General features: G+C 41.4%; 10 protein-coding genes across 24 annotated transcripts in view; 8 read left to right on the forward strand and 2 right to left on the reverse strand.

The window, feature by feature from the left end:
* ercc6 (excision repair cross-complementation group 6) overlaps positions 1-13,380 on the forward strand; it is a 15,970-nt gene extending 2,590 nt beyond the window's left edge. For all 3 annotated transcript variants that reach the window (XM_067610010.1, XM_067610012.1, XM_067610011.1), the window contains exons 6-22: positions 801-1,515; positions 2,829-2,960; positions 3,715-3,873; positions 4,742-4,877; positions 5,123-5,293; positions 5,468-5,644; positions 6,941-7,057; positions 7,514-7,609; positions 8,295-8,513; positions 8,992-9,102; positions 9,715-9,834; positions 10,043-10,137; positions 10,666-10,811; positions 10,963-11,568; positions 11,695-11,863; positions 11,954-12,032; positions 12,128-13,380. In XM_067610010.1, coding sequence (XP_067466111.1) covers positions 801-1,515; positions 2,829-2,960; positions 3,715-3,873; positions 4,742-4,877; positions 5,123-5,293; positions 5,468-5,644; positions 6,941-7,057; positions 7,514-7,609; positions 8,295-8,513; positions 8,992-9,102; positions 9,715-9,834; positions 10,043-10,137; positions 10,666-10,811; positions 10,963-11,568; positions 11,695-11,863; positions 11,954-12,032; positions 12,128-12,553 — 3,674 coding nt within the window. In that variant the 3' untranslated portion in view covers positions 12,554-13,380. The remainder of the gene's footprint in view (positions 1-800; positions 1,516-2,828; positions 2,961-3,714; positions 3,874-4,741; positions 4,878-5,122; positions 5,294-5,467; positions 5,645-6,940; positions 7,058-7,513; positions 7,610-8,294; positions 8,514-8,991; positions 9,103-9,714; positions 9,835-10,042; positions 10,138-10,665; positions 10,812-10,962; positions 11,569-11,694; positions 11,864-11,953; positions 12,033-12,127) is intronic.
* A 1,905-nt stretch (positions 13,381-15,285) lies between these two features.
* Positions 15,286-20,674, forward strand: drgx (dorsal root ganglia homeobox). The gene is made up of 6 exons (XM_067611108.1): positions 15,286-15,362; positions 16,193-16,293; positions 16,864-16,965; positions 18,602-18,774; positions 19,157-19,269; positions 19,360-20,674. Exons 1-6 carry the CDS (start codon positions 15,305-15,307, stop codon positions 19,722-19,724), a joined length of 912 nt encoding a protein of 303 aa, XP_067467209.1. The 5' UTR covers positions 15,286-15,304; the 3' UTR covers positions 19,725-20,674.
* A 3,085-nt stretch (positions 20,675-23,759) lies between these two features.
* Positions 23,760-39,379, forward strand: c14h10orf71 (chromosome 14 C10orf71 homolog). 3 transcript variants are annotated; one of them, XM_067610015.1, is made up of 5 exons: positions 23,760-24,218; positions 25,027-25,135; positions 25,352-25,412; positions 26,582-37,005; positions 37,553-37,695. In XM_067610015.1, the coding sequence occupies exons 4-5, from the start codon at positions 26,779-26,781 to the stop codon at positions 37,559-37,561; spliced, it is 10,236 nt and encodes a 3,411-aa protein (XP_067466116.1). In that variant the 5' UTR covers positions 23,760-24,218; positions 25,027-25,135; positions 25,352-25,412; positions 26,582-26,778; the 3' UTR covers positions 37,562-37,695. The 3 variants fall into 3 exon arrangements, with proteins under 3 accessions (XP_067466116.1, XP_067466114.1, XP_067466115.1); XM_067610013.1 differs by having other exon boundaries at positions 23,762-24,218; positions 26,582-39,379; XM_067610014.1 differs by lacking the exon at positions 25,352-25,412 and having other exon boundaries at positions 23,762-24,218; positions 26,582-39,379.
* A 1,033-nt stretch (positions 39,380-40,412) lies between these two features.
* On the forward strand, positions 40,413-49,632 carry vstm4a (V-set and transmembrane domain containing 4a). The gene is made up of 8 exons (XM_067610018.1): positions 40,413-40,713; positions 41,913-42,374; positions 45,981-46,034; positions 46,143-46,250; positions 46,347-46,380; positions 46,464-46,612; positions 47,292-47,359; positions 48,111-49,632. The coding sequence occupies exons 1-8, from the start codon at positions 40,665-40,667 to the stop codon at positions 48,270-48,272; spliced, it is 1,086 nt and encodes a 361-aa protein (XP_067466119.1). The 5' UTR covers positions 40,413-40,664; the 3' UTR covers positions 48,273-49,632.
* Positions 49,633-51,206: 1,574 nt separating this feature from the next.
* Positions 51,207-90,211, reverse strand: wdfy4 (WDFY family member 4). Its single transcript, XM_067610016.1, has 64 exons — positions 89,911-90,211; positions 88,325-88,582; positions 87,204-87,315; positions 86,223-86,347; positions 85,809-85,937; positions 85,467-85,656; positions 84,653-84,842; positions 84,144-84,304; positions 82,739-82,971; positions 82,514-82,653; positions 82,209-82,339; positions 81,818-81,919; positions 81,504-81,694; positions 79,788-80,518; positions 79,571-79,664; positions 79,227-79,441; positions 79,015-79,109; positions 78,672-78,891; positions 78,220-78,296; positions 77,914-78,132; positions 77,530-77,708; positions 77,195-77,426; positions 76,693-76,844; positions 76,500-76,611; positions 76,218-76,408; positions 75,961-76,113; positions 75,804-75,877; positions 75,286-75,447; positions 75,088-75,182; positions 74,881-74,977; positions 74,541-74,743; positions 73,955-74,121; positions 73,748-73,867; positions 73,492-73,653; positions 73,249-73,407; positions 72,650-72,776; positions 72,384-72,535; positions 71,816-72,054; positions 71,592-71,716; positions 71,283-71,474; positions 71,087-71,196; positions 68,594-68,671; positions 68,266-68,457; positions 68,081-68,156; positions 67,774-67,988; positions 65,976-66,124; positions 65,749-65,863; positions 65,314-65,399; positions 65,168-65,230; positions 61,802-61,844; positions 61,492-61,611; positions 61,153-61,270; positions 60,935-61,044; positions 59,485-59,635; positions 58,334-58,425; positions 56,942-57,151; positions 56,700-56,820; positions 55,077-55,234; positions 53,955-54,113; positions 53,677-53,856; positions 53,221-53,403; positions 52,618-52,714; positions 51,810-51,939; positions 51,207-51,594 (listed from the first exon to the last, which is right to left on the reverse strand). Exons 1-64 carry the CDS (start codon positions 89,929-89,931, stop codon positions 51,531-51,533), a joined length of 9,747 nt encoding a protein of 3,248 aa, XP_067466117.1. The 5' UTR covers positions 89,932-90,211; the 3' UTR covers positions 51,207-51,530.
* Positions 61,864-65,115, forward strand: lrrc18a (leucine rich repeat containing 18a). Of its 6 annotated transcripts, none has more exons than XM_067610023.1 (4): positions 61,864-62,004; positions 62,423-62,442; positions 62,939-63,064; positions 64,163-65,115. In XM_067610023.1, the coding sequence occupies exon 4, from the start codon at positions 64,167-64,169 to the stop codon at positions 64,983-64,985; it is 819 nt and encodes a 272-aa protein (XP_067466124.1). In that variant the 5' UTR covers positions 61,864-62,004; positions 62,423-62,442; positions 62,939-63,064; positions 64,163-64,166; the 3' UTR covers positions 64,986-65,115. The 6 variants fall into 6 exon arrangements, with proteins under 6 accessions (XP_067466124.1, XP_067466121.1, XP_067466122.1 ...); XM_067610022.1 differs by lacking the exon at positions 61,864-62,004 and adding an exon at positions 62,020-62,070; XM_067610020.1 differs by lacking the exon at positions 62,423-62,442.
* A 1,632-nt stretch (positions 90,212-91,843) lies between the features above and the next one.
* si:ch211-223a10.1 (uncharacterized) lies at positions 91,844-100,134 on the forward strand. Of its 2 annotated transcripts, none has more exons than XM_067610025.1 (10): positions 91,844-92,149; positions 93,439-93,574; positions 93,676-93,786; positions 93,864-93,996; positions 94,962-95,140; positions 95,320-95,393; positions 95,536-95,698; positions 95,802-95,884; positions 96,080-96,270; positions 98,574-100,134. In XM_067610025.1, exons 1-10 carry the CDS (start codon positions 92,029-92,031, stop codon positions 99,060-99,062), a joined length of 1,680 nt encoding a protein of 559 aa, XP_067466126.1. In that variant the 5' UTR covers positions 91,844-92,028; the 3' UTR covers positions 99,063-100,134. The 2 variants fall into 2 exon arrangements, with proteins under 2 accessions (XP_067466126.1, XP_067466127.1); XM_067610026.1 differs by having other exon boundaries at positions 96,086-96,270.
* Positions 100,135-100,435: 301 nt separating this feature from the next.
* On the forward strand, positions 100,436-113,508 carry arhgap22a (Rho GTPase activating protein 22a). Of its 2 annotated transcripts, XM_067610028.1 has the most exons (11): positions 100,436-100,564; positions 100,805-100,903; positions 107,438-107,634; positions 108,465-108,552; positions 110,233-110,361; positions 110,582-110,792; positions 110,886-111,018; positions 111,102-111,175; positions 111,583-111,704; positions 111,801-112,806; positions 112,893-113,508. In XM_067610028.1, the coding sequence occupies exons 2-11, from the start codon at positions 100,807-100,809 to the stop codon at positions 113,110-113,112; spliced, it is 2,277 nt and encodes a 758-aa protein (XP_067466129.1). In that variant the 5' UTR covers positions 100,436-100,564; positions 100,805-100,806; the 3' UTR covers positions 113,113-113,508. The 2 variants fall into 2 exon arrangements, with proteins under 2 accessions (XP_067466129.1, XP_067466130.1); XM_067610029.1 differs by lacking the exons at positions 100,436-100,564; positions 100,805-100,903 and adding an exon at positions 101,413-102,315.
* A 34-nt stretch (positions 113,509-113,542) lies between these two features.
* On the reverse strand, positions 113,543-126,240 carry mapk8a (mitogen-activated protein kinase 8a). 4 transcript variants are annotated; one of them, XM_067610031.1, is made up of 12 exons: positions 126,109-126,240; positions 121,552-121,718; positions 121,123-121,252; positions 120,932-120,990; positions 120,643-120,781; positions 119,441-119,606; positions 119,036-119,107; positions 117,940-118,122; positions 117,689-117,813; positions 117,508-117,571; positions 116,312-116,389; positions 113,543-115,544 (listed from the first exon to the last, which is right to left on the reverse strand). In XM_067610031.1, exons 1-12 carry the CDS (start codon positions 126,142-126,144, stop codon positions 115,366-115,368), a joined length of 1,398 nt encoding a protein of 465 aa, XP_067466132.1. In that variant the 5' UTR covers positions 126,145-126,240; the 3' UTR covers positions 113,543-115,365. The 4 variants fall into 4 exon arrangements, with proteins under 4 accessions (XP_067466132.1, XP_067466131.1, XP_067466133.1 ...); XM_067610030.1 differs by lacking the exon at positions 119,036-119,107 and adding an exon at positions 118,568-118,639 and having other exon boundaries at positions 126,109-126,235; XM_067610032.1 differs by lacking the exons at positions 119,036-119,107; positions 126,109-126,240 and adding exons at positions 118,568-118,639; positions 124,068-124,270.
* A 92-nt stretch (positions 126,241-126,332) lies between these two features.
* ptpn20 (protein tyrosine phosphatase non-receptor type 20) overlaps positions 126,333-140,653 on the forward strand; it is a 27,624-nt gene continuing 13,303 nt past the window's right edge. The window contains exons 1-29 of the mRNA XM_067610034.1: positions 126,333-126,630; positions 129,183-129,330; positions 129,521-129,684; positions 130,550-130,615; positions 130,737-130,916; positions 131,066-131,141; positions 131,838-131,918; positions 132,205-132,280; positions 132,542-132,695; positions 132,956-133,027; positions 133,159-133,333; positions 133,585-133,720; positions 133,806-133,944; positions 134,051-134,203; positions 134,550-134,735; positions 134,831-134,993; positions 135,117-135,372; positions 135,471-135,550; positions 136,183-136,260; positions 136,381-136,488; positions 136,606-136,722; positions 136,853-137,061; positions 137,266-137,367; positions 137,775-137,868; positions 138,292-138,377; positions 138,581-138,752; positions 139,272-139,483; positions 140,005-140,103; positions 140,204-140,653. The exon at positions 140,204-140,653 is cut by the window's right edge and continues 35 nt beyond it. Coding sequence (XP_067466135.1) covers positions 129,207-129,330; positions 129,521-129,684; positions 130,550-130,615; positions 130,737-130,916; positions 131,066-131,141; positions 131,838-131,918; positions 132,205-132,280; positions 132,542-132,695; positions 132,956-133,027; positions 133,159-133,333; positions 133,585-133,720; positions 133,806-133,944; positions 134,051-134,203; positions 134,550-134,735; positions 134,831-134,993; positions 135,117-135,372; positions 135,471-135,550; positions 136,183-136,260; positions 136,381-136,488; positions 136,606-136,722; positions 136,853-137,061; positions 137,266-137,367; positions 137,775-137,868; positions 138,292-138,377; positions 138,581-138,752; positions 139,272-139,483; positions 140,005-140,103; positions 140,204-140,653 — 4,008 coding nt within the window. The 5' untranslated portion in view covers positions 126,333-126,630; positions 129,183-129,206. The remainder of the gene's footprint in view (positions 126,631-129,182; positions 129,331-129,520; positions 129,685-130,549; positions 130,616-130,736; positions 130,917-131,065; positions 131,142-131,837; positions 131,919-132,204; positions 132,281-132,541; positions 132,696-132,955; positions 133,028-133,158; positions 133,334-133,584; positions 133,721-133,805; positions 133,945-134,050; positions 134,204-134,549; positions 134,736-134,830; positions 134,994-135,116; positions 135,373-135,470; positions 135,551-136,182; positions 136,261-136,380; positions 136,489-136,605; positions 136,723-136,852; positions 137,062-137,265; positions 137,368-137,774; positions 137,869-138,291; positions 138,378-138,580; positions 138,753-139,271; positions 139,484-140,004; positions 140,104-140,203) is intronic.

The following is a 140,653-nucleotide window of genomic DNA, read 5'->3' on the forward strand; positions in this document are numbered from 1 at the left end:
GCTGCCCAACACCGTTTAGTGTTTTCAGCAGTCTTTGAGATCTGCTTGCTCCTTTTTGGTGGGTGTGTCGGAGGTGAATACGTCCACTGTGGAAATTAGTGATGTACACGAATACTGAAGCCTTCCGCGCAGCCGTCAATACACCATGCAGTGCCTTTTTCTATGTTCTCCAAGATCTATTTTATAACCAAACTGCATAAATTTGCTGCAGTAACAGCAACTGATACCAGCACTTTGCAACAGGATGTCCAGTACTTCACATACTCAGTTTGAAATACATAATGTTATGTTTTGGTAGGGCCAGACATAAACATAAACCAGACCGAAAACACTGTCCTTGACATCACTCATTAGAGCAACATATTTACAAGTTGCAGCCTACAGAGTGCAGTGTAGCAGCAGCCTTCTGCTAAATGTGATTCAGTGCTGATTTAACTATCACTCAAAAATTGTTGTACACCAGCTCTTTATTAAAAGCTTGAAAAAACAAATTTAAATATAGCTGCACACTATGTACGCTGTGGAGTTTTGTTGTAACCGAAAAGTGTTGGTTTCTCACCAAATTATATTGTGTGTACCTAACAGATGTATTCAATGCATTTCCTTATTTATAAAACACAAACCTGCTTGCACACTTGCATTTTCATGCTCATGCACGTGCACAAGATGCAAACAAAATGGGGACTTGCTAATCAAAACATTGCTCTATGGTGTTAGTCGTGGTAAAAAAAAAAACCTTGATACTTGATTATGATACTATCAGTCCTTTATCTAACCCTGCGTGTTGTGTGTGGTACCAGAGGCCGGGCCGTCGACGCTGGGCAGCATGCTCATGCCAGCTCAGGAGACAGAATGGGAGGAGCTTATCCGGACAGGACAAATGACTCCTTTTGGAACGCGAATCCCGCAGAAGGAGGTTAAGAAGGAACCTCGAAAACTGATGCTTGCTGAGGACTCAGCCTTTGATCAGTACTTGGCTGACCAAGCCAAGTTGGCCACTGAGAGGAAGAGAGCACCTCTTCTGAAGAAGAGGAGCTCTGGACTGAGTCCTGATGGGAAGGCCAAAGGAAAAACAAACAGAATTGGTTCCTCTTCCAAGGATAAAAAAATGCAAAAGCGCATGCGAAAGCTCCAAATAACTGCTCTGAAGGCCCATCCTAAGGCTCGACCCAAGACTGAGCCACAGCTCCCTAAGCCAAAGAGGAAGCGTCACGCTGAGGGAGAGGAGACAGACAGCGAGGGCTCCGAGTACCTGCCCAGTGATGAAGGCATAAATCCTGAACAAGAGGAAAGAGAAGCCATGGAGGAGGGCTTTGGGGAGGAGGATGATGAGGAGTATGAGTTGAAACCATACAAGAGAAAGACTGAAAGAAAGGAGAGGAAGAAAGTAAAGAAAAAGGAGGAGAGTGAGGAAGAATACTGCCCTGAGAGTTCAGACGAAGAGGAGGATGTGAAGAGCAAAAAGAATAACTTCAAAGATGATGGAGATGTGGAGTACTACAGACAACGAATAAGGTATTATCATTGTACTATCTGCTATAAACGTGTTATCATTTTTTGTTATTTTTGTTATTCCCCCAATTTAACATAAATCAGGCAACTGTAAATATTTATAGTGTGTTCACAGTTTGTGAACTGTAGGTTTGTTGTGAGTTACGGTTTGATGCAAAGGTGCAAAAAGTTTCGTCTTTCTCTTCAGAGAATGCAGACAACCGTGCCCGTAAATGACATGCTCAATAAACACCAGATTGAGCCTTTAAGTTTGCACAACATTTGTAATGGCAGTGGTGCAAATGTGCCATTGTTATTCCCTTTAGTTAAAGAGAAAAGCAGTTGGTTTCTGCTGGCTCCATAGTGCAGAAGGAGAGCTAATCCCAGATGAGATTGGCAGCTGTTTCTTGACTAAGCAAATTCACTCCCTGCTCTTCTTCTCTCTCTGCTCTCACACTGGCCTAATTATCCTCCTGCACATGGTTTTATACACTCACTCACTCTAATGCTCAAATTAATGGAAGAGCAGCCCTAATGAGATTTCATATTTATAGCTGCCAAATAAATTGTGTTGGCATGTGTCCTTTTTCTACACTACAATGATTGAATGTCAATTCAACAGCATAGACACGGCATGGATGGTGAGGCTAGCTTATGTGAGGAATGATATTATTAGAGCGGGCAGTATTTGTAGTTGGGTGGGGGGTGGAGTGGGGGCAGAAAAGTGTAATTAACTGAACCAATGCTTAGTCTTGACTTAATTAGAGAGTGTGGTCTCCCAGGCCCAGCTAAAGGACCAGTTTCATGGCAGGGTGACAGGACCAGGCCCAAATGAAGATGGATTCTTATCCTCTCCACCTCACACCTTTCTGGGGAACTCGCACTACTAATTGTCTGTATCAATCTTAATTTGCTGCGCGACGACTGTGCCTCTAACTGCCCTTTCTCCTGCACTATTAAAACTGTTCTCCTTTACATTTCCCTTTTTGCTAGAGATGTTCCACCGCTCAAGGGAAATACCAACAACTCAAAACATTTGCCATCCTTTCACCTGTGTAGGCAAGTCTTAAAATAAATCACTGAGGGTAAATGGAAAATCCATCTATCCATTCTCTATACCCGCCCTGTTATGGGTTGCATGGAGCTGGAGCTATCCCAGCATGCATCGGGTGTAAGGTTGGGTAGGCAGTCAAGTCATGAAACATGAAACAGAGTTCACTTAACATTTCTCACTCTTTTGGAGCATAATGTTAGATAACAGGAAAAGGCTGAAGTAAGGCCTGTGCCGGAGCTGTCTGTGCTATAACTTCATCGGTATACACTCATTTTCTTACTAGGAGATGGAAGCGACAGCGGCTTCGAGAAAGGGAAGAGAGGAGGGAAAGAGGCGAAGAGCTCACAGATGACAGTGATGCGGAGTTTGACGAAGGCTTCAAAGTGCCTGGTTTCCTGTGGAAAAAACTGTACAAGTAAGTTTATAATGAAGCGTTTAGATTTGTCTCAACTATCCATACAGTCAGTTGCAAATGTTTTCTACTGTCAACTAAGGAAGTGATAGTAATTGACTAATAGCTGTCAAACATTTAGTGTATAAAAATCTGTGCACTTTGTGTCCTTTGTTATCTTAGTCTACAACACCCACTGCGCTTAACAACCCGTTGTTAAATTATACTGACTAGCCAAGATTATTTGATCAGGACGCCATAAACTTCATTCATTTACTGCTACTGTACTACTGCTTCTACTGCTACTATAGGTCACAAGTTGTCATTTGTAAAAAAAAAAAAAAAAAAATCTGTTTGTCATACTGTTGTTTTAAAACAATTTTAAGAATAACTGTGGCATCACTTTGAGCTTAGTTTAGTCGATAAACGTAGGTTTGGAAAGCCAACCTCTAATTTCTAATATCAATTATGCCTCTTGACTGGCCTTGTCTTTCTCAAACTACCACATTTGTCATCATGTATCAGAAATGATGTGCTTTTTTTGCCTGGATTTGATAATATAATAATAACATATGAATCACTGCCACACGTTATTCTTGTAGCCGGTAGGGATTAGGAACTGTGTGGATGCTTACTGACAAGGATAATTGAACCATATTTTAGTTCATATACGGTCTGATGACTGGGATTCACCCTCCTGTGTGTGCTTTTGGATGTCCATAGTTGCTTGTGTGCATGAGTTTTCAAGTTTTTGCACGCGTGTGTTTCACATGATCAGGTACCAGCAGACAGGTGTACGGTGGATGTGGGAACTCCACTGTCAGCAAGCAGGCGGCATCCTGGGAGACGAGATGGGATTGGGTAAAACCATCCAGATCATCAGCTTTCTGGCTGGACTGAGCTACAGCAAACTGAGGACCAGAGGATCCAACTACAGGTGCACATACGCAAACACACACATGCACACAATCTGTGGCCAGAGACTGTGTGTCTGTATGGTATGAATATTTGATTAGGTGGATTTCTGCTTGAGAGTGTTCATCTGAATTATTAAACATGTTTCAATTATCAGACTCTTCACTTTCTTACTGCAGACATCAGAGAAAACACTGACACTGTTTGTGTGTGTGCCTTTGAGAGAACGTGTCTTAGAGTAGAGCGAGTCTTTTCATGAACACTTGAAAGGGATTTTGGACTCATGAAATGGTGGAGCAAGCGTGGGACAACTGATGAACTGTGGAAAACATGACGCAGTGATGATAGTCTGGTTTTACTGCACAAACACTCATGCATTTAGTAGGTGGAGCTTCCCTGATGGTCAATACTCTGTCTACTATAGTCGCCCACAAATTGATTGCTTGCAAACTCAATTATGGCCCGGTATCAATAGCTTCCACAAGGCAGAAGTTCATACCAGCCCATTAGTATATCTTAATGTGTGTGTGTGTGTGTGTGTGTGTGTGTGTGTGTTTTGGGTTGCCATGCACCTTCTTTTGAGTCATTTATAAAGCAAAAAGAGTGATCACTGGAGTTAGCCTTTAAAGTAAGATCATCCTTGTGCACAGTCATCAGCTTCCTCATCATGTCTGAATGCATCACACATTATATATGCACATTTTCATATTTTTACTTCCTGGAAAATGTCTGTATCTTACATAATTAGGTACAGAAATGATGTAATGTAATTTGCTAATGAAATTTGTTGAGGTTATCTCTTCTTTAATGAACCCTGAACTCCCTTGTTTAAAGATTTGAATCGCAGGTTTGGGATTAAACAACTCTCTACTGTGTGTGTTTGGTTGTAGGTATGCTGGTCTGGGTCCCACAGTCATTGTGTGTCCGGCTACAGTCATGCACCAGTGGGTGAAGGAGTTCCATACCTGGTGGCCTCCTTTCAGAGTGGCTGTTCTGCATGAAACTGGCTCCTTCACCAGCAACAAGGTAAATGTGTGTTCTCTCTGTGTTGGATTTTCATATTCGTTATTGAACTAGAAAGTTTTCTACAGGGTATTTTTTTCCTCTGGGGGGCACCAGAGGTCTGTTAACGCACTATGAGCTCCTCAGACCTCACAGGAGGAGATGCTCTAATTCAATACTTTTTAAAAGTACAAGATACCACAGATGGTTAGGAATTCCTCAAAGAACGTACCTGATAAATGTTTGTGTCTCTGTTTTTTCTGTTGCAGGAAAAACTGATTCCAGAGATAGCGGCATGTCATGGTATCCTGATAACCTCATATTCAGCGGTGAGGAACATGTTGGATAGCCTGCAACGCTATGATTGGCACTATATTATACTGGATGAGGGACACAAGATCAGGAATCCGAATGCTGGAGTTACCACAGCCTGCAAACAGGTATTGTTTCACACACAGACACATGTCTGCACACACAATTTCAACCACAACACTAGCCAGATCCAGTCAGTAGTAATGACTATTGCTTGTTTTCCTACCTTCAGAACATTAAACTTAATGAAACATCATATCATAATTTAGGAATATATCTTACATTCTTCTTTCTCTGTCTAGTTTCGCACTCCCCACAGGTTCATCCTGTCAGGCTCTCCTATGCAGAACAATTTGAAGGAGCTGTGGTCTCTGTTTGACTTTGTCTTCCCCGGCAAACTGGGTACCTTGCCTGTCTTCATGGAGCAGTTCTCGGTGCCGATCACCATGGGAGGATACAGCAATGCCTCACCTGTGCAGGTACTGGAACACACACAGAAATGCACAACCAGGATTTAGTTCAAATTCTGCTCCTGAATTTGTCCTCTCATTCTGAAGCTACATATGATAATAGTACAACTCCACAAAGAATGTCACACCTCTCTAAACTTGTAAACATTTTCAGGCAGGAACCAGGTGTATTGCATGATTTGGGCATTAGGGCAAACACCTTACAAGTAATCCCATAACCATAGCACAGAGAGGGAGCAATGAAGGACTGAAGTGTCACTTGACAACAACAGTCACACACATGCACAGTTTTGGAGAGGGAGATGAAAGTAAGACAGAAAGAGATAGTGGAGCAACAGAGCCATTAAGTGCAGTGCAGGATAATGTAGGTCCATGCAAAGGAACTTCAGTACATCCCTAGTGAGTGTGAGAGAGGGAGAGGCTAAAGTGGAGAGCCAGTGAGCTAAATTGTAGCCCTTTGTCATTAGTGTCCAATCGTTAATAACCCACTGACTGTATGGATTTAATTATTTAAGCTGGCTATTGATGCTTCTTCCGCTGTCGATAATAAAAACCTTTACTAATTATTAATGTTATTAAATGGTCAGAGAAGGCTAAGCTCTGCTGCCTTATCCTCTTCTTGAAATTCTCAGTGCAGCAAAGCAGGCCCTCAGATGATGTGTGTACAACTAGATGTACATAAAAACATCTATGGGAGAGGTGGGGCTGAGTGAGTGTGTGGATGTGGGATCCATTACCCAAGCCCGCGTTTACACCCCCATGTGAATCCACTCAGTATCATCTGCTGCCCTCCTCACCTTCACTTCCACTCTGACCTCCATTGAGCCCTAAATCCCACCCTGTTATTGTCCCCTCCAGCTTTGCCGAGGGTTTCTTTGATCTCTCTGTGGACCCCCAGTGGGTTAATGTTTTAAGAGCTAACTGGCCTTTAGCGCTGACTCTGGATAAGGTGTAGCAGGCCATTTGCAATGGGGCTCCTAGTGTGGGGAAGGACCACGTGTTTCTCACGATCCCCCTCTGTTTCCAAAGGAGCAGGCCAGTAGTACTGATGAAAGAGGAAGGCTCCGTCCCTCGAGACCAAGAGCACTCTGATCAATGTTTAATGGCTCGCACTGCTGAAAGGGACAGCAACATGAGGGAGGTGATGAGAGAGCGGAAGAGGGGCTAAACGGCAATCATGCCTCAGGAAACATCCACACTGACAGGTGTGAGTGTTGATGTGATTGTTTGACAGGTTGAGCTGAATGTTGCTTTTGTTTTTTCAGCAGTTTGTTTGTGCTAAATGGTTTACTTGTTAATTTTCAGGTCCAGACGGCATTTAAGTGCGCATGTGTGCTGAGGGACACCATAAATCCTTACCTCCTCCGAAGAATGAAGGCAGACGTCAAGGCCAACCTCTCCTTACCTGACAAAAATGAACAGGTATTCATCATACTGTAAGACATTTGACCCTGTTCCGTCGAAGTATTGAACAGTCTCTCCTGCCTGGATCTCTTAGCTGGGGAGGTGTTTTATCTGATTGGATGTGACTGCATGTGCCACGTCTAAGGACTATTTGATGAATGTGCATGGCCTTTGTCAGGTGAAGCCAGCTAATAAAGTCCTAGTAAAGTAAAAGGAGCAGGTATTTATTAAGGTGGCCGGTCTCCAGTCTGTCCTCGCGGCTGACGCTGGTTGACTCCTCAGTCCACCTCAGCTCATTAAGTCAGTCCCTCAGGACAGTGAGGCTCCAAAAAACACATTGCTTCCCTCTTAATTTCTCTTCTCACACACAGCACTTCATCAAGGGGCTTTAAAGGGGGGTGTTCACTGCTCATTACACACTCTTACACTGCCCTGTGTATCTGTGTGTGTGTGTGTGTGTGTGTGTGTGTATAGGTTTTGTTTTGTAGATTAACAGAGGAACAGCGGGAGGTGTATCAGAGCTTCTTAGATTCCAAAGAGGTCTACCAGATACTTAACGGGGACATGCAGGTAAGGTTTATTTTATGCTTTGTCCATTTAGGCTATGTTGTGTTGACTCAAGTTGCATTATAAGGACAAGGAGGGCACGACTCTCTGCCAAGGAGAAGACTTCCAGGAACAAGACGAGCCTTATTCATTATTTAACCCCCCAACTGATGAATTTCAGTTCATCGTTCACAAGCATATGCGCATGTTTTCATGCACTCTACTATACTTAAGACTTCAAGGTGTTGATCTTTCATTTTTCCGCACTGTAAATTTTATTAAACCCCTAATAGCTTGACTTTAGTAGTCTTTTAAGATGCTCCCTTTGAGGAGGTTGTACAGTTGTTGTTCTCACATTAGCCAGACCCCGGAGAGAGAGACTCGACCATTTATCACCACTGACCAAATGGACGTGGTTGGAGAGCCAGGAGTGACCACAGCAGATTGGACATATTCAGTGGTCACTCTCAGTCCATTAACCACCATTACTAATGCAGTGACCATAGGGCCTTCATCAAGAAACACGGCCTTTATTGTCCGTAAATAAATTATGTAACTCATGCCTGTAGGCTAAATTAAATATGTTTATTTGTTTAAAAGTGCAAAAAAATGCAGAAAAATCCTAAATTCTAAGATTTTATAACATTCACCTGTCACCAGTACCGGTCCATTTGAGAACCTGTGCACTCCTTCTTTCTGCGTTGTTTAGGTATTCTCAGGTTTGATAGCGCTGCGTAAGATCTGTAACCACCCGGACCTTTTCTCGGGTGGCCCCCGGATGTTGAGGGGAATCCCAGAGAACCAACTGACTGAAGAGGAACACTTCGGCTATTGGAAACGATCCGGCAAGCTGATGGTTGTGGAGTCACTGCTGCGTCTCTGGTTCAAACAAGGCCACAGAGTCCTCCTCTTCACGCAGTCTAGACAGGTTAGGAACACGTTGCTCTGACTTTCTGAGTTACCTATCGATCACTGCTCTAAAATAGCAGTTAATTTACAAATAAGAACATATTTTCACTCTTAATTGTATTGGATCTTTGTATAGGCAAGACATGTCATTTCTTCACTGGTTTATTGTCATTATCACTTTGTAATTGTCTCTGTATTTACTGTTGCTTTCCTATGACCCATGTGCCTGTAAAATTGGTGTGTGTGTGTGTGACAGAGAGGGAGAGAGAGAGTATGTGAGAGAGGCCCCAGCTGTTGCAGTCAATAGCAATGAGATTATACCTCAGAGGGAACCTGAGACCCTCCCTGTCAGTATCTCTGTCCATGTAATATTAATCTGCTTTAATCCTTTTAGAGATAATCCAAACTCCAGCCCCTCTTTTTTTTTTTTCCTCACTCTGTTTTTCTCCCTGCCTTCCTTTTCTCCTCACCTCTCTGTCATCTTCCTTCCTTCCCAGATGTTGGACATCTTGGAGGTGTTTGTGAGAGAGAATAACTACACATACCTAAAAATGGATGGCACTACCACAATAGCCTCCCGACAGCCCCTCATCGCTCGCTACAACGAGGTGAGGATTAGTCATCCCTAATGGCCCTGAGTGTTTCCCTCGAAAATCCTGTCCTGAGGGACCAAATGTTTCAGTGGAACCCTGTTCAGCCTGAGGTGGAAACACTAATTGATGCCAATCTGTTGTTTAAACTGGATGTACCTTATTGTCTTTGTATCGAAATAAAGATACATGAGTGTATCACAAAGTATAATGATTACCATTATTACTATTTATCATGAACTGTCTCCAGTGTCTACAATCTAGATTTTAAATTGGAACTAATTAGCTGTTATTACACTTTCTGATTGCTGGTGAAATTGCATGATAAAAGTAGAATTTAATGTCTTATAATCTAATGCAAAATCACAGCAAAATGTAAAATTTTATTGTCAATATAAAATGACTTCATACTACCCCGTAGGGATAATAAAGTAGCTAAAAACTGAGTCTAGACTGAGCTATATTTCTATATAGGGTTTAACGGAATATTTAAAAATACTGCCACTATTTAATCTTTTAAATTTTATCTATAGATTATTCCTCAAAGTGATTATCAAAAGGAGTATAAAATTGTGGACATTTATTTTGACAGTTGTTTTTTCCCTTTGTCTTTTTTTTTTTTTTTTGCAGGAAAAATCTATTTTTATCTTCTTGTTGACCACTAAAGTTGGAGGCCTGGGAGTCAATCTGACTGGAGCCAATAGAGTCATCATCTACGACCCAGACTGGAACCCCAGTACCGACACACAGGTAAATAACATTTACTAAGTCCATTATTTATAATAGATTTTTATTGTTGTCACTTGTGGAGCTGCATTATTTGTACACTAAAATTACATTTATTTCCAGTTGGAAACCAGCTTTTCCTGCTGCTTGTTCATCATGAAATTAAAAACACCTTGAGTGTGTGCTTCATATTATCTTTATCATTTATTTTAATGTGTGTTGTTGTTCATAGGCACGGGAGCGGGCATGGAGGATTGGTCAGAAGCAGCAAGTGACGATCTACAGACTGCTGACTGCAGGAACCATCGAAGAGAAAATCTACCACAGGTCAGACAACATCTCTAACTGTTTTTTTTTCCCTAATGTTTGGCTGTGAACGCTTTTTCATACATGATAGTCAATCCCAGAACTCCATAAAAAGAGGTAAAGAAATCCATTAGTGGGAATTGTGTTGTTGCTTTCTCTCACGCCTTCCACTTTAGTTGCCTTTTCCATCGACTTCACACATTCAGGAATATTGGTAATGACATGACTAATTGCTCACATCACTGCTGTTTTACTACTTGCTCTATCCCATTTCTCAGTAATTGAAAAGCTTTCTTGCATTATTAAATGGCCAATGTAGGACTTCTAAACTGTTGCTCTGTTTGGTTTGGGTCTGTAAAGTGCTTTCAAAAAGCAAGTTAGAAGAACTGCAGGGATTCTATTTTGATACCTACAAAAGTGAGGTTAACTAATTTTCTCATCCATCAGCCAAACTACTCTTTGTTGACAGAGGATCATTGTTGCCTGCTGAGGTAAAATAGCAAATTACACACAAGAATATAATGCTGTGTTTTATCTTTTGTAATTCAGGCAAATTTTCAAACAGTTCCTGACCAACCGTGTATTAAAGGACCCCAAACAAAGACGGTTTTTTAAGTCTAACGACATCTATGAGCTCTTCACTCTGTCTGACCCAAATGGAGCTGAAGGAACAGAGACCAGCGCCATATTTGCAGGTCTGCAGGTTTTTCTTTTTGTTTGTCCATTTTGCACTCACCAGAAAACACTTTTTACTGTCCAATTATTAGATTATTTGAATCTTTTGCAAAAAAAAAAAAAAGTTTAAAAAAATTCACCTCAGAAGTTTTGTTCTGATTTTCATTACAGGTACAGGCTCTGATGTCAAGGCACCCAAGAAACCTGCTAGACCAAGGCCATCAAACACTGTAAACCACAGCGACCAAACACTCAAACACTCCACAGCCAACCAGAACGAAACATCTGCAGACAACAAACATTCCTCAACAAACATTCCCGCATTAAGAGATGGAAACGCCTCGCCTTGCAGTAAAAACTCTCAGGGTAAACCAGCTGTTCCAACGGTTATTCAAAGCACCAACCGACATGGCGTGGATGTAGAGCCAAATATATCAGCAAATACACAACATGCAGGACAAAATAACAGAGACTGGGGTGGAGTGAAACCAGCAGTCAAAACCTCAAACACACCCAGTTCTCACCAAAACAGAGACAAAGACTCTGCCCTGACCAGCCCACAGAAACACAGGGAAAAGAGGAAGCACTGCGACTCAGCTGACTCAGATAGACACAAACATAAGAAACGTAAACACTCCAGGGATGCTCGTTTCGAGGGCCAGCGCATCTCTCACTTGGTGAAGAAAAGGGACTACAAGAAAGCGGAGAGTGAAGACGAGGCCGGGGACCAGAAGAAATCAGACGATTATGTTTTGGCAAAGCTCTTCAAGAAATCTGGTAGGCTTTTGTGCACAATGATTTATTTAATAATTCAGACAAAATTATTCATTTTCTTGTTGACTTTTTTTTTTTTTTTTTTTGGCCATTGACTTTCCTTCCTTGTTTTTTTTTTTTTTTTTTCAGGTATCCACAGCGTGATGCAGCATGACACCATCATGGAGTCCTCTAATCCTGACTATGTTCTGGTGGAGGCAGAAGCAAACAGAGTGGCCAAAGATGCCCTGAAAGCCCTTAAAGTTTCTCGTCAGCAGTGCAGGCTTGCCTTCAATAGAGCTCCTCCACCACCTGCAAGGTACGCAGTCTCTCAATCACAGTCTGAGGCTGCTGACAGCTTCACTAATCTCATTTATCACAAACAATTTTTCCCTCTTGTGCTCTCCAGGAAACGGTTTGGACAGAAGAAGAATTCTCTCCTGGTTACACCTTCTGTTCAGTCAGTCCCTACTCCGAACAAATGCAAGGTAACTGCGGTGTTGTTATTAAGATTTTAGCGTTACGACAGGTGTTATATATTTATGAAGCCATGTTGTTTAAATTGATCTGTTTCTCTGTTTAGGATGCTGCTATTGTAAATAAGCCTATATCAAAGAAGCCTGGTTCAGGGGCTCATTTCAGCGGGGAGGGAGCAGAAACTGACTCCAGCTCCGCCCCCCTCTCCTCCTCCTCCCTGCTGGCTACGATGAGAGCCCGTAATCACCTCAGCTTGCCCTCCAGCCAAAGAGAAGAAGAGGAGGAAGAGGCTGGCTCCCCCCCAGCTCCACCCACCGAGCACGATGAGCTGTTGGTGGATCTGCGTAACTTTGTAGCGTTCCAGGCGCATGTGGACGGACAGGCCAGCACACATGAAGTGCTGGAGTACTTCAAACCGAGGCTGACCCAGGAACAGGCGCCGGTCTTCAGAGAGCTGCTCAGGAGTGTCTGTGACTTTCATAGAACCTCCGGTCAGGAGGGGATCTGGAGACTGAAGGAGCGCTTTCGCTGAATGAAAGCAGAGGGTTAACTGATCTTTGATGTGTCTTTGAGTCCTTGTTAGCTATGAGTCTGTAGATTCAAACCCACAATATATTTTTGTTGTTTTGTTTGTTTGTTTTTTTTGTTACCTTTTGCCAAATGAGATGTGTTTTCTCACAATAATTTGTCAGCCACACTGGAGCAAAATGGGTAATTTTCACATCATTACAGTGTTTTATTGAAGGACCATATTGTTGGAGTCATTTTACAGAACAGCGGGTTGGCTGATAAACTCAGATTATTAGTTAATCAGCAGTTAACTAAGTCTTGAAGAGAAAAATTGTTACAATGTCATATTTATTTCACCTGCATGTGAGTTGGGTTTATTTTTGTGCTTGTCCAAGCACTTTTTGCAATTACTTGTGTTTCTGTTTCTGTTTGTACCTGGTTATACTTGAATTTACTTGTTTCATATTTACCTGAAAGTTAAAACTGTATTAGCCTGAGTAATAATTTACACAGAGATACGTGTCTACCTTAACTGCCTCACTGGTAACAGATTTTGTAATGTGATTCTGTAAAATAAAATTTGGGGAGTAGTATGTCATTTTGTAAAAAATAAAATCAACATAGACTTTGGTAGATTTTGTAATGACTGACATTTCTTTTATGGACAAATATGCAGATGGTGGGGAGAAGGACTTCAAAATGTTATTGAACTGACCTAATGTACCTCCAATTACTTATGAAATATTGGCAAAAGCTGAGTCATTTAGCTGTCATGTTTCATATTTTTTTCATATTTAAAGTACACTGTGCTGTTTTGCATACATTGTATGCAATAAACCTCTGTAACTACTTGTTTTTCCGTTTGGTTTTTTGAAACCTACACAGGAGCAGAGGAAGGACTATTGAATTTGTACGAAACACTGTTATAAATAATAACATTTTAAAGTAGCTGATTAGCCAATAAATGCAGATTACTGAGTAACAAAGCAACATCTTTCCACCTATTTTACCAATTTCTATAAAGAGTTGTTTTATATAATTTCAAAGTGTCTGTCCTAGAATGAGTTTTACCTGAGTGGAAGTGTGATGCTGACCAAGGTCCTGAAATGTCCTGCAGATAACAATAGAAATCGAGCGAGCATGAATCTGAAATAGGCAAAAACCTGCTTAGTCTTTCCTTGTAAAATTAATCCGAACCAACGAACATGAGACTATAATTTCATTTCGCCATTTAACCAATCATCCGAGGATGGGAGAGGAAAGGCGCTGACAGGAAGCAGATGCACACACTTCAGGCCTGCACTCCTGTCAGGGTTGTCTAGACCAAGTATTGGGATAAAGTTATCAACCGTTATTTGATTTCAATTTTCTCCACGCACCTCGCCGAGGTCATAATAACAACTTTATTTTCAGTGGTGCATAAATTAATTACGCGCATTTAATAACTAAAATATCATTATATTCCCCCTTTAATAACATAAACGCTGCACGCCAGGGAAACCCTTAATAGCGCGGGGCCCTGTAACTGGCCATTATCCGCCTGTAATGATATTACAGAACCAATTACGCGCCATTAGAAGGGATTTTCTGCACTTTATGTGGTTTAGTCCAATCCCGCACTCCTCTTCTAAATTTCAGCTGCTTCTCGAAGCCTCATTTTGCCTCCACCTCAGAGACGCATGGCGTCTGCGCTCTGCCGTCCCAGATGCGCTTTAAAACTAATTGAAAGGGTCCCGCAGCAGATCATTTATCTGAGGAAGCGAAATAAATCGCAGGACCCCTTGCTGTGAACAAAATCAAAAATTTGGCCTTGTGAGTGTTCTACATGCCCAACCCCTTGTAAAGTGGACCCCCTAACACACCCTGACGAGCAATTAACCCACCCGACAGTCAATCTAAAACCCAAAAGCAGTCATCCTCCTTTTTTTAATATGAAAGAACCAAATAAAAAGTGCAGCGGGTATGTGTGCGTGTTTATGCTCAGGGAATATGCTTGACTCTGGAATAACAATCACTTGTGATGATTTTTTTTGGCACCAGAGCAGAGCTGCCGTTTGCCACCCTGGGTATATTTGCCCTCTCTTTCTCTCTTTTTCTCTCTGTCTCTGACACACACAAACATACATACACACACACACACACACACACACACACACACACACACACTCACTCACTCACTCACTCACACAAACACACACACACATCAGGGGTTCGGGGTGAGAGAGACAAAGCCGTGATAATCCGATTAGGACCAATTAGGCGTGAGATTCTGCGACACTAGCTGAAAGCCTTAACACTCTGTAGACAGTTATACAGTTATAGAGACATCTGGACACTCCCAGAGAGAGGCAGAGGGGGAGAAAGAGATGTGAGTGTGTAAGAGAGAGAGAGAGAGAGAGAGAGAGAGAGAGAGAGAGAGAGAGAGAGAGAGATGGGGGAGTGAGGGGGTGGGGGGTGGGGGGGATCTGGACACTCCCAGACACAGAGTCAGAGAGTCAGTGGAAGTGCAGCAGCCGCTTCTCTCCAGAGCGGGATCTCACTCGCATCAGCATCCTCACTGCAGGTAGGGATGCTCTCTTTACAAGAGTGATTTCAACTTTGTGAATCCTCCGAAATCCCGCACGGTGCCACCACCTCACAGGACGATTAGATGTCTTTTTAACATTCTTCACCACATCACTGAATCGCTCTGTGGGTGCTGTAGCCGATCTGAGGGGGTTTGGGCTGAAACTTTTGTCTCTGTTCCAGGTTCGCAGCTCAGAAACGCGCCAGGATGTTCTACTTTCACTGTCCGCCTCAGCTGGATGGAGAGTGCTGTCGCTCCAACACTTGTAAGTGTCCAGTCCCTCATGCTGTCATTTTTTACTACCTCGTTTTCAGTTATTTACACAGCATGTCCCTTTATAAATAGTGCGTAAAGTTTCGTGGTGTTTGGGCTGCGTAAATGCGCGCACAGCGTGTTGTTGACATTTTTGTTGGAGGACTGTGAACAGGCCTGCACAAATGTTTTCTTTCTCCCTTTTTTTTTATAAAGGAATAGGAATTGGCACATGTATATTTGATCATTAAGTTGACATAGTCTGATTAAATAATGCAGTTATCAATGAAAAGATGGTTACACTCTAACCTGCAGTCAGTGATTATCATGCGGCAGACAGATCCAATAAAATCTGCTACATTCTTTAAAATAAGTAACATAGTTTGGTCACTTATTGTGTCTTTATAATCATTTAAACAAGTATAAACTCTTGCCGACAGATTCTGAGGTAGATATAAAGGGATAAGTCTGGTTTTTCCTTTGCTCTGCTGTGTCAGCCTGCTGGCTGTTTTGGTGAAAAGCGCTGGTGGTTTGGCCCCGGGGCAGAGGGGGCGTTTTGTCCCGGGCACAGATGTTGGGTGTCATGGCTCTTAGTCCGTCATGGTTCCCCTCAGACTCCTAACATCAATGTTTCATGCAACTAATGGAAATACAAAATGTGCCAAAGAATACATCCCCCAATTTTATCTGCTTTGGCTCAGAAAATTTTTTTCCCTGAGTTTCATTTTTGAAACAGAATCCACATTTTTTTTTTACATTTTCTGAATTTATTTAAATACAAACATGAAATTATGAATTCTCGTTTTACAAAGTGACTGAATTATTCTGTAATAAACTTTTCAGTGAATTCAAGCGGTTTTGGCAACCACGCCCCGGCTGATTTTGATGACGGATTTCTACGTAGAAAACAGCGCAGAAACAGAACAACTTTCACTTTGCAACAGGTAAATATTTCCAAGGACAAAAATATCTGGAACAACTTAGAAAAACCTGAAACTCCACTCAAAGCGAAACAGGCACAGCACAGTATTAAAAACCAGGATATGAATAAAACAAAGTATTCAAAATGGAAGAGTTGTGCTTCCAGACAACTAAAGAAAATGAAGGCCTGTATAATAACATTAATAGTATAACAGTTTAAAGAAAATACAACAACACACATGTGAAAATAAAAATGCAGGATTTAGACTAGAAATTCTTATCTTTCCTTCTGATGATCATGCGTGGATATAACTATAAATTGGCCTTTGTAGGCATGTAGGCAATTTGATCTTAGGCCAATATTTCAACATATTTTAGGCTACTTTGTTTTTTTTCCTTCTAATAAACTATTATACCTGTGAAATGTATTGGCGAGTTTAAGTTTGAGCTTCACAATTATAGATTGCATAGGCTTGATTGGATAATATTAAAAAAGAAAAAGAAAGAATGTAAAGAAGAGAACAAATAATTCAATATATTAAAAAAAAACTCAACTTATTTAAAGGTATAATAAGTGTTTTGTGTCCGTGCAGCTGGAGGCTTTGGAGGCTGTCTTCGCTCAGACTCACTATCCGGACGTGTTCACCCGGGAGGAGCTGGCCATGAAGATCAACCTGACCGAGGCCAGGGTGCAGGTAGGCTGCAGTAGCGCGCTGCGTCCTGGGCACGTTTGACCATGTGTGGGAGAGGGTAAATTAAGCCACTCTGTCATTCCGGCGATGCACTTTAATAACATCAACATAATGGTGAATATTAGATTAGCTTGATTAATCGGTCATTCATAATTAACCAGCGATAATGTTCCTCGCTAATTTGTCCGCGTCTCAAAGGTAGGAAGGAATACATCATCCGTGCAGATCCCTTTACCGCACAGACAGAAAATGATATGTGTTTTAAGCAAAGAGGGCAAAGCCTGCAGCCTCCAAACTCTCTCTGTCTTTTTCTCTCTCTCACACACACACACCTAAAAACACACACAAAAAAGACAGGAAAACACACACACACATACACACACACACACACACACCTTAAATTTGACAATTTATATTCTGCTCCTGCCCTGCACATATGCGCGGTTATAAACTTGGCCAGATGTAATTAAGTTATGTGTCCTGTATGTAATTTCCTGCATTCCAGATTTGCTTTTGGGTTTTGTTGTGCGCGCAGATCTAATTGTGGGAAATATAATAGTTTGCCTTTTGTTCCCCAGGGTCATCTTACTATCGCTTAAACCCAATGGCGGGGTTGATAATGGAATCCAGCGCTGTAAATTAGGGATTGTAAACAAATTATTCCCCTCCTAATCCGATTACCACATTCCTATTATTAAATCTGAACATGAATCCACCGCAGTATGCAGGGATATTAAACTTACATTATTATTAGAAAATAAATTTCCTTTCTGTTGTAGTGTTGTTGCCCCCCTTTTTGTAAAGTGTCAATGGGCCTCCCCCGCATTAAGAGCACGCAGCAAATTGAGATTAATGGAGCAATTATAGCCCATTCAGAGACGGGTGTGTGTGGGGGGGCGCGACTTCTAGCTGGAAGGTGCAGGGGTGAGATAAGTCCATTGGTTGTATTGTTGTCCTGCCACCAAAATGTTGTCCTTTCTTTATGCCGAATGAATGCATGTGTTTTGTTTGGCTGTTGACATCATTTATACCTCTGGTACAATAGGAGGGATGCAGAGCACATGCACACCGACTCTAACCTCCATTCACACATCATGATTAATGCCTGCTAGAACCAAGTCCTAATCGAATCTGATGTTGTCAAACAATCACTAAATAGGGAAATAAACGACTTCATCATAGCTGCCTCTCTCTCGGGCAGCACAACTGTCAGTGGGAAGTCATTAAAATATGATAATGAAAAATTGCTCAATTAAATGTTGTTATAGGCAGTGACCTTCATTCGATTAAGATAACAGAACTTGGCTATATGTTCTCAGCTGTGTGTATGGTAAAGTTTTGGGGGTAAGTTGTGGACTGTGGGAAATTAGAGCGCTGGTGTGACACATTCAAACGCCTCTACAAGAGCAAACAAAATGTTTAAAGTTTGGCTTGGCCTGTTAACAGGATACGAAAAATTACACGGATATAAGTGAATGTGTGTGCCTGAGTTAATTAGTGACGTGCCAAAAGAAATAAAACATTGGCATGGATATAAAGTTGCATTTAATGAGTAAAATAAATAAATGCAAACTGCCAAGTTGTGAGGAAATTACAGTCTTAATTAGTCATTTTATTCCCTTTCTGTTTTCTGATGCAGGTTTGGTTTCAGAACCGCAGAGCAAAGTGGAGGAAGACGGAGCGAGGCAGCTCAGACCCTGAAGGAGGCAAAGAGCAGATGAGTGAGGGCACTCCTCCATCTCGCAGCCTCAACTCTCAGTCCCCAGTGGACCACAGCAGAAAACAGAAAGAACCACTGGAGATGCAGCAGAGGTGAGATCAGACAGACAGATGATTGTTATAGCTTGTAGCTTCCTAATGGTGGGAAGAGCTTGTGACAGAGAAGTTTTTGCTTCAGCTTTGCAGACTGGTCGATCTGGGTGATGAAAGTAAATGAGCGGCAACAGCCACCACAGAATATTAGCTGTCTTAAGTGTTTCTGTAGATGACAGAGTGTTCTTAATATACTTTTCTATTTAAATTAATTATAAAATAAACAAAACCACAGAGAAAACCAGCCCTACAGTGTACCGCTAAAGACAAAGTTAGAAAATAGTTGTGTACATTTTACAAATGCAGGTGTTTCAAGATGATAATTTGTCTGTTTAAAGTTTGAAGTTTTGCTCGGTGATTAAAGTATGTTTCCTTTCTTCAGTATTAACAGGACGGTGGGTCCCGGTGGTCCGTTCTTCCCATCTTGCATACCAGGTACACTCCTCAACTCCGCCACCTACGCTCAGGCCCTCTCACAGGTCGCCACTCTGAAAGGTAAATATGGTTCTCATTAAGTGGTAAATAGAAATGTTCACAACAGTTTTCATTATTCTCACCATAAATCCTACTTGTGCTGTTTTTCAGGTAATGGTTTGTGCTCCTGCTGCGTTTCTGACCCCATGGGCTTGTCCTTCCTGCCGCCCTACGGTTGTCAGGGCAACCGCACAGCCAGCGTGGCAGCCCTGCGCATGAAGGCCCGCGAGCACTCGGAGGCTGTGTTGCAGTCTGCCAACCTGCTCGGCACAGCAGCCGGGCCCGGCACCGGCGTGGGAGTCCTGTCTGGAGTCGGCGTGGCGAGGCCCACGATGGGTCCTACCATCGACATGCCCGGCGCTGTGGGAAGAGGGGGAGACAGCTCGAGTCCCAGCCCGGCAACCAAGGTCTCGGTGCTGGGCAGCAACCCTGATAAACACCCTCCCTGCTCCAAGGAGCCGCTGGAGAAAAAGTGAGACGCTGGACACAAAGCCAACGTGGATGTACTGATACTCAAAATCTGTGTGATCGTGCCTGTTATTACTACTCTACTCTACTCTGGTCCTATGAGCAACTAAGCACAACTATTGACTGACTACAGAAGCAGCCTGGGAAAGACTTTGCTGATATCACAATGTATGGATGCAAAGATTAAAATATTTATTTGACAGTAAATTATCATTGTTTGTAAGAAATGCTGAATATGTGGGGCCTTGTTATCCCTATAAAAGCACAAGTGTGATTTTGGATCTTTATCTGTCTTCATGCACTCTTGGACTCTATTTGATGGACTAACGCAGATACAACCTGCGTGTGTGAAACAGAGACTTAATACCTATTTGATAATGTGAATTTAAGTAATCTTTAGTTTTCATAAAGAGGACAGATGCTTACATTGTGAATGTTAATGCATGTAAACTGTAAGTGTAGAACTGATGGCAGGACAGCGAGGATTTTGGCAATATAGTGTTGATGCCATCAGCTCAGTCATGGGCTCAAACAATCATCTCTCATTGTTTTGTTTTGTTTTGTTTTAAAGTGAAAGTGCACTTTAATATTAATCAGCCATTTTCAGTGTAAATGTGTACATGTGCCAGAGTACAGTATGTTGCTGTGTGAACCCCAGGCAGGTTGAAGCAGAGTGGGTGACAGAGCGGCGGTGTCCCTTCCACTCTGTTAGCACATCTGTAGCGCCAGCAGACAGGGAACACACCAGTCCTGTTGTGACATGTTCTTTAAAACAATTAAAGATGTAGTCGCTCATGTTCCTCTCCTGTTGCCTCTCGCTCCAGCCATCTGTTCTGATACATTATTTATCAGCTTCCCTTAAAGCCGAGAGAGGAGAGCAATTGTGACTCTTATTATTTATTTACTTTTAGGAACGCTCACTCTCTTCTTCTCTTCTTCTCTCTGAGCATTTTTTTTAATAAACCCCATTAAACATGATATATGCTATTTATTAATGTTGAATTTACATTTAAAAAATATCATCTCTCATCACCTCAGGGCTCTTCGCACAGTACTTTATCACAGGCAATACATTTGTTGATTCATTATTTTCTAAATATCTCTCCTCACCAGAATGACTCTTGAATAAAGGATCAGCTGATCAGGTTGAGAATACTTAACCGCAGAGTACACAACCAGTAGTTGGGCTGATTCAATTTGCGTCCTTGAGGATTTTCAGGAAATTACTTTTGATAGTCAATAACACAATTAAGTAAACTACACACACATTATCATGAATAATTGATAAGAAATTATGTATTACCATGAAGTACTGGTTCAATAATTGATGAGGCGACACCCTGGTGACATAGAAGGGGGGAGATAATGTCAGAAGTCGTGCCAGGTTGAACACAGAGTACTCACATCCTCTTTTTCACACCGTTATGTGTGCATGTTGTAAATACCTTACAAATATACACCAATAAAGTGAGCTTTCACTGACTAATGAGTCACCCTCTTGTGACATTAACAGTTTTTAAGATTTGATATGTTTTCTTATTTTATTATTCCTCAACAAAAAACACACACACCATCCCCTCAAATAAATATTTGAGACAGAAATTTTGAAATTCAGTAAGTAGAAACTTTTAAAATCAGAACCTATTCTGGTCTCTTTTCATACATTTGGTTTTATAATATTGTATAGCAGGTATACTGCTGCATCTATTCATGCCCCAAATAATATTACCAAAAAACATCATATCCTAATATAATGATTTTGCTTTAAGTGCATGAGAGAGCTCCAGAGCAAAGATGTTAAGCCCCGTGACATGGCAGCTAATGATAACACAATATCCTTATACAAATCAGCTCCTTTTCCAAAAATGTACCAATATGGACAACAGAATCCAGCCAACTCATACAAAAGATGCGGAAAACACATTCAATCTCTCCAAAATTGAATACAGTAGTTGTGGAATTTAATCATTAGCCAAAACAAAGGATGCTGAAGTTATAATGACTCCGATCATCATTAAGTTCTGCATGGTGCCCATAATTCACTGCTTTAATATTTCATAAACAAGTCAAGTTGGTGTTGACATTCAGCTGTGCATGTGGCATCATTGATAATTTTCTTTCACCTAAAAAAAGTCCTGAGGCGGTTTTGTGGAGCATTGTTATATCAAATTAGCTGGAGAGCGGCCAGAAAAGCAGACAAACATGGTGAATATGGGGGACAGCAGTTGAACTCTGTTCTTACAGTGCAGTTAATGGGCTTCTTTTGTTGCAGTAATGAAATATTTTTTGCAGGGATGTGGGGGGAATATGTCCTGAAACTGGGAGACGTAGTGCACATGCACCAATCCACACACACACACACACACACACACACACACACACACACACAAACAATATAAAGCACACATAAACAGACAGTATGCTCAAGAAGAGACTGTCACATACAAACAAATCTTTTGCTTGACATCAGGTACAACACCTAAAATGTACTTTTCAAGAATTCAGCTTCTTCTGTCAGACATAAAGTGCATTCAGGGTCAGTCCACTGAGGGGCCGAAAACACCCCACTATAGTATAATCTCTGCTTTTAATTCCTGCAACAGAGCTGATCAATAACCCAATCAATTAGAATCAATTAAGCTCATCTCTGAATGGAGATAATACAAACAAAGCATATCTTAATGCAGCAAGTAATGTGCCTGTCTGCTCTTTGCCACATAACCACAGCTTGGCTCCTCCTTACTCAGCACCGGGAAGAGCATCCTCAGCGTTTGTGATCAATGTTTACAGTCCTCAGTAGCTTCACAAGACAACTAAGTTGAGGCAAAGTTTTGGAATTGCACTGCATAGAAACTCAAGAAATATGTGTCAAAAAAGACCAAATTTCAGTTCAGACCAGGTGATACTGAGCGTCTATACTTAGTTTGTCCACTAGAGGGACTTAGTGAGCAGGAAACTTGCCCAGAGTCCACACAGCAGGCTCCATTTCAAACCTCAATGGTAAAATTGAGCATTTTGGATAAACACACAATGAATAATTTTTGCTGAGGGAAGTTTTTACAAATTACATTTTATTAATCAAAACCATTTTTTAACAAGTGCTGAGTATTGAAGGCCCACAAGTAAGTAGCAAAACAAGATAATACACCAGCAAGTTGTAAATTCTGGCTGAGAGGGTTTGAGATCAGTGAAGCAGCTGATTATCTCTTTTAAGAAATTTAGAGATGTTGCAGATTGACGAGAGGGAAAAAAGCAGTGGATGAGAAGGGCGTGTGGGTGGAAGTGGACTTGTTTAGAGATTAGTTAAAAAAGGGATTACCTCAGCCTTTCCCAAAGTTTAGTGAGCCACATGTAAAACCATCTGTGTGTGTGTGTGTGTGTGTGTGTGTGTGTGTGTGTGTGTGTGTGTGTGTGTGCACGTGTGTGTGTGTGTGTATGTGTGGGCATATGTGGAGGAGTGCGTCTCCATTAGAGGCCATGTGTGTGTGTCCATCATCCCCCAGGCCGGCCCTGCGCCCGCCAAGAAACCCAGGAAACTTTCTGCTACAGCAATCTCCTATTATAGCAGCAGGCTGTAGGAGGGGTGGCAGAGAGGGGTGAAAAGGGGGAGGTACAGTTCCTCCCCTTCCTCTGCCTTATGGCCTTTTCTGCTGGGGGGTGAGTGAGGCTGTAGCCGGGGAGATTAGACCTCCATAGTTTAACTAGTGTAATAAGAGAGCGTTGAAATGAACATCTCAGATATGTGGCAATAAATTAAAAATCTTTCTGCAGGGGAATTAAGGAGAAAATTGCAAAAAGATTTCAGTCGTATGTTCTTGTGGTCAATAGTCAAGTCAGTGGTGATGATAGTATGTGGGTGGTGACCAAAAGCCACTTGTTGACACTCCATATAGTGCTTCTCATTTTTGTTCAACGAAGAGGGAGGCACTCCAGTGTGAGGCAATTGAGTTATTTATGTCTCCCTGAGGAGGACCCAAACTGAGCCCCCTCTACCCAACACCCACAATAATGACACATGTACAACAAATTAGGTTTTTCTCTAAGTTTAGACCCCACAACCTCCTCATCGAGTTGTAACGTTCCCCCAGTTTGCTGACATGTTAGCTTTAGCCGCTAATGGCCGACAGTTAGCTGTCCAGATTTATAAATAGTTGAGAGGCTGTTTGTTTCATCCGTCTGACACTCGACACCAAAGGATCTCGCAGAACCGCATGCTAGCTCAAGCCCTCAATCTGTCCCCCATGGTGGACACTCTCTCTGGGACAACTCCTCTATTTCTGTCTGGTGTCCGGCCCCAAGTCCCGGTGCCTGTCTCTGGTCAGATGCTCAAAGACCAGACTGTGGACTACATAGAGGATTTGCTTTGGATTGTTGTCAATAGAAAAAGCCAGAGCTGCCAGAAAGGTGTCAGGGCAGGATCACATCAATAGCACCTTTTTGGGGGAGACGGAACCTTTCAGGAGTTACAATAAGGCCCAAATTATGGATTATAAGACTGGAAGGTAAGGCAAAACCTCACTGTACATTCTTGTTTATGTTGAGAGATGGATACTTGAAAAAAAAAAAGTCTTAATCGACATACTCAACCATACATACATGCATGTTCTCTTTTTCAGTGGTTTCATTTTATAAAGTACATTATCATGAAGATAAATAAATGTCAAGATATGACAAATCCACTACTTTAATCCCCAAAAGAAAATACACATTCACTCACTAAAGGTAATGTGCAACTTCAGCGACTGAATTAGATTTAATTTCACTGACAGTTGCTGACATTTATAAATATTAAGTCATATCCTTTCTGCTCTTAGAAATGACAGATTTGCTGCTGTTTGGTCTACGTTTGGATCCAGGGATCTTGTGAAAGGAGGCCTCTTTGGTGTCAGGTTTTAGAGTTGGAGGCCTGTCGCTGGACAAAAATAAACCTGTCACATGCAAGAATGAACAGAAATCATCCTGACAGTTTGACATGAGATTATTGTTGCAAAATGGCGTTCGAATTAGGAATATCCACCATAACTGTGCTTGATTTTTTTATGTTTTGTTTTCTCATGATGTATGACTGAACAGAATGTGGAGTTTAGGTCGTACAAAGAGTAGAGAAGGAGTGACATGTAAATTAAAAGTCTTTGAGCTTTTGTGTCTTGAATGCAATGTTTCCCTGTAATTACCATGCACTGGAATAAGTGTAACTGTAAAAAGACATGTAATTGCCTGTTTAAAAGCTGCTGTTGTTTTCTGCTTAAGAGGAAAGGTGTTGCAGGAAATGTTTAAACAATTGCTACATGACTTTTATTTGATATACAGATGCAGCTTGGCAGCACAGCGGTGTGGTGTAGCTGTTCTGTAGATGCATATGAGATGGATGGCCTCCAGGTCAGAAGACGTTAATGAACCACTGGATATTCTGAGCAAGGTGACGGCTGCCTGGCAGCTACAATTTAAGCAGAACATAACCATGACACTGCCTTGTTGCCTCTAAATGTGCAAACATTTCATTTTAAAGTTGGGAATAAGATGTCTCTCTTAGTTTGCAAGCAAGAAATTATGTTAATACTGTGTGTGCATTATATTTTTAACATTATGTTTATTTTTTCACTATATATTGTTAATTTTATATTCTGTCTATTAGAAGTACAATTTTGAAGGCCCTTCACAACCTACCTAAGCCAGCTTACGGGTGATGAGTCAGAGTAAGTTGGAAAAGTCATTGCGTCACCTACTACAAATATCTCACAGCCCTCAACCAAGGCCATCTTAGACAGTTTGCACAAAGCAGCACTAACTAACTTTTTATTTCACGAATTGGACATTCTGTTAATGTTAATGGTTTAAATTTTTTTAAATACAGCTTGTTTTTAATAAGTTCGTTGTCACATTAAAACATTTTAGATGACAAATTATGTACTCACACCAGCGATACACTTTCTAATTTTACCTCTTAAATCTATGTTTAGCAGCACTTCTACTTCAGGATATTTTGGTTCTCTTTCCACCTGCCCTCTCTGTAGTGTAGTAAAACCAAACAGGTTTTTCTACAAGATAAGTTTCAAATGAAATGTCACTTCTAGCTGGTCCTAACCAGAATTTTTAACTTTCACTCAAAGAGAAACAGCTTGATAGAAGTCTAACCTGCTAGTCTAGGGTGTATGAAGGGTGTTAAAATGATCTCATTAACATGAACACAGTTGGGACAGTGTTGCAGTATGTGCTTTTTAGTGAACCAATATCAATATCTAGTGGTTTAAATCAAAATCACAGACAACACAAACGTGGTCTGTCTCCAATTGGGAAAAAGCTGATTTTTGGGTCAGTGGTTAAGGTTAGGATTAGGTTATGGTTAGGGCTAGGGTAAGTCTCCAGGAAATGAATGTACGTCTATGTAATGACCCCAAAAGTGAACATGATCTGATATGTGTATGTGTGTATGTGCTGTCATCTATGTTTGTACGGATGCGTCTTGCTTTCCTAAAATAACTCACGTGAGGCTGTCTTTACTGTGCCCAGCAACAGTGTAGTTTTATTCACAACATGTTCATGAAGGTCACACTGATTGAGTGGAAGGATTTACAAGGCAGTTTTAAGAACCACATACAGTACATTGCTGCTTATGCAAAAGAAAAAAAGCTTCTTATCAAGGACAGCTATCATGAATTATCAAGCCCACAACAGTCAGTCAACGACAGTTTTTAAAACAATCTGACATGAGAAAAAACTGTAGATCTTTGTGTATATCTTAATATTTGGATTAACTATGAAAGTTTAAATGCAGCAAACACATCATGCAGACACTGTGTGTTTAACGAGTGTGTGAGTCCATGGTCATGTCCAGGCTAATTCTCCTTTCTCTTCTCTCTGGTAGGAAACTCCAAGTTTTTTTTGGACAGAGGACAACTAAAATGCACAATGCCGTAGGAGCTACTGGCTGCCCAAAATCCTGACTGGGGGCACTAAACTCTGGGTCCTGCTAGCTTCACCAGCAGAGAGTGTGTATAATTTGGGGTTTGCATGAATGACTGAACACCTGAGGACAGAGCTCTTTGTTAGCGAGCCTGCATCATGACCTCAGCTGAGAAACGCCGCTCTAGCCGAAAGAGTGGTGGACATCGAAAGCACAGTGATGGGGGCTACAGCGACACCTCCAGTGGTGGGTCCTTTCTGGATGAGACTGACCGTGAAGTCAGCAATCTGACAGATCGAGCATTCAGGAGTCTCTGCATTGGAGATGAGGCTGTTTATAATGACTCGGACCTCTGCTCATCTTCACCCTGCACCCAGAGAGACAGACAGCTGGCCTTTAGCCAGAGTGGCCAGGACAGAGACAGAGAGGACCGAGAGAGGGAGGAACTTAAAAGAGCTGCACATGAGAGCTTCAGTCTCAGGATGCAGCAGTATGGACAGGACTGGATCCATGAAGGAATGTATGGGGCCGAGATCCACAGAGATCCACAGTGGGGGGTTTATGGGGAGAGGACACAGGGGAGGGTTTCTGCCACATTCCAGCACTCCTTTATGGAAATGTCACAGCAAGAGAAATCTCTCAATGAAGAACAGCTGTCCTTCTTCAGCAATGGAGCCACAGAGTTGAGTTCGCAGCAACGCAGGAGCCGCTCCAGAGTTTCTTCTCTTATCAGAGCTTTTAACTCTGAGGGACACAGGGATGGAGCAGGGATGGATGGTAAACTAAGAGATTGGAATGATGAGACAACTTGGGACAAATCAGCTCTGATGAGCATCCAAAGGGAACTTTCTGAATTCTCTACATCATACCAGCAAAACTTTGACAGTGGTCATTTCCCCCCAGCTGGTCCGTTCTCATCCCAAGGCACCAACTTCTACTCCTCTGAAGTAGCTGCAGTGGCTCATATGAATTCTGCATCGTCTTTTATGAGATCTTCCCACAGTAAACACAGCATGTTGACACAGGTTAACTGTAACTCTAACTTCTTTATACATAGTGAGTTTAGTCCCTTCAGAGTATGGAGGGACCATAACAGGTTCCCTTTCCAACAAGGAGAAGTCTCAGGATTTATGCACTGTTCAGAGTTCCCTAAATGGTGTGAGACACCAATGTACAAGGAGCTTTCACTGGAAGCCCAACCACAGGGTCCCTCTATGTTTGAGGAGAGGGGTATTGGACACCAGAGGAATACATTGGCGCCTATGGTACCGGCGACCCCTTCACGTTCCACATCAACATCCACAATGTTGCAGAAAGCGTCCGCCGTGGAGAAACGCTGTGAGTCTGAGTTGGCAGGACATTATCCCAACAGGAAGAGGACACAGAACAGGCTCCCATCTCAACGCCCATCAACTGCATCACCCACCATTGAGATGTCTCGACGTGTGCGTGACACCATTAGCTCCGTCAAAGCCCTCCAGCACAAAATCAAAATGATGACAGAGAAAAATATTACAACAGAGTTGACAACAAATAAACAAGAAGTATTTTATGGCAATGAGAATTTAATTCCATTTGGTAACAATGCAGTAACAGTGGCACCAGATGTTGTTAGAAGTAACAGCAGCACAGCTCCCTTCAACATTAGTCAGCTGCTCACACCTCAAGTCCATGTACATCAAGAGACATCAGAGGTGCAGCAGTATGCAGTTTCTCCTCAACCTGTGGAACATGCTCCAGTGCGAGCTGAAAGCAGGGGAGCCACTCCTGATGTTAGGATGTCTAGCTATAAATCCAGAGCCACTAGCCTCCTCTTCAATCTCAAAGACAACAGGAAGAGAGTGAAAAGCACCTACAGTCCTACCAAATTTAAAGGCTTGGAGACACTGGAGAAAAACAAACAGCCCTCTTTCCAGGAACCCAGAGACATTGTGATAGATATTCCTGAGTTTCCAGATCCAGACATTCAAATTCCTCGAGTTGAGGAATCCAGCTGGACAAATGAGGCCTCACATCAATATGTAAAACAGTATCATAGCACTGGACTGTCACTTACAGCAACGCATTCTCAATCTGCTACAGCATATACAGGCCAAATTTCAGAACACATTTCAAGTGAATACCAGACAACTCAGGTGCAAGATGAGATGGTTCATCATTCTGGGTTCACTGGCTACATACCTGAAAATTACTCTAGCAATCAGCTGGCTAATGGACAGAATCTCCATGAGGACTTATCATCATGTACTCCCTATAAGCAAGGCATGATTGAGAACGTAGAAACTCTGGGAGGGGATATATATAGGGATAAACCAACTTATAAAGCTACAGACATGCCAAGGCTAAATGCTGAAAACAGTCAAATCAGAGAATATTTAAAAGGCAAGGCAAATACTCAGCAACGTTTTAATGAAGCAGTGGGAAGCGAATACACAAAGGTGGATAGATATCAGCAACTGAAAGAGAACAAATATGATTACAGTAATGTGTCCTCACAGGATAGGTGGAGACAGACAAACAACCAAGACACAGAAAAGCTCAGTCTGAATGCAGATATTGCTCCATGGAAACAAGAGATATCTGCTTTAATGGAAAAAGACCAACATGAACAGGATTACCAAAAAGCAGCTGTGATAAAGGAGGAACTCAGTTCACCAAGAGACAAATACAGAAGAGAAAATCCACAGAGTATAAATAAAGAACACAAGCAAATGCCACAATATGCTCCACCTTCTAATGACGCTGTACAAAATCCAGCATATCATGGACAACAGCAACCTGGAGCATTTAGGGACAAATATACACTTCAAAAGTACTATGGACAGAATGAGGAAAATGAAATGAAAGAGAATTATTTGACACCCGATTATAACAGATATACTGATCAAGAATACAGAAACAAACACACCTTTTATTCAGATGAAGACAAAACTACTCTAATGCAAGAAACAGGTCAGAAAAAACAATATTCGCCAATGCTAAGGGAGAAAACGTTCCAGCCAAAAGAAGCTAAAAAACAGTTTGAACACAATATGCAAAAGAATTCATTATCTGTCCCTGACAAAGCATTCACACACACAACGGCCAACCGGGAGAAGGATAGACAGTTTGTTGAGGTCAAGGCTGCACAGGACACAGCAGAACAGTTAAAAGCACAGCGCACCCAAGCAGAACTTGCAAAAGCTCAGCACTGGGATCAAGTGGAGCAGCCCAAAGCAGAACCAGCTAAGGTCATTTTAGCAGGTCAGACCGGGTCAGAGAAAGCCAAAGCAGAACTAACAGAGCAGGACAGCACAAAACAGGCAAATGCAGAGTTTAAAATGGTCGACAAGGCCCAAGCAGAACATAATGTAACAGAACAGCAAAGAGAGGAGCAGAGGAGAGAGAAACAGACAGAGCAGTCCAGAGGAAAAAAGCCAGAACGAGCTAGAGAGGAACTGATACGAGCAGAGCAAACCAGCATTCAAAATGTAACAGTGCCGAGAAACGCTACAGAAGAAGCAGGAGCCGAGCACGCAAGAGAAGAGCAGAGTGAGCGTGTCAAAACAGAGCAAGCTGATGCAGAGAGGCTAAAAGAAGAACACATAAAAACTGAACTGGCAAAGACCGAGCAGGCTGGGCATACAATAACAGAGCAAGCTAAAATTCAATCAGATCGAAAAGACAGAATAAAACCAGAACAAGTTGAAGCACAACTGGTTAGAGCAGAACAAGTTGAAATAGACAAGATTGAGGCAGAACAAATCAGAACTGTAAAAGTTAAAGCTGAACTTGCTGAAGCAGAGTGCAGAAAAGTAGAACAAGCTAAACTGCAGCAGATAAGAGTGCAACAAGCCAAAGCAGGACAAGAGAAGACAAAGGTAGTTGGAGTGGGAAATGTCAAGGCTGAGCATAATGTTGAGGTTTTTAGAGAGAAGAAAGCTGAGGAAGATTCAATTCAAGCAGATCAGATAAATGCAGAGCAGCTTAAAACAGAGACAAATAAAGCCAACGAAGCAAACACTGAGGTAAGAAAAGCAGAACAGACACAATTGGAACAAACCAAAGTGGAGCTAGCTAAATCAGAGATAACAAAAACACAGAAGATACAGGAATGGTCCGCTAAATCCACAGCAAAACTGACCATGCCAGAAGAACAGGTCAGAAACGAGCCAAGTAAAGTTGAGCAGGTTAAGACCGAGTTAGCTAAAGCTAAAGCAGAGTTGGCCAAAATAAAGGAGAAAATGAGGGGAGAGCAAAAAGAGAAAGCCAGGAGTACTGTAATCACAAAGGAGGATGACATTGCAAAGAGAGATTTTCCTTTCAGGGCAAATATCAATAAAAATGAAGAGCAGGATCAGGCACCACAAATGAATCAACAGAAAAATGACTCAGTTGTCAGCAGTAATAGTACGGATCGAGGGGCTGAAGATTATGAGAGTCTAAGAGAGAAATATGGTTTAACTAATGCAATCTCAACAAACAGAAATAAAGGGACCCCTGCAGGAAATGTTTTTTCAAATGATGTCAGTGTAACATCATCATTAGCACTTGATAAAGTTGAGACAATGAATAATAAGACACCAAAAGAAAAATATAGTCCAACAAGCAAACTTACAACACCTAAAACAGAAAATAAGGAGGAAGTAGGCAGCGTTACATCTAATGAGGTGACAGAAAGTCATTATATTTACAGTGAGTCATCCAAAGAGTTCAAATTATCTAGTGGTAATTATTTGCCTCCCAGTGTAGATAAAAGAACAAATAGTGAAAAAGGTGACCCTCTGAAACAAGCTGATGTTTCACAGCAAAGAGATTCTGATTTAGCTAAACCCCCTGAAAGAAAACCCAAGTCCTCTGAACATAGTGTAGTATCAGGTTTTACCCCTCCCAGAACATTGTTCCATAAAGAAAGAATTCAGACAAAGCAGGAGATTCTGACTTCCAGGATAAAAGCTCATGCTGAGAAAGAGATTTCGGCCATTAAAGAAAAGGGTTTTGCTTTACCAGATGGGTTTATATCCAAAAACTCCACCAAGCAATTATCAGGTAGTCAGAGTATTAATATAAGGCAGAGGCCACCATCACATGAGGTGTCTAGAAGGTATGAAAGCACAATGCCAAGTAATACTACACCAAAACAGCAGATGGGACCTTCAGCAATACAAATGGAACCAGTCAAGGCCGTTTCACTTTCCAGCTCTGCAGTAAGCACCAGTCAAATACCCGATCCCTCACGGAAACAAGTCCCCAAAGAACCAATGAAGAGCATTGACACTGTACCAGAAGCACCCACAGAAGCAAAACAGGCTGGAAGTTATGCCACGAGTACAGATGGAGGCTTGACAGAGAGTCAGAAGAAAGAGGATCAACCTGGAATTAGGTCACCAACACAAGCACTTAACAACAACAAAGGAAAACAGGAAGTAAAACATGGAGAAAACTCTGAAAAACCGAAAGAGGGTCTTATGAACAAAACTGCAATAAACACTGAGCAACTCAACAAGAAGAAAGAGGATCCATCACAAGCTACAAGTAAACATGTAGTAAATCCTGAGGACTCATCACCTTCACTAAAACTTGCCTTTGGTCAGAATGAGACCTCTGTGGCTGATGACAGCTTGGAAATCATGGGAATAACGGTAACTGTGCAAGAAAGAATGAGCGACAGTCAGGGGGATTTAAGCACCCGAGAACAAACTCAAGAAGACCACAGCAATGCTGAACAAGATAAATGTCATCCCAGCTCAGGTATAGATATAAGTAAAGAAATTGAATCTTCAACAGAAGTTAGCACAGGAGAAGCAAATGACAGAGTTGCACAGGAAACTCATCCTACAGTAAAAGAAGATCAAATTACAGTTGGTATGAATAATCATCCTGAAAACATGCAAGAAACCTCAACCAGGAAGAACAATGTGACTGAGAAAAGGACTACTCCCCAGCATGAGAGCTCTTATATAAATGAGAGACCCCAAAGAGAAATACAACTCCATGAACCCCTGACTGAAAAAGATGTGCCCCCCATGGTCACTGTACCCGCTAAAAATAAAGTGTTGGCTGAAACTCAACCCCATCTCTACAAACAGGACATAATAGCAGGAGAAAAGAAAGACCACACAGATAAAACACCAAAAGAGAACTCGGCAAAGATCATCACAAAAGATCAAGAAGGGATTAATACAGAAGAGAAAAATCCACAAACAATACAAACAGAAGATGTCAACGAGAAGTTCAAGGCCAAAGTGGTGAACACAGTGATCAACTACAAGTATGATTTCTACAGTGCTGATACAGAAACTCTGATAAAAGATGATGTCCATCCATCAGTGAAAGAAGATATAGTAACTGTCATAAATCCTTCCAAAAGCATGAACATAGATGACAAGAGTGCACCCCAACTGGAAGAAAAGAGACATGACTCAACACAACCAAAGCCATTTAGCAAAACCAGTCCATCTAACCATTTAGCTGAGAATGAAAACAGACATGTACCTCCGAAACATCAGCATATAAAGATGCACACTGGAGAAAATAATCAAGGGGACGATAATGTTCATATAGACGGTATTGCTATCAGAGTTGTACCAGCAGTAACTGAGAACGACAACCTGAAAATGATGGGAAATCATCATATTACAGCTGTCCCTTCTGATGTGGTTGTAGCTAATGAACATAAACAAGTTGAATCATCTACTCTTGATGAAAAAGTGAGCACCTTAAATAAAGAAGACTGGCCAAAAGACCCAACTCCAACAAGCATTGAGGGGCTGATGAAGGACAATTTTGAAGGCAAAGTACATCAACAGAGCAGCCAAAATGTAACAAGTGAGAATACTCATGCTGAAAATAGAAAGCCGGAAAAAATAAAGAAAAATGGGACAACATCAAAGACACAACCAATGGAGGGAGACTATTTTCAAGTTCAAGGGGTAATAGAAACAAACGATGAACCATACAACAATAGCACAAATGTTGGAGATAGGTCAGATGCAGTTTCAAAGAGAAGGGAACTTCCAGGATTACTTCCAAACATTGCTGCAATCAGCAATGAATCATACAAGGAAGGAAAACATGAAGTCTTTGCGTTGGATCAAAGCAAAAAGAAAACAGTGGAATCTTGCCCAGTAAACGTTCAAGAACATGAGAACATGAAAAAGCATAACAGGGAAACAGAAGATAAGACTGCTTCGAAATCGACTGATTGTCCCACAGAGAGACAGAGTGATAAATCTGAAATTATGGACGCTAGTCAAGCTGTTCATATAAGAAAACACCACACAGAAAGAAAATCCAATTTATCAACAAGGGAAAGACACTCAAGAAATTCACAGCCAACAAGGGAAAATGCAGTAAAGGAGAAACCTGAAGTTAAACCAAAACCAAGAGAGAGAACGTCTACAATCCCTGAGATATCAGCAATTGCAGACTATGCCAGATTAAAAGTAATTGTTTCAGAAGAAACAGCAAACACAATTCAGGAATTCCCTCCTAACAAAAAGGAAGGATTCTTTCCACTAATACAGTCTCGTCATAACAGACGTCCAGTGTTCACTGCTGACCCACAAGACCTCTCTGTAAAAGAGAAAAGTTTGCCAAATAAGACAGAGGTCAGCTCCAAAGTGAACAAAGAGCCCAAACCCGTAGTGTTTCCCATTACAGAGAAAGAACATCAAAGGACGGGAATGTTTAAACTGGGAGAGAAAGAAAGACAAGAGAAAATGCTTTTAGATGTCAAAGACAATGAAGGTGTATTAGAAACTGGGACAAAACATGCTCAAGATCTTGCAGAGAGAAAAAAGTTACAACAAGCACATATTAAGAACCAGGGAGAGGAAGTGGTTGGAGCTGGTACTCAAAGATTTAGTCAAGTAGATCAAAGTATTCATCAGCCAAACAACCATCCCATGCAAACAACAACATCATCTTCTTCAGCCAACAAGCCAAGAAATGCCTCTGTCTCACAACATCTAAAACCACTTGATACCTCCAATCCACATGAAAAAACAGAATATTCCTCAGCCGAAAGAATGCCAAACTTGGATAGAGACTCTCATCCACAGCCTATTGTGGGGCAAATGTACAACATGAAAGAAAGTAAAAGAAATCTGAGAAAAGGTGAAAAGATTGAAGATAGAAACACAGTGGTTAAGATCGGGGAAGACAGGACAGAAAAACAAAGACAAGAAAGTCTTTCAACTCCTCATGAAGAAACCACAGTAAAACCGCAGAGCAGGGCAAAACAATGGGAGGAATCTTCGAGGACAGAAGTAGAGAAAAGAGCAGAAGACATAAGAGTAAAAAACATGATAGAAGAGAGAAGAACTTCTCTGGCCGAAGAAGAGAGAAGAGCTGCTCTGAGAGAAGAGGAGAGAAGAGCAAGAGAGAGGGAGGCCATATCTATTAAGATCAAGGAGAGGCGGGAAAAACTAAAGGAAGCAGAGCAAAGAGCAGTGGAAGAAAGAAAAGCAAAACAGGTAGAGGAGGAGAGAGCTGCGCAAAAAGAAGAGGAGGGGAGGAGAGCAAAGCAAAGAGAAGAGGAAAGGAGAATGAGAGAAATTGAGGAGGAAAGGAGAGCAAAACTGAGAGCGGAGGAAGAGAGGATGAAAGAGATTGAGGAGAGGAGGGTAAAACAGAGAGAGGAGGAGAGAGCTGCGCAAGATGAGCAGCAGAGGAGAGATGCTCTAATTGAGGAGCAAAGGCGAGCCAGACAGGTTGAGGAGGAGAAGAGACTCGCTCATATTGAGGAGGAGAGGAACAGAAAACAAAGAGAGCTGGAGAGAGCTGCTCAAGAGGAGCAGCAGAAAAGAGCTGCTCTAATTGAGGAGCAAAGGCAAAAGGCCAAAAAGATTGAGAAGAGACTCGCTTATATTGAGGAGGAGAGGAAAAGAAAACAGATTGAGGAGGAGAGAGCTGCTCAAGAGGAGCAGCAGAAAAGAGATGCTCTAATTGAGGAGCAAAGGCTAGCCAAACAGGTTGAGGAGGAGAAGAGACTCGCTTATATTGAGGAGGAGAGGAAAATAAAACAGATTGAGGAGGAGAGAGCTGCTCAAGAGGAGCAGCAGAGGAGAAATGCTCTAATTGAGGAGCAAAGGCGAGCCAAACAGGTTGAGGAGGAGAAGAGACTCGCTTATATTGAGGAGGAGAGGAAAAGAAAACAGATTGAGGAGGAGAAAGCTGCTCAAATTGCAGAAGAGAAAAGGATTAAAAAGATTCAGGAGCAGAAGAAACATGAGCAGCAGATTTTGGAGCAGAGAAGAGAAAGACAGAAAAAAGAAGAGTGGATGAGAGCTCAAAAAGAGGAGGAGGAAAGGAGAGCTGTTGACAAAGAGAAAGCAATTGCAAAACAAAGAGAAGAACAGCAAACCAAAGAGGAGAAGGCCAGGCTCCTTGAGGAGGCAAGTCAAACAGCACAGAGAGAGGAGAAGCGAGTAGCAAAAGAGCGGTTGCAGGCTCAAAGAGAGGAGGAGATCAGGGCTAAAAAGAGAGAAGACGAAAAGTTAGCAGCTCACAGAGAGAAAGAGAGAGCTGCTCGGGTGGAGGAGCAGAAAAGAGCAGCGCAGAGGATGGATGCTCTTCAGTACTACGCCATCACTTCAACAGAGTCTGAAAGGAAACCCAGAGAAAGACAACTACGCTCTCCTATACCCTCCCAACAAAGAAACAATGCATCTGAGTCAACTGAGGACTCTGGATCCTACAGTAGGCTACACAGGTCTCATGCCACTGCATCTCCAGCTCCATCCCTCCCCCGCTCCAGCAGCTCCTCTCCTGCTCTGGGAGTCAAGCCCTCAATGTTCAGGGTGAAGGATAACACCTTCAGAGGTTTCTCTTTCACCAAGTCAGTCAAACCACGCTTCCATAAGAACTTTGGAGAAGATTTCAGGGTAGGTTCACCCATGGGTTCAGAGAGAGGAGAGGAGGAGCAGGACATAATGAGACGTAATGCAGGAACTCCCATCCATCCTGATACAGTCACGAGACTTGCTGCTATCAAAGAAACTTCGCCCCTTCACATAGCATCTTCATCACAGGATTACTCGGCCCCTCCTCCGCACTACAGGCCCTACTCCAGGAGAAGCTTCGTTCTGGATGAAGATGACTCCCGCTCTGTCATCAGCAACATGTCTGAGGATGTGGAGAGTTTTGCCACCAGCGCAGCAGACCTGGCGGATTTACGGGGACTGTATGACTACGAGAGGCCAGAGTCAGCCTGCAGTTTCAGCAGTGATGTGTCCCGCTTGGGAAAGCCTCCAGCTGTTCCCCCAAAGAGTGAGAAAGCTCTGCTTAGGGCAAAAAGACTGGCCAAACGGAGGATAAAGAAAGAGATGTCCAAGACTGCAGGAGACAGCCCTGCTGAGAAATCTCTTCAAGAAGTCCCAAGCATCCCTTCATCCTCCTCTGAGGTATGCTACTCCAACCGCACTGCTGTGGCTTCCCCTCATTTTTCCCCTCCTGTCTCGCTCGCTCATGCGCCAACATTGGGGTCTCGCTTGCCCTCTTCGCATACCGAGCACCAGCCCTCCCACCGCTCTTCCCATGCCTCCCCTCATGCCACTACCCCTATCTCCTTCCCAGTTGCCACCCCTCATGCCACTACCCCTGTCTCCTTCCCAGTTGCCACCCCTCATGCCACTACCCCTGTCTCCTTCCCGGTTGCCACCCCTCATGCCACTACCCCTGTCTCTTTCCCAGTTGCCTCCCCTCATGCCACTACCCCTGTCTGCCTCCCAGTTGCCTCTCCTCATGTCACTACCCCAGTCTCCTTCCCAGTTGCCTCTCCTCATGCCACTGGCCCTGTCTCCCTCCCAGTTGCCTCTGCTCATGCTACTGGCCCTGTCTCCCTCCCAGTTGCCTCTCCTCATGCTACTGGCCCTGTTTCCCACCCTGCTACTCCTAAGACAGTTGCTCATGTTCCTTCTTCTCCCATTCTCCATCATGCTAACCACCCAGCTCCAGTGACACAGTACCATGTAGAGTCAAGCTATCCCCAGTCCTACCCGCTGACCCAGCGTAAGGTGCTGCAAGACCTTGACTCTGGTCAGTATTTTGTAGTGGATGTGCCTGTTAAGGTGAAAACGAAGACTTTCTTTGACCCAGAGACGGGGAAGTATGTTCAGCTGAACGTGCGCGAGTCTGGCAAGAGCACCTCCCGACCCCAGTCCCAGCAACCCCACATGCAGGCCAAGCAGCAACAACAGCCTCTCACCCAGGCATCTCCAGGCGGTAAGCCCCTTGTGGTTTATCAAGGCTACCACGGTAATCCACAAGGCTACCAACCTGCAGGTGTCTCCTCTGTGCATCCCCAAAGGTCATCCTCAGTTACGTCAGCCCCAGTGACTCTCTCCCAGGATCAACAGCCTGTTAGGGAGAACAACACTTACAGACATCAAGCCCCAGAAAGTGGGCAGAACTCTGAGGGGCATCGCTACAGCCCAGAGAAGACTCCATACATGGACACGGTTAATGATAAAGACAAAACACATAACACCGTTTACAACACACATGGCTCAAATGAGTTGGTCCCAGAGTGTGACACAAACAGCCAGCTTGCAGGAAGCTCGGTTTGTGAAAATGATAACTCAGCCCACTCAAGGTATCAGTCTTGTGATATAATAACTATGGGTGAACTGGAGGACTTTATGGAGGTGTATGACTGGTGAGGAAGTTTTAGGGGTTGATAATGTAATGCAGACAAGTGGCTAAATAAAGTCTTTGATAAAATAAAGATACCCAAAAAGCACAGTATGAATGGATCATCATATAAAGTATTTTGTTTGTAAATGTGACTTTTTTTCAAGTGAAAAAAGTCTCAGAATGTTTTTGCTTTGTAGTTGAAAAAAAGTCCCTGTGACATGCTGTTAAATTGCTGCTGTCAATTTTGGAGATTTACTGTTAAGCTATTTATTGTGTTACAGAGAATTTCACCATTCCATTTGACTTTTTGAATGTGAGACGCTAAGATGTTTTTCTTGTGTATACAGTGTGATCAATAATCTGTTGCCTCCTAGAAGTACACTATGATGCAACAAACAGCTCAGCTCAGAGAAATGTTTGGTTTCTGCTATGAACACTGATCGGCTTGCTTAAGTTTTCATTCTCTTTTCTTGTTGGAGAAATCCTACTTTTGGCGTTTTGTAATGCATGAAATCTTCTTAAATCCACAGCGTCAATCAAAGATCTGCACATGGTATAAAGCATACTGTAGTTTTGTGTGTTCAACCACTGTGTCAAAGTTGATTATAGGTGTTTGTAAGGTTTAATTTCATACAGTAGTCCATTTTTAAAGTGGGAGGTTTGTGAGAATGTTTCTTTGTTGCTGTGAGTAGTGTGACATGGACTTGTTCAGGCAATAAAAACACACTTCATTCAAACTAAATAATTTCTCACCACAATGAATGTCTTTCAAAATCACATTGTAAAGGTTATAAATAAAGAGGAAATGTAAAAGAAGATACTGATTTCATTTTACTACTTAAAAGACTGTAGTAACAATATAATATTACTATCACTGGCATCCTGTTTTGACTGTTTAAATGTCCCATGGGTCTGAATGACTCAAATTGAAGAGTCTCTTTACTGAGTGCATAAGACAATTACAAAGTGTTATTGAGAGAGTGAAATGAGTCTTTAGAGAGTTTATAGACAGAAAAAAGAGATTAACATTTTGTATATTCTGTGTGTGTGTCCTTTTTCTGTATGAACCTATCCAAATGCTTAACTCTTTGCCTACTATACCCTTGGGATCCAATGATAGAAATAATACAACCTTGAAATGTCTTTCCTTTGATTTCCCTTGATTCACAAACTCAGAATAAATGTACACTGCTGTGAATGGTGAGAGTGCCTGCATGCAGTACTCCCAGGTTTCTCAGTGACCTCAAGTATGTTTTTGTTGATCCCCTGAGAAGCAGTAACCTACTTTGACCACTGCAGGGCAGAGGAGAGTGATTCCTCAAGCGGAGAGAAGACTTATGTAAAGGAAAACTTTGAGGGAAACCCCAAGTAATAGTTGTAGTTAAGAGGACTTAATACTTCTCCACAGTCACCAAAAGTGTGATTTTGACACTTTTACACATGACCTTCAACTGATAAAACTCCAGTTTAACTTAAGCTGATACAATTACAATACTTTAAAAACAAAAGACTTTGTTAAGGTAAGAAAAGAGTAAACCACTTTGTCAACCCAGCCAATACATTTTCCACTGAATCCATGCTTTTCAAGAGAATCCTATGTATAACCTAAAAGGTTAAATCTGTTGTGTAATCCCATTTGGCTTTGGCAGAGCTCGAAGCGCCAGCAGAAGCCCTGCCTCAGCAGTTTAGCCTGCCCAATAAAGCAGTAGGCTTCATACCACTGGGACAGTCTGACGACCACAGCCAGAGACAAGCCCATGCCACTCTGTCCAACAGCTAGACTGGGAGAGGTCCCACCACACACACACACACACACACACACACAGAAGCACATCCATATAAATGCATGAACACATTACTACATGCAGAAACAAAAACACAGAGCGCACGTACATGAACATCAGCATTTGCTCTTTGTGAGCTTTACTGGGAGATGCAAAATGAGCATAACCGCTTGACTTTCAGAGTAGCTTGGATGATGGAAAAGCATGTTCAGTGCTTTCTTATAAAGTATATGCTTCTCAAAATGACTCACAATGTGACAGGCACATGCACACACGCAAACCACAAGACTTGACCATCGCATTGAAGTACTGAGGTTTTGGGCCTTGGTCCAAGACTTCTCATAGGAACACAGGAAATGACATTTCCTACGTTTTGCAGGACACACAGTGAGAGAGAAAGAGAGAGACAGACAGACAAGCAGAGAGAGAGAGTGAGAGAGTGCTGGGAGAGAGAGAGTGGGAGTTTCTAAGTGGGAACAGAGCATTTACTGTTTCATATTACACAGAAAAGAGGAGAAAGAGGAGAAGAGTTAATGGTGGGTAAGGGCTCTGGTGGGTCGCGCAGTCAGTCTCTGTTTTGAATGTAGCTGCTTGTGTGAGTTCTGTGCAGTTTTCTGGGTTTATGGATTCGCTGACTGTGGAAAATGTACTTCTCTATAGTGGTCCTTGTCCTGACTAAGGCTCTGGTCACAGGTAAGTTGACCTTGTTTACAGCAATAATACAGCAGTAAGAAAATGAGCGAGCAGGAAAGAAATAAAGGAGTAACGTGATCTATTATCTAACATATGTTTAAACAATAGATGTTGCCTTTATTATAGGACTTTCATAAGAAGACATAAGGAAATAAAATACCTTCTAACAGTAACTGAATATATGTAAACAATAAAAATTATTACTTCAAAGTTCTTTTGCAAACTTGGTAAAAGTGTAATTGTTTAAAACCAACAGTAGAGTTAAGGAAGTCCGTTCTCTGTAATCAGAAAAAACCTCCATAGGTTTCCAAGTGGGCATTGCAACATTTCCCACCCTGTGATCTTTTGGTATTAAGTTGGTTTAAGTCTCTGTTGCTGCTTTTGTTGTCACATTAAATAGTGGAGGACAGACCCTGAGGGAGATTCCCCAACTAACACAAAAAAGCAGCAATGCAGCATGGGAGCCCAGATGGTCCCTGTTATCTTGTCGTGTTTTTGTCTTTTAGCCTGTTTCGTGGTGGGAGGGGGACCATACGGATGATGAATGTTTCCCACCTGTAGATTCTCTTTGCCTGTCTGATCACACATATTGTGTCCAGACTCCATGTCTTTGCTAGACAGACTTGACCCAGCTGGCAGCATAAAAAGACCAGTACCTGCAAATTGGGGCACACAAAGGCCGATTTACTTGAATTCTTAGTTCTCTTTCGTTTTCTTGCTTTTACAGACTGAATTCCCATCTAATGATGGAATGACATATGTAAGTAGAACCAGTGATAGTGTGAGCTGTAACACCATAAATCCTTGCAGCCACTGTGGGTGTGCATATAAACATACTTTGTCTAAATGCTACAATTATGTTTTATTGGCAGGAAATCAAACATCTTGCAAAAATGAACTCAGACTTTTTCCATGTGGGGCACATTACCAAAGCTTGTTAATTACTAATTTAAAAAGCAGGGAGGAGTCACACAAGATACCAGATCATACAGCGTGCTCATGTTTAAATAATGTGTTTCATGGTTGGTTTGCTTTTATTCTGTCCTAAAACAATATGTGCATTACAAACTTGCAAAAAGCGCATACAGTATGTCCAAACAAAGACCATAGATTCAATATAGTTTGATATGTAAAGACAAAAAAATAACAAAAAAAACAAAATGTACATGACCTTAACTTTTTGTGTCTTTTGTCAATAGAGGTATGTCATGCTCTGAATGTGACAGTGATCCCTGGGCCTGTTGTCATGGTAACAGAGAAAGACAACCTGACGCTGTCCTGCCTGGTATCTCAGAGGAAGAGGAGCAGCAGTGTCCTCATCCTGCGCTGGTTCTTCTCTCCTCTGGCTGCTCCCACTCTCACGCCTCCTCCTCCTCCTCCCTCTGCTCCGTCCCCCTCTCCTCCTGCCGTCGAGCCCTCGCAGTTTCTGATTGTGAAGATGGGCATAAAGAAAATGAAGCTGTACGGGAACTACACCCGCCTTTTCCCCCAGCCAAAGTTTCGTCTTTATGAGGAAACAGAGGGAGAGGTGTACCGGTTGCGGATTCTCAGTGTGACGGGGATGGACCAGGGTTTCTACACTTGTAGGGTGCAGGAGATCCGCAAACACAGAAACACATGGAGAGCATCGTCCAATGGTACCAGCACCACACAGCTGACAGGTAATCAGATGTGTATGTTTATACACTGGGCTCCCCATGTCATATTTGTCTGTGGGAAGGATCAGGGGCACATTTTGTCTGACAGTGAGGTGAAAGATGAGATATGGAAGGCCTGGGACTTGGCTTTGGTCAGTTTTCAGCTGTTTTTTTCTTCTTCTTTTTTTTAAGAATAAAACATGTTATCCAGGCTGTTACAGCTGTTGAGCTCCTTTGTCAGAAAGTATCCTCCCTGTTTTAGTGTCCATGAGCAAGATGTTGAAACCCTACATCAACAGGGCAGTGGATCTGCGCTTAGCAGATTTGGGAGTCAGATTGCAGTTTTAAGCCATTTGTTAGATCAAATGCAATGAAGTTTATCAACATCTTTTTTAAATTTAATCCTCACTTGGTGCACGCGATTAAAAACAAATCTCTCATCGCCATCTGACATCACTGCTTCTTTTTTAAATACTTTTTGCGCAACAAGAGAAAGTGAGACACTGAGGAAAAAAGGGGATTTCTGGTTTTACGAAACTAAAAACATTTTCTCTGGAATACCTCTTTCCAAGGAATTCCCTTACAGCCACACATATTCAGCTGAGGCACGCTGTCCGTGTTATCTGGCAGTGGAAATAATAACTGAATTAAGGAAAAGCAACAGTTTTTATTAGAGTACAAAGGGCAAACAGAGATGTGTAGCATATATTCACCGACTCTCTCTTGGCTATTTGCTTAAGTAGTGCCTGTGTGTGTTTGAGTGTGACCCCAATCTTCTGGCATTTCCATCTCAAAACAATGAGCTCACACAGCCAAACCACACTCAACAATATCGCTCTCTGTGTATGAGTGTGAGGAGTAAAAGGTCGAGTGTTGCTGAGCTGGCTATGTTCGAAAACTCTGAAATACATGACGTCAGCATTCTGGGTTTACTTTTATGCAAGCCTCAGGAGAAAATTCAGTGAAACTTATTAAGACCTTGCCAGGAATCTGGGAGAAATCAACAATAAACAATCTTAACAAATCTGGCTGAGAACTAATTTAAATCACATGCAGTGATAAATGTACACTGAATTATTGAGGCACACTGGATAAAGGGGTGCAATAGAGATCCAAAATGCTGCTACCAGGCAATGGGTGTGGCTACACCTGACACAGCTGTAAAGTTTACCTTTCACTACCTTTATGCCAGAAAAGCGAAGAGCAATTTGACAGAACCATCTGACAACGCCCTGCCCTAAATTCAGGGCAATGTCCCACTAAGGAAGCCACGCAACCTCAGGCATCTCCGACATGCATTGACCACAAAACCAGGAACACAAGAGCTGACATTATAAGGGCAAACAAAGAGAAAACTAAGTTATAACTGTAATGCAGGGAACCCCTCAGTCTGTAGGAAAGGCTACACCCCACTGAGATCATTGGATGGCTTTTAGTCAAAAGATTTTGCACAGAGGGGAGATTCTCATCTCTAAATTGGGACTTCAGAGTATATGAACCTAATGGTCGAGTGCTTGCTGCTGCTTTTCTAAACTGGTCAACTGAGCAGACAGTCTGCACTGTTAAATTAACTTTTATAAGCCACTGCTGTCTGGCTTCAGGTTTCTAACCCCTCATGGTACAGAGGATGGCTTACTTTTCTGTGCTGTGTCTTCACCGCTGGACTGGGGTGAAAGCACATGAGCATGAATCTGTACCTGATGGTTTTCAGCTTTGCATGAAAACCTGTGCAGTATATTTTTTGCATGAACTTGGCTCGGTTGGACGTGCATCTGGACGCATATGTAGAGTGTATACTGTACTGGCTGCCTAACAGACAACCTGTTAACCCTAAGCTGCGTGCACTGATCAGATGTGGGATTTAGCATGTGGTTAACCACATTGTGAAGATAGGATATGTGGTCTACTTGTATTAACTGTTAACTGCTCACATTGTCAAGAAATGCCTTTTAAATGTACCCAGCTACCTCGTCAAATGAGTAAGACTAGGGCTAAGACTACAATGTGTCCATTTGGCAAGTATTTTGCTCAGGCCATCAAGAGTTTTCCTGTTGTGGAATAGAAGGGAGGGACAAAATACCAGGAATGTCAGGCGATCTAATCCAATCCAATAAAACATCAAAGACTGGCCTTAAATAATTACCGTACATTTGAATTAACACTTTCATCACACATTTTCATGAAAAAACACTATCCGAGCACTTTATTAGGAACAATCCATTCCATTGAAAGGTGTTTCTAATATTTTGTCCACCACATTAACATACATGAAGGGGGCAAAATATTGGGAACACTTTTAAATATAATGCACTCCAGTACACCACCCACTATGACCTCAAAAATAAAAAGTAGAATTATCACCTTTCTGACAATGTCAACAAAAACTGAAAATGTATAGGCTTCATAAATGTAGAGATCATGGCAGACCTGTTATATTAGATTGAATTAGATTTCACATTTGTTCCTAATAAAGTGCTCACTGAGTGTATTTTATTATTTTTTTAAACATATAAAAGCATTGTATTATATTGTAATATTGTCCTACTAATTTATCCATTCAATGTATGATTAAATTTGTTTTTTACAGAGCACCAGAAGTCCTGAAAGATGATATTTCTTTACCTTGTGCCCACAAAATAACTTGTTTACACAAGATAATAACTTGTGCGAATCAATTCAATCTTTTGGTATCTTTTTCGGTGGCTCTTTAGTTTTTAGTACACATATTTTAGAAGAAAAAAAGCCAAACACCAGCAGCAGAATCTTGAAAAACACATCACTTGTGTTCTTGTGATGTTATAAGTGTATCTTCTCCTGCCTTTACTGCCTGTAAATTTGATCACATGATACATGTGATACAGTTTTTCACTTTCAGTCACAACACAAAAGCTACTGTGTTGCTCCCTGACATTAATTAACATGATATTCAGGCCACATTTGACAATTCCGCAGGCAGTTCAGTGGTCTGTAAACAGGCTTGAAGTCAATTAGAGTTAATATCTTATCATTTCTTATTAATATGTTTATCAACCTGTGTTTAAAAGACATATTAAAAACTCATTATGGGGAGCAGAGACTAAGTAATTTATATAGCCTCTGTTCACTCTCCTCAACCTCTTGCTAAATACCCCTGACCTATTTGCAACTAATCATTCATTGGCGCATACTGACAACAACTTCCTTATTCTCTTTTTCCACACTGAGAAGAAAATTAAACATTAAACAATTGTGAAGCGACCAACAAAAGGAAGCAGAGATGCAGCGCAATGGGGAACCCCCAAACACTGTCCAAGAACAGCAGTACAGCCAGGCCCCTGTGTGGGTGTGGGTGTGTGCATGTGTATGTATGTATGTGTGTGTGTGTGTGCATGTGTGTGTGTGTGTGTGTGTGTGTGTGTGTGTGTGTGTGTGTGTGTGTGTGTGTGTGTGCATGGTAGCTTTGGCTAATCCTGCAGCAGACTCTCCCTTCATGACAGCGGTTTTTATATTTCTGGAAACCACTAAAGCTGTCTGCTGTACTGGGTCACTGCCCTCAGACAACAGCCGTTTACAAAGATACTCAGTCTGGGCACAGTTTTCTGTCGTCCACATTCTGTTTTTGCTGACTTTTTGTAACAATTGTTTCTCCAGTGCACTTTACCCTTGAGAGCAGTAGCAGTGAAGGACTGTGGCGTTTATTTGCAGGTACTGTGTTTGTCTTCAGCTAATTCTGTTTCATTTTACAATATAAATGTCTTACTTTAGTAATACTGATATCTTTTTTCTGAGGTTTTATCTGTCTCTGTTTTCTAGACGTGTATGTGTGTGCCGTGCTGATCTGCTCACTGGGCCTGCTGTCCATCTTCCTGTTCACGCTGGTTCTCACCTGCCAGTACTTTTACAGGAGACACAGACTCAAAGGTCGAACCATTCCTTATTAAACCTTCACATAATTCAACATGAAACAATAGTGGCTTTGCTATAATTTAACTTTTTTTTGCACTTTTTGCTCCACAGCCAATTATCTTCTGGTCAGGTGTCCAGAAAGCAGGTACAGTATGTCTTCACCGATAAAGAGTATGATTGTCGTGGTAGAGACTGTCTATTAAAGTTAATTCTGTTTGCTCCATGCAGCTCAGGAGAGACTGTAACCAGCTCCAGCAGTTCATCAAGTTCTTCCCCAAGAGCAAAAAGGAAAGACACGAGACAGAAAACTGACAGAAAAGTCACAGTAAAAGCACCTGAAGTACCAGAGGAGCCACCTCCACACATACCAGCCAAAGGTAAAGCAACAATTTGAGGGGGGGATGTGTCGTCTTGGGTATCTTATATTCTTTTACAGGTCAATATGTCTATGCAGTGAGCCAAAATGGCCTGTATTCTTTGAACTACAGTACAAAGATCAGATATGTTCACAGTCTAGTCTTTTGGGATACAGTGGTTCAGTAGTTAGTAATGTGCCCTCACAGCATGGGGGAACCTGGTTCACTTTCCAGTCCTGGTCTTTGTGTGTGGAGTTTGAGTTTCCTCCAAATATTCCAAACATACTGGAGGCATTAGAGTCACAGGGGGAAGAGAGGGGCTCCAGCCTCCTGTGACGCTAAGAAAATGAATAAGTGGGTAAGGAAAACAACAGTAAATGAAGGTATCCAGCAAGGACAAAAGCAGAAAATGATAACCCCAGTATAATTCAGTTTCCATGACGAAAACTGCATAGCTTGGGAGACACAGGGAGACCGACAGAAAACAGAGTGAAACTTTATACTGTATTTGGGTAAAATCCTGCTGAGTGTATTGTCTGAGGTAAAATCAACACTGACGCTGAAAATGACAGAATAAAGCTTGTATTTCTGTAATAAACAATACCTTGAAAACCACATAGTGCATACACAAGCAGTACATATTTGTAATTTCATTCCTCATGGCTGTTTTGAGTCAATTAAGGTTGTCTCTGTTTTTCAGTGCCGGTTCCTGCAAAGAGACCTCAGAAGCCCAGAAGGTTAAAGACTCAGCCAAGGAGATCTGCCACTGTAAGTCTCCTCATCTTCACCCATCACACAGGTTCAATTATTCTATTTCCTGTGTCCCCTACTTCCATTGTATAATTTATTAAACATACGCATTTAATAGATTTCTTAAAACAAATGTATTAACATTTTGAAATAATGTTTTTTTCAAGCACGGAGTTGTTATTGAGATACATGCAAGGGGGAATTTGTCTCATGACTGCATGATTGTCTACAGGAGTTTATTGCTGTCTCTTCATTCAGTTATGAGCTTGATAATTCTATTTAGCTTTATTGCTTCTCAAACACAATTACTTATTTAGAGTGCTTCATTGGTTTTATATCTACAATAAAAGTGTCAAACAAGTATACAGAGAACAAAACTACTCAAACTAAGGATCATCAGTATTTGTACTGATGCTGCTCTTGTGATTTTGAAGATGTGCGCATTTGCTTTGCACGAACATACTGATTAGATTAGTCCAACTTGGAGGATCTGAAGATGTTGGATAGGACTCCTATTGTACCAAATGTTTTTTGACTTAACTGAATGTTCCGAGAGGTCGTACAAACACATACTTTCTGCTTCTGAACAGCACTAAAGAGATGTTTTCCATCGAAATTGAAAGAATACCACTGTTTGCTGAAAACAGATTAGTTTTCTGGGGGAAATGCTGGCATATCTCTGCTCACTATGTATATGCAGTACTCTTTTGCCTTATCTCTGATCTAAAGTCCTTCAAGTTTCTCTCATCATAATCCTCCTTTTTTCCAGCCTCGAGTATCACGAGTATCACAAGAGGATAGTCTGACATATGCAGAGCTGGAGCTCTTCAGACCGAGGCCAGAGCCCCCAGCCTCCTCCAGCCCTGACCCCACACCCTCCAACTCAGATACTGTGTATGCTCAGATCCTCTTCCAGGAGAAACAGCTGTAAACACAGCAGCTCTGGACACATGGATGTCATGGGACCTCCTGGTGAGGGTAGAAATTCAGTTCTCCTAACTGAATTGAGTGGCATCCAAAGGACTATATTTATGAACTATCAATATGGCATTTAGCATTTGATTTTTGGCTGTAAGTACACTACAATTGTTGGTAAATGGGATGAGGGTTTTGTGTTTCCTCAGAGTGGTTCCATTCCAGCACAGCGGTTTTTGGGTCTTATGATTCTGTTGTTTTGTTTGTTGGCATCGCCGGCCTGTGCGCCAGATGTTTAATGCTCTAACTGTTAACTATTCTGTATAAACTCAGGAGACTGTGTGGAAAGAAATCGTTGTCCAGGCTCTTTTACTGCAGTGTCATGAGGCACTGTAACACTGTGTAACACTCGGCTTTTTAAATGCATTTATAATTACACTACTACTAATACACCAAATTAATAAATATATGCCTGGGTATGACATTCAAAGAGTACAGTCTTTGCTTCCCATGAATGTTGTTTATAAAATACGTTTAAATTGGTTTCGATTCTGTGAAAATTTTCTGGTATTACAAACAGCTGCAGTTCATCCAGTGTCTTACATACACGGCAGTATATATCACAAATCACATTACCACAGGCCTACTGAGAACCTACTGATTTAACAATGTGACAGACTGAGAAATGAAAAATTAACAAGTTCTGTAACTTATTAAAGCAATAGCTCGACAATTTGGGAAATATGCTTACTCGCTGTCTGAGAGTTAGATGAAAAGATTGATACACTTCACAAATATCTGTTTGGTAAATTTGAGTCTACAGCCAGGCAGCAGGTTAGCAGGTTAGCTTAGCATAGCATAAAGGCTGGAAACCAAGGGAAACAGCTAGCTGTCCGAAGGCAACAAAATCCTTCTACCAGCATCTCTAAAGCTCACTAATTCATAATTAATTATATCTAGTTAAACTGAAGGATAGATATTACAAGTTGCAAAAACTTCAAAAAGTAACTGTTCCTGGCAAAGAAATATTTCAGTAAATAACCATCTATAAAATCGCAACTTATTTTAATACTCAAGAGCTTTAGAGGTGCTGGTTGGCAGACTTTGTTTGAGTCAGGCTAGCTGTTTCCCTCCCGTTTCAGGTCTTTAGCCTAAGCTAAGCTAACTGGCTGCTGGTTGTAGCTTCATATTTACCAGACAAACTCTCGGCAAGAGAGCAAATAAGCCAATGTCCCAAAATATAACTATGGATATAAATGTAAATGCAAAAGCAGATATTTGCCAAAACATGAGAAGGGTCTAATGTAGGCTAGTCTTGATATTGATTTTCTACCAAGAGGTAAAAAAAAAAAAAAAAAAAAAAAAAGGAACAGAAAGAGCACAGGGAGTCTTCTGCTTCTGATTTGGAAGTCGTACCAAAATGGCAGAGGCATAAACAGCAAATAGGAATTCTGGAAGCAGCAGGCATTATGCTCAAGTACCCCAGAAAGGTGAAGGGTGTGGGCCATTTTGTGAAGGTCAGTGTGTGAAAAATGGGATGAAGATAGAGACACATCCACACCCTTTCTCTCTGTGAGTGGGAGAGAACGAGAGAGAGAGACCATCATCCCCCACAGTTCAGACTCACTGACTAGGATGAACCCGCTAATGACTACATTTATTCAAATTAGACTAATTGTAATCATGGTTAATAATTAGCTTTACAGTGCATTATAATTGGGTTAGGCTACAAGATGGTTCTGCCTAGGTGCAATAATTTATTTGATTTAATTATTCTGAAGAACCCAATGGTTTGACATTTCATATCATAAAACCAGCGGTGTAGAGAGAATGGAGATGGCCGTTGTCTTTAGAGAAGGTCATTGCTCGCTCTCTGGGAAAATTATGAGGACTATTTTCCACTCTATTAAGCTACTCCACTTAGCACAATTAGCCACACACACAAAGGTTAAAGACACAGACCTCTTCCTTTATGATAGAGAGGAGTGGTGCATGTGCATGAGAGAGGAAGCCAGGCACAGAAAGAGACCGAGTCTCCACAATCTTGACAATGTATCCTTATTTAAAATGGTAAATGGTTGTTTATAGGGATATCAGTGCGAGGATGAGTGTCAGTATTGTACTTTTCCGTAGAAAGATCAAAATCAATGTTTAGAAAGGGTTAAGTTTCATACCGTCTCTCTTACAAAATAGGTCAGATTCACCCAGGAGTGTGTTGTGGAGGCCCAGCAGTGATTATTGTGATCATGTTAAGGTTTAGCTGATGAGGAGATTGGTGAGGCTAAAAAGGCATGCCTGTCCTCGATCAACCATAAACACACACCCAAAAAGGATACACTCGACAAGACCCAAACACATTTTTACATCATCCACAACACACACTTTGACATGATCACAATAAACTTGTGGAGGATAATGGTGCGAGAAGATCAAAAAGCTGCCAAATACTCATAAATGCCACATTACAAAGCATATTGAAAACACATTGTGAAAAACAAAGTAAGCCCAGTAAACTATTCGTAACTAACTAAACATCCTGAATTGCTCATACCACAAACATTTACAAAAGCAAAACAATACAACCCTTGTAGCATAAAATGCTGACATGTGTGCATGCCACAGTTTTTATTTCGTGAGAAAAGCATCTGCTCGAGCCCTGCAATACTATTAAAAAGCGTGTTTGTCAGGGAACGCTGGCGGAACATGCGTGCTGTTATTCATCATAACACACAATACCTCGTTTTCATCACGAAGCTCCCATCACTTTTCTCATCGAAATTCTCCAACATGTTTTGACAATTCTAGACAGTGTCCCTCGAGTTTTGCCTTTATAAAATAAAATAAAGTAAAATTCAATAAAATCCTAGCCAGCCCAGATTTCAGTCGTAATGGAAACAGTTTGATATTTTACACCGAGAGTCACAGGACAAGAGAGGATTTAGACAAATAGTCACCAATAACTATAAAGTTTTATTCAAATTTGTTGAAATTCAGTATTTACACAGAAAAAATACAGAATTAAATATTTATGTAAAGGAGGTAAAATATTCACTATTGTCTGAGACTTGAATGAGACAAATATTGTTACATTGTTCTCCCTGAATGCACACACAAGAAAAGTGAAATACAGCGTCTCTCGATGCTCAGATGGTGTCAGGCCTGAGTCACTGATGGATTTCACCGCCTGCAGAGGTCTGTGTCAGACTTCCTCTGAGAGGATAAAGGTAGAAGGTAGAAGCCCGGAGGCATGAAAGAGCTCAAACCCTGCCACCTCTCACTCACAGGTCCAGGTGAAAACTCTGCCCCAGGAATCACCTGCCAACAGAGTAGCATGGCTCCTACACAGAAGAGATTAATGTAAATCAATGAAGTAATATTGTAAAGTATGCAATAACACACATTAAATGCAGTACATGTAAGTCAAGGTTTAGTTTAAATGCAGTTAATTCATGATCTGTACAGTATTAGGGATGAAATACTGTAGTTTGGAGTGATTAAACATGAACTAAATCCCACCTCTGTTAGCTGTGTTTGTGCCTGTTATTTACTGTACCTGGATATGGCCAGTGTTGTGATAGCCGGATTTTTTTTGTAGCGGCGTTGCGACGCAGCCTGACTTCTGTTCAGCTCTTGACACAACACCAGATGTCTCTCCCAGCCTTTAACCTGGCACGAGCTGCTCGCTGTGGATACATCATGAGAATACCTCAATCTCTATTTATTACATAATCACAGGCCAGGTGTCCACCCTGTCTATAACCCTGACCCAGTGGTCCCAGTAAAAAAATTAAAATGTGCACTAACGCTTTGTTTATCTGCGGTCAGTAGGCTGTTAAAGGGAGAAAAATCCCTTGAATATAAATGCCTCAGTGTTACGTAAAGACTTGTCTCAATGTAATTTGCCAAGCATAATACTCCTATGAGGTGACGCGAGGCTGTAACCAACGTATGCCAAATTGGATCTGGGTATTATTGCTTTCTAAATTATACACGCACACACACGTCAGCAGAATTACTCATCAGTGTTTACTGCCTCTATGTTTAATAACTTTATAACAACATAATTCCTGCTAGCCCTAATGCTAGTGAGGGATGGGGTAAGCATTACAAGTGCTCATCTGGAAACAACGCTGTCTAGCTCTGAGATGAGCGGTTAAAAATAATCATCTCACACTTAAAGATTGATCTAATTAGATAGAGGCGGGTTTCTTTTTGAAACACAGAATAAAGGAAGCATTTCTTTCAGCTTTCTTGCAGCTTTCTTTTCAGTCAAGACTTACAGTTGTGCTGTTGTCAGCCACCCCCATCATCTTTGCCGTTATAAATACATCCATATCCTATCCTGTTGCCAGCAGCATTACCGTCTCTCTCTGTCTGCGCTGTTCGGTCTTGCCCTGGGGACACAGGCTCTTCTGGAGGGCCAGGTAATTGTGTTCTGGTGTACTCTGTCCTCCATATCTGTATGAGAGACACATAACGAGTAGCAAAATCAGACATAATTCAACATAATAACAAACACATGCATACGCACCGGCACATGCACACACACACACCCCATAACTCAAGGTAATAATAAAGTAATAATACCATTTATGTGTGTGTGTTGTGCGTGTAGCATGGACACCCACCGCCAAGTGAAGCCCAATTTAGAGTTTGCGGCTTTGATTGCAGAGAGGCAGCATATGTTTATATTAATCCTAAGCAAAAACAGTCACGCACCACACACACAACCCATATGCTGTTACTAATACCTCAATGGACATCCAAGTTGCTACCTGCAAGGCTAATGCCAAAGTAATGACTGCCATATTTGAATACTGTACAGTATACTGTATAATACAAAGAAAAACCTCTCCTGCTGACCTATTAGTCCTACAAAGAGCTGCCAGAGAGGGCTTTTAAAGACAGACATTCTTTCTCTCTCTTTCTCTCATCACACACACACACAAAACAACCCAACTCACCCGTATGATGCCATCTGCACAGCCAGTGACAACGACGTTCCTGGCATCCCACTCCTGCCTCTGTGTGAAGCTGACACACAGGATGTCTGCCTGAGGCCCGCAGGAAGTGTCAGTGCAGGCCAACAGCTGACCCTTCATCGTCCACAGGTAGAGCAGAGCCCCTGCACATGACGCGATCTCACCCTTGGACAGAGTAATATGGTGTTGACGCCCGTGTGCGCACCAATATACACAGAGATGCACAAAAAAAGCAATAAAAAGGCACACAAAGAGGATATGCATGCTGTCAACAATGAGAAGCCTCCCTTCCTCAAGCTGTGAGGTGAGTGGAGGGGAACAACACGGCAGCACTGAGCCAAAGACTACAACGAACAGAAGAAAGAGAGGATAGAAAGAGGTTTTTTTTATGGAGAAGTTGAATACGCAGAGAAAGATGTTATAAATAGTAGGACTTACTGTGAGCTCATTTACAGCCAGTGCAGAGATGCTAGTTGTGTGTCCTACTAGCTGGGTGACGTAGCTTAGCTCCTCCAGATCCCACAGGATACAGGTGAGGTCGCGGGAGCCACTCACTATCATGCTGTGGACCTCAGACACAGCCAAGCATGTCACTGCATCTGTGTGACCGTATAATGGCTATGAAGGAAAAACAGAGTTAGTATAAGTGTCTGTGTACATATCAGTCCGACACAAGGTAATTACATTGTGATAATCTCTGTTGCAGCCAGACTTACCTGTCTAAGTTTCATGTGGATGAGTTTGTCCTTGTTGACTGCTACGTCCCACACACACACCACAGTGCTGGTTCCTGCAGTGACGATGGTCATGGGGTTGGGACAGGCGGCGCACAACGTCTCCCCCCAGTCACACAAACTCTCACACACCGCAAAAGTCTAGAGATGGAAATACATACAAAGACCATCATGACACTGTGATAGGGTGTGTATGATGGAGTGACTTGTGTTTTGTCCTTTTGTGGAAACATGACTATCACCCCCATCAGGCATTCTTCACATATAAAACCCAGATTAAGGCTAGTTATAGCACAGCTAAATGTGTTAGCTTTACTTCAAGAGTAACTAAGAGTAACTAAACTCTTTTTCTCATGAAACTTTTAGACAGTTCTCATGGAAATATAAGTTTGAATAGCACCAATTTGCAACATGATGAGCACTAATGATCTTTCCGCAGTTGTCAAGAAATCCTGATAGTAGTTAAAACATTGTATTTTAAAGTGTTAAATTATTGCGATATCCACTTTATACCTTTACCCTATTTTAGAATTTTTTTTACACAAAGTAACCAGCAGGATTTTATACAGGGAGAGTTTCATGTAAACCCCACAAAGCCTTACAAAACAGAAGCCAACAGACAGACATCACTGAGATAAACACAAAGTGCATAAGGTTTTGCTAGGTGTTGTAAATAAGTAGGTCTTTCTGAATAGTGGTCAATAAATCAGTTGACACAGCTCATAGAGTGAGTGAAGATCATAAAGACCTCCTCACTGTTTAAGAGTCAGCTGATACTGATTAGCTGACAGTGCGTGTGGCATCAGTGCTCTGCCAGACCCAGTGAAATGCTTCATCTATGTTATTAAATTGGGGAAAATGCAGTGTAAGACTGATATTGCGCAGTATCTAATTGATACAAGGAAGTAAAAGCTATATATAAAGTTTAATTAATTTACCATTCCTGTTCTCACATTTGAAAAATTATCAACATTTCATGGCCATGAATGTACCGTGGGCTGGAAATAATTTGCACTTGTTTCATTCTGATTCGGGCTGGAAGGCTGGGAGAAAATACAAACAACGTCAAATTTATCTCCCTGTTTATCCCAACATGCTACATACCTTCTCTGTTGCATAGTTTCCGAAGGCACAGCTGTTGTCAGGGAAGCCCCAGCTGAAGAAGCAGCTGAACAGAGGCGACAGCAGGAGCCGGTTTCTCTCCAGGACCAGCACCTCTTTTTCCAGACACAGTATTTGACCTACCGGGCCCCTCGGCAGCTCTGCAGAAAGGTTGACAGTGTTACTGGGAGTGGGGCATCACTCTCGAGCAAAAAGTTGTGAAAAAAGTAAGAGGGTGTTTTTGAGATTTTGTCACTGAAACCATATGCAACTATAAAATAGTTATGGAATAAAAAAAATAAAAAAGTGACCTCATTCTGCCTTCAGTGTACCTGAGTAAACTTGCCTGGCCAAATAAAGGTAATAACTCTACAAAAACATCACATTAAGAGTTTGATATCTCAGTAAACTTAGAGAAAATTTCATAAAGTGACCAGAGAAAACTGGGCAATTAAAACAGCTATTCCCAGGTTAGACCAAGCTGAGGCTCTGTCCTAGGGGGACACCCGCATCCTGGACAGTACAAGTTGTATGTGAGTGTGAGTGTGTGTGTGTGTGTGTGTGTGTGTGTGTGTGCGTGTGTGTATGTGGGTGAGGCAGTTAGAGAGAGAGGCTATAATTGTGCCTGTAATTGACCTATTCATGCAGGAACAGGCAGAAATCATTATATCCTGTCGCCGTTGGCTCTGCCTCTAAAATCCCCAGAAAGAAGTAGTGTCTGCATTAGTCTTAGCATTCCTCCTCCTATTCATCTCTATCTGCTTATTGATCAGATCAGACACTCTAAGATTTAATATGAAATGTAATATGCAGGAATCTCTCCCTGAGCATTCGCAGATTCATCTCCTCTCCCTCAGTGGGCCTGTAGGGATATTCAGATTATTAAGTAGGGCTCAGCGGAAGAGTCATCTCCATATTGTAGCTCTAACAGATAGCTCCTTCTACCCTTCCATAGTGTAAATTAATCTATGGACTTTCTCGCTCTGTTTCAATGATTCCCTTGAGACTTGAGTACATCTTGTGTGTAATAATTGACATCAAATGGTGTGTAATAAAATAAAGGAGGAACAATACAAAGTAGTGCCACATGAAGATGACTATAATTGATTGAATTCAGTTCACTCAGCAGAAAATAGCAACGTTGATTCATTTTTGTGGAAAGATCTGTTGATTGAAAGGCTGTATTATGATTTGCTTTGATTTTATAGCTTCATTTAAAGGAATAGTTTGGCATTTTGGCTGAGAATACATAAAATATAGAGCCAGCAGCCAATTAGCTTAGCCTAACGACTGGAAGTGAGAGGAAACAGCTAGCCTGTCCAAAATGTTAAAAAATCCACCAACAAGCACCTATAAAACTAACAAATGAACCAAAGCATAAAAATGAGCATTAGGTGGATTTTATTGCCTTTAGACAGAACAAGGCTAGTTTTCCCTTGATTCCAGTTTGATGCTAAACTAACCTAATTGGCTGCTGGCTGCACTGTAGCTTCGTATTTGTGTACAGACATGAGAGTGGCATCACTCTTTTCACCTAAATTTTAGCAAGAGAGAAAATTAAATCATATTTTTCCAAAACTGTCATGTGTTTGCTTTCTGAGTTCCACTTTTATTGTCTAGCAGTACCTCTGAGCGGCTGGGCAGAGGCCTTGAGTTTGTCGAGTTTGAAGAAAAATGGAGTTGGATGGGGTGGTGATGATCCTTCTTTCTTGTTGCCACTGCGAGGTGGATGGGGCTTGGTGAAGAGCTATGGGAAAGACATACTGTATCATTCACGAAGAAGTATTATTTTAAGAGCAGTGTTATTATACACCTGCATGCAGGAAATGAACTCTTCCCGCTTCTCTCACTTAGTTTATTCTTCTTACCTGTTTGGGAACCTGGCCAAAGTTGCTGACATATCCCAAGATTGTGCTCTTGATGAGGGGGTCCTTAGCATCCTTTCGGCCTCTCTGGGCGTAGAAGTAAGGATGGAACGTGTTGAAACTTTCTACAGCTGCGGGGCCTCGTTGCCGGTACCCGAAAATCAGGTCAATCCACAGGTGGAGGTGGGAACTCACATAGTCACTTTCCAAGGCCTAAGGGAAACAATGCAGTGGATTGTTGCACAAACCAGACCACCTAGTCAAGTAATATTACAAAACTACTATACCTACACTGTGCAGTCTTAAATACAGCAGTATGCAGTGCTCTTTTTTTATTACAGTGGGACCAAAACCATCAGTCAAACTGTTAATATGAGAGTTTAGAAACACAAGAAACTTCTACGAGAATGCACAACCAATCAAATTATTCAGGTACTGTATGATTTCTTCCAAAAGTCAATTTAGAAGTCTAGAACAGCAGCATGCTGCACAGCTGTGTTATGAGCTTATCTTCATGTTAGAATTAAAGAATGATTTGGGTAGAATTAGCCAGAGATTGGTTTTGAAGAGTTAATAAGGAAAAGTGGGCATTATGCCAAGCTGTATCCTTGCACCCAATCTTAATAAACCCATCCTGGAATAGCAGAAAACTGAAAAAAAACAACCAACAACCATCATAACAAGGATATATTGTCCTGAGTTAATTTGTCTATGGAAGAAAAAAACAATCTTCTAAAGTCACTAATTTTATGAGAATGGTAGGCAATATGAGTAGTTCAGTAGATTACAGAGTGATAACCATCATAGATGCCCCAGGAATGGAAAAAGGGAGGGTCAAACTGAAAAAATCAGACCAACAGACAGAAAAGCAACAGAGATATACAATAACGCCACACAGGAAGAGAGAAGAAAGAGCTCAGAAAAGAGAGAAAACATTCAGCCCATAAACAGCTGGCAAAAATAATGGCGTTTGGTTCCTGCCCTGACTAGCGTTAAATAGCTTGTTGTCCTGCAGAGTCTGTCATCCAAACTTCAGCAAAATGGTATAAGCAAAACAACTGACCATTATATTTGAAAACAGTCAGTACTAAAAGAATTTAACTAAACCAAATTCAATAAGACAAGATGAGTTGAGAATATAAAGGATAAGACAGTGGCTCTTGTGAATAAGATCTCTCTCTTATACAGTGGTAGTATGAATTAAGACAAGCTGACTGACTGCAACCAACAGTATTACAGTGGATACTTGTTTTAGATACTAAAACAGAACATCTGTGTGCGTCAGCCACTGAGAATTGAAAAACATTATTAGGTCTTATGGGACGGGTCTTTCTGTGTAAAAGGCTAGACTGGCCAATAGTAACGGACAGCCTCAGTGAGGTCGGGGTCACTGACCTCACGTTGGATTCTAATGAACTCCTGGGGGTCGTCTTTTGCCCATGGAGGCAGCTCCACATCTCCCAGAGCGGTACCATCCTCCATACAGCCTACAGAGATATGGAAATACAGTACATAGAGCATGCTGGGTCACATCACATCACCATGTGTCAGGACTTCAGAGGCACCCAGAGGAGTTTTTGACCACTAGTGGTGAAACAGAGTGAAAGTCAAAAGTGCTATAAGGCAATGTTGTGGCACAATGTAAAATATCCCGAGCTCTATGAGTTAGTATCGCATCACAAGCACAAGGTTACAAATGGTTTCATGCTATTGCAGTGATCAAGTAATGTTTAAAAAAATGTAGTGATGCACAAGCAAAACACAGGGCAAAAAAGGCAGCTTGCCACCATAAAAGATGAAGGTTCAAAAATATTTTTTAACATCTGCTTTACAAATGTTTCATGAGGAAAGAAATGCATTCTCTGCATTTGTTCAGAGAATGTGTCAGAGAATTTACAAAGACCAAAACCAAAATGAATTGACTCCACTAACAAGTATTGGCTGTGTAGCCATAGACCATTATTATACATGGTTACTTGTTAAACTATTAAAAACACATCAACAAGGTATATTGTTTCACCAAACATGTTTCATCATTACACCGAACCAGGTATTGTAATTTATTTTGAGCCAATCCCAAATACTCACTGGAACACCAAAAGTGTGTTAATCCGCAGCTGAAACTAGTTCCAAACAAATGCACTATTTACTCTTGTTTAAGTAATGTTTGCTAAAAAAAAAAGAAAAAAGAAAAGAAAAAAAAGACAGTGCCCAGCTCTAGTAAAATTTTTAACCTTTTTTAAAAAAATAAATATTTGTGACCCATTTCTAACAATTTACATCTCAATAGGAGCCAACAGGCTTTGGGCTAAAAGGCCACAGACACAGTGGAGAATTTAGAAAATACTGAACTAAAACATTGACTAAAACATTGATTTGTTGACAGTATGAAAAATATAGAATTATGCAAGCCTTATCTTTAAAGCACATATTCATGACTAACAAGGGTACTTGCACAAGGCAAATATTTTAAAAGTAAATGTATAGTTTCCGTTATTTATTGGGATACACAGATTAAAAAAAAACAAAAACAAAAAGAGTCTGACCCAGCTGGATGTGGTTGGAGTTGAGCAGGAAGTCAGGCAGGTAGAAGAACTCTGGGATCAGCTCTCTGACGTCCCCCATGTTGTCTCTGGAGGCCGACTCCCACTCGTTCTTTACGCTGTGAAACATCCGCTCTGGGATATCAAACCCTCCCTGTGAGGAGATGAGGCACAACACTGTCAGACCCTGGCACACTGTTGAACCAAACTTTGCAACAGGCACATTAATAATCTGTTTCAGAGTAGTAAAACCATGTTTTATATCCTTATTTCCTGCTTACATAATACAAAGATTTGCTACTATTTGAAGGAATCATTTCATCTTTCTGTAAAATTTCATAATCTGTGATAGAAATCTCATGAGAGAGAATGTAATTTAGAATAAAACAATTACCTCAATGAATGAAAATAGCATATATACTGGTAAACTTGGTTAGAGATGTAAATCCAGTTATGGATATTACTACACACCCGTTATGCGCTTCAGAAGACAAAAAGGCATTGTAATTTACCAGACTAACATCTTTATTGCTTTATTCTGACTATCAAATATGCATGCCCTTTCATTATAATCAATTGGATGCTGTATTGTAAATTGGTAACATCTGTGGCTATTTGCATTGGCTTTTTTTTAGATGCTTTCTGTAATTATTTGCATATATATTGAAATCTCACAATAATCTGTTTTCATACCAAAAACAGCAGTGAAGCAGGATCCAGAGTGCTCAAAATAGCTCATATTAGAGTCATATTATTAGCAAGGTTATGTTTGAAAAAGAAAATGACACAGTGATGAATGTCAATGGGCATCTGTAGCAGTGGGTTTGTAGAAGGCCTGTGGGTTAGGGGAAACAGACTGATATGATACACAATGGACTGAACTTTCTTACATTTCTTAAGAAAAATCAAGACAAAACGTCTGGTGATCAGCAGTGATTACATTCTGAATTTGGCCTTATTTAATTCATACGGAGTTATATACATGTATTCATGTGTGTGTGAATGAGGCCTTCTCCAGATCTTCAGTTTATAAGATGGGTCTCAGATTCGTGCCAACAAAAGGCACATTTAACTAAAAAGCTTAAATTTTCATCATTAATCTTTTATAATAAGCCCATTGATGCCCTGATAATTATGCTGTAATATAAAGTTCCATTATAATGTGAACTGTTGCAGCTTAATGCACAGGAATGTTTGTTTAGTATTATACCTTTGCACATGATGAATGGTAGATCATAATGTGGGTTCACACAAAGAAAAAAAATCCATTTTCTATTCTATGAACATAAGTGGATTTTCTAAAAAAATATTTCCATTTCTTCCCCAGCCATTCACACTCACTATGGGCAGTGAGACACAAATTTATATCTAATATCAGCTTATCCACTTTCATAAAAAAGACCATGAGTTTACCTGGATGTATTTTTATATTTCCTCATGTCAGTGGCCTCACCTGCAGTGCCTGGAAGGTGTGTGAAAACGGCTCCATCCTGACAAGAAAGGAGGCCACGATGATGGCTGAGGAGTAATGGGTGCAGTAGTGACATCGTGCTGACAAATCTCCTAAAGAGTGAACCGGTTCAAAAGGACACATGGCATGTTGGATGAAAGGTACATTAAACAGCAAAAGCGAGACGAATGAAAAGTGAGAAGGTGACAAGATATCTTCACCCTCACTGCTCTCCACTTCTTCATATCTCTGTAGGAACATCTGTTTCCTTTTCTCTGTCTGAGCTCCCATTGGCTTAGAAAGATCACGGAAAGTTGCAGGATCTGACAGGTCAAGTGTCTATCCAGGACAGAGATAAAAAGGGGTATAATAGTATGAAAAAAAACCTTTAAGAAAAAAATACACACGGTATATAGTCCTTTGTAGACATTGATGTAAGCTATACATGTACATTTTAGCATGGGTTAACTCCTAATACTTTCACTCCCATAGTCTCTGACCTACAGTATAAAGGATATTTCCTTTGTGTAAGACAAAGAAGTTGCTGTGTGAGGTCCTACCTCTGACTGGTAGTCAGCTAGGACCCAGGGGAAAACTGGATACTGCATCAGGTCATTGTATGTCCTCCCAGCAAGAGTATTCAGATGCATCAAGTACTCGAAGTTACTTATCTCCCCTTTCTGGGGGACAGATAACATGATATGAAGTAGATAACACCTCACAAGACACAGGAATGTAGTTGTAAACAAAACTGAAACTGAATGACAGTTAAAAATTTGGCAATCATTAGTTATGTCGAAGGGGAAAAAATAGGAGCACAAACAACTCTGACAAAACAAAATGGAAGAAGAGCCGTGTTTATTGCATTACCTGCCATTTAACAAGGGCTGCCTTTTCAACCACTGGGGTCTTCCTGATGCACATAAAAACAAACACATTGAGTTAGCATCAGAGGCTGATCACTGAGCAATGCCTATCAACACAAAGTTTTTTTTTTGCTTGCTTGCTCTGTTGCCTAGCAACCAGTGTTGAAATGTAACACAGCAGAGTTCTGAACCAGCAGCAGACTGGAGGTGAGTGAGTGATTCAGGAAACAGAAATTGTGTGTACACAGCTGTAGGAGCAGTTATGGGACTGAGGTGAGCTACAGTGTGTAGCATAAATAGTGAGTAGAGATGTGGAGGGTGAAGGACATGGTGCCATCTGTAGGTTGTGAGGAAATATACATTGTGTAACAGTGTAAGTTGTGTGACTAGTCTCCATCCACAAACTGAAATGTTTGAAAGAGAAAGCAATATTTTCCGTGTACATCTGAGCTTTTTAATGACATGTGGCACCGCCTCACATAGTTAATGATTACTGGTCAAACAGGAACAGCAACAACAAATTTCTGTCATGAATAGTTTGCAGATTTCCAAGAAAAATATAAGATTTCCTGCTTCATGACTAAGACTCTCAGTAGTTTCCTCTACGTCTCTCTTTTTCTCTTAGGTGCTTGTTCAAAGACTGTTGTAAGTTGATCTTTTAATAAGCATTCACTCAAATAGAGAGGCATACTCTTAAAAGTTTCACTTTAACAAACTGCTGAGCACAAAACATGCTCAATCAAAATTCCATGTTTTTAATTAATCTACAATTTACTCATGGAACACCTATCTAAATGTGTTTAATCTAAATTAGGAAAGCATTCAACTGCTCCTGAAATCTCTTTTCCCTCTGTGGGCCAGTAACATGGCAATAAAGTCCTGGCGCCAAGCACCCCAGTTGCTAAGTAACGCTATTAAACAAGAGGAACCTTGACTTTCCAGGCTAGGGAAATGCTGATATACACAAACGGTGCATTCCTGATCTTTTCTCTTGACTACACCACAGCATTTTGTGAGATACAATTACCAGGTATTATGAGTACAACTACTAAATGCTGAGCAAAGTGGAAATGTAATTTATTTTATGATTTGTTGCTATGCTATAACAATATGACTACTGTTACTTTCTTTTTTGACACAGGGGTGAGAGGTTTCAAGCTAAAATGGCCGGTTCACAGGAGCTGATACTGTTGGTATGTTTCTAAAACTGAAGACAATCTCATCACTTTATTAACATCAACTCAGGAAAAAAGAAGATAAAAATATGGTGAGTACATATCTTCATTACATTAAAAATATATAAATGAAAGTTTATAACAGGGATATAGCAGGATCTGAACTGGAAAATGATATAGGGATGCATACAGCAAATAGATTTAGCTAAGAAGCGAGAGCCTACTTGAAGTGTATCCAGTTTCTAACTCCTCCCCTCATCCAATAACTCCTGACCAAATAATTTTGTAAAACTACACTAAATCAATCATTGCATTTGGCCCAGTATGTGTTATCTAATTGCAGGCAATAATTTCATGCAATAGCTTTCTATAGGAGGTTATAATGGGAACAAGCACCAGTGGATAACCTCTCTCATCCTGAGGATGATGAATGAGGCGAGAGAGGGCCTTGGGGTGTAACACAGACAAACAGACACACACCTTGCTCTCTGAGACAGGGAGGGGAGAAGAGCGAAGCCCTCATCACACTCCAAACACTCCCTAACTATCATTTATCAAAGTCCTGATTTGACTCTTTGTGCACACACTATACACGTACTGTGGTACAGTACACCCATGTATGTCGACACACTTGCATGTGGATGTCCTACACACATACACACACACACACACACCTTCCTTGCCTGAAAGCCCGAAAAGAGCCAAACAGCTCAATCAGTTGAATGGTGAGGGAGCATCAGCACTCATTTGTTTTTGCTGTTTTACCCAGTGTCGCCGCTCTCCTATTGTTCCCCAGCATTAGCCTTAATTAGAGAGTCATGCTCTTAAATACCCCCATGGGCAACACTGGGTGAGCACGCACTAGTGCAGACATAACACTGCAACACACACACACGCACACACACACACACAAACACGCACACACGTACCACTCAAGCTCTCAATCCTCAGAGACCATGCTTTCCCTATTGCCCGAGGCCATACATAAGCCCTTGTATCTGAATAAATCACATCAGCATTACACACACATACTTACACGGAAACATACACACAACACATTTATTTGCTATAGTACTGTGTGATGGTGTAGATTAGACAAATTATTGTATATAAGCCTCTTGGGGGCAACTATCACAAAAGTGAAGCTGAATTTTAAAGTGAATCATGCAGTAATTCTCTGTGTGTTGCAGTACCATGCCCAAAGGGAAGGGAGCCAAAGGGACAAAGGTGACTGTCAAGATTGCCAAAAAGGCAATACGCATGACACCAGATGGACGGCGCAGACTCACCCTTAGCAACATGGGTATAACCGTCTTCCCAAAGTGTCTCTTGAAACTGACCAACGTGGATGAGTTGGACCTCAGCCGCAACCTGATACAGAAACTCCCAGAAAACATTGGGAACTTTTCATCGCTCAGATGGCTGGATCTACACAGCAACAAGCTGGAGTCTGTGCCCGAGTCGATCGGCAACCTAGTGGGACTGACCCACCTCAACCTCTCTAACAACCGCCTGACCTCTGCAGCTTTACCCTCTACACTGGGTCTCCTTACCAACCTGAAGAGTCTCAATCTGGGAATGAACCAACTGGACGACCTGCCTCCCACTATGGTGGCTCTAGACAGTCTCCAAGAGTTAGGCCTGTTCGATAACCTCTTCATCAGCCTACCAGAGTTTGTGAAAGTCTTACGCAGTCTCACTAAGTTGAACGTGAAACGGAACCCCCTGTTGTACGTTCAGGGGGATGGTGAGGGGAAGCTGAAGGAAAAGCCAGAGGAGGACGTGTACCTGGTTCACGAGAGCAGCCTGTGTAGGACATGCCTTAAGAGATGTAAAGAGCAGACAGAAAGGCTTACAAGAGGAGGAGGAGGAGGAGGAGGAGGAGGAGGAGGAGACGCGTTTGAGGAGAAAAGGATAAGGACTTATTCAGGACTGATGGCACCAAACTCAGTGGCTACAGTCAATCAGGATGTGTGGAGAATAAAAAAGTTAGAACACAAGCCAATCAAATGACCTAAAAGCTGCTGGCATCATTGTTAGACAGCCCTACAAATTTTTATTATATGTGTATAATATCTAGCTATATGTTACTCACCTATTTTTCGATGTAATTCACATTTTAGTTAATAAAATAAAAGGAGTGATTACATTTACTGTCTTGAAATTTTGCTGCTTGATGACTGTGACTAACTTACCTAGCATTAGCGATGACCTCAGCAACCCCTCTGCCTTTTAATGATGACACTACCGCGCACAACCTGCGGGAGGAGAAAGAGGTAAAAGATTTGAGATCTGAGTCAAAAAAAAAAAAAAGACCACCCAATCTATATTAATGTGGCACCTTTTATATGCAGAGACGTGGTCTTTATTCAGGAACACCAGGAAGGCTGAGTGTCCGTTTCTCATGAAGATCTCGATAGCGTTGTCCTGATGGTGGCAGCAGTAACGGAGAGGGACAGTGGCTCTTCAGTAATTCACATGCGATGACATTTGTGTCTTGTACATATTTATATCTAACAGATCCCCTTTAAACCCTGAGCTTAACATGCACCTTGAATGACTGTCATATCCACATACAGAAATAACAAACGGAAAACAGCTGCAAGAGCACATTAAATGCACAACAGTCTGCTGTTTGTGCTGTAAGTGAAGAGAAATTTTCATGTGTGCTCAGAGAGCAAAGGGAATGTTTTCCAACTATATCCTGCATTGACACAATCTGAATATAAGATGCTTGCTAATTTCAGGCATCAGCAGGACAATTTGGATGTCTGACCTCTAAAAGGAATCGCATGAAGCGGGCCTCCTTGATATCCTCATAGAGCCAGCGCCTACAGCTGGCTGATGGCAGCTCTTCACTCAGCATGGTGGAAATGGAGGAATCCCTCACACTGGCAGAGAAAGAAAGAGAATAACAGATGACTGATTGAGACAACTGGCCAGCTATGCTCTTTACATGCTATGTTGTAACTGCACACAACTGTAGGGCACACATAGCTGTACCTGCTGGGGTGGTGTTTCCTGCAACAAACATCTCCAGTGGGACAAAGAGTGAATCCCTCACACAAGAGCAGACTCTCCTTCCCAAACAGCAGCACCCCCTCTGTCACTCTGAGGCTGCTCACCATCACTACACACATCTTAGCCTTTACCTAAAGAGATAGAGAGAGAGGAGGAAGAAGAGAAAGAGAGATACATTAAGCCCCTTGTGAGAGGCACAATTCACATCAGCACATTTCTCTCCCGGGACATGACATGGCAGCAACACAGGCACTTCAGGCTTTACTTGATTGATCATTTTAATCACATATTTTAATCATTATTAAAAAGACACAGTTGAACACTTCATTATCAGAGCTGATTGATGAGGAGAAGAAGGCCCGGCCCCCTTTTTTCAGCAGTGTCTGTTCTCCTTCCAGCGCCAAAGTGGACCCACATGCTGCTTTCAGCGCTGGTTGTTGCTAATGCTAACTGCATTGTGATAATGTGTGGCTAATTCTATTGTCTCCCCTCATTTCACAGTGAGTGTGTGCACCTGGCTGTCTCCCTGTGTTGGCCCCTCTGCAGGCCCTCTGGGACACAGTGCCCAAAAACCATATGGGGCCCCAACATACCCGCAGGCCCCTCACAATTTATACTAATCAAATCAGACTCCCTACCCCCAGACACGGAGTCACACGCTTGGTGGTGGAGGAGGAGGAAGCCCTGCCTGGCCATTATTAGGAGAATTAATCACTGCCACGTACACAATAGGAAACCTGCTAAGTGATCAGAACCTCTTGTCTGAATGCACACATACAGACATGCTATGATGGATAATATCACTTGTCATGTGAGAGCGTTTAAGAGTCAAGGTGAGTGAGTCTCAACATGGCACAGAAATTTTACAGTGAGCTATATCATGGTCCGGTTTTATGGCGGTTTCCATCAGTGAACACAAACTGGCGTCAGGCCTACTGTCCCTAACAATGACTAGATTTCAGAAAAAAACTAGTTAAATTTATTGTTATCAAAGATTAAATACATAACAATAAACTTGTTTCCTTATCTCCTTACTGTGCTCTGGACAGATATGCATTATCAGTCTGAGGGTGATTTAGCTGATGATGGGAAGAAGGAGAGAAAAGGAGGACTTTTATTGACTGAGAGCCTAATGTCAGACCATTGATTTCTCCCCACACACATTACTGTCATAATCACACTATTGGCGCTGGAAAGCTAATTATGCGTGGGTCTCCCTTTGTGTGTTACTGTGTTTGTGTGTGTGTGTGTGTGTGTGTGTTACTCCATGTGTGTGTGTGTATGTGTGTGTGTGTGTGTGTGTTTGTGTGTGTGTGTGTGCATTTTTCAGAGCTAATGACTCTGTGCATTTGACAGGAAGCTCAGCAGGACTCACACACTGAACCACTGCAAGACAACAGGACACACTTGCACACATCACACACTTACTAAGCGGATGTAAGACAGCTTGCATCACCTCCTACTGTTTTTATTAATACTTCTGTCAGAAACATTAAAAGCCGCGGCTGGTTGCCGGAGCAATGAGAGTCCCTGTCAACATGTGCTTTGCTTTCTAACTCACTGGAAGAATGAGAAGAGCTGAGCTGGGCCTCGACATTAAAACATTACACTAATGAGGAAAGATGAAATTCTGATAGCAGCGCCGGGCTATTGGAATCCCTTAGTCTACATCAGATAATTATGATTGTGAATATTAGCAGGGTCGGAAGCAGTTGTGCTTGTGTTTAGCTATGATGTTTTTAGCCCGGCATTACCAACACGGCCTCTTGTGCTACCGTACCTCCTCTCCAGGATGCAGCTCCTGCAGGATGATACGTATGTCAGGGCAGTCCTGTGTGTGCGAGCACGGTTCTGGGGTCAAGGGATCGAGTAGACCCTCAGTGACAACGGGTGTCTCATTCAAAACGGGAAAGAAGGTCAGATGATCACAATCCTGCCCTCCCTCCTCTTCATTCTCTTTAGCCTCTGCTCCAACTTCACACAGGATCTTTGGCTCTTTTACAAAGGAAACAGAGATTTTCCCACTGAGCTACCACATTGTGGTAAAAGGAGATTTTCAAAAATCAACAGGCAACACTGTTCTTTACCTGTGTCAGCTTCTGTTCTGGTTTTGCTCTCCCCAGACATGCCAGTCCTCAAACCCAGAGACAGATTTCCTAACACCTGTTGTAACAACATATGGTACTTTTAAAGGTTAGACTGTATACTACTTGTACACTTATTGTACACTTATCCTGCTTCAGAGATTGTCCTCTAAACTGAAGTGCTATACCCGTTTGGATCGTCTCAGAGCCTTTCTGCGGATGCGTGGTCTGGTCCGATTGGGTCCTTCGGCAGCGTCTTGCACCCAGTCTCGGCTAATCAGCACCCCTGGGCCAGGGCCGAACACGGCTCTCTCCCTCAGCAGCTCCGCCTCTACATGCAGCCACTCGGCACTCACACGCTCCCACTCAGTGGCTTTTAACTGGGCCGCAGCAACAGGCCGTTATACAGGGAATAGATGAGACAGAGATACACATTATTACAGATCCAAGTTAATCCAATTTGGGCTTTTTAATAACATCTATTTCAGTATATCCTTGGAAACGTTTCTGTCAAACCTGTAACTGGTTTGTCCTCATATTCTCAAACATGCTGTAGCCTCTCTGTCGATGTGACTCCATGTAGGTCAGGAACTCCTACAAAGAAAGAAGAGTAACCTGATGGGTGCAAATGAAAAGAGCAGGCAGCGCAATCGCTCTTCCTTTAGCTCATATTGTACACACACAGCACACATCATGTTCACAGAGATTGTATATTCATAATGGTATTGTTGTTTCCTCATGCAATTACAATACATTCATGCAATTACATTGGTTCTAAATTGCATTCACTGGGCAAAATAAGCTAGTGGCTACAGTCTTACAATAACCCTGTCTGGAAATGTAATCATTTGTTGGTGTGATCTAATTAACATAAACATTAATATCACTGAGCCACACCACAGTCAAGGGCAAGGTGAGTGTGTGTGCGCCTTTATTGTGTGTGTGTGTGTGTGTGTGAGTGAGTGTGTGTGTATGTGTCGATTAAAAGAGAAAAGAAAAGAAAAAATAGAAAAACCCCAAAACAGAGCTGTGTTGACACTGCAGGATGCTCATGTTCAGCAGACACACTGGGATCATATTCTGACTGTTAACTGCTTCATTAAGCCCATCATCACAGCAGTGCTCGCTGAGAGACTAGTGAAACAACATGTGTCCATCCTCACAGCTGACCCAGGAAAGCCATTTAATTGACTGAATGAACATGCAGTAATTCTTTATATCGAGTCTTATTTACAGATGCAAATTCTGTGTTTTGCGGTATAACCCTATGAATGCCGTAATTGTTTTCAAGTACAATAAAAAGGAAACAACTACTTCTCTAATACAAGAGATGCAAAAACTTGCTATAATTCAGAATAAACCCATGCGTAAAAGTTGACAACAAACTTTGACAAGCCTTCTGGAGAGAGAAAACTGTTTCTCTAAATGACTGACTGCCTATCCAAATGAGAAGTTGTGCAGAGAAAGAAATAAAGGAGTAATTTGAGGGGAGATTATAGAAATATTACAGACAGAAAAGAGAGTAATAATGAAGTTTGCAAGCTAGAGTCGTGGTGTGACAGATAAACAGCAAGTCGGCGTCATCATCTTCTAATTTCATTCCTTCATTTGGACAAACATAAGTAATATATAGCATTAATTACCCTATTTAGCAGATAGGAACCTCATTGGCTTTTTAAATGCTGCATTAAATACATAACTCATCTCTTCCCTCTGCAATTAACATCAGAACATCACACTCATTTCCATTTTAATGACTTCCCAACAATACGCCACCTTTGATGATAAGGCAACATAATGTCAACTTCATTCTGGGCTGGCAGTGAATGTGTAATGAACTTAACGTGATCATTAGTGCTGTTAATTATCTTTCTAATATGAGGACACAGATATGATTATGGAAACTGCATTCGCTGATGAAATAAATCTTTAGAAGGATTGCACTGAAGCTTGACTGAGGACAGAGTCTGCCTATCAGTCTCTATATTCTCATTCATTACCTACAGTAGGCTTTAAAACTCTTTTTCTTGTTCAATAAAAGTAGAAATCTGAGACTCGGGGAAACTATGCTCAGTGCTCTGTTGAAATGTATTACTGTGGATCCAATGACTGAAAAGAGACTCCCCATAAGCATCTCTTATGGCTTGCCAAATAAAGGTCATGAGTTGATGATCCGGAAATTAATTAATGACTCACTTGTTTCTTCGTGAGGACGGATGGATTGTGGCTGACCATTACTGACGATTTGAATATCATTTTTTGAACACTCACTCCATGCTCCAACCTACTCAGTGGTGCAACGCACTGCAGAGAAGAAGAAGGCAAAGATCCCTCCCTCCTCTTGCCTGCCTCTCAGATGGAAAAACAATTCATCACCCTCTCTGATAGCCTGTCAAAGACTGATATGATAAAGAATAACATCAAATGAATAATGTTTTCATCAGATTGGTACCACTATAATTGCCAACCCGATTTCTGTGGGCAAGAGACGCGCATAAACAAGAACGCACGCACTTTCTGGGGTTGAGACAGACACACAGACGCGGTAATTTCATGCCTGTGTGCCTGAGTAATATGTCCCCGCTCCCTGCTCCAGATGGCTCGACGTCTTAAGCGTTGTGGGGGAACTAATGATGTGGGCCACGTGTTTCGGGGGGAAAAACAACAATAAACGCGTCTTTAACCTTCAGCAGCAAACAGTGTGTTTGTAGCTAGTGTTCCCATGGATAGGCCTAACAGATATCAATTACTATGCCCACTCAGGGGCAATCAGCTGTGATAATCCAAATCCATTTAAAGAAATAATCAAACACCCCCACAGGGCTGGGCGGCCCACAGCACAAACACAGCAGTGACTTTGGGATGATTTTTTTGGTGGTACAGCACTCTGGGATGCAGGGACACCTGGGAAAAGGTAACAACCCCACACTCTTCAAAGGGGACAACAGTCACAAGCCACCTCTATATCCTGAAAAGGACCACACATTGAGGGAATGTGCATGTATTTACCTCTACTGTTACCGTCTCTTTGCCCAGTCTGCCGAAAGCAGAGCGAACAGCACTGCTGATCATATCAAACTTCTTCTGAGGGCTGCTGGCCAGCTTCTTCTTCTGAGACTCTGAAAAGACATTTTACAAACAAAATTTCAGATATCTCCTTCTGAATGCACTGAAAGTCCAAATTATTAGTATAACAAGAGCTAACCTGTGTATTGCAGCCAGGCTTTGTGTGCTGTCTCCTCCCACAGAGGGCTGATGTCAGTCATGCTGACAGGCCCCTTCTCTGTTGTTTGGCTGGCTGAGATCTCTATCTTATATGTTTCTTCAAGCGTGTGTTGCCTCTCCGTCATGACCTTTGACCAGCAGGCCTCTGCCATGGATACTAGTTCTTTGTCATCTGAAACACACACATATTTGTTCTGAACTCTCAAGTGACCCAGTAAACCTCTATAGACTTAGTACATTGAGGAAAATGACAAGCTAAAGTGATGAAAGTAAATAAACGCTCACATACCAGCCGTCATACCTGTGGTAAAATCTGCTCCATTGGCAGAATGTTTGGTCATGGTAGGAAACAGGTGGGCCGGAACTTTCTTGTTGTGCACTTTTTGTGTCATGCATCCAAAACCTTCAGGGTAGCTTTAAAAAAAAAAGTGATTTTGTGAATTTTCAGTGAATTCTGGTTTCAACTATACAAATATGCGTGCATCTGCATGTGGGTTTCCGTTTCGCTATTACCTTCCAGATCGTATCAGTAACAGACAATGAAGAAGGCATGTAATGAAGTTCACATTTGAATTGAAAGTTGCCATGACAACATCCCAGCGTTCCTTAAGGGTTTGGAACGTCCTGATGACCCCTTCTTTTTCTTCTTGGGAATTTCGAGGTTGAGACAGGAAGTAAAGCAGGACTTTATTGGTGCATGAGTAGAGAGCTGACACCGTCTTCTCTTTCTGAGTTTGGCCTTTCTCCAGGGCCTAAAAGTATACAGCAGTGTATCTGTTATTGGTCAGTGTAAAATAACATTAAATTAAATATTTGCCATCCTGTGGTTTTAAATAAATCCAAAGCTCCTACTGGTTAAAAGACACTGTCTTCTTACTGACAATTAATTGATTTACAGATGAAAAGTTTGCAGGCTTATTCATTTGCTGCCCAGTGCAATAAAATACAATGTGAACTAAATGTGCATTATTAGTAATCCACATTTTTCAATCATCAGTTTAATTGTGAAAAATATTATTTTTTCAATTAAACATCAGTGTAAGGTGTGTATACAGTACATGTCTCTGTATGTTCATCTTACCACCACAATCTGATCTGCGAGGAAGTTGATCAAACTCTCGGAGTCTCCCAAGAATGTTCCACTGCAAAGTTTCTTCTGCAGAGTCTTACTGACCATCACCACATTCTCCATCAACGTGCCCATCTGTCCTTCAGATGTATCATTCTTGGAGTCTAAGAGAAACCAGTGACCAGTAAATCAATACTTTCAGATGAGATACTTTTATGCATGGACACTAAAGGTATGGTCAGTTTATGTTGTGAGATAACTCTACGTGGTAGTTCTACCTTGTGAGATGAGATGAGTGGTGTTTTCTTCCTCATGGCTGAGCATGCGGATGATGTCCATGATCAGCTCCAGCAGCTCTGTCTGGTAACTCTGCTTCTGCTCCAGTGTTGCACCATCTGGGGAGAACTGTATCATTTATATAGATTATTAGTTAGAAAACTTGATGCAACACTGTTTTGAAAACAACATATAGATAGACAGATAGTTTTAAATGTCGTGGCTCTTTTTTCTATCATATATTGAGGGGAAAACCTTGTCACATGTTGTCTTAAGTGTAGGTGACAGCATGTGTACATGCAGGCTGAAAACACCTCTATAGAAATCTGTAGCTCTTGGCCTATTGGTATTTTCTGTCTCCTAGTGGTAAGTGATTTTACCATCAGTACCTTGGCTCTGCCTTATTCAGTAACTGAGCAAAGAGTGGCACCTTCTGGAGAAATAAGAGTTTTGCACTATTATAATATTTTGAGGAGCCTTTTTCTGAGGGAATACATTTCAGCAAAAATGTCTATATGTGTGTATACATGTGTGTAGAAATGTGAGTGTGATCTGTAAACAACATAAATGAGTGCTTTTGTTTATATGTGTGTGCATTCACCTCCAGGAGCAGCGCCAGAGGATGTGTGTTGCTGTTGACAGAAACATTAAGAAGACTGTCCATCAGCAGAATACGAATGAAGTCGGAAACTGGCTTCCTGGCTGAAAGACTATTGGATGCGTCCTCGCCTTCACCCACTGAGCAAGGCTTATTTACACCCTGAAAAAAGTGGACAACCAGTGAATAAAGCCCAGAGAGAGTAGAATTAAGATTTCATAAATACACTAAGTGTAACACACAAACCTCAGAACCATCCGGGGGGAACACAACACCAGCGAGTGCATGGAGGAACTCTGGGGATGCCCACAGTGGGTCTCTGGGGCGGAGGTTATGGAGTAGACAAAAGAACTGCATCACACTTGCTGGGAGCTGCACTTCCCATAATGCATCGGTGTCTGGTCTCTGCTTTGTTGAGAAGACAGACAGTTACTAAGGAGAAAAACGCATTCTACATTTTCAATTTGTAAAAAATAAAGATATAAAGCTATTATATTCTTACTTGACTGATGATGACTTTGACCAATTCCAGCAGTATTGTTGCAGCCTCAACACAGAGCTCAGGAGCAGGAGAGTCTGCTTGGCTGTCAATCAGTGACTGTAGGTTGTCATCCAAATTCCCCTGTGAATGACAAAGTAAGAGCATTATGATAGGGATGATGAAGATGATAATTTTCAAAACTGATTAACAAAAAGAAAAAATACCCACCTTTTCCTCTGCAGTGTGACTGGCCTTCTTCCCCAGCAGCAGAGCAGCCAGAGCTTCATACACCTGCGGCAGGTGAGAGTGTTTCACCAGCAGTCCTTGTAGAACAGCAAAGCCTGGGCACGTGGTGCTCGGGCACTCGTACGACCAAGAATGGGCCCGAAGGTTGTCTGGTGACATGGTAAGAAACAAATGGTAACAAAATGATTTATGATGAACAGCTAAGTAATATGCTAACAGATTTTTCAATCAAATGTGAATTTCAGATGCTCAATCTGGTTAAAATCAATATGATAGCACTAAAAGGATTTGTTTCAATAATGATATTAATCATGATATGGATTATGTATGCAAAATTATGTTAAATATTAAGTGTGAACTCAAAAGGTTTTCAAGAATATTCCTAAAATTCAAATAATGTTGATTTCTAAACAGAAGTTGTCATCTTTTTAACAAGTTTAATCAATTTAGATATTGGAATTGTATATCACAATGTTAATGTCATCAAAATGTCATTCCAGTGAAAGAGGCCAAATGTAAATATTGAATTATTGCCTCGCCCTGCTGTGTGTAATTATTCAACTTGTACCCATGACAGCAGAGGGCTCTTCAAAGCCCTCTACGAGGGTTCCTGGGAGCACCCCATCTCTGAAGATGCTCTGCTGGCTGGGACTGGACAGGAAGTGTGTGAGCAGGACAAGTCCCAGTTTCAAGGTGGAAGGGTGAAGGTGGGGCTGAAGGAAGAGCAGGAACCAATCACTGCCCAAAGCATCAAATAAGGCCTTTGGCTGACTAGTGGGGAATAAGAACAACAAAAACAGACTGATTGCGTTCATGTTTCTGCCATGATATTATGGCACAAGAAGTACTGGAAAAATATGTTTTTGTTCCAGTTTTGGTCTTACTAAGCAGTAACAGATGCCACTCACTCGTTGATTAGAAGGCTGTCTGAGCTCAGTATTTCACAAAGAGCAAGTAACAGTTGGTTGCGGATCCAAATGAGGCTGGCTGGACCAGAACTCTGAGCTGCAGCGCAGAGAAGACAAGTCTGGGTTACAAGTATTGTAACAAGTTGTGTCATTCATGAGGAAACTGATGTAACTAATTAAGACATTATTATGTGCAACACGTATTACCTGTTGTTTCCTGGTAAAGATCGCTGTCAGACATGCAATGGCTTTCAGTAATGTTACTGAGAGGAGGGAGTGTGTAGACCAGGAAGAGCCCAAGTCTGACCAAATATAAGATCATATTTCAAATATAGAGCTATACCAAAAATGTAATGTGGAAATTGTGAAAACAGAAGCTGTAACTGGTGTATTTTCAGACTGTACCTGCTTATGTCCGGAGGGGTGAAGTGTGCTTTCAGGAGGCTTGTGATGACACAAGAAATGATCTTAGCCTTTTGAAAGGTCACTGCAGGATCAGAAAGCTCAAATAGCAGCTTTGGTAGCAGGCCTATACTGTGCAAGACCACAGCAATCCTGCTGTCATTGCTGAGGATACAGATAGTGAAATAGTGAGAGCATTAATATGAATCACAATCTGTTCTCACAGACAGGAAATCTAATTCAGCAATCCATGCACTCGTTCATTCAGCCTCTGTGACTGATTCTGTTGAGCATTCCCTTGACTATTCCTGTTGTACATTTCCGTGATACTGATGACAGGCTGCTGCAGATGTTGACAGAACAGCTGATAAGGTCTGTCCTCAATCCTGAACAAGAGTCTCTTTATTCCAGTACTCAGAGTGTTGCACAACTAGTTTCCATGTGAGTTAATAATAAATTAGATTAAAGCTACAGCATATTCTGTGTTTGTCTGGTCACACACTGATAACTGTGGGATTTACCTTGTTGATTTCAAGATTTCGGCAAAGTGGTTCAGAGCAGAAATTTCCAGATTATCTGATGTGTTCTGCCACACCTGAAAACATGTGATATTGAAAATGAATTAAATGATAATAAAGATGATTACCAGTATTGTTACCCGTAAAAAGGGAAGCTTACCTCCAGATCCGACAGCAGGGCCTGGAAAGCAGGTGCATTATGTAGGCAAACAGAGCCAGAGCTCAGCTCCACTGAACTCGAGAGATACAGAATCAGCTGAAAGGTTCTGTAGCTGACCACATTGCTCTTCATCTTCAGCAAGAAAGCTAGCAGCTACAAGGAGAGCAAATGGTATATAAGAAAAGATCACAACAGGAAGGTAGCAGATTCTGATGTCTGCTTATAGCTACTCCAGTGATTTTAAACATCCGACAGACCTTGTATCCATTGATGCGGTTCATTTCCTGCTGCATAGCAGGGTTAGTCTCCAGTACAGAGAGAAGAACCTTGATAGCTGCATACAGAGAGCTATCATCTGGTGCCATTGCAACTAGACTGATAACAACTGTAGGCCCACCAACATACAGGAAACCATTGGCAGCACTGCTGGGGGTAAATGTACGCACACCTAGAAGGGAAAGACTATGAGCTTAACAATTGTGCTTGCAGGAATAAACTTAAGTGCATATAAAGTTTCTTTTAAAGAATACTATATTCACCAAAATGTCCCACCAGGGCTGCTCCTATTGTGCGAGCTGTTCCACTCAGGTGCTGGCTGATGTTTCGAGCTAGGAACACGGGGGTGGAGTGATCTCGAGATGTTATCCCCATCTGTAAATGAGTTACAATGACTGCTACAATGTACCTAAATAACAAACATATACTGTAGGTTCAATACAGGTCAGACCGTACCTCTTTAGCAATTAGTCTACAGTCCACTTCATTGTAATCCTCTCTGATCTGCGCGACAGTTGTTAATGTAGAAATTGCTGGATTGATGCCAAATGAGATCCTCTCCTCAAGAACCAGCCTGAGAGGGAGAGACTCAGCATCTGGATCATGGCCTGGAGAGAGGTGAGACAACACAGGTAAGGTTAAGTAGAGCTGCCTTTCACAAGCCATTCTGCAAGAGTAAGATTGAGCATTAATAGACTGGAGCCACAGAATGTGTCACCATAATCATCAAAATATAAGGTGTGACTCAATCAGAGCACATAATTTCCTCCAGGCTATAACATGGTGCATTAAAAACACAATAAACAGACTAATAAAAACTACAGTCATAAAGACTCAATCTAGTATCACATATTACTCATAAACCGCAATAAAACACATTTACAGACTCATCCAGGATGATTTACCGGACGTACTATAGAAATCCTGTGCAGGTCTTACACAAGATCTAATGACTTGCCTGTGTTGCGCAGAGCCAGGAAGTTTCCCAGGTAGGCGGTGCCTTGTGTGTATATGACACTAACAGCCTCAGGGCTCAAAGCCTCTTCAAACAAGTAAGAAGGACCGACACGCCACACAAGAGCAGCATGCTCCTTCCAGAGAGCTGGTGTACCTATCAGTCCGTACACATCAATCACAGCTGTGGGGTCCATGGAGACATACTGGCCGGGGAATGGCTGAATATACTTCATCTGACAGAAAACGTGGAGATATGAGATGTTATTTTGTTGCATTTACACTCACTCAGAGATTTTAGAGTTAAATTATCAGCTCCTCTGTCTCCTCTTGTCATACCTTTCCTGTCCCCACTGCCTTTCCATTGAAGTAGGCTGAGGTCAGACAGCTCTTCTTTACATCTTTGGCCATAACCACAGTCAGATGGTGCCACTGACCGGGGACCAGCATGCTGGAGCAACGGAACCTCAGTGAGGTGGGCAAAGAAGTAGGGGTGGATGCCTCTGGCTCCATCATATCTGTTAAACAAATGAGAAGAAAGACTAGTAAAAACTGATGACATAACATGGCCCATTTTAAACGAAACTGATAAGAAATAGCTGACAGTTGTGAAAGCTAGATAGAATGCTAGAAAGCTAAAGAGATTCCTTTCATTCCTTGTTAATCAATATGTTATGTAAAGTTCACTGAGGGCAAACCTTGATTAAATCTTATCACACTTACCCAGGTATGTAAATGCTTCCTCCTCTGTGGAGATGACCAGACAGCCATCATAGGCAGAGAAGGAGAGAGACAGACAGATGTACTGTTGCTCAGTTCGGGACATGTGGCGAATCACTGACAGTAATCGGATTGGGTGGGAATCACAGGCTGAACTAAACCTGTTGATCTGGAACCAGCAGGAAAAAGTGAGACCAGCTGTAGGAGGAAAACCTCGGCAGTCTAAAAAATGAAAGGGAGATGATTAGACCATTTATTTTGAATTATTTACAAATATGCAAGTATTCAACATGTAGACTAATCTCTCACCTCCTCCTATTCCACCTGTTGAGATTGAATCAGCTGTTACGCCTTTCACTGTGGCCAGAGAAGGCAGGAAAAGGCATCTGCAAAGAATATTGCCACATGCCAAACAATAAGTGAATAAATGATGTTGACTGCTGAATGACATTTTTCTTAACATCATAGTGATTTACTCACAAGCTAAATCCCAATCCAGTAATTTCTTTTCAACATACTTCTTGTGCATGCACATTTTGTGATACATCCTATATGGAATTTTGATCTTCATGACTTAATATATTCTTAATAACCTGCCTTTTCTCTATTACTTGCAAGCAATTTGTTTATTTAGCTTGTTTCTTTAGCTCAACTTTAGCACAACTTAGCTCTAACAACCTAAGGAATGACTGAATAGTCTTCTAGTCAAATCTATTTGATACTGCATGACTGCCATGAAAACCGGTAAAACAATGACTTACCCATATCCACTCTCACTCATGTCAAACTCTACGAAGGCAGGTGAGGAAGAGACTTTGTGTGGTCTGAAAGTGCGCGGTGATGTCATGGACACCAGACTGATGATCTGGTGGATGGGGATTGTTGAACCAACAGAGGGTTCACTAGACTTTAAAAGGCTGAAGGTCCGCTTCAGTGTCTTTACTGAAGACCCTGATGAGGTGTCTGCCTCTGTACTGTGACCTGGTGGAAACAACAGAAACAAAATCTGGTGTGTGGCTGACTTCATGTCTGTGTTTGTATTATATCTAACATTCAAAAGTAGTAATAAAAGAACAAGATAGTTTTCACAATTCAAATATTTACCATTTGCTTTGACTACTGGGGCACACTCTACTTGTGATGACATGGATGCTTTGTCTGCCAAACACATAAGAGGGTCTCCTAAACACAGGAACTTTCTGAGGAGGAAAAGTAGCAAACACATATCAGACACAGTATCTTGCGTGTACAAATATGGAGACTAAACTTAAAAAGCACAAAATCCATCTGAACCTCAGAGACTGAGCATATCTGACCTGAAGTCTGAATGTGTAATTGCCTGAGAGGAGAGCTTCTCCAGGATACGTGTAACAGGTAGATGTAACGGGTGCTTTGGAGACAGCAACATGCTCTGACAGTGAGTCAGGAGTGTGGAGACCAGCCCCCCCTCACACATAATCTGCCGGTTTTGCTCAGATTTGACCACGGCCTGAATGTGGTATGCCAGCGAGAACTGGACCTCCATAGAGAGCTGAAAAAGAAGGAGAGGAGCTGAGTTGGAACTAAGCAGAGTACGTAGAAATTTGTCTCATACCGGGGGCTTATCTTGTATGAAATCATATGCAACATTAAGGAATGAAACATGTTCTTAAAAATGTACCTGTGGATCCTCGGGAGTAAACACTGATGGAAGGAGAGTCATGATGACTCGAATTGCTCCTGGATGAAGAATAACATGTTCGCAGGTAAACCTACTGTAAACCAAGCAAAGAAAAACACATGTTGATACTTATGAGATTGCATATAGACCCAACTCATAACTACAATTTAGACTTGTATATGAATTCATCTCATTGGAATATGACAGAGCTATCCACCTGTGCTGAGACTCTGAGCAGACTGTGGAAATGCTTGGTGCTGGGTTTCGAGATCTTCCCTGTGTATCCTCCACGGATTGCGGGCTTGATGCCAAGTGGACAGGAGGGGATCCTGAAAACACCCCTTCATGTGCTGCTGATCCATTTAGTTTCTCTTTATCTCCGTCACACCCCTCCTCAGCTTCTAGTCCAAAGTTTAACTCCTGAGGAGAGTAGGTCCCTGTGGCAAACTGGTCAAGATAGGAAAGCAGCCTTATACATGTCCGAAGAGTAACAGGCAGATTAGACTGCAGTTTGGTGGAGGTAGTGGAGGGATCTACAGGGGCCTCTGCTAACTCAACAAACTGATGAAAGCTTTTTCCTGGAGACTGGCTGTCCTCTGCAGTCTTGGGAAAGCATCCCTCCTCTCCATCCCACCTCCCATTCTGTGGGCCGTCAGTGTGGAAGCAGCCCAGCTGCAGTAGAGCCTCCGCCAGCCTTTCATAAAAGCCGCCAGTCTGAAAATGGTGTGCATTTACTGTGTGAAGATGCACAGCTAAGGCCAGGATGTGGAGAGTGAGAAGGAGGAGGTCCAGCAAGTGTTGATGTCCAAGGGACCTCCATACTTCTCCCTGGGGAGGGTCAGACAGCGCTCCTTCCATGTCGATCACCAGAGATATCAGTCCAGTGAAGCCCCCTGCTCGTCTGAAAGCATCCCAGCTATTAGGACTCTCCAGCACCTTCAGCACAGACTGACACACAAAGGAGAGCAATCAGACATATGTGTCATTTGAAAAGAGGAGGGCTGTGAACATGTGAAATCATCAAGACACAGTAAAGCCTAACTCTGTCTTTTATACATAACAATTAACCTCAGAGAATACATTCTGATAGACGCAAAGCTTTCCTCACACTCTCAGCTTTTAAAATGATCTCTCTAGTCAATTAAAACAATGTAATGAAAAATAGATGAAACATATAGATATATCATAAATTATTTCGGGTAACCAGTTTTTGGAGGTGAACAAAATCACATTAGCTTTATTCAATTTAAAGAGCTAATCCATCAGATAGGTAATGTGTGAGGCAGAACGCAGAGGGAAATGTGATTAACTGAAACTGGAGTAATCACAATGGCTCTCAACACTTGCCAACCCAGGTCGTACCCAATCTGATTGCCACCTGCTTTAACCATGTTAGTGCAAAGCACACACACACACACACACACACACACACACACACAGGCTTCTGCATGCGTGCACAAACAAGCACCAACGCACACACACGCAGGCTCACACACGTTGAATACACACAATATCTGCAAGTAAGTGCTCTTCTCACTGCCATCTATAAAAACGGACACATACAGTAGGTGTGTAACTTAGTTAGGCTTAATCAGATCTCTGTCCCATTCACTGATCTGATAGAGGTGGTAATCTTCAGAGTGCCACAGCACAATGCTGCTGGCCTAATCAAATCGGTCCAGAGTTAACAGCTAAACCTGTTTTAGCAAATCAATCTGCATTTGTCGATAATGTAATCAGGGTCCCACGTGCTAAGAAAATAAATTCACTAGCTTATTATGTTTTAAGTGCATTACAATTTGTTATGATTTGATGTAGAGTGGAGACTACATACACTGTTCAGCTGAGATCATGGCCTATCTGAGTGTTCCCGGATGTGTGTGTGCTGTTGTCTGGGACTGAATGTGTGTGGGTGTATGTAACATGTGAGTACCTGCAGAAGGTCCCGCTTTAACCCAAGTTCCTGTTGTGTAGAGGAGCAGAGGGCTCCTATGGCTGTACTCATGAACTCCTCAGCGTTAATCTCAGCTAGCTGCTCCAAGATGCTCAGAGTGGGACCTCGGTATTGATCTTCATCCAAGAAGATCTTTATGTAGGGAACCATACCAAGGTCTCGCACTGAAACTGGAGCACACATGTAACAGTTTATAGCTTTAACAGAAATAAAAGAAACAAACAAATGGTCGCAGAGGGTGAAAGGAATTCAATAAAAAACTGAAGGACATGTGGAGAAGTGAGTGTGTATACCTGTGTTTTTGATCGAACGCAGAGTAAGGGTTGACACAACTTGAAGCATGCAGGTGGTGAGCAGTCTCTCACTGTCCTCCACACATGGCAGTTGCTGTGGATCTAAAGAGCACAAGAACTTCAGTAAATATATAAGATAAGAAGAAGTTTCACATGTGAAATTTGGCTGCTGAGCTACACTTGCAGGCCAAGGTCAAAAGTCCACATCATATTTATTTCAAAATGACTCATTTTAAATGAAGAAGTACTAAATCATGACTGGGTGTGTTGCTCAATTCCAAGTTCATTGAAATGCTTGTGTTATTTCAAACAATCACTCTATGCATACTCTCAGCTGTTTTGCAATCATGATTACATCAGAGGTGGAACCACATAACACCTTGGTTCATACTTAATTGAGGGGCAGAGACAACTCCAGCCTTCCTGAGGATCTTAGCTCTCCTACGAAGTTCCCCAAGCAGCAGCTCCAGCAGACCCAAGTCACTCAGCACCTCCGCTAGCATACCACTGTGCACTGTCATCCTACAGAACAGAGGAGAAACATCTTATTCAGCCTAGAACAAAGAAACAATAGCTAGAAACAAAGCAGCTCTTTTCCATCAAAAAAAAAGAAATATACTGTATCTATACAAGAAACACTGTGTTACCGTCTTCTGAACAATTCTGAGTATTATAGTAACAACTACTTCTGCTCACCTGTGAAAACTTTTGAGAGTCACCACTGCAAACTCTATGCCCACCACCCCTCCAGACAGTGTCCCAGCCCAGCTTTGCTTCAGCACACTAAGCACACCCCGCAAGGTCTCATGGGGAATGTAGTTCAGCTTGAATATTACCTGTAGGAAACCCAGCATTTAATCAGACATAAAAATTATAGCAAAAAAAAAAGTATGCACTGGGACATGACATCAGAAGCCGTACCATCTCCAGCATTGAAAAGAACAGTTTATGGACAGGTGCTGGTTTACGCCACACACAGACAGCCAGCTGTGCCATCGACTGGACAGTCCACTCCAAGAGGAAGAAATTGGCTGGGTCCCTCTCCCATATCGTCTGTAGGGTTCGAAGGACCTGGCAGCACAGCAGAGAATCCTGGGAATGCAACAAGGAGGTCTGCAGCAGATAGTAAGCAGGCAGGTTCTTTACTGCCAAACCTGGAGACAAAGGTAGATTAAGAGATGAAGAATTGAAAAAGTGTCAGTACACTTAACTTGTCAAAACATGTTTTAATGCTTTACAACTGGTTATATTGAATAGTTTGCATGTTAGCTTTTTGAATTAGGAGAGAATGTATTCTTGTGGTAGTCTATGACATACAGTACTGCAAACCAAGATCAGCCTGAGGTCAATTTAGCCAAAAGATGTTTTGAATTTTAAAAGTTCAATTTATCAGATTTTGCTCTAGCAAGGTGTGACAGTCAGTTTCATAGAGAAATGAAAACCAATAAATTACAAACAACCTTTAACACTGAGCGCATGCTGAATTCCATAAGCCAATTGAGTTACAGATACATAGATAGATTGAAAACAAACAACATAACATGTATGAAGGTGAAAGAAATGTAGCATAATCTGCTTTGATATGAGTTTGTTTGCTGCATTGTCAAAATATTTAGAGAAGGTCTTAGATTTGGAAGCCAAAACACACTTGTGTTTGTTGTAAATAAATATATACCTGGTTAGTAATAGGATTCATTTGCAAGCTTAATCAAAATTGCATCAGAACCAAATAAGATCAGCACAAAACAGTCCCTGGTCCCTCTGCTGGAAAGAGATCTACTCCTTGATGTGATAGATGGCTGCTGAGTGTGTGTGTCAGTGTGTATGTTTGGATGGGTATGTGTGTGTTTATTATGGACACTCTATTTATGAGTGTTGGATGGAGGTGTGTGTGCATCTATGATAGATGGCTGGTTGCTGTAGGCCAGTGGTGAATGGATGTGGGGCACCCTAACAGAGTTAGAGGAGAAGCCTCCACTTCATCATCCCAGACATAATCACCTCAGCTTCCTGTTAAACTGAGGGGCGGTGTGCACCGCAGTGGGGTAGAGGTGGGGGTGTGTGGGAACTCTGTGAAAGGGGGTGGTGCAGCTTGGGTGGGTTATATGAGGGCAAAAGTGCAAAGGAGGGATGAATTGTGTGGTCATTCGGGGGCTCCATTCCCTCTAAGCCAATCTTTGCTGATGCAAGTGATAATAACAGCATGGTGTGGAGTGAACACTTGGAGGAGGTCGTTTAGTGTCTATCCTCATGGACCAATCAGCTATAAGACAAAATTCAAACAGTGTGACCAGAGAACAATGACACAGGAGTTAAGGTGACCTACCTTTGGTCAGCGGCGGATCAAACTTAAAGCCTGGAGGTTGGGGGTTGCTGACACAAAGAGCCACTTTCAGCTCCGTTTTTCCAAGCAGGGTGAACGACGCAATGAGAGCCAGCAGCTCCTCCACTGGCTGGAACTGTTCCACAGACACACCTTCCTCACAGCTTATTACGGTATAATGATCAGAGACAAAAAAAAAGTAAAGTTGAAAGAACAGCAGAGAGAAGTAAAGAACTCTCTGTACTGAGTGGACAAACCACATAAATATGAATCATTACGTGCTTTGTGTTTGATGTTATTTTTACACGAGGAAATTCCCCTCCATTTCTTAGAATGCCTATTTCCTTTTGGCTTAGAAAGAGACCAAAGAGACAAAAATCTAATTCTTTTGATGCCTTTTAATTTCCTTAAATAAGTTTGCTCTCTCTTTTTTTGACTGAGTCTCATTCACTTCTAATTCTACAATCTCATAGTCGTTCCATTATTTCTCTGTTCATGTCCTTTTAACTCACCGTTTGAGAATGTTCTCAAGGGCCTTGTAGCCATTGTTGGTGTCAAACTCGAGGAAGAGGGTCGGACTGAGGGGATATGTGTCTCTAATGAAGCTAAAAACAGCCACAGCCACCTCAGCCAGTAGCGGTCCAGAGACATCAGCACTGATGTGCAACAGGTTCTGGATGCAGATACGAACACAGTTCTTGCCTAAAAGAGGAAGATATATGCAGTGCATCACAACAATAGTCTGAACATCAAATGACACCAACGCAAGAAATAATAATAATTATCACCACAAACAACAGAGTGACGTTTTGAGCATGCTACCCTTTATCAAACCATCTTTTAGAGATATGTAGCATAATGTAATCATTAACTGCTAGCTAATTTCTCCCAGCCTTAACAAAATTTATGATCAATTTTTATGAGATCTATACAGTCATATGAGCAAATTAACATGATGGAATACTGGTAATTTCTTGATGTCCAAGGCAAGTCTAAATAAACATATGTGTGTAACAGAACATTTGAGTTAATTATCTGCGCTGATTGAGGCATCATGTGAAACATACTTGCAGTATGTTTCTCTGTTAAGAGGTCATGTGTGTCTGTATAATCAACTCATTACTGGAATAAAAATATCTGTCTGCACAAATAACTTTCCCTAATAAAATCAAATTATTCACTCTCTGTGAAGCCTGATTTATGATGCTTTTAATACTTTTCCATGTGTGTTCAGTCTCTCTGGTGGAATTGATAGAATTGGGTCTAATATAACTGGAGGCAACTAACAGAAATGTTATTTATCACAATAGTTTTGAGGGACCTCACCAAGCAAGCTCGGGACAGTATTGCTTGTCGCTGCAGCAGAAACTGCCTTGAGGACACGGGAGGCCTGATGCCTCCAGGGGGCGCTGGTCTGGTCCCATAGTGATGTGAGTCCAATGATCAAGCACTGCAGTTCCTGAGTCTCTACCAGCCTCTCCACATTGACTGGCTGCCTACAAAGCTGGAGGAGAACCTAAAAAAGGGCAGAGGGAAAGATGGGTGAGATGCAGAAGAGACTAAAGGGAAATAATGTAGAGCTCGAACAATCAGAAGGAAAAATACAATTACATCACAGAAATGAAACAAAGGTTATTTCCTCAAAGGGAGAAGTCGGTTATTATTCACCTGCGTTAGCGGCTCCTGAAATGTCTCTTCTATGGTCATGTTCTCCTTTTTAGCTGGAATGCACACCAGCAGGTACAAACATTTCACTAGAGCAGCCGGGAGTCCTGGGTTTATACAGGACAATATATCCTTTAAACAAAACAAAAAAATGTTAATCAAATTTTAATGGATTATCTTGGAAAAACAGACACCAAAAACCTATATTGTTCTAGTTTTGTGAAGATATATGTGGCAATTGTTAATATGATGAATATAATGTAAAGTTGTCTAGCTTCTAATGTGGGTCAGTGACTTGACATAATCAGTTTAATTTCCACTTAAATGAATGTGACTCCCATACGATGCAAAAAAACAGACTGACAACATAAGGGTATAGAGAAACAACTTTTAAACTAACTGTTAACCGTCACTCACTGAGCTGTCAGTTGTCAGCAGCAACAGAGACTTTAACAGCAGCCATCCTGGACTATCTCCCGCCTCACAGTTTGTCTCTTCATCCTGCCTCTGGAAGAACCGCACCACCTCATCACGAGCCCCCTCTGAAAACACAAAAGATTCTTCAACGTGTGCTGAACCGTGACCCCAGAGGACTAAAGATCATGACTTTAAACTGAGTCAAACAAATAAAAAAAAGACTGCTACAGTACATACTGCAGCTTGTTCTCTTCACAGTCTCTTGTCACACAAATCATTATAATCAAAATCTAAGTTTCACTGTACAGGTTTTCAGTTAGAAAACAAAATGCATATCAGAAGTTTTCTCATAAATGTTCCGTTTCTATCTCCAGGGACAACATTTGCATTGTGTTTCTGCTTTAGCAGGTTTAAGTTTTTAGTGCTACACAAGAGTTCCTGGTTAAGTATTTTAATACACAGTGGCGTGCACCTATAAAAATACAAGTTGAGACAGAAACATGACTCTTTTTTGGGTTATCGACTGACAGATAATAATAGCTTCTTGCAAGTGCCTTATAAAAAGTAAAACTCATATCAGAGCTGCAACAAAAAAAAATGAGAGTATTCACTTCCTTAAAAACAGAAATGTTTCTCCCCTCAGAAAATCTAATGGCCACAAAACAACCACAGACAGAGTGACAGGGGGGAAGATGGGGGAGATATAGAGACAGAAAACTGACAGATAAAGCAGAGAAAGCATCTAAACTTCAAAAAAGGAACTACACATTTTTTTGTCTGATTTTGCGAACACACTGCATGTGCTTTGGCTTTTCACTTTCAGTAACATGAGTGACATTTACAATATGAAAAATATACTGGCCTACTGGAAAAGACCGCTGCACACAGAAAAAGCAGAAGTGGATAGAAGAGACAGAAAACCCTGATACCTCAAGATAACTGAGCTGGACTGTATTTGCTGATATGATGGGTTGTTAGTACCTGCAGGCCTTTCTGCCAGTCTGTTGTGGATGTTATGGATGACAGTGTCAGCCGTGAGAGCCGCAAGCCCCTTTACGTCCAACTCATCCAGTTTGCCACCATCCTCACAGACCTGCCATCAGAGAGGAGAGAGTCCGTCACACAAATACAGAAAGTTATCATTCTCATCACACACAATTAATAGCATAAAATGACATTTTGTGCTCACTGGGTTGTACTTTACCACCTACTGTATGTTCTCATCTGTCAAAATGCTCTGAAAGTTTCAGGTCTACTACATTTGGTGCATTAGGAGAGGCAGCGAAAAAATGTATTATAGCTGGATCTCAACTGGCTTTGGCTAATGCACTACACTATAAATAATAGAAGCCAGTTCATGCTATATGCTCTTTTCAGTTCCATAAGAGGATATCGCATTTCACTGAGTTTGCTGTTGTTAAGTGAGGCCCTACGTTCTGGTCAAATCTCTGGTCATGAGGCTTACACATACACACACACACACACACACACACACACACACACACACACACACACACACACACACACACACAGCCGCGCACAAACCAAAGAGTGATTACGTCTGTAGCTATAAGCCTGATCAATGGTGTTATGCACACACACACACAGACAGATCAGTGACGGAGTTTACACTGAGTGTGTGCACGGGTAAAAAAAAATATGTGAGGTTTCTTCACAACTGTGACGCAATTCAGGCACGGTGAAGAAGAAATTCCTCCTTTTCCAATTAATCAAAGCGGGGCCTGAGGTTGTGGATCTGTAGCGCTTTTGTATTTCATGTTACAGTTCAGTAAACTGTTTGGATTTACTGGAAGACCACATAAACATTCGATTAAGGGACAGTGATGGGATCAGCTGAGGGCAAAACATCTGACTGCCGCCTCATGTTGTTTCCATTGTCCATTCATACAGTTTTGGAGGCCACAGTATCCTCAGGCATCCTTTGAACCTTTTTAAGGTTTGAACTCTGGCTTTACTTGAAATTTTCCTGCCACGATCCATTAATGATTCTCTGCTTGATTTTATTTATTTGTTTGATTTGTTTAATTCACTTGTACTGCAAAATATAACTCTAAAAATGATGAAGTCCCAGTGGTTCATACCTGTATGTAGAGAGGCAGGACTTTGACTAGATGCTCCTCTCTCTGCTCTAAAGGAACATGGTCTGTTCTGTGGTCAGGGTTTGAGTATGTGTGAATTCCCAGCTCCTTTAGTTGTTCTCTGAGCACTTGTGGGGGCTGAGGGTCTTTACAAGAGCCCTCCACTTTCTTCGCCTTGAACTCCACAGAGACAGACAACTCCCCTGAAGCACTCAGCTCCCCGGTTTCTTTATTGATCCTCTCCCCTTTAGTAGTCTGGTCCTGGACGGAAAAAAAGAGAAACAAAAGTGACAAATCCACAGCCTGTACTGTCTTTTTTTAGATATCCTGAGCTTACATAATCTCTACAATATCCTTCATCATATTTTCTTGGCCTGAATCAATTCCTCGGATAAATTTGTACCAAACCAAGCCTACCCACTGTGCACATTGTCTGCATTGAGAAATCACCAGCCAGAAGAACAGACCACTGTCAGACATGACTGGTTTACTGGTTTACTAGTTCATCAAACTAGTTATCAACCTCTGTGGGATCAGCATAGTGTAATTGATGCCCAATTATGAATAATTAGGAGCATATCACGCCAGCAAATGTCATTTTTGAAAATTCAGACCCCATGTTTTCAAACTTCAAATCCGCCACCCCCGGGCTAGATTTACCAAATTGTTTTATACCATGTGGTGATATTCTCATCGTATTTAGTCACTAAACAGTGATTGTGCAAGTTGTGAATATCTGATCTCAAAACATTGACAATATGGCCCTTTATATGGTCCACACATGCAAAAGATGGAAAATCAGGAGCTTTTGTCCTTACAAAAATTAAAGACATGTGACACTGATAAAACCCCTTGGATGTTCTGCCCCTTTCAGTATTGCTCCTAATATTCTCAAAGCTATTGATAAAGTGAAATAATTCCTCTACAGTTTGAAGTCCCAAGCACATGAGGCTGTTAATATAATTGATATAAGTGTTACACTTCTCTATCACACTACACAAGTGTAGGAAAGTTCTGACTTCCAAGCAGACATATTACTGTATGACTGAGGTTTGACTAGAGCATTGGTTCCTCATTACCGGGGTATTATTTTGGGCACTTTCTGTTTATAGACACGCACTCGTGATGAACAATGAGGAAAATTGGTAGAGACAGACTGCTAAACTGATAAGCCAGAGCCAGTAGAATCACTTATGATGGTAAGTAAAGGGAGAGGCGGCTCACATTCCATAGAAATTCATTAATACTTTGATGCTTCCTCATGTGAGAACCTTCTGTTTCTGAGTGTATGAGAGAGACTAACAATATAGACATTCTTTGTGTGTCAAGATTGTTGTGCTGTGTAAGTATATTGAGGGCCACTAAACCGGAGTAAAATTCCTTGTATGCGTAAACATACTTGACCAATAAAGATGATTCTGATTCTGACAATGAAAGCACAAGCATCCAAATTCACTTCTTCCTTATGAAATGAAAAAGTGACACGTTGTATGTCACAGCAAAAAAATGCATACGTGATCTGAAGTACAATATGCTTTTCAAAAGGAATATCATGCATGTAACAAACAGCTTAGTCCTAATGTTATTACCTGTACTTGTGTGAGAGCCATCTGGGAGTTTCCAGGCTCTAAGAGGACGCTGTCCGCTGTGCTGTGTTATTCCAACGGAGTGAATGGTCTATCTCTGTCCATGTCAGGAGGAAAGACAAGCAGAGACCTGCTATGACATGACAAGCACCTACTGTGCAGACCCTTTCTGTAAAACTACCCGCCCCTTACTAATCTGCACCAAGCACACTGAACTTTGAGCAAGCAGAGCAACTCGCATTAGCTTTCCTGGGTCATGTGCCTTCCTACTTCTTTACAGAAGCAGAAGTGAAAAACTGCTGTTTAGCTGGTTGGATGAGGCCCTCCCCCCGCCGCTCTGTGAAGAGTCCCTTTGCTTTTTATAGCTGTGTTGTGTAAAGCTGGCATGATCTGAATCATAGTGACAGTATCCCATGATTCACCAAAGAAGGCAGCAAACACAGCTTCTAATTACAAGCTTAATTATATGATTCAAAGGCTTTTCTTATAGGTTAAACAATTACAAACAAACTTCATGTTGTGTGCTTGTATGCTGGTAATAATTGGAAAGACAGGTCTGTTTAAGTATTGTGTTTAAAGGGTTTAATGATGTTAACAGTACAAGAAAAACATCCTAACACACTGAGTTGATGTTCAGTGTTGGATCTTGTCATAAAAGACCTATAAAATTGGGAATAATATTTGGTTCCACTTCTCTGTTTTGATTTTTAATTTCGAGCATTCAGTAACAACGTGGGTTAATGTGGTTTGAGTGCTTGTGTTGTAACAGTGAGTGTATGTAGTGAGACTAATTTATATACTGTATGTTATTGTATTGGTGACGCAGTGCAAACATAGCTAAACAGTGCCATCTTGTGTGTTTTAATGATACAGAAATGTGCTAATGGTGGCCAAATTCTAAGAGAAAAACAGTCTCAGAAATAAACAGACAGCTTTAAAACAGTGCCATTGACTTTTCTCAGTGGGAACGTTTTATCAAGAAAACTACCTGTTATTTTCCTGCCCTGATGTTTTGTATAACCGACTTAGTATCAGTGTTAACAATTACACCTGTGCTTTACCTGCTATGAAGAGGCGTAGCTCTGCAGATTTGCTCTGAGCTCTAACTAATCTCAAATCGTCTCATTGTTTCCCAATTTTTGTAAGTTGACAGCATGTGAGCAGTATGACGTTTATCCCGTTGAACGTAAAACACTGGAGTCTCATTTCAGCCAGAGAAGCGATCTCTGAACACTTAGACCTCTCTGTCACTGTATCATGTAGCTATTTTTGAAATCTGGCGAACCTACAGTGACGAAGGGGCAATAATAACGATACATAATACTTTTTGCCTGTAAATATCCTATATATTTGCCTTTTTTGTCTTTCAGTCTACATTTGGATAAACTACTCATTTGGTCCATTATAATGAGTGATATAATGTAATATAGTAAGAAGCCACTGCTAATTAACTTTTCAGGCGTTACCTTTTTTTAAACATTCTTTTTTATACAGAATTTACTACAGAAAACATTCCAGTGACATCAATCAATCATAATAAAATAAACAAGATAAACAAACAAATGCTAGGGGACAGTATACATATACAAAGGTCATTATTCATTCATAAAAAATACATTAAAGGAGGTGCACACATTTATTGTCTTAATAGCTTTGTTTTTGGAGGAGTTTTCATGTATTGCTTGTTTTCATTTTCAAATATAATAAATAAGGGTTTAAAATTATTAAAATTAATAAATTGATTTGTTGATATTAACTTTTGCTAAAATAATAGGAAAGGTTAATAATATAATATTCTTTGATTTTATTGCCATTACATTTAATGAAACCAAACAAAACATTCAGGCGTTTCCTCATTTATAGGGACAACGTGTTTTGGTGATGCTGATGACATCACCGGTCACGTGGGTGGCTGTAACCAATGACGTGTCCAGGGCGTGTTCTGCTTCAATCAGATAGCACAATGCGAGATTCCCGTTACTTCGCTGCGAAACATGATCTGTCTTCTCACCTTTCATTATGATGTTGTAGCGTTTCATCCAAGGATCTGGTCCTGTTTCCGTCCGCGGTTTCCGTCGGTGTGAAATAACAACAGCAGGCCGATTCCTTTCAGCCGTCATAATGCATCCGATGCCTGCGTGCTCCGCTGGTGGTGGAGACATATTTGACAGTATACAGAGAGGAAATATTGAACAGTGTATACACTTCATTCAAAACGATCGATCAGTCCTCAAGCATAAAGGTAAGAATGAATAGTGAAGTAGAATGTAAAATCCAGATGTGTATCGTGCCAGTGATGCTCTTCTCAGTGGAAATATTTGAAGTATTTTTGTGAAACATACAGGCCACAGTTAGCCTACTTCCTACTACTGTTGCCAAAGTAAACATAGTTTTAAGCCTTTATCTGTCAGTGATGGTGTTCTTATTTGTTCATTATAAAGCAGAAAACAGCCAATGGACATTGTTTTATTGAAAAAACAAACCATTTCTACCCTTGTCATTCCTCTGTAATACACAATTTGTCATTTGAATTTGAAATTGTACCATAATAACAGTTATAATGTGGAGACATTAAAGGACGGGTTCAAATTTTTCTCAAGTCTGGCTTATAACACTAGTCAGGTGCCCATATGAACATTGAAATAGGTTTTTATTTCCATAATTATTCTTCCTGTTCATACTGGATCCCTTCATAATGCACTTACAATGTAAGTGATGGGGGCCAAAATCCACAATACTCCCTCTGCAAAAATGTATTTAAAAGTTTATCTGAAGCTTATATGCAGCATCAGCTGTCCAAATTAGTCACATCAAGTAGATATCTTTCAATGTTACAGTCTTTTTAGTGCTAAAGTCCCTCTTTGTTACTATACTTCCAGCACAGCTAAACAAGGAGACACTGTCTGAGGAAACACAAAGAGGGAATTTTTTTGCTAAACAGAGTGTAAATGTAGCAGATATCCACTTGACATGACTAACTCAGACTGCTAAAGCCTCAGATCAACTTTTAAATGCATTTTTGTGTCCCCCATCACTTACACTGAAAACACATTTGAAGGGAATCTTTTAATAGCCAGTTTTAACGTGAGTAATGATTACAGCGAGGAACACCTCTTTTAGTGTTTATATGAGCACCTGACTGTTGTTTTAAGACAGACTTTAAACACTGTGAACCATCCCATAATAACATTTCAAGTCATGTTATTTTTAAAGTACCATTTTAAACTTTATCATGTGTCTCCTGATGTGATTTTGTCACATTGCAAAGGGGAAACCTAATCCTGCGGCAGCTCCTTTGTGAGATGGTCTGGCACAGATCTAGATGGACAGATCCTGTGACAACACAGCACAAAGTCACATTGTGCCAGAGGGAACCCAAGCCCAGACTCCAGAGGGCTTAGAGCGATCAACAGGCTGACAGACAATGCATTTGTGTCAGGCTTCCATTGTTAGCAACAGAGACTACAGATCACTTTGAAGGTCAGCATCTTCAAATCCGACTGTGATGTGCATTTGTTTGTCTTCATCCAGGCTGGGGTGGTTTCACCCCGCTCCACTACGCTGCCCTCCATGGTAACCGCGCCCTGACTGACCTGTTCTTAAGCAATGGCGCTGACCCTAACCTGACATGTGATGCAGGACAGACATCCTTTCATTTTGCCTGCAGGTGACAAGTAGTTACCTTTTTAAGTGTCTGATGTTAAACAAATATGCACAGATTATTCTCAAGGTGACGATGACATGATGTGATCACTATCCTTTTTTCAGGCAAGGGAACATCTATATCATCCACCAAATGATGCAGTATGGAGCTGATTTGCGCCTCATAGACCTGCAGGGAAAAACATCACTGCATCATGCTGTTACTGGAGGCAACATGTGCGTATTTGTCCTCAGTGTCACAACAATGTCAGAACCATATATTTGTCACGTGCACTGTGTATTATCTTTTCCAGCGTTGCAGTGCACTATTTGTGGGAGACTGGAATGTTCCGGTTCTCAGACACCGACATGTACCAGGTGACGCCCCTTCACCTGGCGGCATCCACTGGCAACACAGAGGTGGTGCGATACCTGCTTAAAGACCAAGTATGAGACAGTATTCACTCATTTGCTCAATTTCATGCTCTAGTCAACAGTTCCATAAAAGTGTGTTTTATGTCATTGAATCAAATGAAAATAATGTAATAATTAAGGATAGCTAGTGTTGCCACATCCACTGAGAATTAACACACAACTATGTACTGTGACTGCTTTAAGTCACTTCTATGTCATTTATTTTCCTTCTCAAGCCCGAACATTTACAGTATGGTAAGGTCTCATTATCAATACCCTCTCATATAAAACTATAGGCAGACATTCTCAGCCAATAAGCTCTCACAAGCTCTAACAGACCAAGTGCACAATCCAGCACCAGATAGCTGAAATAAACAACTAGATGGTATGGATGTAGGCCAAACCAGAGCTAAAAGGCAAGTTAGTATTGGACTCACATTTGTCAGGTGGTTTAGAAACACACTTCATTGTGATACTGTTGTTGCTTGTCAGTGGCAATTGTTTAGCTATAACAACTTGATAAACCAGATGTATACGAGTGGCTGCCTTTCTTTGAGATTTTAATGTGTTTCTGCTCCCCATAAATTGCTCAGTGCAGCTTTAAAGAAATGAAACTGTGGTTCTGATTTACGCTGAGCTGCCAGTTTATGCAATTAGCTCCACTGAATGCCATCTTATTAACAGCTCTGCAATAAAAACTGACTTTTTGGGGATTTTTGTGGCTGTAGTTTATGTTGCTGTATTCCACTGAATTGAAACATTTATTTAATATTATCAGGGTGGTTCACATAAACAGTTTATTGCTAATCAGATATTAACTGAAACATAACCAGAAGCAGAAATGATTCATCCACATATAAGTAACCAAGCCCCTTATTTCCCAAAAGCACAATGATAATCTCAACCCATATACTTGGGAACGTCCTAAGATGCTTTTGTGAAACGGTGTAGATCTGATCTTTTAGCAGCTGTGCATAACAACCCTGTTTGTGTTTCAGAGATGTGCTGTGGATGCTGTTGACCAGCAGGGAGCGACAGCACTTCATGTCGCAGCGGAGAGAGGTGGCGTGGAGGTGTGCTGGACACTGCTGCAGAGAGCAGGGTGCAGGATGCTCCATGAGAAGAACCACAACGGCCTCACACCACTGGACCTCAGCAAGCAGGGGAAAACATTTCGGTGAATGTGCTGTTTCTAGAAATCTATGGAAAAACACTGACTAGCAGGCCACTGCATTGGATAGTATCAGTCCTCAGTACTATTAGAATATCCAGTATGTTGGCTTTTTCAGATTACTTATTTCCCCTGGGATCCTGGTGCTGATTAATACATTGCTACACTGTGTGTTTTTTTTCTAGACATCAGCAGCTGACCAAACTACTGAGTCGGTACATTAATGAGCCAATACACCACAAGCCCAGAGAGTCTCATGGTAAATATTACTCTGTAGATTTAATACATTCATATTGCAGTGAAAACATGGATGATGATTATGATGAAAACAATGGGCACTTAACACTAAGTGCATTTATTTGTTGATCTTTGAATGTTTGTATCATGTCTTTTCTCACCAGTTTTGTACTACTGGACACTGTTTTTTCCAACTCTGAGCGGAGCTGCCATTCTGCTAATAGCAGCCATGTTGGGAGGCTATGGTGGGCTAATCTGTGGCTTACTCTTTCCCTGGCTGGCCAGAAGCATCTTCATGCAGTACCACCGCATGACCACATACCAAAGGTTTGACAAAAATTGTGGTATATGTGAAATATGTAACAGTTAGTCAACACATTTTACTGTTTGTTATATCTTTTTGTTCAGATAGCAGCTGTCTTCCTTCCAGGTTACCCAACCCGATCTACTTGGGAACCCTCATAGCCGGCATGTTCCATTCCCTGCTCTGCTTCTATGGAAAAATAATGCCTAATATCCTTGACAAAATAGCACACGTTAAGTCTTCTGCCCATGCAGAAATTTTGGAAAATAAAATTTTTTCTTACTCTCTGACTTTTCTTCTATTGCATCAAAATTTGCCCATCCAAATATACACAGTAGCAAGGGGGAAATGTAATCTAGGAATTTATGTATGAAAATAAAAGGTTCTTCCTTAACCTTGTGAATGTGTATGGCCAACCAGTGCCCTGGTCCAGGTGTCAATGGTCCACTTCTCCCTAGTCCTTGGTTTGTTCTGTAAGGTTCTGACTCAGGACCCCGGGACACTGGACAGAGCAGATGCAGATCCTCGGTTCTCCTGTATCGCTGACCTGGTGGAGAACAACCAGAGCCCTCATAGGTTCTGCCCATACTGTGAGGTAAGACATCTACACTGGGCATGGTGTTGCCTGGGTCCAAACCTTTGAATCTGCCCACTCCACCGAGTTGAGTCGAAAACATAGTATAAGGAGTTGACAGTTCTGTCTGGTATCAGGCAAGGCATGGTTCAGAAGGCACTGATAGGTGCTAAGTGTTCTCCATATCCCCATGTCTACATATCTTTTACGATATCTAGCTGTCTTGATGTCTGTCTAGATCTAGAAATGTGCATATAGGTTGATCACCTAAAATGCTCTTGACACCAACTCGTTAAAATCTGCCGAGCTCCTGTGTAAAGGAATGTAACTTTAAATTCATGGTGAATTAGTACCTGTATTGAGTGAGTTTGTCTCTGCAACTTGATTTTTTTAAAAAGTTTTTATTCATTTTTGGAAGACATAGAGTGCACGGTCAATCAGCAACTGCATTGTATAACATATCATGTAATACACATACTGTACATGTGAATACATGTAGGTGTAGTGAGAAAAAATAAATGCCCTATAATTGTAATACTTAACAAATATATACTGAACAATAAATAATAATAATAACAGAACAATACATAATATAAATAAATAAGAAAACTGCCTTTAGGTGGGCATATCAGTGGTTCTGATATAAGTCCAGAAGAGAGCCCAAACAGAATCCACGTCTGCTTGATCACCTTTTAATCTGTTGAGCATACTTTCATATGATGCTGTTTCTACTATTGTACTTGCCCATTCCTTTATGTCAGGAGCTTTAACTGATTGCCAGTGTCTTAAAATGATCCTGGAAGCTGTGACCAAGCCAACTGTTATGACTGAGAATACACACTTTGACACATTTGACATTTGATATCTCTCCCCCGAGAGATACAGACTGGGAGTCAAAAGGGATTATTAAACCAGACCGTTCACTTAGAACTCCTACAACTTTAACCCTGAATTAACCTCTGTGCATATATACAATGCAGAAATGTTCCAATAACTGTTTGGCACTTCCAGTACAGATTATCCTTCATTAGTTTATAATCTTAATGGTGTATGATAATATCTATGTAATATTTTATATTGTGTAAATTTCCTCTTTGCCTCTTTTGTAAATTTCCAACACTTTGCAAGAATTTTTAACAGCCTTCCCAATTCTGTTTCTTCTCTCAGATCCTGCTGCTAGAGCAGTTTAATATTGGAACAATCACCGCTGACAGTGTTGCTGGTACATTTATAAAACTATGAAGCTGTGTGGTATCCCATGGCAACTTAAAATATGTAGTAGGATTATTAGCATAGTGTTGACCATAGATGCCAGACAACTTTGAATCTGTAAATATTTCCAAAAATGTTCTTTATCTTTAAGGCCAAAGTTCTCCATTAGATTTCTATAAGACCGAAAATGATTATCCGTATACAGATCTCCAGCACATCGTATGCCACTGGAATGCCACTGCTTCCAGTACACTGTTGTTTTCCCAATGCACAATGAAGGATTGTGCCATATTGAGGAATACCTCTGTACATAAGGTGACAGTTTATATAATCTATGAACTGTGGTCCAGACCTCTCTAGGCTGTAAAAGAATAGGATTCATTGTATTTAGTTTCTGAGATAATACATCCGTTGGACTGAATGGTGAACATTGTTTTGACTCAGTATCTTCCCACTTTACTATGTCCTCTCCCACCTTCCAGTGTTTCATTCATTTGGCAGGTTCAAAGGATAAATCTACAGTTGGTTAGAGGTTGGGCAGGCCTAATGCTCCATTTTCTTAGGGGCACATAGTTAGATCATTTTGATTCTTTGTCTCTTCCCTTCCCATAGGAACTGCTTAACCATACCTTCATATTTATTAAGAATGTTAGGTGGTATTGTAATGGGTAACATGATTGATATGTAATTAAACTGGGGAGCTACTGTCATTTTCAGAATAGTATTTTTACCCCATATCTCCCATTCATCTAGATTTATTTTAATCTTATGTAACAATGGATTAAAATTTAACAATGGCATTCCTTCCGGATTCCTACTTAATCAAAGTCCGAGGTATTTCATTCCCTCCTGGACGTAGTTAAATTTTTGTTCCATATATGGGTGACAGAATGCAGAGACTTGGCATGGCCACCGACTTATTCCAGTTAACAGCATAGCCTGAAAATTTTGAGTATGACTGTATGGTCTCCGTCAAGGGTGGCAGAGAGGTCAGATTATGTTTTGATAATCAAAAACTGTGTGAAAGATGTTGAGGGTGCACTTGGGCTGGATCACACAAAAAGTTGGATTAGTAATAACTCCTTCCCTCCCTGTCTTTGCTTTCCTCACAGTTGTTTCAGCCTGACAACACTAAACACTGCAAGCTGTGTGAGGTGTGCATCAAGGACTATGACCACCACTGCCTTTTCCTCAATCGGTGTGTCGGCCGGGGTAACCACCGTCTCTTCCTCTTCTTCATCCTCTCCATGGTGACAGCCCACCTTCTTTTTGTTGCCACGGCAACAAGTTACCTGTACGACAAAATGCCTGCCAGCAGTCACAGCTTGTCGTTGTGGCTCACGTTGTTGGGGGAGGAGTTCTGGGTCGTGGTCATGATGATTATGAATGCGCTGACGCTCCTGTGGGAGGTGTGGCTACTGACCGAGCAGTTTGATGCCGTCGCCATGGGAACGACCACCTACTTTAGACACTGTGAAAACTCTGTGCGGCAGAGGTCACTAGGACAGCGTTGGGTCACAGTACTGTCGTTTCTGCTGGAGGGACGGAGACGGGTGGGCGGCATACACACAAGAGAGGACAAAACTGCCATAGACATTTAACACTGTCAGTTTGTCTTGTTTGTGATATCGCTCACTTAGAGTTATAGAAATTCACAGTTTACAGAAACATCTGTGTGCACTCAAATTTGTGATAATGTCCTCTTTAGATTCAATAATTCTCTAACGCCATATAACATGTTGTACTTGAATGTAAAATTTGGTTATATCCTAATATATTTTAATATACAATAGGCTGTAGAGTAGATATGTCTGCAGTTTTGTGACTAGCAAAGAGTTTTAGACTTTCACCTAGTTTTTAGTGACCTCACAGAACACTAAGATAACAGTGTTATTAATGAACTTGTTGGTTTACATTGTTCTGTGTAAAATACTGGATATTTCTAGAACTGTGTTTTAGCAGGGAACACCTCTGAGAACATGACTGCTAACACTGACACCTGTTTTGATATTCTACATCAGCAGCATATACTTTCTCAAATCTTCCTCATTAGTGTTATTTTCAATTAAAGTGTGACATGGTGTAAAGCATAGTTCATATTGGTGAAGATATAACATTAGCAAGTCCTGTGATTAGCTGGCGATAATGGTTAATAGCAGGTGCGCCGAAAGACTTTGTTCCCAACATAATGGCGTTACCTCTATGACTTGCTCCCTGTCATTTGTGCCATGACACTTCCTCTGCTCTCACTAATGGGACTCTTCATGCCTCCAATTACACACACTCATTTCCTATGTGTCCCTGAGGACCATATTTCTAGATTATAGATGATGTTCCCCACAACCCCTCAGAGTCTGGTGTGTCTGGACTATGTGAGCGGCTATGTCATGTGATATAATTTAGTGTCTACTGTACTGCCTATTATACATATGGATAGGTAGATAAGATGAGTGCATGTAAGCCTGTGAAACTGAGTGCTTTTATTGTATATCTCTGTCCCTGGATCAGTCATTGGCTGCCACTTGTCGATATCCTAATATATTTTACATGTACTAATGTTTTTATTTGTGGTGACACAGTTTCTTTAGGTTTCCAGGATGATACCTCATATTTGTGCCATGATGTTTTTTTATGCTGTAGGAAAAATAATATATTTAATAAAGAAAATTAAAAAAAAACTGTCATTACTAAACAAAAAGTCATCTTTCTTTTTTAATCCTGCTGCCAGACAAAAGAGAAGTAGGCCTTTAAGAGTTTTTCAGATCCAAAGCTTGTGACCTTTCTCCTTGATTTATATGGGCAAATCACTTTCAGTCAGAGCAATGAATTTTGCTATGTTGTCAGCAGTAGAAATGTACAGTAATAACATCTAAAGGAGAAACTCATAATATTTTTACACAGAAGTCAGCAGTTTTCACTTCTCCATCAAGGCAGCACACTTCCTGAGCGAGAGTAAGACGAGGATAGCAAGAGAGAGGACCGCACAGCTGTTTTATTTAGTTTTCAAAGCAGGACCTATCACAGCAGCTGCCAGGGACTGTGTGTAACAGAGAGAGTCTGGCTTCAGACTGAGTCGTCTCGTCTGCCCATCCAACATGACATGGCAAGTAATACTTGCATGACCATCTTTATTTCCTTCCTTCTATCAGACACATTCACTTCAGCATTCCTCAAGCACACATCATTGTTGGTTAATGATGGTAACTATAGTAGCCCTTTCTCTTAGGGTATGTGAATGTCATTTGATTGTTTCTCTGCGATTACCAATTAAGTATAGGGCTGAGATTTCAGTAGTGCCATTGTGCAGACTGGGAAAGTGTCTGTGTGTGTGTTGCGGCTCCAGAAATGGCCCCAGTGGAGAAGAAAACATTTGGAAAAGGGTTCACTAGCATGAAACCATCCAAGACTCCGCTGACCGGTGACACACTAAAGAATTTTGCAGGTAAAGCACCTTTTTTTTTAACTTTGTTTTGCTATGATGATCATGATACCAAGCAAGATGATAAGTCTTTTTCTTTTGCCTGTGATCAGTGTAGCTGGATGTTTGTGCAAATTAATCTCCCATTTTAAGACATTTAAATGTCTCCGGGTGCTCTGTATTTCCTTTTGGAGATCATTTAATGGAGTATGCTTTTCATAAGGTCTTCATAAAGTAAAACACTACATTGCCAAACTTATGTCATCACCCATGAACTGCAACTCCTTTATAAAGCATTCACAAAGGCAGTGTGTAGTGTTAACCATCTGTTATTGATTGATTATTGTGTGTGTGCTGAGAAGGTTATATTTTCTTATGAGAAAGCTCAGTCAGTTGACTCCTCTAGCGGTGTCTCTATACTGCGTTTTAGTCTCCTCAGGCCACTTGAGCTGCAGCATTTATCTGCTTTATCACATCCACTACAATCCTGCCGGGCAGAATAGGAACAAGAACATCACACTCTTGAGTGCTGTGGTTTTCACCAATACAGAGTGAGTGACTGAGAAGTATGTGGCAATTCCCCTCAGACAGTAAATCTTTGACTGAATGAGTCAGGATACTAAGTGTGAGTGCTGTACAGTTGGGTTTTGTCAGTTTTACGCAAATGTCCATTCAAATTTATCAGCCTCTCTCATGGTTTATCATTCACTACATCTGCAACAGTTTATAGGTACAGACAATGCAATGACATTGCTGCTCATCATGAAAGATTTAGTGGTGAAATGGTGTCAGTTAAATCAAATGTATTGATTTGAGGTTGTACTTCAGGTACAGATGAGACCATAATCAAATCTCCGTGAGCACACAACGGGAGGGAATGTGAAGACTGTGGTGCCAATGTTAAGAAATGGGTGACAAGACAGAGGACAAGCAGCCAGACATATTTATAGACAGTGAGAAATTGATACTGAAAGTGTGCAGCAGAAGGCAGAGAGACAGAGAGCAAAGGAGAGAGAGAGAGAGAGAGAGAGAGTGGGCAGGGCTCTAGGTATGTGAGAACAACAGCACGCCAGGCTAGTGGGACAGAAAGGGGGTAGTGAAAGAAAAGGCAGGAGGGGAGGATGAGGAAAGTGTGGTGTTAAGTGCTTGTAAGTGTGTGTGTGTGTGTGTGTGTGGGTGTGGGTGTTTGTGGGTGTGTGGGTGTGTGTGAGAGAGAAATCAGACAGAGACAGTGTCCAAGTGCAAGACAGTGAGCCAGGGGAGCGAGATGCTCGAAGAGGATGAGGAGTAACAGGGCGAGGCAGCCGCGAGAGTGTGTGTGTGTATGTGTGCGAGGAATAGTGTGTGAACAGAGGGATGCAGTCATGTCTCTGTGAGAGGGAGCAGCACAGCAACGGTAACCATGCTGAGCCCCAAGATAAAACAGGCACGCCGGGGTAAGCACAGTCCCTCCTCCCCTTTCTCCATCCCTCCTCTACGCTCCATCCTCTCTTCTCTCTTTTCCCTGCTCTCTTGTTTCTGACTGTCCCCTCTGCAGTCCATCTCTTTCTTTCACTCGCTGTCTCTGCAGAGCTCCATCTGTCCTGCCGCCTTTGTAATAATGTACCATCAATATTGTTGTCAGTGCTTTCATTGATAATGACAGGAAAAAGGTGCTAGAGCTGAATCTGCATCCTGGTGACTATTGTTACAAGCAATGAACTGAGTTTTCTTGCATGATCTGAAGTGTTGAAGCTTTATCTGCTGTGCTCCAGCGCTCATTGAGAGTTAACAGACTCTACTACTGGATGATGTAATCCCTCATGTCTTGATTATACCCTCCTCATTCCTAGAAGATTTTATCTTGATGGGGACACTGTGGGTTGTAGTAAACATGGCTGCTAGAAGAATAATTCTCCCAAAAATGGTCTCCTTCCTGACATGTTCACACCTGAACACATGACTACACCTCTGTTTGTTCGGGGTTTAGTCCAATAATTCAGGCTATTTGGTTGGTTTTTAGTTGGCATGGTTTAGAGCAGGTGACAGCCTAGATCAGAGACGGTGAGGGGAATGCCGGGCTTTCTACTCCTGTACATCACAACAGCTGACTGTCAAACATAGTTCCTCTAAGGCGGGGTAAAACCCACTTGTGACCACGGGAGTTGGGACATATACATGCCTCTCACATGACTGTGTGAAGATGAATATGGACCCTGTAAATCACACCAACAACTCCTAGCACTGAGGCATTATCATAATGCAGAGTATAAATACTTGCTGTGCTCTTCGTGGCAGGTGGTTGCTAGACAACCAGCGCACGCTGTTTCAGGTGGCTCGGGGAGAGGGACGTACAGAGGATGTTAGAGGGTCAGTGGTCCAAATAGATAGAAGGCATAATTGCTTCAGTAATAATGGTCAATAAAAAGATGTTGATATAGATACACTGTTCATTTTTTATATCTATACCTGCTATGCCTTCCTGTCACAGTAGAGGGTGGGGGTCTGTCCGTAGGCTGTCATTGGTGAATATCTAGTAGAATGAAATGTTATTACATTAGAAGCCTACAATCAAAATTATGCAGTTACTGTTTAAAGGGGACCTATTATTTTCAGTCATATATATAATGTTACAATGTCAGATGTTCATATTAAACACGGCCAAAGTGTCAAATAATGAGGTAAACGTATGTAGAAGTGATCCCTGAGAGTGAGAAGAACCAGCTTTAGACTGTTCTGAATGCTCAGTTTCCAATATTTTTTTCTACTTTCAGCCTGAGCTGACATCGGCTTGTGATGGATTTCTTTACATGGTCATCTGCTCCATGCACAGCGTACAAGTTCACTGCTCTGCTCCGCTAATATTATGGCATTTTTCCATTGTTTTGGGGGTAGTCACACCAAATCATGACTCGAGTCAAGCTGGCATACTATGAGTGTTTTTCCATTACACAACAGGGCAAACTAAAATAGGTAGTTTACCTGTGGGAGGTGTGCTGGTCATCTGCAGCTCTTCATCAAACATCATCATCACTGTGGCTGTATCTGCTTGTTCTATTCCTCCCTGCATTATTTCTAACTGATCCATTGTACAAATAGCTCCAAATATATCAATATGTTGTTGTGTCGACCGGCTTTTAGCAAAGCATCGCTAATCGGTGAGGAACACATCTCATTTCCTATAAATTCTTTACAATAAAAGTCTCTCGTTATTTAGTCATTTAAAAGCTTTTAATATAAAACAGTAAAACAGGAAATGTTGGGTTTGCATCAGCAGTAACATAACATTATTCTGATACGTGTTGCCCCTTGGCAGGCTTCTGGAAAGCTGACCAATCAGAACAGAACTCATGGATGTAATACAAGAGCTGGATACTGGACTGAAAATGCCGCCTATTCACCAATAAGAACTGCTCGCCTGGCGCATATGCTAGCCCTGACTGCGAGTTCCCGCTCGGCCCTTAGACTTTACATCATGGTGACGTCACAGATTTTCGCTTTTCTCGTCTCAAGGAAAGTTTTACAAATATAACCATGGATGGACCTCCATGGATCAAAAATTCATAATGGACAGAGTCATAATTGACCTTGTTTGGATTTCAAGGTCTCCTGTCAACAGTTTTACAGGCGTCTCTTTTACAATGGTGTTCTATGGGGAAAATGCTTTTTGGGCCGCAGGGGGATTTTTCACTGCAATACAACAAGTGGCCACTGGGAAAAATTGGCTGCAAGGCTAAGTGGTGGCGCCCTATCCAGCTCTTATTGTTTAGTTATGTATCTTTATGACAATAGAAATAAATAAGTCAACTGCTAGCATGGATTGTTAGCACAACGTCATGATGATTCAGTCTATAGCAGTGCTCTCCGCTGCAGCAGGGAACTAGGAGGGAGGGTAGAGGGCATTGCCAGGGAGCACTTATTTCCCTACCTGATAATTTGACTCAGATCAATGTATCTGTTTGGCAGGGCAGGCTGTGCGCAAACAAGAATTTATTTATTTATTTTTTAAAAAGCACCCCAGAAAAAGGGTTCTTTCTCTCTAGGAGGCCAAGCCCCCAGAGAGAAAGGTCTGTCAATGCACATGCCTGCTTTGGGAGTTGTGACAATCCAACTAAAAGAATTGGACTAGTCAGGGTTTCAGAGGAGAATGTCCCAAAATTGCTGTTTCAGAGGCCTCCCTTACAGGAATAACAGTTTTTGAGATCTCCTAACAGCACCTTCGAGAACCCATATTCCTCTGTGTAAGTGTGTGTGTATTTTGGGGCAGGACTGGTGTATCATTCCTCCCCTGGCAAGTCGTTATCTTATTCTAGACTAGCCATAAAAGTAAGACCATAAAAGATGACGTTAAGGAGAAGTGCTTCTTTATCCTTCAAGAGCACAGTTGGAGAGAGCGGTAGCCACTTCACTTTGCTCGCCACATTTGTGCGCTTGCCATCTCTCATTTACTGTAATGGTATTCTCCTTTGATTAGATTTCCAGCTCAGCTCTCCTCTGACCCTTTTATGCAACATCATTCAGGGCAAATTCAGACAGCACCACAGAGCTGGATCTGCTCTCAGAAGCTTGGATATCAGACCTGAATCCTAAAGCAGATAAGTAGTGTAGAGTCTTATGGGAAAATGTTATTGGCTAAAACTCAATAAAACGCAATCAGATGTGGTTGAGACATTGCTCCATTATCTATTGGCAGTATACTGATATTTAAATTAATATTGAATTGGATTTAGTCAACAAGATATGATCCATTATAGGTACTATAGTTGCAGAATTACTGTGAATGCCTAAATATTAATGCTATTTTGTAATTGGCTAAATATTTCATTGATTAGACCCTGTTTTGCTGCTGTAACCTTTAAATTATAAATCATTACAAAATATTATTATGCACTCATTGGCCAATAATACATTAGGTTTATGAAAATGATATTGATTAATATCTAACAATCTCATAAATTAGGATAATCTAATAAATGCAATCATTCTAATATTAGATGGCCAGCAAAACATTTAATTTGATTATTAAGTTAAGTTATTATCAGTGACGGAATGTAAAGAAATACAATTAGTCAAGTACTGTGCATAAGTATGAATTCAAAGAACTTGCACTTTTCTTCAGAGTAACCATTTCCTTTTGTCTCAAAGCTATAGTAACCACTACATACTAGATTCTTTACTGATTAAGGTTTTACATACGAAGCATATGATCAGCTTATAAAATATGATGCACTGTTATAGACTAAACTACCCAACACTGATCTTCCTGAAGAGAGATTGAAGATGAAATCCGTGTCATGTTTTATTTCTCATTATATGATGATTTAAGGGCTACACTTTTTTAATAAAATCATCAAATTTGGTCTTGATTTTTCTGGATGTTTTAGGAAGGAAAACTAACTAACCAACTAACAATCTATATGAAGTTAAAATTACTTCCACTATCAGCCAACTACATCAGTCAAATGCTATGTACACATTAATGCATCAGTAATAATAACTGGTTTAGCACTTTTAGTATTTTTAGTATTTTTACTTTTGATACTTTAAGGACATTTTGTTGATAATATTGCTAATAATGGTTTGTTACTTTTACTTGACATGAGGCAATGCACTTTTAATAACATTATTTCATGATAAGATAATGATTTGATCCTTGTACTCTAATACATCTTTGCTGACAGTAGAGCAACCCAGTTCCTCTCTTAGATTTCCTGCCTCTTTTTTAAAGATGCACAAGATTCAACCGTGTCTTCTGTATTTTTAGATCCCGCTCTGCCTGCCTCGGCTGTCGGCATGCAGTTTTGTTTATGACTGCTTCATGTGGTCTCCCTTCTCAGCAATCATGACTCTGCAAATGAAGGACATCCAGAAAGGGGAGAAATGAAATGACAAGTTCAGACAGAGAGCTGATAAGCGAGAGTGAGAGAGGAAATAGGAGTGAGAGATTACAGCCCAGGCCCTTACAGATACCTTCCCTGCTGTCCTCAGCAGAAAGCAAGATGCAATTAACAGGAAAAAAGACGCCATTGATTTCTCTTTCCTCTCCCTCTGCCTTCTGTTTATCTCTAACCACCCCCCCAACTCCCCAGGGATTACTCTACTGTCGCTGTTTTTGCTCTACACCTTTGACATACAGTACAGATGTTAATATGCAATCCATGCTTGTATACAGTCTGTAGCAGTTAAAGCGCAACCTGATCCAAAGCAGAACTCCTCTTCCTGCACAGCAATGAAATGGGAAATAACATATGCCTCAATTATAATCAGAAACACATAACGAAACATACTGGAATAGATACAGGCTGCAAAATGGAGGCCATGCCTTGCCTTGAGAGTAAATCTGAATGCATAGTCAAGCCTGTGGACTTAGCTGTACCCAAGGGAGACTTCTGTGAATGATGATTGTGGATCATCTTGGGGTGAATTCTGAGAATCACAGGAAAACAACAAAGAGAGGAAATCCCAAAATAATACGAATCTGCTTTCTTTATGCAACTCTCTATTTCTTTATCGCTCTCTGCCTCACTCTCGCTGTAATGCTTTTAATCCTTCCTTTCCTCTTTGTGTGTGTCCATCCAGCACGGTCCAAGAGCATGGTGCTTGGCGAGTTGTCCCGGGTCTCCAGGCCCTGCTCTCCTTTGGATCAGGAGAAAGCTCTGAAGGCAGGCTGGCTGAAGAGACAACGGAGCATCATGAAAAACTGGCAGCTGCGTTGGTTTGTGCTGCGGACTGAAGCGCTGTATTTCTACAAGGACCAGGATGAGACTAAGGCACAGGTAACACCAGAACAAAAGCAATGGTTTGCCACGATTACACATATAGAAAACAGCTATTTGATGTTACCTGCTGGCCCAGGAGACTGCACTGCTGTATGTTTGGTTTAACTCTGGTTTGAAGCCTGATACATATTAAAGCTTCATGAATACATCTCATTAGTATTTTACCTCAGGGACAGTCTATTCATTGTGTTTTTCTCCAATTCTGAAAATAGCTTATTGATTCTTTTAAATCAGGAGACAAAATGTAATTTTTTCATGTAGTCAAATTAAGCACTCTTGCATGATTTTAAAACTGCATGCTCTCATATTTATTATATTTTTGGTCTTTTTGGTGTCAAACTATAGCTGTATATACAGTACAGTATATGATATTCATTCATCTTCCACACAAAATTCACCTTCCATTAAAGCTGTTGTTATTGCCCTGACACACTTGCTGTCTGACTGATAATGTGGTAACTAGCTGCCCTGTGGTTCTGTTGTAAGCACTTAGTGAGTGACCTTTGACCCTCTCAATGTTGGAGGGATCAGAAATGCGAGTACGTCAGGAAGCGGCAGTGGGCTAAAATAAAGTTGAGTTGTTTCCCTGAGTCATCCCTCCCTCCATCATTATTACCTCCCTCTGTTGGACGGATGCCCAGAGTCCAGTGTACTCAGAACTCTATGATGTTTAACATGCACTACACGTCCAGGTCCGGAAACATTAATTGATTTCTTGTTTGGCCCTTGAATACTACTGATATGTGTTTCCCCCCTGCCTGCCTGCCTGCCTGTCAGTCTATCAGTGCGTCTGTCCATCTCACACCTTCCTCCCCTTTCTCCTCCAGGGTTGTATTCCTCTCCAGGGTAGTCAGGTCAATGAGTTGCCTGCCAATCAGGACGAGCCTGGTCGCCACCTTTTTGAAATTGTTCCAGGTGGGTTGGCATGATGACAACTCTAGTGTGTAAGAAAGTGAGTAAGTATGCCTTGTTCAAGTGATGCTGCGCCATCTGTTTAATGTAGGTGCCAAACAGAAAAAACACTCAGCTCACTTTTGATTTTTACTTGAAATTTTAGTTTCACTAAACCCTGAGGTATGATAAAGCACATCTAATATAATTTCCCACATAAACTTTAACATTTATAGTATTCACTAACCTGATGCCAGGTTTGCAGTAAGTTACAGAAATATCTCTTTATGATGATTGAAATGTCAATCATACTGTACACACAGCACTTCATATCCTCTGTGTAAACCTTGTTGACCCAGAGTCAAAGTAAAAAAAAAAAAAAGGAAAAACAGAATTAACCCAATAGCTACATATGACTCAATGGCTGAAATACATGAACAAAATATGCAGAACAGCAGAAAGGATGTGACTGTCTGAGAGTTCAACAACGACTTTATTCATTCATATTCGACAGCATGGGGTTGGCGTGATAACGGTCAGTGGACAGTATGTACAGTACTGCATAGATCAGAGGGCCTGCGTGGATGAGAGAAAGAAAGAAAGAAAGAAAGAAAGAAAGAAAGAAAGAAAGAAAGAAAGAGAGAAAGAAAGAAAGAAAGAAAGGACGTCTTTTAAAGGGCTGCCACTGTTCAGTTGGAGCCACTATTTTTCACTGTTCGCACAGGTCCAACATGGGCCACTGCTGCAGCAAATTCACCAACACCCTGAGTAAGTAGAGTACATTTTTTGATTTTTAAAGAGAGGGATGTATTGTGCAAACACTAACACTCATGCGGAGAAGAGTTTATTGTGTCCCTCTTGTGGAGTATTGCACATATCTCCCTCTCTGGCTCTGTGACACATACATACATCACATTTTTGTGTTGTGGGATAAAACATGCAAAAACACCAGCGGGTTTTTTTTATTATGTGAGATGGTTTCTAAAGTCACTGTAGAGAAAGTTTGTTAAAATAACACAGTAAAAAGAGCCAGTGGAAAAGGCCCTGGGCAGAAAGAGAAAGGAGACCGAATGAGGCATGGTGCAGTGCTAGTGTCCACAGGGAACACCACTCTTTCTAGGTCATTTCTCTCACATACAACACACTATGCACCACAGCACAGGACTTTGTAATGAATGCAGGTACTGATATTTAGCCTACATGGCAAGGCATATGTAGTACAACCACTACCATGTCTTTTGGATTGCTTTTAAAAGGTTTACAACATTTTACATAGCTTTAATACTTTTAGTTCCATCTGAAATTGAGTAGTGCTTGCACCTCTTCAAAAGCAAGAAATTGCAAAATCACATAAAGGGAGAACATTTCACTTAGCGTAAATCAAAGCTAAACTAAAATAAACTAAAATGTCACACTAAAATGTCAAACCGGGTGGTATCAAGCTGTGTGCACCCAGAGGAAGGAGAGGCAGAGCTGCATGGCTGCCTCTTTGTACTTTACAGGGGTGCTGGAGCTAATAAGGTTATCGAAAACATTTCTCGTTGGTTGAACTTGTTTACAGATGATGGTGGTTGCTGTTATAGCAAAGTGTGGTATCTGTTCTGTGTGTGATTCTTCATATTTGAAGCACAGTATTTTTGAAATGTATTTGTCATTTTGTCTTGTTGATCCAGATCGAGTAATGTAATGTGGTTGTGTGTTCAGGGGGAACGGGAGAAAAGGATCGAACAGGTATAAGCCACGAATCTTTCCTGCTGATGGCCAACTCTCAGAGTGACATGGAGGAATGGGTCAGAGCCATACGCAGAGCTATATGGGCCCCACTTGGAGGAGGTGTGATTCTTAAAAGCCTGCATTAAATAAATAAATTATGTAGCCAAACACAGAAACTTATGCAAGTATGACAATTTGTACAAAACAATCAAGTTTTAAGGTTAATGAGGTTTCATATACTTCAAAAGAGGGGACTAAACCCCTTGACGGTCTCTGGGTGCACATAGAAAAAGAAATGTATGACCTGATTGGTGTTCATTGTTGTATTGTGTGTCTACAGGTGTGTTTGGGCAGCACTTAGAGGAGACAATGCTATATGAGGGCCAATGTGGCCCCCAGCGACTAGTCCCTGTGTTGGTTGAACAGTGTGCATGTTTCATACATGAACATGGGCTCCAGGAAGAGGGTCTCTTCAGGGCACCCGGACAGACCAACCATGTGCGAGAACTGCAGGATGCATTTGACCGTGGCGAGAAGCCAGTATTTGACAGGTGAAGTAGCTGGAGGGAGTGTTTTATCTATAGGAGCCTGCCAAACTATAATTCATGTAGTGTTCTGTAATGTGGACTCTCTGTCTCTTACAGTACCACAGATGTCCACACAGTGGCGTCACTGCTGAAGCTGTACATACGGGAGCTACCTGAGCCTGTAATCCCTTTCTCCAAATACACACAATTTCTCTCTTGTGCTCAGATACTTACCAAGGATAAAGAAATGGTAATTAAATGTTTGCCTTTCACTTCACTGGTCTATTTCCAAACTCTTGCCTTGGCAATTAACATGTCTTTTCCTTGTTCAAGGGTATCATAGAGCTAGGCAAGCAGGTGACATCCCTTCCTCAAGTCAACTACAACCTCCTTAAATACATCTGCAAGTAAGTAAGCACTGTATTGTTCCCCACTGTATATATGCGTAGTTGTGAAGCTCACTAATGTGACTGATGGGTTTTATTGTTTCTGCTATTTCCTATTCACTGTTTGACGATTGAGGATTTGTCACCCTGTCATACCAGAGAAATAACATTCATTACACCCACATACTCGTCATCAGGGGAAGTGGCATCACACTGATTGACGGTGCATAATTGCATGTCTCCTCTGCCTTCAGCATTTACATTAATAGCCGAGCCCACACACCAGCCAGAATAGTGACTCAGTCCCCCTTTTATGAGGCTGAATTTTACTGACTGAAGACCTATTTTGAAGCGGTGCATTCAACACTGAAGATTGTAAAAAAAAAAAAAAAAAAAAGTCCCACATGGGTTGTTTCCTGTCTGAGCAGGTTTCTGGATGAAGTTCAGTCCCACTCTAATGAGAATAAGATGAGTGTTCAGAACCTGGCCACTGTGTTCGGACCCAATATCCTTCGGCCCCGAGTGGAGGATCCAGTTACCATGATGGAGGGTTGGTGATAATGTCAACATGTGACAAAATTAATACATATTGATTTAAAGGCCACAAAATGTTTCAGGCAAATTTATACTTTTTTATTGTATATAGGAAGTTCACAGGTGCAGCACCTGATGACTGTGCTGATCAGTGAACACTCCCGACTCTACCAGCGTGAAGAACCTGAAGCTGAGACCAAGATCCACCCACAGCAACAGCAGAGTCTTATCCAACGCTCCAAAGTGGAATGGCTCTCACAAGATGACACTGACCCACCAACCTCCTCAGGCACCATCTCGAAAACTCCTAAAGAGAAATCCCAACCTTCTACCCCTTCTGCAGACAATAACCCAACTGCACCGAGCCCCATTACAACATCTGAGAAGGGTGAAGATGGTCAGATTGAAGGGAAAAACAAGGGTAAGACAGAAGAGAAGGTGGATGGGAAAGCAGATAGCAAAAGTGAGGGAAAAGGTGGAGGTGAAGTAGCTGTTAGCCCCAGTAAACAGTCCAAAGCTCTTCCTTCCTGGAGGTGTTCCTTCAAGGGCAGTGCAGCTTCCGGGGGGCCAAGGGGAAAAATAGTGGGGTCAGCAGGGGATGTGTCAGCAGCTGGTGGGAGCAATTGGCTGATGAATGGCCTGTCGTCCCTGCGAGCCCACAGGCGCACGACCTCGTCCGGTGAAAGACTAAAAGACTCTCTGAAGGATTCAACCCTCTCCCTTAAAGAGACCACTCTTTCACTTAAGGACTCGCAGAGAGACTCTGATGAGGACTCCTCTCGAACATCCCTCTCTCACAGAGCCCTTCACCAATCCCACAGACTGTCTGCCTATGACAACGTTGCACCCTCCAGTCTAAGCTTGCCTGCTGACTCCTCCATCTGGACCTCCTTTGAGATCTCATTGACCGACCCAGAGAAAAGCGATAAGGCAGTGAAATCAGGGCAGGGTCAAGAGAGACCCACAGAGGTGAGGGACAGTCCGACTGCTCTGGATTACAACACAAGCGGCACTGACGATGATCTCACTGGAACAAATGAGGGTCTAACAAACCTGGTGACCGAGCTCAAGCAAGAACTGAAGAAACAGAGGACGAGCTATGAGACCTGTATTCACAAGTAAGAATAACTTGCAATTTCCTGTCAGATTACCAACCAAAATCAGCATGATGTGTAAGTTATAACCTCTTTCCCTCTTCTTTAAGGTTGGAGGACTCCTGTTGTAAATACCAATCCCAGGTAAACCAACTTGAGGAGGAGCTGGACCAAGAGAAGAAGAAGTTCCAGATGCTGGAGATCCGACTCAGGAACTCGGAGAGGGCACACCAAGATGCAGAGAACCGCAACATCCTCCTCCAGAAGGAGATGGAGGAGTTCTTCAAAACCCTGGGAGATCTGACTACAGGTACACCACGGACCAACTAGACCAGACCAACCTGCCTTCACCTGGTCCATCAGAGGAAGAGGAGGAACTTCGATTACTGGGAGGACCAGCCAGCCCCAAAGCTTTGAAGACCAAATACCTCGAGTGCAGTACTACTTGCCATTGTGTCCTCTTTAGTACGGCCGTCATGTGCCTACATTGACCAGTGCCGGTGCCAAACAAGAACTCCTCTGGACCAAGCACCTCTCATCTTACCATTCCACAAAATATTCCTAACTATTCTAGGCCATAGATCATGTAGATAATTATTTATTGAGTGAATCCCTCTGTAAGAGACCATGAAAAGCCTTATTAATGATATGAAGTATAGTAAAGTCTTCCCATACATACCCTGTTCATTTCCTCGTAGAACTCATAGTATTGCAAGAAATGTCAACTTAACAATAAAAAAAAACAAAACAAAGTGAGACATTAAAATTCAACTCTTTTATTTGCTGGAGTTGAAGGTAGACAGTTTCCATTTCTGATGTATATAGTTGGTCTGTTAGTGAGGCAATTTCAGATCCAAATTCACACAACTGGCCTTACCAAAACACAGGTTAACTCTTTGCCATCAGTGTTTGGCTAACCCATCAGAAGACTGCAGCGTCACTCCAGTAGTGCTGAATGGCTTTCCTTTCTTTCCTCTAAATATACCTGCACTAAAACCAGATTTGCTCAGAGAAAACTCATGCGTAGCCTACTCTATCTTTTCTATTTTGAGGAGATGGGAGGAGAGGAAAACCACAAAAAGAGAGGATGCCACAACAGTCAGTGGAGATGTGGCCCAGAAAGGGTCAGGACATGCATCACTATCCCCAAGTGCATTCTGGGAGCTGATGCTAAGGGGTTACTGCCTGGAGTGCCCGACAGGTTGGGAATTTGAGCCATCAAATACATCCAAAGGTTACCATGGCAGGCTGCAAATGCCTGTTTCCTGACTCTCAGAAAACATACATACATCTACAGTAAAATGTACAGATCACTGACTACACTAATCTATCAGTTATATTGCACAGAAAACAATAAAACAAAATATGAAACAAAATGCATATAAATATTACTTCTGAATGAAATGTACATTACATACAGTAGATGCCTCTGAGCTTGAAATAAATAAATAAATAACAAATACAGAAAAAAACTAGATCTTTTTTTTCCTTTCAAATGATGTGTGCTATGATATACAGACTGTATCTTCAAAAACTTGTGTTTGAGTGTTGTGTGCATGTGTGAGGTAGAACCCAGAAAGACGCACCACAGAGCATCTGCCACGGAGAGGACTGAAAAAATCACTGAACTGAGTAAGGGCACTTAAATTAAATATCTTAAAACATCAGACAGCTGTGAATAACGTCTGAAAGAACCTGCCAAAAGGGTAAAGTGACTAATTTAGGCTTAGTCTCTGATGACCGTCTCCAAATACAGCACTCCTTCTAGCCAGTGAAGTGGCCTACATTAATCTGTTACAGCGCTTACAGCAATCATCGGCTCCTCACTATGCCACATTTCTATTCACTTACATTCACCCTGTTCTTCCTCATCCAACAGACCGTCACCTATAAATTACAACTAAATAAACAAACTAGTTAAAATGCAGTCAGTTTTACAGTATGCTAGAGTAAAAAAGAAATTCAATATCAGGGTGAGGGGGATAACAGTTGTAGGCTTGTCAAAATGCATACAATCAGAGGTGACATAATACTAAGAAATAAGGGACACTTTCTACAAGAAAGATGAGAAAAATGTCAAAAAAAAATCATCCATTTGCATTAAGATCCAACATGAAATATGCTATAGTCTACTGAATAAAAGAGCATTAGTGTAGATTCATTCAAATGTCCCAAAAACTATACAAAAATGGCAAAAGAACAATTCAAAAATATACTAAACATAATATTTCAGTGCTAACAGTATGGTACCCTACTGTGTAGCAGTAGCTAAAAAAACAGCTATGTGTAAACTACACTCGAATCCCTCTCTTTCATCACATACATCACAGATTCACATCAAAACATACTCTGATTCTTTGCAGCAAAAATACAGTAATAATGATACAATTTCAAACCACAATCATTTACAGTAGTATAGGGGCAATAAAAACAAACTGTACATTAAAAGCGCAGCTCTAAAAACTAACATGAGAAGTTCCATTGGCCTGAATCCTCTCCCATCACACACACTATAGTAGGTGCACGGATGAGGAAGGTTTTTTTTTTTTCTTTCTGTGTTTGTGTGTGTGCTGTATGTGTGCGTTATCTGCAGCAGGCCAGAGCACCCAGAGAGGTGTGGCTGTCCAAGCTGCTGTCTGTTTCAGAGGTCATGGTGGGTTCACTGCTCTGGTCAGTGGGATCTGTGGACATGGACGAGACATCGTTGGCCGAAGAGGAGGAGGATGACGTGGGCTGAGGGGGGCTGTCGATCACTGCTGCACCTGTGCTGCGAAAAACACACGTCAACGCATAGGTTTCATTGAAATACACAAGATACTGCCGACAACGATGCAGATGTTAAAAGTGACACAAACTTTGAATTCCTTTAAAGTCCCTAAATACTTGGTTTTAAGTATTTCTCAGTAAGAATAAATACTAATGACTAAATCAAAAATAATCAAAGTTTAAGTCCTGGAAAAGTAATTTATAGACAGTTTAACATCCAAAAAAGATGATATGCTTCATCAGGATTGACAGTGCTGGTAAAATAAGCACACAATCCCACAACCGTCATCACATTTTGCTTCAAATGTTAATAAACCTCATTTTTTTCATCTGAGCACAGACAAAAAAATCAAATATAAAATCTCTGGTGTGAAATAATCAAAACTGTTTGGTAAATTATTTTAAAGTGCAAAAGCAAAATTTGTTCAGATCTCTCAGTTGCAGTTAACCATTAAATTATATATTCCAACACAGTATTAGTACCTCCTTCACACTGAAATATAGTCACTGAACTTCTGTTAAAACAACTGTTATATGTAATGCACACATATGAATATAAAACTTTTCAACCAAATTTTGCCTAGATTTAATCTAGATATCTAGGATAAATATGCAAATCATTAAATTAGTGCTTAATGGGTTGTGTGCATTATAAAAGCCTTCATTGAACTTAAAAAAGAAAACAAACAAACAAAAAAATATATTCACTATAATTCTATGTATCCACATCTTCATATCTCCAAAAGTTATAATGATTACTCACCTAAAGGAGGTGGTTGTCCTCTTATCACTCCATTTTTCGTCCACTCCTCCCATTCGCTCACTTCCTTATAAATGAGCTCTACGAAGCAAACAAACAGCAGAGGGTTAAGTGGGGCGGGAGAGACAGAGAAAAATCACATTTGATACACACATACATACACAGCGTACACAGTGTATTGCATACTGTACAGTCCAAACAGCATCATGTTTCTAATTTTGACAGGCTGTGCTGGTGTGACCCTTCTAAAAATGAGTGAGGGGTCATTATCACCTGGCAGGGTTTAAGGATGAGCTCATCCTGCTGCACAACTGAAAGTGATATTTCCTCACAATCTCAAGTCCTCCCCTGCTCCACAGAATCAGGTTCCTCACAGTGGAAAACACCGAGAGGCTTTAAGAAGGGATTTCAGAGCCGAGCATGTTATTCTGGGAAAAGCTCCAACTGGACTTAGTCAAGATGAAAATGATTTACTTAGAATTCTGAAAATCACAGCAAATTATAAAAGGGTGGAAAAAGACCCCCACAACCCCAGATTCAATAAGATGAAAAAGTACATTTCAAGCACAACTTATGGAGAAAGTGACTTGCAAATAAGGGAATATGGAAGATATGGAAGATATGGACTTTGGGAATGTGAGTATATTTAATGCACATAATATGTGCAGTATCCAACTTGTTTTTCCTATTCAATGAAACCCCCTCCCTTTTTTGTTTTGTTGTTTTTTTAGTTCAGCTCTTTTGTTTTACAGTCATTTAAAATTTTGATTATAAGTTTTCCTCATCATGAATTGCACATTTGGAAGCTGCAATGCTGCATATGTGAAAATAATTTTGAAAAAATAAAGTAGATACACAGCTCCAGCAACCCACAAACAACTGGCTGCATTTTTACACATCCATTGGCTGATCCAATGGATTTCTCTGGAGTCACATAATATATAATATTCATGTCACCTATGATAAACTGCTAATCACAGATGATCATTTCTTTTTCATTGAATTACATGTGATTTGCACAAAATAAAATGTATATAGTGTAGACTATTCAATTTTAACATTACTGAATGAGACCTCTTAGGCATCAGTCCTGGCACTATGGTTCATTCCTCTGCTGCTCCAAGTGTCTGGGGGTTAAATACCAAACTGAAACGGACAGTGAAAAGTGAAGTGTTAAGAATCTTAGTATGTTATCTAACCTTTCCACTCTTCCACAGTGTGCTCTCTCTCGTCCAGCTGTTTGTCCAGGATCTTTGGAGGGGGCTGAGAAAGAGAAAACGGCTTGAGTGGCACATTGGTGATACAAGAGCAATGCCAACTTTCCACTCCAAGTGATGTAATCAAAATCTCATATGACGCCATCTGCGATCCACCACTTACCGCCTCCACCTCAGCTGGGTCGTACCAAACATTAATGTAGGGGTGCTGCAGGGCCTCGTCTACAGAGATCCGCTTGGAGGCGTCAATCACCAACATCTTGGATAAGAGATCTCTTGCTTGGCTTGCTTTGGGTAACAAAAAGATAAGGCGCTGGGCTATTAATCACAACTCTACAAGCTTGGTTTGATGAATGAGTTCTGAATGGTTTAGGTCATGATATGATGATAACACAGACAAAAAAACCCCACTACCTTTCAGTTTGTTGTGATCAGAGTCAGCAGGGAAGAGCACGTCTGGGAAGAGTTTCTCAAAGCTGTATCCAGCGTAGCGTGGCCTATTTTCTACATATGTTCTTACTGACTGGTTCAGCTTCATTAGAAAATCCTGAGATGGAGTGCCTAGCTGCTCGATGACCTTGTTCCACTGGTCGATGTCTGAAGTGTAAATGTTAAGGAAAAAGGCCACACAAACACTATCCACTCACACGCACTGTAACACACCAGTAGGGCAGCATGACATTTAACTTCCTTTGAGGTGCACACACCGACAGTTCATCTACTGTATACACACACGCATCACCTTGATCACATCACCGATATTGAAGCAGCCATTCTATCAGCTAATGCATAGCTAATGTAATACTCTTTTAATTAACTACAACCCTCTGACTTCTGCAGAAATATACTGTGTTGTCAAATGTTGCTTGACGGATGGGTGCAGCACGGCAATGATGGAGGTCATGTTTGTTGGATGCAAACTTTGGAAATGAATGGCAGAGTGAAACAAGGAAAAAACTGTAGGAATGGTGTTGGATCTCTTCACACAGAATGAAGTGATGACACAGTGATCAATCAATCAATCAATGATGGGGAAGGATACGATCAGTGCCGGGGAACAACACACTTCCCCTGATCATCTCGGCCACTATGCAGCCCACTGACCATACGTCCACTGGAGGTGGACGTTTAGATGACGGGGAGGTGGGACATGCAAACGAAAATGGTGAGAAAAACAAAGCACAAATAAAAAACAACAAACAAAGTGAGACAAATACAAAAAGAATGGCGGTGGAGTGGTGTGTGGAACTGAAAATGGTAGACCATGCAGCAGCAGCCAGATATCTGAGAGGCAGCAAACATGTGGATGAAAATGTACAGCTCATGACTGTCCAAAAAGCTTCAAATAAGGCGTAGGACACTGGCCTATTTTTGGCTGTTAACAATTCTCCATGGCTTGGCACAAAATTATGTATTCATGCCAAGAACTGACCAATGAAAGATGTGACAGTCGAGAGGCACAAAGACTGTTAAGAATGTGAAGAAGCATTGATAAAAGAGCCAAGGATACAGTCCCGTCCTGGGAAAAGGATTTTATGGCGAACCATTTCCGCCAGTATGCAGCCCACAGACCATATGTCCACTAGTAAAGCGGAACACGGTAAACAAAGCCAGTAAGAGGTGAGAGGAATGCACAACAACAAGTTAGTTTCATGTAAGAGGCTAGTTAGTGAGCAGAGCATTAGTACAAATTCCCATTAAGCATTATGAACAGAAGCATCATGCTGCTTTGAGTAAATATTCACAGTAGTAACAGCAACATAGAAGTTATATAAGATCTGACACAGGATTTTAAAAGAAAAAAGGGTAAACACTGCACTGCAGTGAAACTCCAATTAATTTTTAATGCTTCGAAAATCAACAAGGGTTGAGGCTGTAGATTGAATGAGTGACAGATACGTATATAAGCACTGACCATTGGCTTGGTAGCCCATGCCCAGGATAACTTCTGGTGCTCTGTAGTAACGTGTAACCACATATGGCGTCATCAGGAGGCCAGTGGCGGCCGTCCGAGCCAGGCCGAAGTCCAAAATCTTCAGTGTACAATCTGATTTGACAACTATGTTACTGGGCTTGAGGTCCTACAGGAGGAACACACACCAAGAATGTCATTTGTTACATATAATTTTTTTTTTTATCAATAAGACAAACACATTAAAAACAAATTGAAGATTCTTTTAATATTCCTATGATGTGTGAAGATCTACAGTTTACAGCTGTGTTGTTCAATCAATGACAGTCTCTCATATGAGAATACAGTGTTAAAGTATCAATAATGACTAAAACCGGTTGATAGCCTGCAGGTTTCCACTCCAGCTGCAGCTATTTATTTCAAAGATTACTTTTGTTTAAGACATGTTTCTCTGCAGTACAAACAGGTGTTTTGGTTGCTAGTAGCAAAGGCTTTTCAAATTTGCAGTTTCCAGCAGAATCATGCGGTGAAATTTTACAACATTGGTTTTGATTTTTCTTTCTTTGGGGGGTAGAAAAGGGCAGCTTTGTCATTCTAACTTAAAATATTTTGTTATGTTCCCATGGAAAGCTTTTGCTGAAGATTATTACTGCAGTAACTAGTCACGGTCAATTGACATAATATTGTCTTATTATTAGTCATTACATCTTTACTGCCATATTTTCATTTGCTGTAAGACATAACTTGGCATGTTTCTGGTGCAAATGTAGTTTTCCCATTGTGAGTTGTTGTCTTCCTGAATAAATCACAGTGAATGTGTTCGTTTTCACGGCTGTTTATTTGATCCATTTTCGCCCACCTATTCAATATGGGAGTCAGACATCGGTGCCAGCTCACATTAGCTTCAGAGAAGCTGATAGGAATTCAATGTTTTTCTCAGGAGCGTTTCATTAAGTGTGCTGGCTGACATATAGCTTTAAATTAAGGTTTTCCACCTGAAAGAAATCTTCAAGTAACATAACCAATAGATTTTCTGCAGCGCAGGTTTTGTTGATAATTATAGGACTACACTCATCATCTCACGGTGTGCCAGTCGACTGTTTGCCCTTCCACGTCAGTGTCAAGTGTCACGGCAGGTTTAACAGCTCCTCTTCGAGACACTGGCCCAGCATTAGCCCGTCTAGTCATGGTCAGCTGATGCTTACCCTGTGAATGATGCCGGCAGCGTGGAGGTGTTTGATACCACACAACATCTGATAGAGCAGATAGGACAGCCTCTCGTGATCCAGCTCCATCTGAATGACCTGGCACAGGTTGGCATCCATCAGCTCCATCACCAAGTATCTGACAGAGGGAAAACAGTTTAGACAGAGAAGCGTGCAACCACACACACACACAGAGGAGAGAGGAATTCGATTTTATTAACAGCACATATGCTCTAAAACACTAACAAGTACACTCTAGTACATCTACACTTCATATTGATTTACTTACACATCTTGGAATTCCTCTAATGATTTTTGGGGTGTAAATACATTTAATAGGCCAATGATCTGTGGGTGTAAAATGACATGAATCAGAATGATGTGGTCGTACACAGACATGCATACAAATACCATTTACATTTTACCCATATCAAACTCCATGTGGTGCAATGTAATCTCATGTAACTGTTGCATACTTACATTTTTGTGATTTACACATTTCATAAGGACTAGCTCTCTGAACGCCCTCTTGGCATGGGTCTGATTTTGAAATGGCCGACTCAGCTTCTTAATGGCAACATTTCTTTCAAGGATTTGGTCATAAGCAGAGCTGAAGAAAAAAAAAAAAAGATGTAAATAATTTCAAAATATAGTCACCGCTGTAGCATAATAGGTGTTAAACATCACAGAGAAAAGAAGAAAAACTCAGAAGTACAAATCTTTACAGCTGACACACAGATTTCAGTTTCAACAGCAATAAAGCAGAACGACAGAAGCTTCTCGAGGCGACATTAGCTGAGATATTCTTTGACTCTCGTTAACGTTCTGGTGAAGCACAGACCTGGAAACAGTGACCCATATTTCACCAAGTGGCTGTTGTCTGAATATGGATGAGGTTGAAACACTCACCAGACAATTCCCTGAGCTCCTGAGCCGATGGGTCTTAAGTTCTGGTATCGCTTCAGTACCGTAAACGTCGAATCCCCGACGTCTAGGCTGTAGAACTCTCTTTCTCTCTTGTTTTTGTTCATGGCGAAATCTTCGATTACTGCTTTCTGCGCATCCAAAAATGTCCTCTGTGTGCACAAAGACAGATACACATTCAAATATTGTTTCACTACACCACATATACCACAAGAGCTGCTGAGAAGACCAGTGAAAATTAGAAAGTCAAATGAAAATCCCTGTTCCCGAGGAAGCAGATTAGGAGCGAAGGAGCAAAGACGCTGCTGAATTTCACACTTGAGGCGAGCACTGCGGTTCCTTATCTCGGCAAGTCAGCAAACACACCGGGATGGAAGATTTGATATCATCAGCAGTGGCGGCAGAACAGCAGGGCCATGGGGAGGTCTACTCCATCATATGAAATATGACTCTCAGAATGACTCTGTCACACTGGAAAACCAAGCCCGGTGATAATTCCTGCCCGAACGCTTGCGAGTTTGGACCCCAGCCCAGGACTCCAACCTAGTTCTGGAAGCGGGTCTTCCACAGGCACATGTTAACTGGGTCAAGTTACACCAAGAGGCTGTGAGCCCAGATAAGACACAACACAGAGATGCCAATTGACAAGCGTGATGTTCCCAAAACATCTTTCATATTACATAAGAGCACCTGAAATCTAAAAAAAAGAGGAAAAATATAACGTCAGCTTCCTTTCCTTTCTTCAGATCTTATATAAGCTACGTAATCACCCTCCCCATTCTTTCACTCTTCCGACACACGGTCCATATGAGGGATATAATTGCCAGAATAAAATGAGTCAGCTCTCCTTCTGTTCGTCCAACGTCACATAGACATACATAACATCCACCTCCCTCACAACATGAAAATAGACTTCTTTTTATAATACAGACAGGAAGACAATTACGCTCCACTGAGTTATGACGGCTTGAATGACATGTTAGTACTGTCGGTGGTATGTGCAGTTATCTGTTGCTCTGTTGTAAGGTCATTTTTTCTTAGAATTGAGAAAATCCATAAGAATAATTAAAGTCAAGTCAGTGCAGGAAGAGAACAACTGTGTAATAGTCTTAGCAGCATGATATTTTTTTGCTCAATCCCCTCAATTCCTATTTAATCACGCACACTGTTAATATTAATGTCCCCGCTGTGAAACAACAAGTATTGATGCTTACAACTACATGCTGCATCAACAAATTCCTCTGAAATCAATTACACACTACTAGATTGCAGTTATGTGTCAGCTGCAGTATTTATGCAGCAGTCACTTCAGTAGTCTCATGCAGCACCTGAGAGCTCTGGACCTCGTGGATGGATTTGAAAGGAGGGAAGCCGTAGTAAATCTAGTACCTTGTGTATTCTGCAAAAGCAGAAATACAGCAGGCTCATTCCTAGAGTGTGCTGCCTTCTAATGACTTGAACCTGTGCTGCTTCTGTCGTAATGATTTAATGAATGGCTTCCAGCACTAATCATATTCTGACAATGGTGTTTAAATTATATTACACTCAAAATAGCACAAATTCTCATACACGTGCATGGAAAACTGTCACTTTTTCATCATGTTAACATAAGCTTTCTTCTCCATAACACAGAACATAAAACAGACACTAAAGGCCACATTAAAATTAGTAACACACACATAATAATGTGTCATATTATTCCCATTGGAAGAAAACTGTAACACACGTCCCTTATTTACATGCATCCCTCTTCAGCAGACAAGTAAACCCAATAAATATACATCAGTCATAAACATATTTAATCCAATTTACGGATGAAACACCTTCTGTCACATATTACAGTCGTACATGCCGCTGTGCACCCAGTCAAAAGCTGAAACAGCCTTTTTCACCCCTTCAGTCAACACTTAGGCTACAAGCAGGGCGGAGAAAGATGCACTGAAATAGAGGGAATTGTCTTGCTACATGTCCTGAGCACATAAGAACAGCAGAGACCGAGGAGTGGAGCAGTATCGACCCGTTATTTATTTTCATTTCGATGTCAGTGTGTTAACCTTGGCCACACGACCCCTCGTCTTGTCGACGGCAGAGCAGAGCTGAGGTAGCTAGCAGGTAAATGACCGGACTGCTGCATCGGGAAACAGCTAACACATAAAAGCCTGAATGCGCAGGCGGGACACTGCCCCGAGAAGAAGACATTATTATGTTGATAATGACAGCCATGTCGCGATATGACAGGGCCTTTAAGTGAGGCACAGTGCGCAGTCAGTGGTGGTTATAGCTACAACTGCCTCAGCCTGAACGCTGTGTACAGACGGGGGTCACAATGTAGCACCGTGAAAAGGAAGCATTGTGGGGTCAAGTGAAGCTACAATGTAACAACCCCGCAACAACAACCGCGTCGGTAAAGCAGCATGCAATACACAAAACGACATACGACCCTCCCCCACGACCAAACAATAAGCACGTCTGTGGAGCAGAGGTGCGAATCCTCATCTTACCTCTGTCACCAAATCTTAACTATCGATCCCCCCCGCGGTCCGATCAGCGGCGAAATGTTCCGGAGCAGCGGACTACTTTTGTTTATGCCGCCGGTGAAGGATGATTTATTCCGTTGTGCGGCTTAAAAAAATACATGACCTCACCAAATTCACTTGCCTACGTTTCCATCTGGCTGCTACTGACAGGCCAGGACGCGCAGTGCGCACGGGGCATGCGTGTCCCAGCAGCACGTCACTCATCCACAGAGACACACCCACCACCTCCATCCATCCTTCCTTCCGCCTGCCTGCCTGCCTGCCTGCCTATCTATCTATCTATCTATCTATCTATCTATCTATCTATCTATCTATCTATCCAAAAAGCAAAGAAACCCACTTCCGTTTAAAACATTAAAAAATTAAGTGTTATTTAATGCTTTCTAACGTGCCTGCAGTAAATCTATTGCTAAGGGGTGATATTGACCACACTGAAAATATAGCCCCTATACTGCATCAGTCACAGCCCACTTAGAGATATTGACCATATTTCTGTCCAACAGCCCATTGCACGAGCTACATTAAATGTTATAGCCATTAGCACAGTAATAGCATAATAAGGACTGAGAGATGGGGCTGCATATTTTCTTGCTTTTTCATACAATATCTAATATATTCTCTTTTCAGTGACAAAGAGAATGGCAGAGAGGGAGTGCCAGGCAGCAGGTTTGTGTTTAAGGGTCACTGAGCACACAGGTCAAAAAGTTATTCACATTTTTCTGTGACTAAAACAGAATGTTTTGGGAACTGATGCCCATTTCCCCCCCACATATTGTCTGTGTTGCAAAATCCTTCACAAGGACAGCTGAATGTCCACATGCAGGGCTAAATGAGGCACACACCTTCAAGCCAAACAGTCAACTATGGACACATTTTACATTTTTACATGGACAATTTTTAAATTTCTTTCTTTCTTTCTTTCTTTCTTTCTTTCTTTCCTTCTTTATGTTTTTGAGTTTATTTCTACAGCACCTTTCAACAAGACAATGCAAAGTGTTTTACATAAAACACAAAAGGCATTAAGAAAGAAACACAATGCAATATAAAGAGACAATGAATGTTTAAAGTAATATATGCCTTTTCGTGGTTTCTTCTCTTTTAGATTTAGGCAAAAGGATAGTCCTACCACTAAGAGTAACAACTTGGATCGCTCTTGATTGACAAGTCTTTTCATACACATAATACACAATAACAGGCAACGGTGAAATCCAAGTGTTTTCAGATGCTGTAAAATATTTTCTTACATTACTGATGATGGTAATCAGAGTGAAAAAACTTGTGTGTTTCAGTTTCAGTCATTTGGGAAACAGACAAAAATGCCAAGTCAGACTCTTGAACTGTGTGTATAAAAACTGAAGAGCAATAGCATTAACAGCTTTGAGGTTAGTTATTTAATTAGTTAGTTAGTTAGTTATAGGTAGGTAGATATAGGTAGTCAGACAGTTAGTGTCCATATGAAAGTCTTTAAGGTTGGTATTGTCTATTTCCAGGGTAAACTGTAGTTATGCTGCAGTGATCATAAATAATAGCCAATGGATTGAAGGCTATTTGCAAATCATCTGAGCAATATGCTACTTGACATTATGTATAAGGTTTAGCACATATACTTTATCCCCTGTCCATATTAAAGAGTGGGATCATTGACGGACTATGACATGCAGAGGTTCCGCAGAAATCCATAGCATAGTAGTAGTTCGGGTACCACCTGAGTTCCCCCACCAGTTCATATACACTACAACACTGAAGGTATCCACGCACACATGCTCTGCGAAGGCATGTGATTGAATAAGGACATTAGGTAAAATTACGTTAACTTAGCGCTGAGTAGTTTAAATTCTCCCTGCACCCACCTGACAGCCCTGGATGCTTGTTATTTATCCTTGTCCCTGCGCAGATACCCCGGGGCCTGCAGAGACAAGCTGCGCGCAATAGCGCTGGGAAGCGGCATGGATAAACGTCCCAGCACCGACTCCCGCAGCAAGACAAGGCTACTACGGTTTCTTACCCCTTGTTCGAAGAGAGCCCGCAGTGTTATGATCATTATGGGGGAGCAGCCCTACGACAGCAGGCTACAATCCACTCGTTCGGCCGAGGTCGTTCGTCCTTCTCAGGCTTCTGTGTAGCGCACCTACCGCCGTGGATCCACCGCACCTTTGGGCGTCAGACGGATTAGTTAAATCGGTGTAGCTGATCTCACGCCAACCGCTATTGGTGGCTCTGACCTGTCGCTGTCAAACCGCGAGGCTAATCCAATTAAGTGTTTAAAGGCGAGAAGCTAAGAATAGCGCCAAATACTGCAAAAAGTTTCAGATCTTCAACGTGGTGCCGGCGGTAATAGAACAAATGAATGGGGCACCATGTATAGTTAATGTCATTGATGAATTACCTGCCAGAGCGGAGCAGCCTTTACTGAGAGGACGTCAAAACAGCAATGCGATGATCACAAGGATTATTTTGGATCCGTGGTGGGAGCACTGAAGATAATACAAAGGATCAGACCGCTGACATAGGCTACATATGTTACCAGGTAATGTTTCTGTGCTATTCTTCATTATCTTCCTCCTTACAGTGCTGTCTGACAGTTGAATTGGTGTGGACATATTCATAATTAGATACATTTCCTCTGTTAATTCACTAGAGACTTCAGATTAAAAACTCATTCACTTCAGGCACTTGGAAGAATAACATTCACAGGTCTATAATGAGATTTAGCTTTAAGAGTCGTATAATGCACGACATTGTCTTCAGTGTTCAGGCCTGTTAGGAGAAGATTCAGTTTGGTTAATATTGTTGTTTGGTAGCTGCTTATATGTTGTAGCTGCATGGGACTGTAACTATAGTAGCTGTAAGTCAGTGCTGTCATACATAGGTGAATACAGAAATTTATTGTCACTGTGTTTGGTTGGAAAGAAGGCTGAGACAGAGACCTAGATCCTGAAGGAACATTGTCCCAAATTCCCAAGAAAACAGCACAGCTTCTCCTTCTCTGTCAGTGTCTAAATCGTGTGGTTGTTTGCTTAATGAACCAGTAAGGTGGTTTATCTATAACAGGATAATAAGCCTAGGTGTTGACTGGTTCATTAAATTCATGGCATGCTCCTGAATTTAGTCCAAGCATCATGAATAGGAGGATAAAGGAGCCTTTACATCCAGTGAGCAAAGGAGAATAAACATGTGGATGCAGTGGCAACTGGTTTGTAAAATGGACATGGTATCAGATTATTAGATACTAAAATAGAGGTGGTTCTAAATAGTAAAAGACATCCTGCAGTTGCACAAAAGACCATTGAAATAGATGCATTTATGCTCTATAAATACATTTTAATGATCAAGTTTTAAAGGTTATATTTTTTGCGAATGCAGATGCTGTGACAGAAAAGTGAAAGTTTGATGTTGATGGTTGGCAATGTATAGGTAAATGCTATGTTGTATGTGCACAACACAATTCCTTAATTTTTTGTAACAGTCTGATGACAAGAGATAATTAGCAACCAATAAGCTTGTTTCCGTGTGGGTCTCTGCAGCAGTGCATGATTTTACAACCTTACTACAGCAGCTTTGCACTGTAGACAGACCACTGCGAGGGAGTGTAACTGCTAAAGTTTTGCTCCATAGATGGGTGGGAGCACCTGGCAAGGTTCCTATTTTTTTCTTCGATCCTTTCTACATCATAACAACAAACCAGGGCTATTATATGACTGCTATTGCTCATCAATATAATTATTTGAACACAGACTCCTTTCACATTTGTCACCTTCGGTCATCCATGTTTTGGTGTTGTTGTTTGTTGCTGCACGTGTAATCTTATAAGACTTTCCTTGCATTCAGTCGACAGTCTGTGTGTCATGAGCCGAGGATAAGTTCAGTTTAAGTGCAGGATTTAATCAGGCCTTAAGTAAGTGGGTTGGTTTATATCAGTGGAAGCATGTTGCTTTGTTCTGAGATTGGTTGCTCTGAAACATTTAGAGGAACAGACAGTCACAATAAAAAGAAACAGATCCAGTTGGATAAAAAGCACAATGGTTGGGTTTCACAGCCTTCACTGTGTAGCAGAAATAATTACATATTTGCATAGTTATACTGATGTTTAGTTCATAGTATTATGTATTTATTACATGTCGTCGCAGCTCTGCCTGTCTAAAGTTGGACCTGCATCAATATGTCGCAGTCATTTCTGCCCTTTGAGAGAGCTACTAATGAAAATGTTGTTATTGTGATCCTCTCAAATTATATAAATTTGAGGTCAAGTCTGTTTGGGTGTTTATCTAGATAAAATATTGCTCTGAATATTGCTCTTTTATCAATATTTAGCCATTTGTATTCTCAGAATGCACTGATCCGAAGTAAGTAGACATTTTACCGTGTAAGTAGTTCAATTTAGTGTATACATCCACCTCATCCAACCTGCTTTACTACAATATAAAATTCAAAAGTCAAATTACATATGACTATCTGATATGATGTGGAGTACACATTACTTAAGTTACTTTTAAGATTTGGACATGGCTTATCTGCAAAAAATATTCATGTTATATAAATGTTTAAAAGCAAAAATATTAGATTTAGCTTTTTCTACTGTATATCATCCTCTATTTGTAAGCTCAGGTTTCTTTTTTCTTCCCCATTCTCAGCTGTAAACAGTTGCGGTTACACCTACACAGTATGTGAAAACAAGCTAACACTGGATCATGACACAGTTGCAGGGATGCCAGAAGCATAGCTCCTTCAGAACTGCCCTCAGGTCAGAAGAAAGCCTATTACAAACTGGGAGGGGCAGAGAGTGAGATAGGCGGTGAGACTAATGGACTCAGATAATCTTATCAGTGTCCAGTGCAGAGAACTGCCTTTTTTTCTGCAAAGTTTCTCAGAACCGTCCCTCCTAACTGTCCCTGAATACAAAATAGTGTTGACATGCTGTGACAGCGACAGTAATATTCACACAGAGATATGTGACCATGAAGTAGACACGTGTCGTGAAGGTGGATGAGAGAGGGATTCAGAGGAAGCTTAACACACAGCAGAGAATACTGTGCTTGTATGTGTATGTGTTTACTCTCTTTTATGTGTATACATCCTCAGGTGCATGGTGGGAATGTGTGCAGGATGAGCAGCACATTTGTAACATTAGCTGAAGTATTGGAGGCACGAGGGGGACCTCTGCTGGAGGAGGAGGTCTGGTCCCTGCTGCTGGGCACTGCAGAGTCTTTAGTGGATGTCTCCTATAAGGGTAAAGCACTATTAAAATGAATATTTACCACATCCTTAAGCTATTACCATACCAGTGTTGTATTGCAATGTAAATGTAACATAAACATTTGAATATATCTTGCAGTACTTCTGTATTACTCAGTTACTGTACAGTTGAATCAGCAGCATTATTTATCTATATATTATAGACTTCCCATTTTTTTTTTCAGGTCACAATAATATGTGCAATATCATAAGCCCCACCTCCTTGCTGCTGTCAGCCACTGGTACCTTAGCATTTAAGAACTGCGGCCTATCAGATGATGTATCCACCTTCACTGCTCCAGAGATGCTGCAGGGCCGTGCCAGCTCAACCAAACCTGCCATAGAGAGGGTCAGTGCATGCATCCTCATTCCTGTCCTAACACCTCACACAAAACATGATGGCAGACTTGTCAAACTCTACACAATATTAGGTTGTATTGATTATTTAATCAATATATTTGAACTCTGAGGTGAGTTGAATTGGCTACAAGTTTTTGCTGTTAGATGCTGATATATTTTTTTCCTTGGCTTGTGAAATCTCAGAATGTCAGGGGTTGATGCCAGAGTGATGTGAGCTCGCCATCTAGTGGCCAAGCGCAGGCCGCTTCCACTCCAGATTCTGCATTTCATCCTGAATTTTTAACACTGCATAGCAAAGGCTCTAAATTTACTCCTATGATGAAAATTTTCATACATACAAGAATCTTTTTTTTCATCAGATGTGTGTATTTGTGCCTCATGTACACACCTCACATTATAAAGTAAAATACAATTTTTATTTATATAGCCCCTAAAAAGAAATCACCTTGCCTTTTATATAACTGAACATGCGGACAAATTCTGCAGTTTTTTCTAATTGATATTTAGTAATTGTACTTTTGTCATGCTTATATGAGGATATCATCTAACAAAAACTAGATGATTTTACAATCTTGAGTACAAACTGCTAAATTGCTCATATGACCACACACATGCTTTTCAATTACTCCTGTTTTATGTAACAATGATAAATGTGGGCTCAGGTTTATAGTTGTGATCTAAAGATAAATTGTATATCAAAAATGAAAACCGGCAACCCGGTGTCATCAAGCATGAGAAAAACCATATTGTTTATATTAAAGGGATGAAAGAGGGCCTGGTTTTAGATGGTAATATGGCTGTACAGCAATATATCCGATCTCTGTCATGTCTCACTGATTCATTTTATTGCACAGATGCTGGTGTATTCACTGGGTATGACTCTCTACTGGTCAGTTGATTTTCACCTACCTCAAAATCAGGTGGGTTCTCCTTATACATGGTTGTATACAAGTTGTATACAAGTTATACAAGTTTTTTTACTCCCATCATAATGATATGCCGTAGTTTGTGACACTTACTTTATACTCATGTCCCTCTCAGCCAGTCCAGTTGAGTGACCATCTAAACAGCCTCCTCCTCAGCATGTGTGAGGACCTGGCCCACCGCAGGATAAATCTCAACTCCATCCTGGAAGCCTGCGAATCTCAGCATAGAGCCTCCATCCTGCCGTCCCCTGCCAAAGTCATCAGACAGCTGGTGGAGGAGGTCTTCCATGAATCGGTGAGTCTAGATATGTGTCTGTCTTTGTTTCAGCCTCTCTGCAGGCCATCATGTATGAGTCAGAATTCAAAAGTGCAATGCATGGTAATCATAAAGGGGATAAATAAAAGTTCTTGAAAGTCACAGTGTTTTGTTTTTTTTTCCTCCAGATGGACCAAAGCTCTCTGCCAGACAGCAACGTCCCTCTGAGTGGCAGGAGTCAGATGATCAGAGAAAGACTTCATGGTGAGCATACATGTTGGGGTCCGATAAACAAATTGTAAACACAAGTATCATCCACAACATCACATAGGAGAGGAGAAAACTGAGCCGAAGTCTTTAATGCCGAACATTATCTTAACACTGTGAACTTTCTTGTATAAGGGCTTTTGACAACCAAGCAGATTTTGATCACTTTATCATACATCATTAAGATTTAAGAATATTGGAGCTGATTTAAAATATTCATATCCTGCCTTACAACATGGGGCAGTGTTGGCAAATAACTGGAACTGAAACAGCAGAAGTTAATGTCTGTGCTGTTGAGAGATGACACAAATAAGTGAATTACAGTGTTCTAAAAACAGACATTATTTTTATATTTCTGGAAATAAGTATCCTGTTCTGTTCTATTGCTTCAATTTCTCTGAGGACAGAAGTGAACAAGGTAAATAGCTGTGAGAAATTGTTACATTCTACACATTTAGTCATTGTTTCTTAGAAAAAGCAATGCACAGGTCAACAGGATTAAAATCTTAACCTAAAGCAAGTCCAGGATTAGGCTCCTGTGAGAGCCAATAATCAGATAGCGGGCGTGGATGCTCCAGGCTAAACTCTCCGCTAGCTTCACTTCTGTCCAAACATCTCAATGTCTCTGGGGAGCACAGAGACAGACAGGAATCAAACACTGCTGTCATCTTTCATCTCTTACCTGGTTGACAGGAAAGAGAGGGCCATTTCCAGACTTCAGCGAAGGTTTTGCTGAAGGGAGAAGATACTCAACAGACTCTGACTCAAAGTCAGGTACGCTCATTATGCGGGGACAACCAGAACTTGAAAAACATAACAGAATGAGAGAAAGAAGAAATTCTTAACTATTGTCAGAATAACACATCTTGTGCATGTGTCCACTTAAGTTATACGTATTTTGCAAAAAAAAATAAATAAATAAAATTACTGCATTTAAAATAATAAGATGTTGTGGTGTGTGGATGCAATTGTGAAATAACATGCAGAATTTCAGTTTCACCAGTTTTGTTCAATAAGGTACATGTTTTTACACTGCAGGTGTTTTATGTCTCTCTTCTAGGGAGTTTATCTCAGAGACCTTGGAGACACAGACCGAGGAGCTCTCCCACACCTTTGTACCACTCTTCTTTGGACAGGCATGTACTATATTTACACCTACTGTATATGCACAACAACTCCACACAACCAGTACTTTAGTGTAGTATTAAAGTTAGCTGTTTAGTTTCTTGTGCAACAAAAATAAATCCATCCGCTTCTCATTTAGCCTCCCTCGCTGTCTCTACCAACTTTGGGGGGACATGACATTGTCCCAGAGTCTGACTTTTCCCACTTGTCTGCACAACTATTACACAACCCATCCTTCCCCACCCCCTGCCTCCTTCTCTCCCTCCCCTCAGACTCCCTCGCGGGGTTCGTCACAGGGACAGCAACTGCAGTTGGCTTGGTAGGAGCCCCCACCACGACCTCTCTCCCAAGACATCGGGCAGGTCTCACAGTCCTTCCATCACCTTCAGCGAGTCCTCCCTCAGCCTGAGCCAGAGGAAAGCTAAGGTAAGGACACGGATACATTAGAGTGTGGATTCAAATCAAAGTTTATTCTGTGACACAAATGCATGCAAGGAATGTGTACTTTGTGCTTGAAGAAAGACTCAGATATGAACTAGGCTGTTTGGTTTGCTGAGACTGAGAAACTAAGACTGAGGGTCTAATTTTATTTTGAGACCAGACAGAAGAGCATGCAGAGAAGCCAAAGAGATTGTCGGACGTGCTGCTGCTTCAAGTGTTTAAAATGTCACTGTTTGTCTTGCCAGGCGTTGGGTCCTGAGTTCATCAGAATGGCAGACGAACAACAAATTGTTCTTGAGCTTCCAGGATCTATCGTGGTAAATTTGTGCTGCTTGTTCACTTCCTCTGTTTCTGTCTGCCACTGATCAGTTTGAATGTAGATTGCTGGTTGTGCATGTATGTAAATGTTTTATTTATGTCCACGTGTCTTTGTGTGTGTCCACCACAGTCTAAAAAGGGCCGTTCGTGTGCATCACTTCGAGAAGTGACTGTAGTGCTGCCTAATGGACAGTACGTGGTGGTCCGATGTGACATCAAGTCCAAAGCAAGAGATGTGTTTGACATGGTGGTGGCTCATGCAAACTTGGTGGAGCACTTCTACTTTGGTCTTGCCTTCCTAGATGGTGAGAGGAAGCCTGGATATTCAAAATATTAAACATTCATACTAATGCATTTCAAAATGTTCAGCATAGTCTAACTTATTATATCACACATGATGAGGTAGGTATGAAAGGGAGACTTAATAGTAATTCTGCATACTGTGTAATTAATTAAGTCTATTAACAAAATGTCAATTTTATTGGATACCTGTTGTTTGAATCAGTTCAGAAGTCTAAAGTTCAGGTTAAAGAGGCTTTTCTTTGTCATTCTGCAGATGCTGAATATTTCTTTTTGGACCATGAAACAAAAATCTCCAAAGTTGCTCCTGACAGTTGGAAAAAAGGGCAGATAGCTTCCTTTTTGATGTTTCTTCGAGTCAAATTTTTTGTTGATGATATCTCCTTCATTTTGTAAGTACTTGATATATGTGTATGCTTCTTGTATACAGAGTTTCAAGAGACTTTTCTGCTTTTTAACTTTTCTCATGTTTCCTAGGCACAAACTGACACGTCACCAGTACTACTTACAGCTGCGGAAGGATATCTTGGAGGACAGGCTTTACTGTAATGAAGAGACAGGCTTGTTTCTTGCTGCTCTTGCTCTGCAGGCTGAGTTTGGAGATTACATGCCAGAGGTACTGAGGACAAAAAGAAAAATGGTCACCTTAAATCTTTAAATACTAGCATCATCTTTAAGTGTGTGTCACATCAGTGCATTTGGTTCTTTTGTGTGTCTTATAGTTGTATGGTAAGAATTATTACCAGCCAGAACATTATGTGTCAAAGAGGATGCTAGAGAAGTTGGCTCTGCCCAATGTGAAGGAAGAGTTGCCAAGACTACATGCAAGTCATGCCCAGATGCTGCCTGAAGAGGCAGAAACAGAGTACCTGAAGGTACACAGACTGCTAATGCATCCACTCACACACACACACACACACACACACACACACACACACACACACACACACACACACACACACACACACACACACACTTTATCTCATGTTTTTTTTACTTTGTTCTTTTGCTATTTCTTTTTATAGCAACTCACAATATGTAAAGTGATATAATAAGGCTGAAGTGTGCACAAGTAACTGCTTTAATTTTTTATGGTACTTCTACTGTTGCACTGACTGTAAGTCACTCTTATTGTGTGCCAGCTACATCCCTAAAATCTAAATTATAATGCATACACACACAGTCACACATCTTTTTTAAAACGTCTGTATATCTCATCAGATTGCCCAGCAGTGCCCAGAATATGGGGTTATGTTCCACCGTGTGGGAAGAGAGAAAAGGCCGGTGGTGGGAGAGTTGGTTTTGGGAGTCTGTGCCAAAGGAATCATAGTGTACGAGATGAAGAACCACCTCCGGACTGTCACCAGACGCTTCCTCTGGAGGGAGACTGACTCTATATCCACTGGGGTAAAAATAAATACATATCAGACAGTAATAATGATACAGCTCATTTTGTCATGAACCTCACAGTAAATGTATGATGACTTGTGTCTGTCTCCCAGCGACGTAAACTGATTATAGAGTGTGGTGGGCCCAGCGGGAAAAAGCACAGTTTTGTAACAGAGAGCTCAAAAATAGCACAGTACCTCCTGAACCTTTGCTCGGCACAGCACAAGTTCCACAGCGAGATGACGTCACGACAACTGAACCGCAGCATGATACCAGGTGGGAACTTTCACTGATTGTGTGGACTGTATTGCTTCTGACTTTGAAAGAAAGGAGCTCCTGCCAACACACAAAGGCCCAGAATGACAATAAACAAAACCTAATACTCCTCTGTTTCCCCAGATGAAAACATGTCTGTCTACCGGGGCCGTAACTTGAACATGAAGCGGATGTCATGCTCGGAGGGCATGTTGAACCATGTAGGTTTATCACCTGGTCAGCCAGACTCCCTCTCCAAGTCCTGTGATGACCTGACTGCCAAGCTGGAGGCACGGCTCCGCCAGCAGAGGGAGTTGAGGAGGGAGATGAGCAGAGAGCTGAACAAGGAGCCCCCCGAAACAGGAGACCTCAGGGATTTGAAAGAGCGGCAGTACTGGAGGTAGCGTTTTACAAAAACAACGTTAATATTCCTATTACAAAAGTATCCTCTCAATTAAAATTAAGAACTTTGCTAAACTGTGCACATGTGTCTTTAAGCACGCCGGAGCCGATTCCCAGAATGATGTCCAGCGTCTCACTACAGAAGCAAGATTCTGATACCTCTTCCTCCATACGAGGTGAATATGTCAACAATTTAAACTCAACTTTTCTTTTTTGAACACATAAAGACTGTTAAAGAGACAAATAGATAAATTAAAGGAAAAAAATCCTGATCCTCCAGAACAGCTTCAGTGCTCCTTGGCGTAGAAGTCTCTATGACTCTACTAGAGGGACGAGCACCATTCTTCCAGAAGATATTCCCTCATTTGGTGTTTTGGTAATGATTGTGGAGTTTTGTGGAACACATTTGTCCATATTCCCTATAAGTGTTATATTGGGTTGAGATCTGGTGACTGCAAAGACCACACAACTTTTTCATACTCAAACCAGAAGCATCTGCATTTGTTATGTTTCTCCTCCCACTAGTTTTTCACCTATCTGTGTATTCAAATTAGGGTTGCATGGTGTCTCATTGGTTCACACTGTTGCTTCACCCTTCCCTTTTTTAAAGCCTGATCTGGCCAGCAGGGGGCTTTCTGGGTGCAGTTTGCATGTTTTCTTCCTCCACAGTGAATTATCTGTGACTTACATGTGTTGGACTCTTGACTTGTCTCTCTGATCCTGATCAGAATACATATTGTAGGTATGGAAAATATATGAAGAATTCTATAGTTGCTAATTTACTCTATGTAAAACATGTGCTTTGCAGTTGACACCCCAACCAGGACCCCACCAGAGAGAGAGATAATCTGTGTGAACCTGAAAAAAGATCCTAAACTCGGCTTTGGTGAGTTTTCTAAGCAGCACTTTACTCTGAGCTTGATGTTAAATTAATGAGCAGAGTGCCACGTATATGATTCTTTAACAGGAGACTTTTGTCTTCGCCTCCTCTCTGGTCCTGTTTCAGGCTTTGTCATAGTGGGCGAGGACAATACAGGTAAACTTGACCTTGGGATCTTCATTGCTTCCATTGTGCCTGATGGGCCTGCGGACAAAGATGGACGAATCAAACCTGGTACGGAAACACAGACGCTGGCTCGCGACGTAACTTTGCTCGAGACAAAAACTAAATTTGGCTGCACATAACAACCTATAACAAGGATTTTGTAATGATTTGTTGATTTTTTTTCAGGTGGACGTCTCATCTCCCTTAACAAGATTAGTTTGGAAGGGGTAACATTCAGTGATGCTGCTGCCATCTTACAGAGCAGCCCTGACGAAGTGGAGCTTATTGTGTCCCAGCCTAAGCGTAAGATGTGTTCATTGTTTTCTCAACTGCATGTAGACATTGATAAGTTCATATCATCTTGCAAGTATTTCTAAACCATTGTCAAACCATGACTATGTACCTTCATCCTACCTGGTTGTTTTTCTGTCAGAGTCTCTAAGGGACAGTAGGAATTCCCTGAGTCAAAGCACTCTCGGTTTGGCTTTGGAGAGGAGCTTTGGCTCGCAGACAACCCTGAGTGGCACAGAGTTCCGCCCCGCCATGGAGGAACTGGAGGAGGCCATCACTCTGTCCAACATGGCAACCCCCAAGCAGAGCAAGAGGCTGCACATTCCTGTTGTGCGAATACACGACCCAGAGGTTAGTAAAAGTGACTCTGTTGCCATGGAATCAAAGTCAGCATGAAGTCAAAACTGACAAAAGAGTTCAACCAGTGCTAATTGTTGAATGGAATAAGTGCTCTGATTAATGTGAGAAAACTCTAAGTTGTTGTGATGCACCTGTATTACATGTGCCCTAAAAACACTGTCTTTCCTTCCCTCATTTATTCCTTCCTGATTTCAGGCTGTTTGTTCCCGGTCCCCCACTATCTTAAGTCTGAAAACTGGGGAGAAGTTTATAGTGGAGCTGAAGAAAAGCAATGGTAGCCTTGGCATCAGTGTTGCTGTAAGTGAATTACTTTTATTACTTTTTATTATACAGTATTTACCTTATGTTTTCAAACTGTGCCTCCCCATAGGAGTGTTGCTTAGTTTTCATTTTTTTCTTCACTCCCCACTAATGACTAAATGAGTAGGAATGACAAAGTGAAAGGCATGTTTCTGAAGAGCAGGCTAGGTCATGTTGACATATTGAAACCCAAAGAAATTGTGCCAAGAACTTAGTGACATCACTGCCCTGTGCGTGACATCAGCGCAGCCAAACCGATTTGAGGACTAAACAGGAAAGGTCAATAGGTAACAAGCTACAATACACAGTAACTTGGATTACTGCAAGCTGAGTCAGTGTGAGTTGATGTGGTTATTTGACGCTTGTCACATTGCCTAATTCTTTGAAATCGTCTTTGCCAAAAGGGAGGAATAAACACCAATGTGAGATTTGGAGGCATCTACATCAAGAGTCTGGTGCCTGGAGGTGCTGCAGAGCAGGATGGCCGCATTCAGATTGGTAATCCTTTCATTTGGTTCAGCATGTGTACAGTACAAAAAAATGTGGAATATATGCCATAGATCTGGTCTTTATCGTTGGCCAAAAAGGCCCAAAGTGATATTTCTGCTTCTTTTAACATAAATATGAAACAACAGAGTGTAATTCAAGAATGGTGCCAAAAGAGTTGAGTAGCTGTTCTGGAGAATTTTTAAGACAGTATTGGCATCTTCTATGTTTAGTCAGTTATTGTACATGAGTTTATGTTACATACTAGAGCCACAGTGCTGTGTCTCTGTCTGCTTGGTTCATGCTTCAGTGAACAGGAACGACTTAGATTTGTTGACATGCCCGTCAACCACACACACACACGCGCACACACACAAACCGTTTATGTATTGATGTTGCTAATGATGATGAGATTTGTGTTTGTGCATATGACAGGTGACAGACTGCTGGAGGTTGATGGGTCCAACCTGAGGGGCGTGAGTCACCAACAAGCTGTCGAGTGCCTGAAGAGGACTGGGGAGGTAAACACACACATACACACACATGTACTGTACATGCAATGAAGCATTCATACAAACAAACAAGCTTTCTTTGCCATCATAGTTACAGTAACAGCCGTCCATTTTACTGTCTTCTCCAGAATAATGACAACACTGATCATTTGCTCAAACAACTTGTTCAAAATCAGTAGTGTGATGTGCTTAACCAGTGTTGTGTTCCCCAGGTGGTGAACCTGCTGTTAGAAAGGGAACCCACAGTAATCTTGGAGCCCAGACCCGACTCACCCTGCCCCCTCTTGGCCCACAGTTCATCATACACACAGCCCCCCAGGACTGAAGTCTCCGTGGAAACGACCTTGAGTGGTCGAGCCAAGGACTATAGCTTTGTGACTGATGGTGAGAGGGGAGAGGAAGGGGCGCATACGCTCACAAAAGGAAAAAAAAAAAAAGAAGATAGACAGTGTCAGGCACACGCACACACACACACACACACACACACACACACACACATTCACACATTGCCCAGAGGTGACTGTGAGTCATCTGACAGCTACATTGTGGTTGCTGTCAGAGTCATCCAGGGCTGACGCTGCCTCGTTCCCCCGAGACTGCATCCACTGAAACCTTGAAGCTGCCTGTTCACTGCCTATCCTTAGTTAAAGGAACAGTTCCTTGTCTCTACAAAGCCTGTGTTTCTATACTGTAAGTACAAAAAATGTGAAGCAAAATGTGGAAAGAGCATCATCTGCTTTTCACATTTTGCAATTGGAGATAGGAAGATATCTGGAATTTCTAAAACATTTTAAATCACATTTTACAAACACACACACACACACAGCCCCACATTTAAGATTAAAGATTACACAACACACTTGTAATGCTCCAAGAGTCTCCTCCATCTCTCCCCTTTTCTAGAAAACACACATGAAGTGGTACTAAAGAAGAGTATGTCTGGGCTCGGCTTCAGTTTTTACATCTCCCAGCTGCACTCAGGGCCAGACCGAGGCAGCGTGGTTCGCATCAAGCGTCTGTTCCCGGGCCAGCCGGCACAAGAGAGCGGTCTGCTGCGAGAGGGAGACGTCATTCTGTCTGTCAACAAAGAGCCTATTAAGGACCTCTCTTACCAGGTAAGCTTTGGGGTTATTTAAGTGATTAATAATCATCACATATTCCACATTCACAAATAGAACTTGTTCTTTTTGCAAACATATAAAGGTGGACAGGAAAAAGAAGGTGTTGAATCTCAAACATTTAAAAAACAGATTTATTTACAAGGTGCTATTCAGGCATTTCAGCCTAGAGAGTACCAAGACATTTGTGCGGTAATTGCAGTATAGAAGAAGATTTCATCTGTGGATAAATAATTGTGAATGGGCTGGTGAGTGTATGAGTAGTACTAGTGACCCTGCTCTCTCTTAAGAACTTGTCATTGGTTCACTAATCCTTTAATCTTAAGCGACTGAAAATAGCAAGCTGGTTGTGTCATAGTGTTTGATGTGTCCTTTAATCTGCTGTGCTGTACTGCCAAGGAGTTACATTCACACATGCAACCAAATTTATAACAATTAAAATGATGAACAATTAACAAAACAATCAATGAGCACAAACTTTCCTGAATCAAAAACGTTATTTTTCTGCACTCTGTCAGAGGGTTTTGTTCCTGCTACGTGGAGCTCCATCTGAAGTTAATCTGTTGATCTGCCGACCAGGACCTGGAGTACTGTATGATGCAGATGACAACACACTGGTGAGCTAACATGCCCATAAATACAAACACACACGTTTCCACATAGTCTTAAGTGACTCCCATTAAGGCAGAAAATCTGCCTTACCTCCTGTCTATGTAGAGCCCTTCACCCTTCCGTGAGGTCCGCTCCCGATCTCTGGACATCCGACTAGGAGAGGACTACAGCCAGCTCCTTAAGTTTCAATATGACCTCAACATACTTGCCCAGAAGCAGCCCCCAACCCAGGAGGAAGACCTGACCAACACAGCAGAGAAAAACCCAGAACCTCCTGCAGCTCCTGTGCCCCCGGAGAGCCAGGAGAGTCTGGACAGTGAAGTGCAGGTTGACCAGACTCTGCCATCTCCTCCTCGGTCACCTCCCTCGCCTACCTCGCCTACCTCACCTCCGTCACCAGTCTCACCTGCCTCACCCGCATCGCCAACATCACCTGAGTCACAACCAACTTCTGGGAAAACAGAGGAACAACAGGAAGTAGAAACACAGGAGGAGAACAAGGATGGTGAGGAGGCAGTCGCAACAACATCAAGTTTAACCGTGTTAATGGACGTC

The sequence above is a fragment of the Thunnus thynnus genome, chromosome 14 (assembly GCF_963924715.1).
Source record: "Thunnus thynnus chromosome 14, fThuThy2.1, whole genome shotgun sequence".
NCBI classification, from domain to species: domain Eukaryota; kingdom Metazoa; phylum Chordata; class Actinopteri; order Scombriformes; family Scombridae; genus Thunnus; species Thunnus thynnus.

Bases quoted from the DNA above. Each gene is read 5' to 3' on its own strand.
- drgx (XM_067611108.1), top strand. From the start codon at position 15,305: ATGTTCTACTTTCACTGTCCGCCTCAGCTGGATGGAGAGTGCTGTCGC. The intron at 18,775-19,156 runs GTGAGATCAGAC...TCCTTTCTTCAG, and splicing joins CCACTGGAGATGCAGCAGAG to TATTAACAGGACGGTGGGTC. The intron at 19,270-19,359 runs GTAAATATGGTT...GCTGTTTTTCAG, and splicing joins ACAGGTCGCCACTCTGAAAG to GTAATGGTTTGTGCTCCTGC.
- c14h10orf71 (XM_067610013.1), top strand. From the start codon at position 26,779: ATGACCTCAGCTGAGAAACGCCGCTCTAGCCGAAAGAGTGGTGGACAT.
- vstm4a (XM_067610018.1), top strand. From the start codon at position 40,665: ATGTACTTCTCTATAGTGGTCCTTGTCCTGACTAAGGCTCTGGTCACA. The intron at 42,375-45,980 runs GTAATCAGATGT...TTGTTTCTCCAG, and splicing joins CAGCACCACACAGCTGACAG to TGCACTTTACCCTTGAGAGC. The intron at 46,613-47,291 runs GTAAAGCAACAA...TCTGTTTTTCAG, and splicing joins TCCACACATACCAGCCAAAG to TGCCGGTTCCTGCAAAGAGA.
- lrrc18a (XM_067610023.1), top strand. From the start codon at position 64,167: ATGCCCAAAGGGAAGGGAGCCAAAGGGACAAAGGTGACTGTCAAGATT.
- wdfy4 (XM_067610016.1), bottom strand. From the start codon at position 89,931: ATGGCTCTCACACAAGTACAG. The intron at 86,348-87,203 runs GTACTAACAACC...TTGTGTTTTCAG, and splicing joins ACTGGCAGAAAGGCCTGCAG to AGGGGGCTCGTGATGAGGTG. The intron at 52,715-53,220 runs GTGAGTTGGGTT...TCTCTCATACAG, and splicing joins GTGCAGATGGCATCATACGG to ATATGGAGGACAGAGTACAC.
- si:ch211-223a10.1 (XM_067610025.1), top strand. From the start codon at position 92,029: ATGCATCCGATGCCTGCGTGCTCCGCTGGTGGTGGAGACATATTTGAC. The intron at 93,997-94,961 runs GTATGAGACAGT...TTTGTGTTTCAG, and splicing joins GATACCTGCTTAAAGACCAA to AGATGTGCTGTGGATGCTGT. The intron at 95,394-95,535 runs GTAAATATTACT...TTTTCTCACCAG, and splicing joins CAAGCCCAGAGAGTCTCATG to TTTTGTACTACTGGACACTG.
- arhgap22a (XM_067610028.1), top strand. From the start codon at position 100,807: ATGGCCCCAGTGGAGAAGAAAACATTTGGAAAAGGGTTCACTAGCATG. The intron at 111,176-111,582 runs GTAAGTAAGCAC...CTGTCTGAGCAG, and splicing joins CTCCTTAAATACATCTGCAA to GTTTCTGGATGAAGTTCAGT. The intron at 111,705-111,800 runs GTTGGTGATAAT...TATTGTATATAG, and splicing joins TCCAGTTACCATGATGGAGG to GAAGTTCACAGGTGCAGCAC.
- mapk8a (XM_067610031.1), bottom strand. From the start codon at position 126,144: ATGATCATAACACTGCGGGCTCTCTTCGAACAAGGG. The intron at 120,991-121,122 runs GTAAGTATGCAA...TTACACCCACAG, and splicing joins AATGTGTAAATCACAAAAAT to ATCATTGGCCTATTAAATGT. The intron at 116,390-117,507 runs GTTAGATAACAT...TTTGCTTCGTAG, and splicing joins CACTGTGGAAGAGTGGAAAG to AGCTCATTTATAAGGAAGTG.